This window comes from Mytilus trossulus, unplaced genomic scaffold (assembly GCF_036588685.1).
Source record: "Mytilus trossulus isolate FHL-02 unplaced genomic scaffold, PNRI_Mtr1.1.1.hap1 h1tg000164l___fragment_2___debris__unscaffolded, whole genome shotgun sequence".
In the NCBI taxonomy this organism is placed as follows: Eukaryota; Metazoa; Mollusca; class Bivalvia; order Mytilida; family Mytilidae; genus Mytilus; species Mytilus trossulus.
This window is the reverse complement of record NW_026963305.1, coordinates 949,938-1,094,116: the sequence shown is the minus strand read 5'-3', so window position 1 is coordinate 1,094,116 and position 144,179 is coordinate 949,938. Positions and strand designations below refer to the sequence as shown.

General features: G+C 32.1%; 6 protein-coding genes and 1 long non-coding RNA gene across 9 annotated transcripts; 2 read left to right on the top strand and 5 right to left on the bottom strand.

The window, feature by feature from the left end:
• Positions 1-14,653: 14,653 nt before the first annotated feature.
• On the bottom strand, positions 14,654-18,091 carry LOC134700602 (uncharacterized). Its single transcript, XM_063561977.1, has 3 exons — positions 18,007-18,091; positions 17,060-17,163; positions 14,654-15,862 (listed from the first exon to the last, which is right to left on the bottom strand). Exons 1-3 carry the CDS (start codon positions 18,089-18,091, stop codon positions 14,741-14,743), a joined length of 1,311 nt encoding a protein of 436 aa, XP_063418047.1. The 3' UTR covers positions 14,654-14,740.
• An 8,631-nt stretch (positions 18,092-26,722) lies between these two features.
• On the bottom strand, positions 26,723-30,406 carry LOC134700611 (uncharacterized). Of its 2 annotated transcripts, none has more exons than XR_010103939.1 (3): positions 30,339-30,406; positions 27,918-28,025; positions 26,723-27,268 (listed from the first exon to the last, which is right to left on the bottom strand). It is a non-coding gene; the product is annotated as an uncharacterized LOC134700611 (long non-coding RNA). The 2 variants fall into 2 exon arrangements; XR_010103938.1 differs by having other exon boundaries at positions 30,344-30,406.
• A 3,628-nt stretch (positions 30,407-34,034) lies between these two features.
• LOC134700600 (uncharacterized) lies at positions 34,035-48,085 on the bottom strand. Its single transcript, XM_063561976.1, has 5 exons — positions 47,622-48,085; positions 46,231-46,380; positions 39,350-39,476; positions 38,314-38,502; positions 34,035-34,238 (listed from the first exon to the last, which is right to left on the bottom strand). The coding sequence occupies exons 1-5, from the start codon at positions 48,077-48,079 to the stop codon at positions 34,035-34,037; spliced, it is 1,128 nt and encodes a 375-aa protein (XP_063418046.1). The 5' UTR covers positions 48,080-48,085.
• Positions 48,086-54,377: 6,292 nt separating this feature from the next.
• LOC134700599 (uncharacterized) lies at positions 54,378-72,791 on the bottom strand. The gene is made up of 10 exons (XM_063561975.1): positions 72,541-72,791; positions 70,065-70,338; positions 69,543-69,710; positions 68,574-68,718; positions 60,005-60,038; positions 59,571-59,575; positions 58,748-58,813; positions 57,258-57,310; positions 55,984-56,076; positions 54,378-54,857 (listed from the first exon to the last, which is right to left on the bottom strand). The coding sequence occupies exons 1-10, from the start codon at positions 72,694-72,696 to the stop codon at positions 54,670-54,672; spliced, it is 1,182 nt and encodes a 393-aa protein (XP_063418045.1). The 5' UTR covers positions 72,697-72,791; the 3' UTR covers positions 54,378-54,669.
• Positions 72,792-82,388: 9,597 nt separating this feature from the next.
• On the top strand, positions 82,389-84,797 carry LOC134700598 (uncharacterized). The gene is made up of 3 exons (XM_063561974.1): positions 82,389-82,538; positions 83,891-84,004; positions 84,690-84,797. Exons 1-3 carry the CDS (start codon positions 82,401-82,403, stop codon positions 84,795-84,797), a joined length of 360 nt encoding a protein of 119 aa, XP_063418044.1. The 5' UTR covers positions 82,389-82,400.
• Positions 84,798-93,489: 8,692 nt separating this feature from the next.
• Positions 93,490-99,800, top strand: LOC134700620 (uncharacterized). 2 transcript variants are annotated; one of them, XM_063561989.1, is made up of 5 exons: positions 93,490-93,701; positions 96,033-96,143; positions 97,175-97,250; positions 98,236-98,507; positions 99,360-99,800. In XM_063561989.1, the coding sequence occupies exons 1-5, from the start codon at positions 93,546-93,548 to the stop codon at positions 99,405-99,407; spliced, it is 663 nt and encodes a 220-aa protein (XP_063418059.1). In that variant the 5' UTR covers positions 93,490-93,545; the 3' UTR covers positions 99,408-99,800. The 2 variants fall into 2 exon arrangements, with proteins under 2 accessions (XP_063418059.1, XP_063418060.1); XM_063561990.1 differs by lacking the exon at positions 93,490-93,701 and adding an exon at positions 95,042-95,298.
• A 1,795-nt stretch (positions 99,801-101,595) lies between these two features.
• On the bottom strand, positions 101,596-114,384 carry LOC134700619 (glyceraldehyde-3-phosphate dehydrogenase-like). Its single transcript, XM_063561988.1, has 10 exons — positions 114,296-114,384; positions 109,858-109,906; positions 108,734-108,830; positions 107,892-107,998; positions 106,577-106,667; positions 105,965-106,080; positions 104,291-104,524; positions 103,722-103,800; positions 102,882-103,063; positions 101,596-101,850 (listed from the first exon to the last, which is right to left on the bottom strand). The coding sequence occupies exons 2-10, from the start codon at positions 109,881-109,883 to the stop codon at positions 101,775-101,777; spliced, it is 1,008 nt and encodes a 335-aa protein (XP_063418058.1). The 5' UTR covers positions 109,884-109,906; positions 114,296-114,384; the 3' UTR covers positions 101,596-101,774.
• Between the last annotated feature and the right edge of the window lie 29,795 nt (positions 114,385-144,179).

Genomic DNA, 144,179 nt, shown 5'->3' with positions numbered 1-144,179 from the left:
TTCAATTCTTTGATTATGTTGGCTTGTGCCGTAAAGAAACGCACTGTTATTTCGAGCATACGTATCATTATCATTGCGTCGTAAAAAGACTGCATTTCAGCGACCTTACTATTTTCGGTACCAAGATCTCCTCTTATCACCATAGGTCATCCCTTCCGAAGAATAGCTTTGACAAAATACCCAGAAATAACCCGGGGTCACTACTAGTCTGTCCTGCCTCCAACCAAATTATCAGTCTAGAAAAGCCATCTATGCACCCATTCATGCATATTCCAAAAGGTTTAAGTTTATCGTAGGAATCCAAATGCCATATAAAGTTCGGCCCTTTCGAACAATATTCTCTCCTATGTAATCGACCTTTTCGTCGCATTTCAACTCCTTCAGGGTTTATAATTTGCATCAAAATTCGCACATACTCTTTTTGTACAGTTAACCCTGCTTGTCTACATTTCATAAACATCCAGCGATAACCACGAAGCCTTCCTGATCCTTTAATGTTGTCTTTGATGAAAGCAACGACATCTTCAAGTGGCGTGTAGTGTTTTCGGCGAAATAAACATAGCTTCTTCAATATTCGTTTCAGGTGTCGATAAGAAATAATGTAGTGATGATATTAATTATACTTGTTTTATGAACAATAAGTTGTTTTACTGATCTTTATGAAAGTGATAGTCGATATCTTCCTCAATGCTCTTTACCTTATTACTTAATTTGGCATTTTTATTTAATTCGAGCGTCACTGATGAGTTTTTTGCGGACGAAACGCGCGTCTGGCGTAAATACATAATATAATCATGGTATCTATGATGAGCCTGTTTAAGGCTAGTTTTCCATCGCAACACATTCATGTGTTTGTCCATAATAGTGCGAAGTTTGGCTAGCCACAAATGCAGGTTCCATCCACCATTTATTTCCTAAAAAGCACTGTACAAAGTCAGGAAAATTGCCATTGTTATATTGTAGTTCGTTTTTGTGTGTGTTACTTTTAGTGTCGTGTTTCTGTTGTGTATTAGTTCTCTTGTTTTTGATGTGTTTCCCTCAGCTTTAGGTTGTAACCCGGATTTTTTTTTCTCAATCGATTGATGAATTTTGAACAGCGGTATATTACTGTTGCCTTTATATAGAAACCACGCCAGTTGTTTTTTATTGTGACGACTTGAAGTAATAAAAGATCTTTGATTTAAGAACACCTTTACCTCTGTTAAATTTGTCTTGGACTAAATATGCTGGGTGTGTTTCAAATATAGAAAAAGAAGATTTAGTATGATTGCCCATGCGATAACTCTCCACACGAGACCCAAATGACACAGAAAATAACAACTAAAGGTCACTGCACGGCCTTCTAATTGTTTTATACCGTTAATTGATCTTCATCTGTCATATTGATTATTCGTATTGCGATCATCTTTTGTTATTCAATTCAAACGTATCGACTATATAAGGAATGATTTTTTTTTTTATTAAAATCGTATTCGAATATAAACCTTCCTTCATAAGTCGAAGTCATTTGGTATTGTGTGAATAATTTTCTCATTGGTAGTCACACACTATACATGTAATCGTTTTTCATATTGGTCTTAGTTCTCGTTTTGTTGAACGTTTTAAAAAGGAATTCCTTAGGGCAATTCTGCCAATGGAGAAATGTCAATTCAATTTGATTTTTTTGTATATGCAGAAATATTTTGTCCCTGTTTAGTTTATTTTTTCTAATTTGTTTGCAATCTAGTCCTATGTTTTTTTACAATCCAAGACGGCGAACGACACCAATACCACCTTCATTGCTTCATTCGAAATAATATTTTTTACCCAAGACACGAGTTCTGTCTACCAAAGAGGCAACAGTTATTAACTTACATAATTTAACTTACAAATTATTGCATCTATCAGTATAAAACTGATTAACAGTAAAACATGCTTCATGGTTTAATTTTTAAATTGTTATTTGGATGGAGAGTTGTCTCATTGGCACTCACACCACATCTTCCTATATCTATTCATGTTTCACTTCTATTGCATCAGTACGATTTTTTCAGATTAGAAGAATTTAAAATTATTATACAGATATTGGGAAAAAACGTCAATAACCTCTGGAACATATTCACTTAAATAAAGAATGAAATACTTCAAGTTTTTTTCTTGTTTATCCAAAATCATTTAGCCTGTGTTAATGTCAATAGCCATTTGGTATTGTGTGGATAGTTTTCTCTTTGGCAGTCACACGATATAATTGTTTTTCATATTGGTCGTAGTTCTCGCTTTATTGAACGTTTTAAAAGGGAATTCCTTAGGGAAATTCTGTCACTGGAAAATGCCCATTTAATCTGATTTTTTTGTATATGCAGAAATATTTTGTCCCTGTCTAGTTTTCAACTGTATGTTTAAGTGCACTCTCAATCTTTTCATTATATACATTTATAAATACTTTTTCTGTGTTTTTTTCTGGTTTGTAATAACTTATTATAAATCTTCCGATAAATTAAATAATCTGCCCATCAATAAAATGATCAATTGAAATTGGTAACGTTTATTAATACATGTAACTATTGTTCAAAAACGTATTTCGTAGAAGGAACACTGATGCTCCAAGTATTAAGTTTTAATTCAAAGTCTGGGAAAAAAGCTTTATATTCTTTTAACCTTGTGCATCTAAAATAATGTTTTTTTCTTTAAATTTAACTTCTGACATTACTTTTTCGGTAAAAAAGAAAAATGAACAAGAATTTCAATTTTATTTCTCAATACAAAATTTTATATTAAAAACCATTACACAATAACATCAAGGTAAAAAGCTATCATATTAAAATTATAATTGATTTAGAATAATAATATAAGAAAAAGAAGAACGTTGTATATATCTTATGCATATAAACATTACGATATAATTATATTTTAATAAAACAATCGATCTGTTTCTTTGTACAGCTCTAGGTTATTTTTCAAAGACATACCAATCTTGTTGTTTTCTACTATTTACAGCTGTAACATATGCGCAATCTAAGTATTTATCATTTTACTCCTAGTCCTATCTTCAAGTCATTAAAACTGTTTTCATCTCTGAATGCTATGTCAATCTTAATTTAAAATAACAGCCGTCATTTGTACAATTTTCATGTTTATCCACAGAACTTCAGCCCCTATTTGATAATTTTTCATTCCTTTTAACAGAATTTCATATCTCATTTGATCAATTAACAATTGTAGTTACATTACAAGGTTATTTACAGAACATAAGCCACTATTAGATCAATTGTCATGTTTATTAAAAAAGCTCCAAAATAGCAAATGTAAAACAATAAAAAAAAAAGAGATATACGGTGGCTTAATTTATGAACAAAGTAATAAACGAAAAACGAATATGATATACAGCAACAAACGACAAAAACATTATTATGCGCTTGACTTCAAACAGTAACATACAGAATTTGGCGCTATTAAACTTGTTTGAAGACTCGTAAATCCTCACCTTATATAAGATAGTAACGGTACAACATATGAACACACTATAAAAAATCAGCTGAAAAGGGCTTATATTATCCGTCTAAACACATTCAACAAAATGCAGAATGGACGTGGCAGTCTACTTATTCATCACCCAACAAAATTGAACAAATTACAGGTAATAGACTAATCGTAATTACTGGCAGACAGTTCTTAGTTAATAACAACTGATTAGAAAAAATCAAGCAAGTCTAAAATATCAATCAGTACACATCCAAAATCCAATAAATTTAGGTTTAAGATGTCATTTAGAGTCAGAGGAATCATGTCATTGTGCAATGTCAAGATAAAGGTATCGACATATTGCAGCGACATGAATGTGTATATGTATATGTTCTTACCGTACAAATGTATGAGTATTTGGACCGTATGCGTACTCTTTGAAAATACTCATACGGTAGGACCGTGCGCGAACAGTCTGACTAATTTTAAGAAGTTGGTCAAGTTTACTGATTAGACTTGAATATATATTACAAAACAAGGTAACTGAATTCTCGAATCAATTTAAAATAAAGGCAACAGTAGTATATCGCTGTTCAAAATTCATAAATCGACAGAGAAAAAGTTGAATGAAAACTTCATATGCTATTTTTTTTTTTAAAGACAGGTCATTTTAATCTGTTAAAATCCTGTATTTATCAATTATCATGGAATCAACTTTCACTCTTAGAAATTAAAGTTATTGGAATACGGTTCGACGGTCCAAATACTGATATGGTCCAGTAAATATATACAAAACAAAATATTTTTATTTTAATTCAATGGTAACAAAATCAATAGTTTTACAGGCAAAAACATTTTTCAAGTATCTAACTATGAAGTTGGTTTAGAAATTTTGTAAAAATTCTTTTTTGAAGGATTGTTGCTTATTAAAAGCCGCTATTTGATAATTAAAACTATCTTGCTTATTCTTGCATTTGATCATAATTTTTTTTACAGAATATCAGCCCCTTTTTGTTATACATATTTAAAGAAAACCAGGCTATTTGATGAATTATAATGATATCTGTAGAATATAAGCCATCGTTTGATCAATGGTTATATTTATTTACAGAAACTTAGACACAATTAAATCAATTGCATTGCTTATTTAACCAAAGGAGTAGGTCCAGTAAGAGCCCTTTTTGGCCTCAAAATATAGCAATTTTACAAAATTGATAAAATGTAAACTTTTAGTTATTTATTGAACAGTAGAGTGCTTCTGCTACATAAATATGGGATATTTTTGACAATACAATGAACAGATATCGGGTACTGGTACCTTTAAGTCATGCTAAATTACTGAATTCTTCATAATTCTAGCATTTTAGTTAAATTTTAGACGGTTCTCGTGTTAAACGAAAGCGGCTGCATTCGTGTTCAACCTTAATATTGAAATGGAAGTTGTATTTTATGATAATACATAACATATATAAAGGTTGAGGATGAACACGGATGCGGCCACTTTCATTTTTGACAAAAACCATCCGAAAAGTGACATTTTTCGCCATATTTGGTTGATTTTTCACATTTGAGCTTGAATCGGATCGTTTTTAATGACTAATTCAGTTCGAATCTTTCACATTAACTAATTGATTAAAATGAAATAGACACTTAAGTGTTTGAAAAGTGGTCAAAATCTTTTGTCAGATGAACCTGAAATTTGAGGCCAAAATCGGCACCACAATATTATCAACTATCATTCATTAGATCAAATTATTTTTTTTTAATAATTTGGATACAAGTTTTAGAATAGGATAATTTTAGTTAAAATCGATGACATAATTATAGTCCAGATATATCCAACATGTTACAAAATTTAAGACAAACAAAACGAAACTCGAAACATAGAAAATTAAAGACTATGAAACAAGTTCCCCTTCTGAAACATGGATGTTTCAGGTTCTCTGGAAAAGAAAGCAGACTCTTCTAAACATAAAGCACCGATCACGAGAAAAGAAATACACATTAGATTATTCCTAGTCTGTTTTCTCACGTTTACCGATTCTGAAAAGTTTACAGTTGATGCTTTGTCATAACATATATAAACGTTACCAACATTTAAAGGATCGTAACAATTTCACAAAACTTCTGCGTAATTTATCTCGGATTTGACTACTCATTACAAGGTAAATTATAAAATTCAGTGAAAATCCAATAAGCAAAGACAGGTCATTATAGTTTGTTAGTCTAGTGAACAGTGGCATTACATTTAGTATTTTCAAGGTACTAAGTGTATAAGCCAAAAGTCTGACAATAACCACTGTCTCAGATAACAAAAATATAATACAAATGACAACTACTGTTAAGGCTGAAGTTCGGTGTCTTTTCTGAGTAATTGAGCTATCAGTCCACGGCAGATTTCTTCTCATTATTGTTAACTTGCATATGATGTATATAGTACATAACACAACTACTAGACACGCTAAAATTGAACACCCGTAAACAAAAATGATCAAATAAAGAGAAATGTCAAGACCATGACTAATATACTCTAACTCAACACAGCATCTACCATTAATCGGTTCAATAAATAATGGCCTCTGGACACTGAAAATTGCCGTAAATAAACAAAAACTAAAGATAAAAATTATAATAGAACAAAGTGCATTTCTTCTGTTACTTATATGGGATTTACTCCACATTGGAAATAGAAGAGCAGAAGTTTTTTGTAAACATAGAAGTGTTGTTAAAAGAATGGATACAAAATGAAAGCTAAACATTAAATTAAAAATCGCATTATCAATAAAACATTCTGCAAATTCAAATTGGTACCAATTTACTCCTGCATTGTGATTGTAAATGTGATGACCATATTTTTGATGGACTATTAATGCTTGAATGGTCATCAGCAGAGCTGTCATACTATCAGATATAGCCAAAGATGACAAAAGAATTGTAACTGGTGTTCGGTTCTCCTTTTGTAGAAATATAAATAAAACGAAGCTGTTTACCAATATAACTACCATTGCTACTGTTGATATTATGTAACTAATTGTTGAAGATGGATCAACAGCAGTAGACTCTGTGTATCGGCCCCAAGCACTGCAGGATAAGTAGATTTCATAACAGGTATTCCCATCAGTGAGACTCATTATTTTATTCAAACTGAGACGAAACGTGTCATTCTTGCTCACATGGACACCAGTCGAAAAAAGGTCGTGAATAAATTGTTCTTTACATGTTTGGTACTTCAGTATGAAAAAGATACCGACTGTACCTGTGTGTGTCATTAGAAATGCGTTAATAATACTATGTGTATTAGAAATACTTTGCAGCGAAAATTGAATGTTAATTTGATTAGTGAAGTAAATTTTATCCGAGCAGCGTGTCTGATTTGTCAAAAACCAAGAGATATCTTTATTTGTTACAATATTATTGTTCGTTTCAACGAATGTATTGAAACTTGCCGTGCAGTGATTATTATAATCAATGAAATATATCTTCACATCAGAAAAGTACGGAATAAAGTTTTCAATTAATCTGGTACTGTATTCCTTATAGGGGTCACATAAAACATCTCGAATAACTATTCCTTTGTGACAAACTTTAAGAAAGTCTTTCAAATATGCAATCATATGCTGATTTCTAACCATATTTATATTTTCTAAAAGGAGGCTGGAACAACTCTTGCTTACGTCAACTGTGAAATAATTTGAATCGACGAACCACATGAAAAACGAATCTCCGGACTTGTCAATAGGATACAACCTTCCCCGTGAAGAAGGAGATAATGTATTTTTCAAATTCGTTTTTTCACAACTCTCCCGATTACCATTTCCTAAAATAAAGAATAAAAAATATAAATTGAAAGAACATATATAAAAAAGAACGCGGAAAGAATTTGGTTATTTTGGTTAAACAAGTTATTCATTTAATGCTCTTTCTGATTTTAAGGACGTATATCCGTCATTGATAAATGTAAAAAAAATTATAGAATGTTAACACAGGTGTTACTAGGAAACTCAAGCTATCAAGGAAATATTGACTGCTCAGGAAAGAGTTCGAGAGGCAATTTTTTTTAGTGTTCATGCATGGTAAAGGGGAATCTAGATAACATTTTCGAACGCACCAGATGTATGTTCTCTTTTTCTCGCACTTGCAAAATGACTTGCCATTTTATACATACACTAAGACGGAAACGTAGTTTGAAGCAATCCGTTTCATTGTTGCATTGTATTTAATGGTGATTTGGGGGCAAATAACTTGCAGCAGTCTTGCTGCAAGCTTGTTGCAAATAAAAAGTTTACAGATACACAGAAAAAAGTGCTTGCATCAATGTTTTTCCTAAGATTGCTAGAAGGTTTAAAATAACAAGAGGCTCTCAAGAGCCTGAATCGCTCACCTTAATTTTTTTGGCTAAATCTCTCATCAATAATTATTTTGGCTTTTCAATTTATTTAAATGTTCTTTGAATCGTCCTATTTTCTTCAAAAGCAAAAAAAAAATCATTTTCTCCTATGTCCTATTTTAGCCATAGGAGCTATCTTTCTTGACATACAAGGAAATGAAATATAAAATTTATACTAGATACTCTGAAACTCATTTAGTCTAAGTTTGGCTGAAATTAATACAGCAGTTTCAAAGAAGAAGATTTTTTAAAGTAAGTCAACATGATGAACATATTGTAAAAAAAGTCTTTAAAGGGCAATAACTCTTTAAGGGGTCAATTGACAATGTTGGTCAAATTGACTTATTTGTAGATCTTACTTTGCTTAACATTTTTGCTATTAACAGTTCATCTTTATCTATAATAATATTCAAGATAAAAACCAAAAACTGCAAAATTTCTTTAAAATCCTCAATTCAGGGGCATTATACCTGAAAAAAAAACAGTTACTCAATTCGGCTGAAAATTTCAGGACAGGTAGACCTTGACCTAATAAATACTTTAACTTCTTGTCAGATTTGCTCTAAATGCTTTCGTTTTTGAGATATAAGCCCAAAACTGCATTTGACCCCTATGTTCTATTTTAAGTAACTGCGGTCATGTTTTTTGACGGATCAAAAATCGAAGCACAACTTTGTGCAGGATAATCTAAGGAACAATCATGCGAAGTTTCATCCAAATCCATTCAATAGTTTCAGGGGAGAAGATTTTTTAAAGATAGCAAATATGATGAACAAATTGTGCAAAATTGTCATTAAAGGACAATAACCCCTTAAGGGGTCAATTGACAAATTTGGTCAATTAACTTATTTGTAGATCTTACTTTGCTGATAATTTTTGTTGTTTACAGTTTATCTTTATCTATAATAATATTCAAGATAATGACCAAAAACTGCAAAATTTCCTTAAAATTACCAATTAAGTGGCAGCAATCCAACAATGGGTTGTTTGATTCATCTGTAAATTTCAGGACTGATAGATATCACCCTAATGAACATTTTTACCTATGTCAGATTTGCTCTAAATGCTTTCGTTTTTGAGATATAAGCCCAAAACTGCATTTGACCCCTATGTTCCATTTTAAGTAACGGCGGCCATGTTTTTTGACGGATCAAAAATCGAAGCACACACTTTGTGCGGGATAATCTAAGGAACAATCATGCTAAGTTTCATTCAAATCCATTCAGTAGTTTCAGAGAAGAAGATTTTTTAAAGTTAGCAAATATGATGAACAAATTGTGGAAAACTGTCATTAATGGACAATAACCCCTTAAGGAGTCAATTGACAATTTTGGTCAAATTGACTTATTTGTAGATCTTACTTTGCTGATCATTTTTACCGTTTACAGTTTATCTTCATCTATAATAATATTCAAGATAATGACCAAAAACTGCAAAATATCCTTAAAATTACCAATTAAGTGGCAGCAACCCAACAATGGGTTGTTTGATTCATTTGGAAATTTCAGGGATGATAAATATTGACCTAATGAACATTTTTAACCATGTCAGATTTCCTCTAAATGCTTTCGTTTTTGAAATATAACCAAAAACTGCATTTGACCCCTATGTTCTATTTTAAGTAACGGCGGCCATGTTTTTTGACGGATCAGAAATCGAAGCACACTCTTTTTGCAGGATAATCTAAGGAACAATCATGCAAAGTTTCATCCAAATCCATTCAGTAGTTTCAGAGGAGAAGATTTTTTAAAGTTAGCAAATATGATGAACAAATTGTGCAAAATTGTCATTAAAGGACAATAACCCCTCAAGGGGTCAATTGACAATTTTGGTCATTTAACTTATTTGTAGATCTTACTTTGCTGATCATTTTTGCCGTTTACAGTTTATCTTTATCTATAATAATATTCAAGATAATGACCAAAAACTGCAAAATTTCATTAAAATTACCAATTAAGTGGCAGCAACCCAACAATGATTTGTTTGATTCATCTGCAAATTTCGGGGCTGATAGATCTTGCCCTAATGAACATTTTTACTTATGTCAGATTTGCTCTTAATGCTGTCGTTTTTGAGATATAAGCCAAAAACTGCATTTGACCCCTATATTCTATTTTAAGTAATGGCGGCCATGTTTTTTGACGGATCAATAATCGAAGCTCACACTTTGTGCAGGATAATCTAAGGAACAATCATGCTAAGTTTCATCCAAATCCATTCAGTAGTTTCAGAGGAGAAGATGTTTGAAAAATTGTTAACGACGACAGACGACGACGGACGCCAAGTGATGAGAAAAGCTAACATGGCCTTGAAGGCCAGGTGAGCTGATAAAAACTATAAAAAAAGAAAGAGACCAACATGACACTGAAATTAACAAATGTAGGTCATCGTACGGCCTTCAGCAATGCGCAAAGCACATATCACAAAGTCAGATATAAAGGGCCCCGAAATGACAATGTAAACCAATTCAAACGAGATAGCTAACGGCCTTATTTATTTAAAACAAAAAATAAAAAAAAAAAAAAGTTTTACAGGCTTCTGACTTGGGACAGGCTCATGCATACATAATATTGCGGGGTTAAATATGTTAGCGGGATCCAAAATGTTTGCCAACTTTGACCATTCTGTATTTTTGCCACAAGATTGCAAGAATTACACAATATTGACTGGACATGTCTAGTTTGCACTTCCTGGAAGCTAACTATTTGAAATTGTGTCTAGGTCATGTTGTTTGTGTTTGTAAAATGCATTTCACATATAAGAGATCAAGACGCATTTTGGTTCAATAATTTAGGATATTCATAATGTAATTTGTAAGTACAAATAATTCAAAGAACTGCATGTTTTAATAAAATAATTAATGTTATCATCATACATAATTAACTAAGCATGCAGCTATATATGATATGTGTATTTGAAAAACTTAAGCCATTATAAGTAATAATATAAGTAAAAGTAGATAATATTTTGTAACTGATGTACTGTACCATGTTTACCATGTTCACAAAAATTAAGTTAATGTAATGCAATTATTACCTAGCTTTATACTCAATAAACATTTGAGATTTATCATTTTTCATTTTTCAATACAGGTATATGATGTCATTTGAGAATGCCCCGTGCCCCCTTTTCAAAACTCAAATGCATGTATGTACAATCAGGAATTGACTTTTGAAAATGTTGCTGTGTAATTTGAAAAAGATAAATTGAATATGCCTACACAAACGACATTGGTATGGAATATATAGTTCCTGCAAGTTTGCAACAAACAAGTGCCGCAAGCTTGCAGAAAACAATTTCCAAAAGCTTGCGGCAAACCCAATTTGCATTATTATGTTATATAAGAAGGGGTGAGTATGTTTTAATTGTTATTTCAATACATTTACGCCCCAGTTCTTTTGTCAAACTTCATAGTTTCTATTCTTGAAACACGTGTAAAATGAATAGATCTTTTGTTACGAATAACAATGGATTTTGACCACATGGTGTGACGAGCGGGGTTTCTGGAACCCCTGCTTCTATATCCCGCAAACAGTCCATTCGTAACAACAGAAATTGATTATTCTTTAAATATCATGAACATGACAAAAAAATACTAACAGTGTTCACTACAAACTGTTACAAGATATTGAAAAAAACATTTTAGAAAATTCCAACAGCGAAAAAGCAATTAAGCATCTATTTTGAATACAAAATTAATCCTTTAATTACTCCTTTGCTGAAAGAAATAATTTCCATCCCAGTCATGATATGTCTCTAAAATGGTTGCGGCAAGTTTACAGCAAATATTTGCCGCGGGGCTTATTTTTCGGAAAGGTTAAAGGCTGATTTGTGTAAAAACAATGAAATTAATATCATCATGATGTACAACAACAAAGGACAACCATTGCAATTTCAGGCATTTACATTGGACATGCACATTCACAAGTTATCGGGATCACAACACTCTCTTAAGCTGTGACAATTGTACGATATACACAGTCATAGTAAGTCTTTATATGTCCTGAACAATAAAGACATTTACTATAATTATATGAGCACTCGTAGCACTGATTCAACAAAAGGATATGCAATCAATTGCTTAAGACAGAAAACTTTTTTTTTAATTTTGAAAAATATAAATGATCACATAGATGCACATGTACAGCGATTGAAGAAACAATTGGATGTTTAAAACTATCCTGTTCAACTGACTTAGGGATTTTAAAACTTAAGAAATATATTTTCACGTAAAAATATCTTTAATATTTTTACGTAAAAATATCTTTAAGTAACCTGATATTGATCAACATACACACTAAATGTTATACCAACAGTGTTAAACTCGATAAGTCTCAAAATGATATACTAGTAATCTTAGCAGTATCAAGACATCGCAACGTAACTGGGCTATCATAAATTTCCTATTATAAACTTTGCATACAAATAGTCACATTGCTAACACAAAAAAGAAGGAAAAATCCTAAACAACATTCATTATTCAAAATACACAGAACAATAACATTATATGTGAAAAAATTCTTGCACAATATTCACTTTTTGACAATACATGTCATTTCAATAACGCTCGAGGCCAAAGTGAATGGAATCGCTAAACCTATTAAAAGGATGATGAGTTTATAACAACAACAAAAAACCCATTAGCAACATTATAGCCAAAGCTGGACAAGTTGATCATACAAAACCCATAAAATAAAACTGTTTTTATACTTACTTATTTTCTCTACAGGATACCTGTCGACACTTGGTTCTGACGATACACCATAGACCTGCATTTTATATCTGTCCTGCTCTGGATGTACATTATAGTAAGTAGTATTCTCATTACAGACTAATCCGCATATTTTCAGAAAGAGAAAAAACAAAGCTGTATATATTTTCACCATGACTCAAACTGACAGTTGAAGAGCTTGTAGACTAATAGACAAAGTGTGCGGTGGGATACATATTTATATGAAGCAGAACAGATAGAGAATATTTGGCAGGTTTAACATTTATAAATTAAATGTCATTTACAAGCTAGTATTCATTAAACTGATCAGATTTTCATCGAATGACGATTTTAATGTTAAATCGTTATCGCTTTTACAAATGTCGGAAAATAGTTTTAGCATTTATTCTACAATTCAATCGTATTGTTATAGGCGGGACCCTTAAATTGAATGTCATAGTATTTGCTTGATTAGTTTGTATGAATAAAAATGTTCGTTTCATGAAATCAAAGTAAGAAGGTAGCGTGTATAAAAAAGAATAGAACAGAAAAATATTGAACATTCGTTCTGTTTTTTGTCTTCTTAAATACATTTGTTCTGTTTTATGTTTATTCAAGTGATAAACAAAGCTTTGAAACACTACAGTATTCGGTTAATAAAAACTAACCAACCAGCTATTTTTTAACACAACACGTCATACATTTTATGCGACCTATGCACTTCATCATATTTACCTTTATTCGGAGCGCACAAAAAAAAAGAAAAGCTGATTTCTGCTTCTTGCCATATTTTTCTAGTTACAAGGTGTGAAACCACTACTTCGTGCCCGACCAGTAATCTCATACCAGAAAGTAGTACATATTTAACACAAAATAGATCCTTCGCATGAATATAACCTTCAAAATATGCAGCATATATATATATAGGTAATTTTGAAATCAAATGAAAGCGGAATGACTGGTGATCATCCTGAACACTCTTTTGCTTTTCAACTGCGTACTTAATTAATGTGGCTTTTTACCTTTTTGGATTCGAGCATCACTGATGAGTCTTTTGTAAACGAAATGCGCGTCTGGCGTTTTTACAACATTTAGTTCTGGTATCTATGATGAGTTTATTTGACCTAAAATTTTAAAATCAATGAAAACTGTCTTTAAAACTAGAATCGATTTTATGACAAAAATCTTTTTTGTTGGTCGTGTTTTGGTGCTAAATTATTCTATATACCGTTTGTTTCAGCATTTTTATTATTTTTTTTAGTCCAAAACTACTTATGTATAGATGTACATTATTGATAGTTTTTGTCATTTAAAGTGTCAATAGTTTTTTTTATACATCTGATATAATATCGATACTTCAAACTAATATATCAATTTATATGACAAGGTATCGCAATGATTAAGCTTATGAAAGCTCGAGTGCTTCAAATATATCTTCCAATGCGTAATTATAATCTTAAAAAATTACAAGATCTTATAAATGAAATAAGTATATTCAAAATACATTTATCGCACACTTATTAATTACTTGTCAAAAGCTGTACCATATATATTATCTTCTTTTGACTTCCGTCCGTGCCTGACCTAAGCATCAAAATAGGTGGTAGTTATAAAGTTCAAGTTGTTCTTGACCAATAGTTGTAATTGACATTTCTTCGTGGAACTGTTTTAATTTTATTATCTATAACATATTGTTAACTACTAATATAGTATGATAGTGTCTTTTTCACAGATTTAGATACTGTTTTCGTTATCTCTATATTCATTTATTAAATCACCATGCAGAACATAATAATTAATGTCTGCAGTGAAAAGTGCATATCCTCAACTTTTAGAATCGTCAGTCGTTTGTCTTCAAATTGTGTGCACACTCTGAACAATACTTAAAAAAACCTGACACGGATGAACATGTATGCTCGCATCTGAATTCGTCAAACAACGTCTTAATTCAACTTTAGACAAAATAAACGTGAATGCTTCATATTACAAAATTTAAATGAGAAATCAATGTGGATATAAAAAATGATTTTTTTTTAACATAAATGTAATAAAGAGATGAAATCCAAGTAAATTAATGCAAGTGTTTAACATTCAAAGATCAGTGATTGTAGTATTTCATCAAATTAAGTATTGGTTGTTCAGTCTGCTTTCAGATGAAAATGTGCAAGTTATCATTATTTTGCTTTTGTGTCGTTTCAAAATTATATAAATACACTTCTTTTCACTTCAGTCATAAACATATCCGTCTTTATCTTAGAACGTTGTCCAAACAAGGAATCTGGAAAAGCATCATATCCAAACAATTTGAAGTCATTATTATACACATTCTGTAGTTTGTACAAAGTATCAATAGGAATAGTGTTATACGCATCAACAAACATTTTCTGTCTTTGTAATAAAAGATCCTCCTTTTTTGATATTTTATTTGTTTTCAAAATAAGTGTCATTAGTTGTGATGATGATATGTTTTGCGACTCTTTTTTATTTAAGGGGAGATAATAATTCTCCGAAATTATTCCCCTTGTCTGTAACTTTCTCCAAATTCGATTCAATCCAGTATACCGACTCATGCATCTATCAGACTCTTGTCGAAAAGCAATTACAGCTTGTACAGTATCGTATATAGCATCATATTTATAAAGTTCGCTAAAATTGTGTGTTATGTAATACGTTGAGTTTATTCCAAATTTGTTAAATATATTCATAGTATCATTGAGAAAATTTTCCATTTTGCCAATATAACTATATTGTACTTTACATGGTCTACATATAGAACTTATGGGTATAAAGTGATCATCCAAACGTTCTATTGGTGTTTTAATGATGTATTCCACAAGGTCTCTGAACGTAACATCACTGCCACACGAGGTTCTATTACGAATTGTTTTCATAATGTTGACACCAATCGTTTTCCAAAAATACGGATTAGGTGAGTATAATTTATCGATGTAAGCTGACAAAATACGTGAATAAGGATTCCTGGTGAACATAAAACTTTTCTTCACTCTTAGCATATTATATATCCAGTTCATACTATTCATTGCATAGGTACGACGGTATTTTCTGTTTTCGTCTTGTGGTTTTATGCTAAAAGGGGATACTTTTAAGTCTTTGTCTAAGCAGTAAAGGAGACGTCTCCAGAACGTCGATCCTCCCTTATAAACTCTACAATAGGCAAGCTGATGTTTGTATATTGGCATTATACTGCCCTTAAAAAATGCATCCATTTTGCTTTCATTCAATGATTCTGAATTACATAGATGTTTAGGGAAATGGTAACCATCTTTCAAATGGTCGTCTTTAATCTTTGTACTTTTGATGTTCTATAATAAACAAATGAAATAAATGTTTTTAATCGTAACAGTTCTTGTAGTAGTAGTATAAGTAAAAGTAAACCCGTAGGAGTTACAGAAAATGGCAACAAGAAAGCTTGATAAATAAGAGTTTCTTTATGTGAACAATGTTACATTGTTTTCATAACTCTTTTATTTTTGGTACCTTTACGTCCAAAGGCGGATAGTTTATGATCATTTCAGTAGTATTCAAAACATGTATTTCTTGTTGATTTTGTCAAATTAAATATTCTACGGACTTACTATGCGAAATGGGTTTTTCTAATTGTTGAAGGTCGTACGGTGACCTATAGTAACGATATATTGCATTTCTTCTCTGAAGGAGACTTTTCGTATAGGCAATCATGGTTCATTTTTTTTTTATCTCGTTCAAAGGTCATATTTTGGAAGGGGTTCGTTGTTGCTTTTGACCAGATAAACAAACTAAATTTTAGAAAATGAAAATCATGCTTTTCAAAATGTAGAATGTATTAAAAAAAAATACAAACCAAACCCCCCAAAAAGTTTTAAACGATATAGAAAACAATTGTGCATGTGTTAGTCTTTATAACTTAAAGTATCAGTATGTTATCTTCTGTTGTATTTATGGAAATAAACTGAATCAGATATAATAATTCAATTTTTTGGGGGGTTAATTGTTTGCTTGTATATGTACTTGTAAAGTCTTTGGTTGAGATTATAATGAAAGGATTTCAGGACAAGAAAAACAAAACCAAAACATGCAATATGTGTTATAATGCCACGTCAGTTCATGCTGAATGAAATCATATTCATTCGTTCAGTCCATTTTAACATTGCCCTTGCGGTACATTTAGTAATATTACTACGATGTGTTGAATTCAATTAATTATTGTTCAGTTACTTTTCGTAGCAGACGATTTTGGTTTGTACAAGTAAATCTGAACATTGACTAGATAGATCATAATTGACTGCAAGCAAATTGTATAAACAGTACTGGATTTACCGTAGTGGGTAGGTTTTAAACAAAGATACTTCTTAGCGTTATTTCAACCTATTAATTGCCTAGTAGAGAAGCAAGTTCAGAAATAAGAGATTAAACTATTTAGGAAAATAAGTCCTTTTTATTTCATTTTATTTAAGAATACTCTGACCATAGATCACAAAAACCCATGTTATACGGCACATACCTAGTTGCATACTCCTTACCTCTTTTGTACCGACTTTGTATTTTACTACTTGCGAGTAGTTGTTTGTAGTGATATTGATATTACTAAGATAAAGCAGCGTATACTCCTCCTTGATTTTTATATCTGAAATAAATGTAGAAAAGATTAATTTTAAAATTGTAAACAAAAGGTAGGTACGCTGATGTAATATATATAACGTGAACAGGATAAGCTAAAATAAAAGATTAATTTACTGATTGACTGATTCAGCGATTATTGCTTTATTTACATCCAGTGCCAAATATATATTATGCAACTTCAGTACAGTAACACATTTTTAAAAACAACATAAACAGCAGAATTGTTAAGCAGTCTACTTGTGGTTCGAAGATAACAACGGATATGCTCACTGTGCCGTAAACATTATTCCATTTTTGAAGATTCTTCTTGATTGTAACCTAATCAAATACGTCTTATAATTCTTTTTTTCTTAGATGAAAATAACATACCGAACATTTCAAAGCACTTCGCACAAAATTACATAGGATATGCTTTTGTGTTCACCACCCGTTAATCTTAAGAAAAGAAAAGATTTTTAATGAGTAGGTTATAGTTCCGCAACATGTGTTCCATTTTATTAAAAATATGACTGAAAAGATTAAATCGTCTAAATCTCATAACTCGTTAAACCATGAACATAACGTGAAGTGAATTAATGTCTAAAAACCGGGTTTTGGTTAATTTGAAGGTGACCTACAAATATTAACTTTAATGTCAGTTTGTCTCTGGTGGAGAGAGTTGTCCAATTTGGAAACTATTCCACTTCTTCTTCTGTTTATATATATATACATTTCGAACAATAATCTACCCTATGTAAATTTAAAGTGTTTTTTTTTTTCTGCTGTTGTATTTGCGTGTAACACTACTAAAACAGGACAATATCAGACTCAATTAAACTTTTTGTCTATTTAGTTTTACAATTCTTACGCATTTCAGTGATGCTGTCACTAAGAGCACGCACAGTATTGGGTTTGCTGTGTTGGGAAAAATTATATTGTTCCACGAGATTCATGTCTGGCAATCGAACGGGTAAAATCTGTTTGAATCATTTAAGATATTATTTACCATTGAACGTAAGCAGAAGATTCATCATGATGAAAATACCACACCAAGTTATGACCATTAAAAAGAGGCGTTGAGCCATCCTACCATTTACAATCAAACTGAGTACTTATCTTATCTGAAAAACAAGAAAATCCTTATTTAACTCTGCCATGAGATAAAACTAATTCAAGCTCAATGAATTTGCATCTATATTATCAATGTTTTTTAATTTAATTTGAAAATATGATAGGCAAATACGTCTACCTGTTTATATATTCAGACTTTTGTAAATACACATATTTAGTAAAATATTGATTCCCGCTGAACTAATTAGTAAATGAATAAAACATAAAGTCGTCATATTTCATACCAATTAAGTGTGTCATAAACTGTGATTCATAATATTGCAATAACAAGTCTGATTTTAAAGGGGCGCAATTGTTGCCTATATGAATACCGACTACCAGACAATAAAGTGTGTTATCGAATGTTAACATCAATATTATCAAGTAGAAAATTATCAGCTTTAATCATCTCATCACACCTCCAGTAATTACATTTAGCATATTTAATTTTCTCAATAGAGAAACATGTTTTATATGAGTTGTAGCAAATATATTTACATTCATGTTTACCAGCGGTATACTACTGTTGCCTTTATTTACCAAAAGATCATTTGATTCAGAAGGAAAACTTGTGTTTCATAAGATGTGTGAACAGTATCAATAGTACCGACAAAAACACGTAATTAATTTAAAAAATTAAAATATATTTTTTATTCCACTATTTTCATATTATGTTATTATTAACATCAATAAGTTCTTTGATAGTCGAAAGCACTGAAAGATTAGTTGTAGAACCCCTACTAGAGGCCAGGATAAAACGATATTTGACTATTGTTTTGTTTGTTCGTGTAGATTAGTTAACAAATACAAACCAGTGGTCTTCAAATGTTAAGAAGATGCACAAAACTGTCATATGGTTACGATATATTCGTTCACTATTTGACTCTCTAAAGAGCGCACGAATATCCACAACATTCACACGTTTATAAGAATCTTGAGATTTTTTATCAAAATTTTCCCGTTTAAAATATTTTTTTACAAACCTTAAAATAAACGTATTTTGTGACCTGACGACACTGTTTCCAATCTATTTGAGATGATGCCTTTTTCAAAAAGTTTTAAAATCTCTGTCTTGGATGGTATTGATGCCCCTGTAAAATTTGAGATCAAACCAAACTTTGACGATTTGGTTTCAAGTTAAAGGTGTATTATTTTCTACATTGAGGTCTGCTGTTACTGACGTATAATTAAACATTTAACTTCTTCTGTTATTATTTGTATGTGTATACTAATAAAAAGTCGTTCTGTTTTATTATAATAGTAGTTTTACTCAAATCAGTATGCTCTTACCTTTAAAATGATATAACAAAATGCATGTAGAAAACAGATTCCGATATCATGCAGAAATAGAAAATAAACATAAAATTAAAGTCTATCCTTGAATCACAAAAAGAAGAGTTAAGATTATCAAGATAAAAAAACACATGGTGACATATCACTTATTAATAATCAATAATTTTTAGATTACATGCATCACATTAAGATCAAAAGAAAAATGCTTGAAAATGTATAACAAAAATCAAGAAAGGCAAAATATAATTGAAGGTCAATATTTTATTACTTGTTGATATGTATTTTGTGGATAATTTCGTTCGGCGTCCGTTTATTTAAAACGGTTTTCCTTTTCTAAATTAAAAACGTATCATTTATTTGAAATATATATCGTTGTAAGATGTCTTTAACTGTCGATAAAAAAAACCTTGTATTTCAAGTACATACAGAGACGTATGAGTAGGCGTAAAAAATATATATTTAATTTATCAGATAAGAAGAGGACACTGCCAAATTGTTTATCTATTAAACTGTACATCGCTTTTTGAGCTTGCCACTTTCTAAAGTCTATCCCTCTCCATTCCCAGCTGACTCCTACGGCACGGTTTACAAATTAACAGTATTATATTCTATTTAAATTTGTCTCAACTATCACACTAAAGACATGGTGACATTTAAGTCGAAGGAATTCAATATGATCAAAAGGTATTCAAATTGATTGCTAGACTCGAATCTTAATGCGGAGGATATCATTATAAAGATGGTTTTGTATAGACTATTTTGACCCTGAAAGTAAATGATTATTTGTGGTGATTATTTTTTACACGGTCCTTTATTGAAATGGCTGATCTATTTTATGGTTGTATATAGTGATAACAAGCTGTTCAACCGAATGTAAACACAATCGATGGATTGTCAAATAAAGAAAAACGTAATCTAGCTTTAAGTACCTTTTTCTTGCAAAATATCAAATTTATCATATTTTCTCAATTACAGTTTGAATTGATTTTTATATGCGTATCTCACTTATCCATTAATAAAAGGATATTTTATTTATTGTTAAACTCCGAGGAAATCTACTTTAAACTCGGACTTTTATTTTCGTGTTTCTTTTCTTTTTTTGCGAGAAACATTATGAAGGATTTAGGTGTTGTGTGGTTTTTTTTTTATTAGTTGGTAAGGACTCATAAGAACCATAAAACAAATGATGTACTAAATGTGCAAAAAACAACAAATAAATCTAAAGTAATCTAACGTTTGAATGCAGTGGAACAAGACTTGGCAAATATTATCAATGGAATAACCGTTTCACAAATGATATCGGATATGTTCCTTACGTCGTAACTACAATCCCCTTCCCTTTCATGAATGAGACCTACCGAATTAGACTATTTACCGGATTTGTAATCACATAAGCAACACGACGGGTGCCACATGTGGAGCATGATCTGCTTACCCTTCCGGAGCACCTGAGATCACCCCTAGTTTTTGGTGGGGTTCGTGTTGTTTATTCTTTAGTTTTCTATGTTGTGTCATATGTACTATTGTTTTTCTGTTTGTCTTTTTCATTTTTAGCCATGGCGTTGTCAGTTTGTTTTAGATTTATTAGTTTGACTGTCCCTTTGGTATCTTTCGTCCCTCTTTTTTTTTTATCTTGAAAACAAAACGAAAATAGATAGAATAGAACTCTATTGCAAACACAAATACATCTTTCTCTTTTTTACGAGTATATTGTAAGAGAATAACAACATTTTGCGATTCTGTTTCAAAGTTAAATGAATTAAAAGCTTGTCATACGGCATTTACTGTGTTTTGGTGCTGGCCTTCGCGTAAAGGCGGAATATAAATGATAGGTTGTATAAACTTGTGATACAAACATCCACATGCAAACTTAAAAGCAAAACAGCTACAATTTTATTACCAGTGTTTTAAAACCAGTCAGTTAGTCATGTTTTTCTATTCATTGTTGAAGTCTTTTTACGTTACAAAAAACTAGATTAAGGCAAATTAAACTATAGAAAAATCTATTAACAAAACATGGACACTGAGAGGGATTTAATTATTCAAGTCATACTAATGCCCAAATTTTTTAATTACTGAAAATAGCAAAATTATGGGATTACATTGGTGAACAAGAACAAGTATGTATTTTGTTGCAGAAAATGCTCAGGTAAAAAGTAAAATCATAAAAATACTGAGTTCCGAGGAGATTAAAAACGGAGAGTCCATATAATCAAATGACAAAGACAAAAGCCCAAACACATTAAACGAAAGGACAACTGTCATATTCCTGACTTGATAAAGGTATTTATATATGTAGAAAATGGTAGATTGACTTATCTGGTTTTATGGCTAGCTAAACCTCTCACTTATATGACAATCACATCAAATGCCATACTACCTAACGTAGAATTGCGCGTTTGACTTCACACAGGTTGAAATTAATCAATTGTGTCGTTCAATGTAAAATCACAGAGTCACATCAAATGGATATCAAACCAAAAGTAATAAAAGTATTATAAGGCATACATCAAATTTACCAACCTCATTTTTCTTAATCCATCCATTAAAGATTGAAAGATTTTAAGTACTCAGAGCGAATCATTACCCTGACAAACAAATGTTTAGATTAACATTAACATTAACATTGAATAGCGCGTTTGACGTCACACAGTTAGAAATAAAATCAATTGTCACTGAACCATCAATAATCTAATTTTCCTGGACTGACCTGTAAAGGGTCAACAAATTGATATGTACGTACAGTAATGTGACTGTATAGAAAGTATTGTTGCACAAATAAATAACATTGAAATTTGCTAATTAATTCAAAGGCACTGGACCATGACCTAGAGGTAGAGCCTTTACATAGTCATCTAGACAGAAAGTAATGCAACTTGAATGATATATACACGATGATGGTCTTAAAGTATAGATTATGGGTACTGACATTGTCTTAATAAGTTAATAACGTGTTATAGACAGAAGTATACTTTTATATGTGATTTTAAATATTACTTTTACTGTTTAGTCTGGTTTTCTTCTGTGGTTTGCATTTGACGTGGCTCTGTACTTATACATACTGTTATTGTGTTTTTGTTTCATGAACATTTTTGTATTCTTGTCTTCCATTATTGCTAATATGCTTTTTCTGTGTGCCTTTGGTTACATATGATGTGGATCTGTACGCAGGGGTGTTAAGGTCGTTTCAAGAAAATTTCCATTTTTAAACACAAGAAAAATCATATTGAACTCAGAGTGAGTTTTCTCTGTCTAAAAGCCAAAATACACGTCATATGAGTAATCGGGGAAAAAAGGGTCTATTCCTATTTATATTACAAACTTTTATTTTTAGAAAAATATAAATACACTAGTGTCACGTGACTTCAAACTGAAAGTAAAGACATTTCCCAAAAAAGTCAAAAGTGCAGGTGCAAGATGAAATCGGATCGCCCTGATTTTGGGCTCGTTGTAATCAGGATAACTTGTTTTACTGGAAAAGTGCTGCCACTTAATTTTCATTAGAGGTTTTGTAATTAAAAAACAATAAAACATGGAGAATTTAATCGATTTATTGATTTTTTGGCACTTCGGGTTGTGAAATTTCTTTTATTCGAACGCTATATAACTAGTAGCAGCACTTTTCGAAAAGTTTGAAATGTGGCCTTTCTACCAATACCAGAATGAAGTGGGTTGGTATAGCTCTTGCACCTGCACTTTTCAATTATTCTAACATGTAGTAGCATAATCGCCCTAAAATGCACGAATAAAGCGTTTGAAAGACCCTCTAGTAGTCGGATCGGCTGACGGGAAAACTACGTGTATATTTTGTTTTCACCGGCGTTTCATTTAATAATATGTTTGTGCGAAGTTTGAAACAACTATTCTCTTATTGCTAGTTAAATTATTGAAGGCAAACAAATATAATTATTCAGGTCATTATTATACATCCCAAACGTGGGTTACATGCATGTAGTGTTGGGGCATGCAGCCTTCCCCCCTTTTTTGTTCAAATCCGGAATCGCATCTCGGGTGCTTGTATAGTTTTTGTTCTACAAGTCAAAGTTCAATATATACATTAATTTAATAGATAAGCCTACAAGGTCATTATTATACACCCCATACGTGGGTTACATGCATGTAGTGTTGGGGCATGCAGCCTTCCCCCCTTTTTTGGGGTTCAAATCCGGAATCGCATCTCGTGTGCTTGTATAGTTCTCGTTCTGCAAGTAAAATTTCATTACATAAATTTTAATAGATTAGCCTATTACGTCTCTTCTGGTGTTTGTGTATTGTGAACACAGGCACTTGTCTCAGAAAAAAAAATTACCTATATACCTTAATATTAAGGTATATAGGTAATTTTTTTTTCTGAGACAAGTGCCTGTGATTGTGAATCATTAACATTTTAATGAAAAAAGCTGCATTTATAAAGAAGTTGGGTGTGTCATTGGTAATGTTTAAATAACTCCTACCTGCATCACATCAATAGATCGAGATTTTATTTGTTGAATATCTCCTGCTTATCAAGTGTGACTGGTATCAATTGTAAATCATGATTTGTCACTCTTAGATTCATTCTGGTGATTCTTTTGCATCTATTTTCACCAGCTGCTATGCCAATTTTTTTGTATGGCTTACTTTTTTTTTATTATGTCGGACTCCATAGTTATTTCCTGCGTCTTATTAATACACAGAATATTCCCTTTCAACCAATCTGGAGCAGTATTTGACTTATTCTAATATCCTTACAGTTACTTGGTAAAATTATTCTGCCCTACTTTTACTGATTTTATTATGTTTGTAATTCAAAGGCATACATTTTAAAATTTGTACACCAGCATTAACATGGGGGATATAATTCCTTTTTTCATAGAATGTGTGAGTTTCAATATTTGCACACACTACCTTTTGGAGTCAAGATTAAAAGATAAGACATTGAGTACCCCAAATTTAAAAAATAAACTTTGTGCTCTTATAATTTATGCTTCCACTACATGTACATTTTTACAATGTATATATATACCTTTACTATAGATAATTTAGCTGATCTGTAACAATAACATCTTCATGCCTTATATATCATGTACTGTAGTACGCCGCTAGATTAAAACTGACGTGGAAAGGTAACATATGCCCACCGAAAGCTCTTTTTTTAGAGCCCAGGTGGTCATGTGGTCTAGCGGGACGGCTGCAGTGCAGGCGATTTGGTGTCACGATATCACAGTAGCATGGGTTCGAATCCCGGCGAGGGAAGAACCAAAAATTTGCGAAAGCAAATTTACAGATCTAACATTGTTGGGTTGATGTTTAGACGAGTTGTATATATATATATATATATATAAGCGAAATACCAGTTTGAAAAATTATTTCAGATGCATACATTGTATAGGACTTATATTTTAATCTCATCTGATTTGTTTCAGATTTAGGTACATGTACATGTACCTACGATTCAATCTGCAGCCTTGTATATATATCATCTTAATTTCTTAACCTCAAAGAATAATATTCTATCATGAAGTTGGAAATAGTGACCTATTTTTTACTGCCGCTCATTTCATATTAAATTCCTGCCTTCTGTGCACAGCAAAGAAATAGTTGTATGCGCAAATGTGACATTCAGCACAATCAATCAATTGTGTTTTCATTATTAAGTGCCATAATATTTTAATTCATGTTCATCTTAAAGATGTTTAAGGGCATACGATACAGTTACAGGGAAGGTAATGACGTTGCTAACGTAATTTGTTATTTTCGCGACGTCAAACTGTGACATATCGGGAAAAGATGCATTTTTCGACGGATTTTCATCATTCAAACTGATTTAATTTGAAAACGAGTTCATGGACCCCTATTTTTTAAAACGGCATTTGGTTTCATTTTGCAGGGAGATTATGTGACCCAAATTTTATAAAACTGTAAATAGAGGATTTTTTTAATTGTGATAAACATGCAGTAAAAAAATACGCTTTTTCCTCAATTCATGAACATTTGATAAATATGAGTTATTTCTGATTAAAAAAATGCATATTTTTTAAAGATATTATTAAAATACAGAAATCACCGATTATTTCACAAAAAACAAATTGTGTTTATCTTTTATAACAAAAAAGTTATGTCTTTCTTTCGAAAAAGAAATTGCGGCCACAAATCTAAATTTCGAGCAAATATACAAAATTTCGACCTCATTTTACTCAAAAAGTAGCACATGAAGGTATACTTTTTATTGCATATTTGATTTAATCAGGTAAAAAATAGCCTATATGCAAATTTTCATGAACTTGTAAATACAGGATCAAAACTGTATCGTATGCCCTTAAATCAGAAAACTTATTTCCTATCACCTGCTGAGATTGGAGTCAACTGAAATGGTATTTCTTTTCTGTCCCGATAGAAGAAATTTTATGAACCAGAATAAAAATGTACATGTAAAATGTTTTATGTATGCATATGGTAATATAATGCGGTACATGTATATCTAAAATCATTTGCTAATCTTGCTAGATATAAGAATTATTTATACTGTGGAAATATTCAATCACAAGTTTCCAAGTATACCATGTATACCAGTAGAAAATTAAATGCATATGAACATGTATGTAAATGTACATATGTACAAAAGAGCAGCTACATGATAAATGCAAGCAAAGAAAAATATCCAACATTTTTTGGTTCAAACATGCTGTGGATGTTACATTTGTACAGAGGTCTTGCTCAGTATTGAAGGCCAACATCAATATGACCAACAACTGCAATCAAAACACTTTATAATGCTTTTGAACATTTTGTAAACCTGTATAGTCTGTGTTATGAAATGAGATTGAAATATAAACCATGACAAAATATGATTTTCTTGTTCTCTGGTGGCTAATACATGATGTACATGACTAGTTGTTCTGTGATTGAGAGTTGTTTCATTGGCAATCATATGTCATGTATGTCATTTTCTTACTTTTACAATTACATGTACATGTACAGTAACTACATACATGTAGGTGGTGCATCAGTGAATTGCATGCTTACATTTGTACATGTACAATGTACATGATGAAATTTGTATATGTCTGAAATGTACATATGATATCTGTAGGTTTTCTGGTAGGATTAATATCTATATTGAATAACTTTTTACATCGGTTCCCTGTAATTGCCATAAAAATAACAAAACACTCATAGAAGTCTTATAAATGTATATTTCAAAATTCCCCTTTACTATGTTAACAGTTCAACTGAATATCATATGTCTATCTGTAGATCTCTCACTCGTCTTGGTTAGAAATTGCAGATTTTTTTAAACATTTCATGAAAGAGACTTAAAATTACATTTCTGACATCCGTGAAATACAATATTTTAACTGAAATCCTTTTTGAAACTCCTATTTTAAGAATATTCACAAATCTCCAAACTGCCTTTATTATGTATATTTGGTATTCCTTTTAATTGAAGTAAAAACTCTTTAAGATGGTATACATCAACTTCAATAATGATGAAAAAGAATTTAGATTGTCCAATTAATAATATTCCTCTCTCTTTCAGCATCAATACACTAAATTCCAATTCATTTGGTTTTGAAACAGTCAATGCTTCTACTTAGTACGGTGCATTATGTAGAATTGCTGTCATTTTTCTATTTTTCATGGACATATTTGGTGGCTTTCTAAACAAATTTTAATCAGATCTTCCATAATGGCCATGAGAAGTTATAAGTAACTTTTAACTGGTGTCTGACTGCAGGTCTTCATCCCTGAAATATGAAAATGCAAATATAAAACAAGTACAATGTATATATCAAATGAAATTTTCAATATGAGAAAAGTTAGTGCAAACATACTTCTTCAAAAAAGTACTGTTAAAATGCTAACAAAATAATTCTCGTCCTTTTTTACCAGTAGTAATGTCTTCATTCAACATTTGAACAAAAAATAAATTTTCCAAACACATTTTAATAAGGCGCACTATGTAATAAATATTTAAATATTATGTTGAACTTCATCATTTTGTATCTCCTTTTCCAAATGTGAACAATGACAGGAATACTTCAATATCAACATGATCAATATCAGTAATCCACAAGAAATTTGGTGTAGAAAATTCAAGGTAGTTACGGCCCTGATTTAATTGAGCAGTTGCTGTTTGTTTGTTTGTTTGTTCATTCACTTTTTATCACATAAATAAGGCCATTAGTTTTCTCCTTCAGCAGGTTTATTAATATTATGATTTGGCGCCTTTTAGAGAAGACAATGTGGCAGAATGTGTTTTTCTCATTGTTGAAGGCCATAAGGCCTAAATGATGATATATAGTTTTTAATTTCTGTTTAACTTGGGACCCTTCAGGAGAGTCGTCCCATTGTACATGTTCAATAGTTAGATAATTGCAGGATAAAACAATTTACCTGTCTATAATACGTGTAATGAAGCTCTCCAAATTCAAACCATTACTTTATATTTCATCACAGCTTGAATGGCGTACTGTAACCTCAATCCTGTTATTGTCAGGTGACCTAAAAAAAAAAGAGAATGTTATTACATACTTTTTTTTTAAAATAAAGGAGCATGAAAATTTGAAAACAACACGTTCAATAAGTTCATGCCTCCATAGCACTTTTCTGGCCGAGTCTGGATTTACCTTCATCAGGAACGCTCAAAGCCAAACATTTAAAATCCAAAGATGTACAAGTAGTGAAAAAAATTACAGAGCTGTATGTCATGTATGTCAAAAATAGTATGAACCTGTGTATACATTGTAACATGTATAATCATGATAATGAATCATATATTTTTTAAAATAAAGAAATCACTTTTGCCATACAATAGAAATACAATGTAGGAAGATGTGGTGTGTGTGCCAATGAGACAACTCTCTATCATGTCCATCCAAATAACAATTTATAAAAGTAAACCATTATACATGTGGGTCAATGTATGGCCTTCAACACGGAGCCTTGGCTCACATCAATAAACAAACTATATAGGGCCCCAAAATTACAAGTGTAAAACCATTGAAACAGGAAAACAAACGGTCTGATCTATAAAAAAACAATAAACGAGAGACACTTATAAATTACATAAACAAACAACAACTACTGTACATCAGATTCCTGACTTAGAACAGGTGCAAACATTTGCAGCGGGATTAAACGTTAAATGTTTATATTAATGCAAATTAAATGAACCCAGGATATGCATGTTGCTAATTTTTGCTCGTCTTAATGTAATTTTTATGATTAAACTAGAAGTGCTGAGTACACTGCTCACAATAGCCAGCCCCCTCCCCCCAAAAAAATATAAAATAATATAACACAAACAAGTGAATCTGTGAGCTACTGATCACTTTTGATACCCCCATACACTTTAAGAATTTTAAGGTACACAGGAATTTGTTGATTGGTGAATATGAAAAAGCATCACACGGTATTGTTGACTCATAAACCCTCAAACTAAATTTTAGAAGTCCTTGTTATTTTCCTGAGAAAGATGCAAGGAAAAATATTCAATTCTGGAACAGACAGACAGACTGACTTTAATATACCACAAAATTGACTGTTTCTAAACAGGCTGTGGCCTTTTCCATTTAATAAATGATATGATTTGCATCCGTTCATGCTTGTACACACTTGTCTGTTATAACAGAATACTTAGCTTTATTACAAGTGTTTTTTTTCCTGCCTCTTGGACATGAGGTCTTGCAATGAAAATTTTACAAATACCAGTATGGCTCGATTCTGTTTACTGGGGATATATATAGCTGAACACTGAACAGGAACACAGTTCAGATATTTGATATCATTCATGTACTCTAATTTTAGAGGGAAAGTGAATGCAGTGACTATTCAATTTTAATACTGATAATAATTATTATAAATATAAAAATAATATGTCATGTACATGATGTATGTCAAAAGCACGAGAAATTAAAGAGTATGACAGGAAACATGGAAAATAAATAAGGGGAAACATAAACACACATCAAGTCATCCTACTAAACACGAAACATAGAAGATAAAACGTCTGAACACGAAAACAAGTTGCTGACCATCTGCTATTGTCTGTTCTATGGTAACCGTTGGGTTGCGGTCTCTTTGACACATTTCCCATTTCCATTCTCATCATTTTAATATACGAAAGACACCGAACATATGTTCTCATAGTTTATGACTTTATTCATTATAGGTTGAAAAATACAGGCAAAGTTTAGATGTTTATGAAGTGTCCTATATTTTGACTTTAGTGGAACCTTAATCTGATCTCTTAGTGCACAAGCCATGCCCTCTGCATTTTAGTATATAACTCGTCTCTAGATTGCATATGCGGATCCAGGGGGGGCCCTTTTCGTGGGAAAAATTTGGTTGATTATATTGGGAATCATTGAAGCATGACTGGAGCGGGCCCCCTCTTAGGTCAATCAGCGCCCCCCACCCCTTAGGAAAAGTTCTGGATCCTCCACTGGATTGTAATACCTGAAAGCGATAAATTACACCTAAGTCGTGTTTTGTCCTGACATTGGATCATATTGAATAAATTTTCCATTTGTTTTCATCAGTTTCTTCGACCAGGTCGTTATAATCTCAACTGACAAGTGCACGGCTACTTCAGTTATTTTCAATTAACCAACTTGCAAACTGCAAGCTTCGCAACTACATTGAATTTCCAAATAAGGTAAACAGGTGGGCGGAGCTTAAACTCCGCTTGCTATTTTTCTTTTGATAAATACAGCTTTCAATCAAATTATTTCCATTTCTTGATGTGAAAATACATTATAATATGAAAAAAGACACCATATGACATATATTTCATTATTCATGCGATACACGTACCTTACCTATTGCTACATTTGTTACTGTGTCTGCAACGCCAAAAGTCGCCCGCCATTACACATTCTGATCTGGATAGGGGAAATAACTCCTGTACTATTTTTTTATTTGGTTTTGCGGGAAAACCACCTTAATGTCGCTGCGTACCATGTGTTGTATTTCTGTGATAATTTCTGTATTAATCGTTCGTTTTTGCTGGTATGCAATGTTTGTCTTTTTTAGATTCTTTCTTTCATGTGGCATTGATCTGTACTAATCATCCTGTCATTGTGTTATTGTTATTGTTTGTTTTGTAGTGATCAAGATAATAACGCAACATTGACCTGCTGTAATCCTATTTTTGACATAAAATTGAGAGTGTTTGTTTTGTTTACACATTATTGTCAATATAATGGAATCTGATGTGACAGTCATACAGGTGAGACATTTAGCTAGCTATAAAACTAGGTTTAATCAACCATTTTCTACATAGTAAAATGCCTGTACCAAGTCAGGGAATACCTATCAAACTTAACATTGAAAATTGATATTTAATGCAAATACAGAATTACAGTTAACCCGTACCACCGTAAACTCGTACCAACGTTAACTCGTACCACAAAAAAACAACTCGTACCAATGCAAACTCGTACCACTGCTAACTCGTACCAACTTATTTAAATGCATTTAAATGGTGTTTAATGATGATCTATATAATTTACTTTCCCTCAATATTTCTCAAGCCTGTAAAATGTATATAATTTATAGTACAATTCCCAATTTGTAGATAATGTTCCCTGTCTATTTGATCGAAAATACTGCGGCAGATTTGCTTTGATGTCTCCTTTGAATAGACTCTTTTTTAAACTTTTACTGATAATCATTGAATTTAATTTTTAATCATTTCAAATTAATTTTTCATGAAAAAATCCTAGCAGTTAATCAAAATAATTTCCAAAATGAAATTCTTACTTTTTATAAATAACAAGTTACAATGAAATGTAACTGTTTCCTGTTCCCGAATTTTCCCGCCAAAAAGCACATGGCTTTCAATAATTGTAAACATAGCATTCGATTTGTGATCATGGATTACCAGCATTAAATTAATTGAATTTGGATATAGATATTCAACTTAAGGTACAGTTAAAGCAATGTTTTACTTTCTTCTGGATTATAAATACTTTGAAAGATCAGCTTAAAAAATAAAGCTTTTAGACAAACTTTCGTATTTTTTGTCTATTAAAACCCAGTATAAAATTCAAGTAATTCAACATTAGTTTTATTAAGTTTACAAAAAAATACCATAAAATATTCGTAGTTTTTAATATATTTTTGATGGTACGAGTTTGAAGTGGTACGACTTCCCAGTGGTACGAGTTAACTTTTTTGGTACGAGTTAACATGGTACGAGTTTCCGTTGGTACGAGTTAACTTGCTTCCGAAACTTCCCAAATACACTGGTCCATGTTCTATAAGTAATAATTGTCTGATAGTAATGTGACTTCATACAAAAAATCATTCATCTATCACAAGCGGACCTATCAAACTTATTTAAGCATAATGCTTAACATTGAAAATAGAAAATGTATTCAAAGACCTTAGACCATGTTCTTTAATGCAGGGCCTCAAAATAGTCGTCAAACTAATATGGACTGATTGCAATGCAACTTTATATTAAATATCAATGATCTATTACAAGAAGTTCCTATCAAACTAATTTAAGCAAACAAAAACAGTTGTTCATGCCGTAGGCATCATCATCATAGATGTAGCCAACGACGGAAATCACAGTTGGAAAAGCAATTCCTAGGTCTTTGAATTCCTTATCTCGTCTTTCGTCCAAGGCAGTAATATGTGAACATTTTCAAAACAGTCTTAGACAGAGAACGGTCAAACTAGAGTGTACATGATGAAATGTTTCGTCTATTTTACTTATAAAAAGTAACTGTTTTTGTTGAAAGCCTGTTTTAAAAGGTTTTACTATACAAGTATCACATACATACACTTAATATTATTAATGATCCATCTGAATTGGTTCAAGGTAAGATGACCCCTTCCAGATAGACATGTACGCAGTACACTCATATCATACACCAAATAAAGTTTCCTATAGTTTGGAGTATTTGAGAATTGGACCTTATTACAACAAGAGTACACACACTGAAATGTCTCGCCTTCTTTTCTTATCATTGATAGTATGTTGATAGCCCTAAATACAAAGATTTATTTCAACTTATCACTTCTTTTTTCCAAGAATATAAGGTCAAGTTCATATAAATTAAACAAGAAATACATGTGCACCTTACAATCATTCATTACACTAAAGATAGATGATCCTTTGGAATGCTTATAGATTATAAGAAACAAAGTTAACCAAGAAAACTAAACATTGACCAATGAACCATGAAAATGAGGCATGAAAATGAGGCCATGCCAGCCTGACATACACAGCTTAAATATAGTTGACCTATTGCTTATAGTTGAAGAAAAACAGACCAAAACACAAAAATTTTGCAAGACTGACATGTACATCATAAAATACTTCTATACTTCAAATAGTAGTATCTAGAAAACAGAAATAACCATGAAACTTAAATTTTGACCAATCAATAATGAAAATGAGGTTCAGGTCAAATGAACCCTGCCAGATAGATATGTACTCTCTACAATAATTCTACATCAAGTATATACATATTGCTTATTGTGTGTTAGTAATAGACTTGACCTTGATCACTGCATCGTGGATTGGGCTGAGATAAGGTTAAACTTGTCTGACATGCAGATAAAAAGATGATATCTATCAAATATTATTCATAATAACACATTTGAGAATGGGTAGGAGGGGTCCTGGTTCCGAAATCCCGGGCTAAAAAAGACTTGATCCCAAAATCCCAGGCTTAAAAACACAAATTCCCAAGGTCCTTAAATTCGAAAAAAAAGAATTCCTGGATCCCGAAAGGGTCAATCCCGAAATCCCAAGCTTAAAAACAGCCAATCCCGGAGTCTTGATAAAGGTCCTACCCCCCTCACATTTCACATCACAAAAAATAACCTATTTTTTCCAAGCATGTGCTGACCCATGAAAATGATTAATAAGTAAATGACAATGGATATACATGTATAAAACTGATGGCAACTTTGTATCATAAAGCATCTGTATTCAATGTTTTAAGCATCTAGGGTTTTCTATCTACTGACATATAAAGCTTTAAAAAATTTGGTGCAACTGTAGTACTGTGGATTAGAAATTCCAATGTCTGGGAGACAAAAAAAAACAAAAACTAAATTGTCTTTATACATCTTAAATAAACACTTTATTATATTTCACTTATATATGTCGATGCTCTTAAATTTTTATATGTTCTAGTCTACAAATAATAAATAATCTTTTCTCGAGGACAAAAAATGATATTTAGAACTTAGGCTTTTAAAGTGTTACTTCTGTAAAAATTAACAACATTTGATCTTCTTTTTAATCAGAGTTCATTAAAAGTTCATTCAAGCTGATGTCCTTTCTTACTATTGCCTTAAGCTGTTACAGCTAAGAGGACACTCTTCATGATTTTAATGTGTCAAAAATTTCCAGCAAGGTACAGACAGTCATATTATCCCTTCATGACTTTTAATGTTGGAAATCTCAGTAAAGTACAAACAGTCATATTATCCCTTCATGACTATTATATGTCCAAATCTCAGTCAATGTATAGAGTCATGTGACTATCATGTGATTTGATGTTGATAACATGCTAACCGTAGTAATGGCTCGTACATTTCAGATCTGTCTGCTGCTTTCAATATGTTATACGGTCTAGTGTAGAATATACAAGAGGTTTCAATAACACCAAGAACATCAAGGTCTTCTCCCTCCAATTGTTTTACAGCATCTATGTGACTTTTGCTCATGTCAAGGGCAGTAAATATAACCTACAAAATAATCATAGTCATATATAAACATCACTTTAGTAGTTACACATGAACTGAACTCTTCAGTAGTAATTACTTCATAAACATATACTCTTAATTTAGAAATAATTGCAATGTTTTTATAATTGTGAAAAATGCCGGTGATGAGTCTTGTGTAGATGAAACTAAAATCCTTGTACATTTGATAACTATTTTCACCACTGGGTCAATGCCATTGCTTGTGGACGTTTTGTCCCCGAGAGAATCACCAGACCAGTAGTTAACACATGGTGTTGACATGAATATCAATAATTTGGTCAAATTTCCTGTTTACAAATATTTGAATTTTTCGAAAAACTAAGGATTTTCTTATCCCAGACATAGATTACCTTAGCCGTATTTGGCACAACTTTTTGGAATATTGGATGCACAATGCTCTTTATAACTTTGTACATGTACTTGTATATATAAATATTTTGATGAGCGTCACTGATGAGTCTTTGGTAGAGGAAACGCACTTCTGGCGTACTAATTTAAAATCCAGGTACCTTTGATAACTATTATAAGGCCACACCAATTTGATTCCTTGTTCGGACACGCCTACAACTATTTTTTTCAAAACAGAATTTTTTTATTTTTTTTAAATTCCCGCTTCCCGCATCCAGAAATGTTATCTTGTCAATTTCCCGCACCTGTTTTTTTTTTTTATATTCTAAAAAGATATCAACATGTATTTTTAAAATCACAGTCTAACCTGTATATAATGATTTTAAACATAAAAGCACACCATCACACTGTGTAAATATCTGTGAGAATATTTGTTTTAGCATGAAACCTATTTATCTAAAGCAGGAGTGCTCCGATATAAATTTAGAACAGCGGAAATACCTTTGAAGAACAAAAAAATGGTTTCTTTCCCCCTTACTTATATTCCCTGTCAACAAATGTTCGTTGTTAGAATAAAGTACAAAGAACTTCTAAAGGAATTGCCTTCAACTGCAATTATATTGTATGCTGGCGAAACAAAACTATCCAAAGCCGCTGCATGTTTATGCACCTGTCCTGATTGATTCAGGGGCCCAGGGGCTGATCCAGGATTTCAGATTAGGGGGGCGCAATGTTTATTTTCAAAAAATTTTGAGGTTATTTTTTATGAAATATTCTTCTAAAGAGGTGCAATGGGGTTCGGACTATTGTGAGGTACAGTCAGCAAGAAATTAAAGTTTCAAGTAATAACCACCTAAATACAACCTGACAACACTCTACAATCACTAATGTCATGGACGGACAGATGTAAAACAATATGATGTTCCTGTTTCGCGAAAAAAAACCTCTCAGTTATGATGGAAAGGTCTCCTACAAACTTGAAAAATCTTCAACAATCTCCTAACACCAATAACTTACGCACTACATGTAAGAGATCCATTCTGCATATCTATGACAGAGTTTATAAAGCAGACAAACAGAAACATTACAAAAATAAGAAGCCCTTGTTTGCAGATCGTCAATGTGTCTTATCCATTCAACATGGTTTCAATTATGTGAAATGAAACCGGTTAACTTAAGAATTACTTTAACCCTCCATAACACGATCCTCGGCAAACTTGGTTAGGACGATGGAAATGTAAAGAGTTGACAGATAGACGGCGGATCGACGGAAGCAAAGTGAGACAAGACAGATCACATCAGCTCACGTGACCAATACTAGATACTAGAATTAGATTTTGCAAACGAAAATTTCCACTTTTCGCGGTGATTTTCAATTGTCCTGTCATAATATGTTTTTACATTTTGGATTTTCGGAGGTCTTCCCAGACTTTATATATATACTGTGTTCGCCATAAACCACTATAATCAGAATGAGATGCATGTACGAAGTTATTTATTATGTTGTGGGGATCCCGGCCATTCATGTTATACGGTATACATAATTCGGCACTTCGATTATCAAAGAAATTGATCATAAAAACGGCAAATACAATGTTACAATTTTTTGTACTTTAACTGCTAAAACATTTTTTTTTTAATTTTTCAGTCAGACACCTTCCTTTGAAGTATATAATATTTATAGAACTTGAATAAATCGTAGATCAGTTGATTAGTAAACACGTTGATTGATCATTTCTGTTAATACTAAGTTACTTAGTATAGAAAGTCCCTGGGTATACCACGTGGGGTATACGGACTGTTTTATATACTTTGAATGTTAAGAAGGAATGGTCTCTTCTGATACTGAAACAAGTTGAAGACAACCCAGACTTTGCAAATTTTAGGGGGGGCGCACGCCCGCCACGCCCCCGCCTAAATCCGCCCCTGGGGCCTGTCGTTCAGCATCGTTTGTTGATGTTGTTCATTGGTATTTTCCCATTCGGATATATAAATTAGATCGTTGGTTTTCCTGTTCGAATTGTGTATGCTAATAATTTTGGGGTCCTTTTTAGCTTATTGTTTGGTCTGTATCAAAGCCCTGTGTAAAAGGCTGTACTTTGACCTGTGTTTGCTATTATCAGGTTGAGAACAACCCACCCTAAGACAAGGGGTCATTTTACTGATGTAGAAAAGAAAATAGAAATACCAACATGACCAAGGATTTGTTTAGTTCTTATATACAAAACCTTTCAAAACTTAGAATTTTGTACTCAAAAAGAGGAGAGTTACATCATATTTTAAACAACTTTTTCTAAAAGAGGGATCCACTTATTTTGAATAATTATTAAACTGTTAAAAAATTTAAAGTAAATCTGTTAACATGGTTAAAGTGCAGGAATATTACAAAAATTCTTGGACCTGTTATGACTATTTAATACCAGATAGATATATAGTTCTTTGAGAAAATATGAGCCCTAATGTACAAACAAATATGTTATAACTTATATTGATCCCTCATAAAACATGTAAAAGGGATAAATTTATATCATAAAGGGTTGCCCCCAAACTGAATATGACTTGGATGGAGAATTGTCTCATTGTCATACATAGACCAGATTTAATTATTTCTTGGTGAATAGGGAAACAATAAATCAGAAATTAAAGAAATGTCAAAGTACAAGTGATAAATCAAGTTTTAATATTGTCAAAACCTACTATTTTATGTTTACAAAAAAAATTATAATCGCTCGCCTCTACTTTTCAAGCTTCGCTTAAAAAATTTGCAAATTAAATATTTTTTTATTAAAATTTTCAAATTGCCTGCTCATCCCAAATCCGTAGAACAAGAAATCAAATTGGTGTGCCTAAACGCAATAATCTAAACTTGCATTTTGAAATTAGGAATGATTCATAAGAATTAAAAAACAGGATTATTTTCAATAACGCAAAAATCAAAATGACAAAATTGCAATAATTAATGTACACAATAATTTCTGAATTTACAGTAACACAATATGTGATATTTTGATTAAAATGTTACATAATATTCTTTCTTTTATAGGTGGTTATTACCATCAACAAAGATGTCCAAGGGAGATGATAGTCTCTTTTAATTCCTATATATGGACAAAAATAGGAAGGAATGTTTGTGTACCAAAAAAATATGTTTAGTTTTGGTCATCAAGAGGAAAAGATCATAGAATACTATAAATTCAGAAATACTGCGATGTTTTTATTATTCATGTTATTGCGAAAAATGCGAGTGGGTTATAATTATTTAAACTCGCATTTTAGTCATGTTAATTCAAAATGACAAAATCACTATAAGTACATGAAGTACTAGTTCACCCAATAATTTCAGTATTTCAGAATTACAGTATCCAAAAATATTGGAGTTATATACTGTTTAGAGTCTTTATTTTGAGTCTAATAACTTTTTGTCCATTTTGTCCTGTGAGTATGTCTCCAAATAATGTGTTATATTTGTAAATTACTGTGGGTACCTAATTTTGCAAGTTGAGGAAATGTTTCATTTGAATTGATATTTAATTACTGTAAATGTACTTAATTTTGTTAAAGTCTGCATATTAGTCTATAGAAAAGTTGTGCTACACATTTGAAGATTTAAACGTGTGGTTTCCCTTTTAAAATATTGAAATCCAAAAAAATTGATCACTAATAAAAATGAGTCTACAGTAATATATGTTCACTTCAGTTTTATCTTTACCTGTGTACCAACACACATTGCTCCAAAAACTAAACTTCTTCCATCTTCTTCATCTCCAGTTTTCTCAAAACATGAATCTTGTATTTCAAGCAACAGATTGGTTCCATGTTGTCCAATTATATCATATGGATATAGATCTTCTATCTTAAAGTCATGACGACTTGGTAATGCAACTTTTCTTTGTTTCACCTAAAAACATATGAACCATTGTTGTTTATCATAATTATATTGTTAATTTGAAATATATAAAGCAACCTTTTATTTATATAGGAAAAATGCAGGTTTGTACGTTAATGCTTTATGATTTAATTTTTAATTTATTATACTCATTGTTTTGATTTAAAAAGTGAATGCCATGTACATTAATAGTATATAACAAATTATCATCAACAGTGTGCACACTGAAATGTCTTGCCTGCTTTACTTACTTATCATGATTTAATTTATGTTGAAAGTTTGAAATTTGATGTATCACATAAACTTAACATTATCAATGATCCATATGCATGTTACTGAGTTTAAGGTCAGATGAACTGAGTGAGTGAGTGAGTTGGACATATACACATTTCAGTCAACAAAATTTTATATATATTGAGGAGGCTCGCGGGTATAAAAAAATCGTCAAAAATTAAACATTTGTTTTTTCATTACAAGTTCTATTTATTACGCAATTAGCTATTACATGTGTACCAATATTTATCCTATTAGTTCAACAGAAAAAAAGGACATTAACAAAAATGTATGCTGCTTTCAGAGGCAAACTGTGAGCTTAAATGAACGGTGACCCCATATTTTTTTTTATATTTCCATTAGGTATAAGATAAAGTTTAATCATAGAAAAACATAGGAAAATCCTATATTAGAAAAAAAAGTTGATTTAGACCTGCGAGCCCCCTTAAAGATATATATACAAGAAACCACATCAAACAATAATACCATAATCCTCCCGAAAAAAAGATAACGTTTACAGGAAACCACATGAACCAAATTGATGATATCCTTATCTTCCTGAGAAATAAATTATCTTACTACATACCCCTCCGACTAACATCACAGTTTTCATGTTTAGTTCAGTTATCTCGTCACTACAACACCTTAATTCTGGGTGAGAAGTAACAACAGACTTTCCAATCTTCATACTTTTATTTTTTGATTCTCCATCCCTGTAAAAATAAGATATCATTTTATTTCAATAACCAAACGACTTTTTACTTGTTTTAAAAGAACATCTTCGACTTTGTCTGTCACCGGAAAAAACTCATCAGTTATGCTTGCCTTTATAACATCCTTTACCAGAAAGAGGGGATCACCTGTATCTTTGCACTATATTAAATGTTCATCAAGCATCTTAGTGATCGTCATTGTGCAGGATAAACTAGATATAATATTCATTCTGTAGGTACTTAATCACAATTCCCTAATGGCTGCAGTGCTGGGAGAAAATTATGAGAATTCAATTTGCCGAATAATTCAAGCAATATAGCTTTATAGTTTTCCAACCACTTGCTCAACATTGGAACAGAAGTGACGACCCCCCTAAATGCACGAATGACGTTCACTAAAACCAAAGTTTTTGACTGAAATGCATCGAACTCAAAAGTTGTCTATTACCAAATATTTTTTACTAAGAACTGAATTTTTGTTTACCTTAAGGGCATACAATACAGTTTCGATTCTGTATTTAAAGTTTGCTGAAAATTTCAAAATAGGCTATTTTTTGCCTGATTAAAACTTATATGTAATAGAAAATATACCTTCATGTGTTACTTTTTGAGTTAAAAGAGGTCCAAAACTTTGTGTGTTTGCTCAAAAATTGGATTTGTCATGTTTGTGGCCGTATTTTCCCTCTCCAAAACTAGAGGCTCTAAAGAGCCTGTGTCGCTCACCTTGGTCTATGTGCATATTAAACAAAGGACACAAATGGATTCATGACAAAATTGTATTTTGGTGATGGTGATGTGTTTGAAGTTCTTACTTTACTGAACGATTTTGCTTCTTACAATTATATCTATCATGTACTTTGCCCATTAGTAACAGAGAACTATATTAGGTAAAAATTTACATAAATTTACCAAATTAATGAAAATTGTTAAAAATTGACTATAAAGGTCAATAACTCCTTAAGGGGTCAATTGACCATTTAGGTCATGTTGACTTATTTGTAGATCTTACTTTGCTGAACATTATTGCTGTTTACAGTTTAACCAAAAACGGCAAAATTTCTTTAAAAATTACCAATTGGAGGGCAGCAACCCAACAACCAGTTGTCCAATTCATCTGAAAAATTCAGGGCATATAGATATTGACTTGATTAACAATTTAACTTCTTGTCAGATTTGCTCTAGATGCTTTGGTTTCATAGTTATAAGCAAAAAACTGCATTTTACCCCTATGTTCTATTTTTAGCCATGGCGGCCATCTTGGTTGAATGGCCAGGTCATCGGACACATTTTTCAAACTAGATACCCCAAAGATGATTGTGGCCTAGTAGTTTCAGTGGAGATTTTGTAAAAGATTACTTAGATTTATGAAAAATGGTTAAAGATTGACTATAAAGGGCAATAACTCCTAAAGGGGTCAACTGACCATTTTGGTCATGTTGACTAATTTGTAGATCTAACTTTGCTGAACATTATTGCTGTTTACAATTTATCTCTATCTATAATAATATTCAAGATAATAACCAAAAACAGCAAAATTTACTCAAAATTACCAATTCAGGGGCAGCAACCCAACAACCGATTGACCGATTCATCTGAAAATTTTAGACCAAATAGATCTTGACCTGATAAACATTTTTACCCCCATGTCAGATTTCCTCAAAATGCTTTGGTTTTTGAGTTATAAGCCAAAAACCGCATTTTACCCCTATTTTCTATTTTTAGCGGTGGCGGCCATCTTGGTTGGTTGACCAGGTCACGCCACACATTTTTTAAACTAGATACCCCAAAGATGATTGTGGCGAAGTTTGGATTAATTTGGCCAAGTAGTTTCAGAGGAGAAGATTTTTGTAAAAGATTACTTTAATTTACGAAAAATGGTTAAAAATTGACTATAAAGGGCATTCTAACATGACGTCCTTCAAACGCTTTGAGTACACACCAGTGGTAAAATATGAATATATTGCATTGGCTGTTCCGATCGTACTCCCACGTTATATGATTGTTTATGAATGAAGTACACGACGTCATAGAATGATGACGTAATAATTAAAGCATTTTACGGGAAAATACACGCTGCTGATACCGAAAATCATCACAACAAGGAAACGTTAACAAACAATGCTAAAATGTGGTATAAGCCCTTTTTTATATACATAGAAGATATACACAAAAAAATATCATTAAAATTCATCCCAATACATCTGAATATGTTATTGTAAATAGTTTGAGCATGTCACTAATTCTGTTTGCTCCGTTGTTTACGCCAACCTAAAAGTGCGTTAATTTATGGGAACAGCAAATATTTGCCTACACCTAGAGCGCTTCGATCCAAAAGAATTGCCGTATTTGTCTTATTAGAATCGAAATAATTCATGGGGGCTTGAATATATCTAGATTTTACCACGGGTTGTCCCTTTATGCCGATATTTTACCCCTCGCTATCGCTCAGGGTAAAATATTTGTCATAAAGGGCCAACCCGTGGTAAAATCACGATATATTCAAGCCCCCATGAATTATTTCTTAAATAACTCCTAAACGGGTCAACTGACCATTTTGGTCATGTTGACTTATTTGTAGATCTTGCTTTGCTGAACATTATTGCCGTTTACAGTTTATCTCTATCTATAATAATATTCAAGATAATAACCAAAAACAGCAAAATTTCCTCAAAATTACCAATTCAGGGGCAGCAACCCAACAACCGATTGACCTATTCATCTGAAAATTTATGGGCAGATAGATCTTGACCTGATAAACATTTTTATCCTGTGTCAGATTTCCTCAAAATGCTTTGGTTTTTGAGTTATAAGCCAAAAACTGCATTTTACCCCTTTGTTCTATTTTTAGACGTGGCGGCCATCTTGGTTGGTTGACCAGGTCACGCCACACATTTTTTAAACTAGATACCCCAAAGATGATTGTGGCCAAGTTTGGATTAATTTGGCCAAGTAGTTTCAGAGGAGAAGATTTTTGTAAAAGATTACTTTAATTAACGAAAAATGGTTAAAAATTGACTATAAAGGGCAATAACTCCTAAACGGGTCAACTGACCATTTTGGTCATGTTGACTTATTTGTAGATCTTACTTTGCTGAACATTATTGCTGTTTACAATTTATCTCTATCTATAATAATATTCAAGATAATAACCAAAAACAGCAAAATTTCCTCAAAATTACCATTTCAGGGGCAGCAACCCAACAATCGATTGACCGATTCATCTGAAAATTTCAGGGCAGATAGTTCTTGACCTGATAAACATTTTTATTCCAGTCAGATTTCCTCAAAATGCTTTGGTTTTTGAGTTATAAGCCAAAAACCGCATTTTACCCCTATTTTCTATTTTTAGCGGTGGCGGCCATCTTGGTTGGTTGACCAGGTCACGCCACACATTTTTTAAACTAGATACCCCAAAGATGATTGTGGCGAAGTTTGGATTAATTTGGCCAAGTAGTTTCAGAGGAGAAGATTTTTGTAAAAGATTACTTTAATTTACGAAAAATGGTTAAAAATTAACTATAAAGGGCAATAACTCCTAAGCGGGTCAACTGACCATTTTGGTCATGTTGACTTATTTGTAGATCTTACTTTGCTGAACATTATTGCTGTTTACAGTTTATCTCTATCTATAATAATATTCAAGATAATAACCAAAAACAGCAAAATTTACTCAAAATTACCAATTCAGGGGCAGCAACCCAACAACCGATTGACCGATTCATCTGAAAATTTTAGACCAAATAGATCTTGACCTGATAAACATTTTTACCCCCATGTCAGATTTCCTCAAAATGCTTTGGTTTTTGAGTTATAAGCCAAAAACTGCATTTTACCCCTTTGTTCTATTTTTAGACGTGGCGGCCATCTTGGTTGGTTGACCAGGTCACGCCACACATTTTTTAAACTAGATACCCCAAAGATGATTGTGGCCAAGTTTGGATTAATTTGGCCAAGTAGTTTCAGAGGAGAAGATTTTTGTAAAAGATTACTTTAATTAACGAAAAATGGTTAAAAATTGACTATAAAGGGCAATAACTCCTAAACGGGTCAACTGACCATTTTGGTCATGTTGACTTATTTGTAGATCTTACTTTGCTGAACATTATTGTTGTTTACAGTTTATCTCTAACTATAATAATATTCAAGATAATAACCAAAAACAGCAAAATTTCTTCAAAATTACCAATTCAGGGGCAGCAACCCAACAACCGATTGACCGATTCATCTGAAAATTTCAGGGCAGATAGATCTTGACCTGATAAACATTTTTACCCCCATGTCAGATTTGCTCTAAATGCTTTGGTTTTTGAGTTATAAGCCAAAAACTGCATTTTACCCCTATGTTCTATTTTTAGCTGTGGTGGCCATCTTGGTTGGTTGACCGGGTCACGCCACACATTTTTTAAACTAGATACCCCAATGATGATTGTGGCCAAGTTTGGTTTGATTTGGCCCAGTAGTTTCAGAGGAGAAGATTTTTGTAAAAGTTAACGACGACAGACGACGACGACGGACGACGGATGCCAAGTGATGAGAAAAGCTCACTTGGCCCTTCGGGCCAGGTGAGCTAAAAAGCCATTTACTTTTTTGTTTTAAAAGATAAACACAAAATGTTTTTTTGTGAAATAATTTGTAATTTCTGTATTTTATAAGTATCCTAACTATTTATGCATTTTTTATTCAGAAATAACTCATATTTATCAAATGGTCATAAATTGAGAAAAACACATATTTTTTTGCTGTATATTTATCAACATTAAAAAAATGGCACTATTTACAGTTTTATAAAATTTGGTTCACATAATCTCAATGCAAAATGAAACAAAATGTCATTCTAAAAAATAGCGGTCCATATACTCGTTTTCAAATCAAATCAGTTAGAGTGATAAAAATCAGTCGAAAAATGCATCTTTTCCCGATATGTCACAGTTTGACGTTGCAAAAAAACATTATACGTTAGCAACATCACTACCTCCCCTGTAAATGTATCGTATGCCCTTAAATCAAATGCAGTTTTATATGTAGTGATTTTAAGACTGACAATAATGTTTGTCTTTTTAAGATTTTTTTTTATAACAGTCAGGGGCATATTACTTAAACAAGTAACAATTAAAATTACCTATACAAGTAATGTTGAAAACGAGGCTAATTTAAATATAACTTATATAAGTTATTTTTCTGAATATTATTTTTATACATGTAGGTGTCCAAGAATACAGATTTTACAAGCTTTAAATAATTTTCACAGTTATCTGGTTATTTTTCCCTTGATATATAAACACTAATTCTTCAGAAACACTAATTAATTTTCCGACACACTTATCTTTCATACCACACTTCTGGGTCAAAGATTGGTCTCTTGGGACTATTAAATTATCATTTTTCTCTAAAATCTTAAAGGTAGACTGATATAAATAGATAGATACTTGTGAATTAATTAAGACCTGAAGTTATTTATAATTTGTAACCTACATCAATTACATATGTGCCTTAGATAAGTGTAATTGCTATTTTTTTCAAAAATGTTTAAAATAACTTATTCAAGTAATATTTTTGTCATTATTTTCAAAGTAACCCTTTATCTCTATACTCCTCTCAAATCTGATAAATTCTTTATTTTATGATAAAAAACTACATTTAGTCTATGTTTGTATTGAAAATTAAAATAACTCTATCATGTCTATTAAGTTATTTTATTATTTTTAAAATAAAAAATTACTTATATAAGTAATTAAAAAAAATAACTTGTTTAAGTAATGCCCCTGACTGTATAATGCCACAGACTTAAGTCTGAAAAGATCTCCAATTGTCCTAGAAAAATCTTCTGTAAAACAATTGATATATAAAATACATAAAATTGAAAATGGAAATGGGGAAAGGGTGAAAGAGCTGAAAGAGCAGAAAACAGCTAAAAACCACAAATGTGTCTTTAACACACAAAGAATATCCTGTCAAGCCTCTTTTTATCCAAACTACTGGCCTTTAAACATAAGTAAGTCAATTAATAGTTCTATACAGTACATATTCAATAAAAGACTATTATGTATATATAATATAATATGGATGCTAAAATTAGCTTACATTTTATACAAGGTTGAATACTTTTATAAGTATAGAAAGATTATAAGAGGTACCTGGTACACAGTAAAAGGTGTAGGCCAGTAAGACCCCTTTTTTACCCTTAACTATAGAATTTTTACAAAGTTGTTAAAATTGTTAACTTTTAGTTATTCATTGAAAAGTAACATGCTTTTGTTACATAAATATGGTCTGTTGTTGACAATACAATGGACATGCATCAATATCAGTTTCTTAAGTTTTCTATGTGTGTCATGTGTACTATAATTGTTTGTCTGTTCGTCCTTTTCATTTTTGGCCATGGCGTTGTCAGTTTGTTTTCGATTTGGGAGTTTGACTGTCCCTCTTGTATCTTTTGTCCCTCTTCTAGCATTATTATTTCATGCAAAAATACTGATATCTTCATGTGCTAATTTAAAGAAGTTTTTGGTCTAAAATGGAAGTTGCTGCACTTGTGTTCCTTCCTCATATTTAACATGTTTAATATATGTTGTATTTAATAATAATACAAAATATATACATGTATAAACATTGAGAGTGAAGATATATGCAGCCACTTCCATTTGAGACCAAAATTATCTAAAAAGTGAAGTAAATTCTGACTTGTGTCTGTCAAAGCTTTGAATGCATGATTCACCAGTACATGACATATCTCCTTGCATTCAGTCATACTTACATTAAGTTCAATCCACACATAACAAGGAAGTCCCTGAATAGCTGTCTGCATACCATATCATTTGAAGTTCCTTTCCGGTTTTCAAGCATAAAATAGATTAATTTTTCACCAAATCCATAGATACCATTCCATTTAATAGCTTGGAACATACTGCAAGAAAACACACACAAATACTTACAGTAATACTAGTAGATACATTTGTAAGTAAAAGAACCAAGTTCTTAGATATGCATGTCTTAAATTTAAAATTGGCATTTACATATATCAAAGATTACTGTTTATATGTTTATAGGTCATGTACAAAATGTAGGTCATGTTGGTATAATTTACAAAGCAAACTATTGGTATTTTTATATGTGTTTTGTTTCAAGTAAAATACAAGTACTGTACATGTATGTAGATGAATAGCTTGGTAGGATTTAAATTAAATCAATGAAGATTTTAAAAGTGAAAGATAATTATTTATAACACTGTTACAGCTTGTGGTAAGTTTGCATGATTGTGGTTTGGAATTATCTTCCTTTCTTTTACAAGTCTCAAATGACCTAGTCTTTGACCATCATGACACTATTCAATATTCATTTTGTCAATAAATTCACTCTGGTTTATATTTTTAGAATCCTACATGTACATTATTTTATAACAATTAAAAAAATAACTTAAAACGTGTTAAAAAGAGGATGTGGATAATTACCATTGACATGATTGAGAAAACTCCACAAGATACCAGAAATTAACAACTATATAGGTCACCGTACAGCCTTCAACAATTTGCAAAGCCCATACCACATAGTCAGCTGTAATTTGTAAAAGGACCCGAAATATTTTTTTCTTTAATATATAGCAGTTTAGGAAATAAAGCACTATTAAAAAGGTATTCAACACAAAACCTTTTGACAGGGTTCCAACTTGTGTGGTGCGAAAGTGAGAGGGGAGAATAAGAATCATGATGTACATGTGATCTATCATCATCACATGTCAATAGATAAAAATTTCTGAAAGTTTCTGACAGGGTTCACGTTCTGGATAAGGATTTTTGAAGGCGAGTCCAGGGACTCGTCATTTTTGGCCATGGTGAGTCCAACAGCAAGAAGAAGATAACTTATTGCAATGTAATGTAATATTTTAGTCTCCATAGCCTAGACTACAGCAATGAAATTCAGATTTCTTTTAAACTAAAGCTATAAAATGATGATATTTGTGTTTAACTGTGTTCAGTTTATACAAAATATTTCAATCTTGATGCATCTGTGGACTCACCAGTTTTTGGAAATGATGAGTCCAGACAGATTTTGATGAGTCCAGGACTCTTGGACTTGCCATATAAAGTGAGAACCCGTGAAATATTCAACATGTTCTTAGACATGTTAGAAAAGTGTAAATCTTATTACCCTCTTAGATAGTCTTCATCTCTTGAAATGTCATCTAGAAGGAGATGTCTAACTGTCTCAAAAGTAGCCTCTTTTGCTTTTGTAAGTGACAGTTTTATATTGTTTACATCTTCCTTAAACCGTGTTACCCTGTCAGTACCTTCATCAACTGCTTCTTGGTATTCACTTGCGTCAAAATCTAAAAAATAATCCAAAACTCTAGCAAGAGGTTGGATTTTTGAAGAATGCTTGGGTATTTTTGAATCATAACATAATGTTTTGTTCAAAAGAACTTCTAAGCCACTGACATGTTCTTTTTCGTATAAAAGTCCAAGTATGTCAAGCTCAGTTTCTTTCAAACAAGATATTTTGGGATTAATTTCTTCGATTATGCTCCCTGTCTTTCTTTTCTTGTAGCATGGCGAGGATGCATCTACTGACATGATCTGTTTGACAATATTTACAATCGGTTGTTTCATCAATTCGGAGACTCGAATGCAAGGGAAAGGAAACGAATATGAGCAGTTACCTGTTACCTAATCTGTAAGTTCCGCCTCTGTCAGGCGCACCATCAAACAGTGTAATGTCGCTTAAATATAGTAGCTCAATCTCAATGTATGTATGCATATATGTATATATTATATTATTGTTGTATTTGAAATCATTCATATGGAATCATGAGAGATTAGTGTTGTACTTACTGATTTTATTAATATTAGAGATGTTTTAGATTTTACTTCTGATAAGTGTTTTGCAAGTAAATCGTTTCAGTATAAGAGAAGTCTTTTCTTATAATATTTTTTCGATGCATTCAATCTTTCCAGGTGGCACATTAATAAGATCATGTGGTGATTGTAAACCATACTGTTCTGTTAAATCAACAGTTTTCAAAGACCAACTATCTGAATCACGGGGCATTACGGCCAATTGTCTGATAGTAAACTCACGCTCGACCGTGACCCATGGCTACTAATGTGATATCTGAAAAATAATAAGCATATGCTTATGAAGTTCAACCTCAACTGGAATTTGACCGTGAAGCAAGTAACATGAGTAAACAGCAGAAGTAGCACTGTGTGCGTTCTGGCAGATGTTGAATTTGCTTTAGGAGTTTAGAATACGGACAACCAGTACTATTTAAAGTGGACACAACAATGGAGAATTAATGTTAACCTGGGAAATGTCAAGTTTGCCTTTTCTCAAAAGACATCACAGATGCAGAGCAAAAAAACATTAATCGTAAACTCCTTCAAATTTAAATACAGTCCAACACCAAAACTACTCGGTGTAACTCTGGATGAGAAATTAAAATTTGACACCCACATCAACATAATGCAGAAAAGAACAAACAATGCGATGTATGTATAATGACTGTAATAAGAGATATAAAGCATGTACAGGGGATGGGAAAAATATCAAAAGCAAAATTACTCCAAATTTATAACAGCATGGTAAGATCTATTATGGAGTATGCTTGCCCAGTCTGGCGAATAACACATGCAGACAATATGAAAAAACTAGAAGCAGTACGTACTACAAAGAAAAGGCCTGTCATTATGCCTTGGATTACCAGGAACGTCAAGTCGAAGCCAACATGCAACCTATCGACGAAAGAATCGAGGAAATATCGGTGCGTGAATTGGCAAAAATTCAATCTAAGAACATAGTAGAACCAATAAAACAACAACTGGAACAGTATCTTTCCAACAACAATACTTATAAACAACAATAGTTACCTTTTGCTAAAGCTGTAAACCAATATTTAGACATGTTCAAAGCCACAAACTTTTGAAGGTAGATATTAAACTCATTGAACCAGAATTTACATACAAGGGCCTACTAGGAGAAAGTACCGACTCAACTGTAGTGGCATTCACTGACGGCTCTTGTCAGGGTAATCCAGGACCGTGTGTAGCGGGGGCGGTAGTATATTCCGGAAATAGCCATGGCGTAAGCTTAACGAGGTCAGTAGCTAACAGAGGATCATACTACTTGCTTAACTTGTAGCTATCCTTATGGTTCTGCAGCACTGTATAACGTCAATTAAGGACCAGTTTGCTGAGGTCAAAATATTATCAGATAGCCAGACTGCAGTAGGCATCTTGACATAGACACCATAACAGACATTAACGAAAGTATGAGAACACTCTTGAGACACGGCATACTAGCAACTTATCTTGGATCCCAGGCCATGCTAATACCGTATAGCGGGTTATTTTCGCGGGTGTAAAATTTCGCGATTTTCATTGAACAAGGTATACGAAATATTTTAGCGGTTATTATTTTGGCGGATGAAACCTTTATTAATACCGTTGCATTTACACCTTTAATTTAGCGGACTTTATTTTGGCGATTTTCTTCTATCCGCGAAAATAAGCGAAAATTTACACCCCGCGAAAATAACCCGCTATATGGTATAGCCGGGAACGAGATAGCGGACCAGTTGGTGAAAGATGCTGTAAAGGAGGCCTCATCACTAAATGCACAATATAATGTTATAACTATGTTGGATATCAGAAGTGCAGTCAAGATGTCTACAAAACTGAAATGGCAAAGCAGATCGACAATGGTGAAGACACCTATATGATCTGATACCTATAGTTGGAAAAATACTTCAACTCGACATCCCTTACACCCAAATTGGAAGAATACTATCGGAATTAAGAACAGGCGACATCATACTAAACAAATACAGAAACCAATTAGGTCAATCCCTCACACCATATTAAGAATGCGGAGAAAAAAACCCAACAGAACACTATCTGATATACTGTCCAAGATACCACCAAGAAAGAGCGGACTCAAAATGACAACTGGAATAGTTAACATCCCACTGGATATCCATTCACTACTTTCACCATCAAAGAGAGGAACACGTGAAATAACTGCACACATTATAGGGGAATATATACTTAAATCAGGGCGTTTTCAAGAACTAGCAAGTCCTGCTACCCGATCCTGCGCCTAAACTAATTTTTCGAGTATTAGCGAGAAATTACCAGGAAAAATGGGGTACAGTATGAGGAATATTTATGGCAAGCCGTTTTACTATTTATTCGAGTATTAGCGAGAAATTACCAGGAAAAATGGGGTACAGTATGAGGAATATTTATGGCAAGCCGTTTTACTATTTATTCGAATTTAAAGATATCTCCTATTATATATAAGATATCTTATATAATATATAAGATATCTTATATAATATATAAGATATCTTATATAATATATAAGATATCTCCTTTAATATATAAGATATCTTATATAATTTCATTTTTATAAGATATCTCATATATTATATAAGATATCTCCTAAAATTTATAAGATATCTCCTAAAGTTTATGAGATATCTCCTAAAGTTTATAAGATATCTTATATAGTTTATAAGATATCTTATATAGTTTATAAGATATCTTATATAGTTTATAAGATATCTGATAAACTATATAAGATATATAATTTAAGATATCTCCTATAATATATAAGATATCTTATATAATTTCATTTTTATGAGATATCTTATATATTATATAAGATATCTCCTTAAATTTATAAGATATCTTATATACTTTATAAGATATCTTGAAGTAAGAATAAATAGCAAAACGGCTTGCCATAAATATTCAGTACAAAAGAGACAAGTCGTGTCAATTATTGACCTTAGGATCAGGATCAGGATCAGGATTTCATATCAGAAACAGAAAATCTAATAGAGTCAAGCCCACACAAAAGTGGGGGTAGCACATACATTTTCACCAGACGCATCGAAATTTAAGAGCTATGTCAATTCAATCCACGGAGCCCAGATCAAATGATGGCATACACTGCGTCAATCTGGCTGTCTGAATTCTACACAATATCCTTCTCACCATTTTTAGAGTGGATATCATGATCAATACAATATTTTAATTAATTTTGAACAGATTCACCATTCATTGATTCAACGAAAATCAAGGTTCAGTTTTACTTCCATACTGTAGAGTATATGACTTCTGACTGCTTATTATGTAGCAACGTTTATTTGCATAATCAGACAATACATTTATCAGTTCTTGCATCTCATACAAGTTGTTGGAAATTAGGGTGACATCTTAGTAAGCACCAAGTGAAAACCATTCATTTCGATCATTTGCAGTAGTGTATTTATGAAGACCTTATAGGCAGTCGGTACCAATCTCAACACTGTCGAACACCTTGGAATTTGTTAATTGGTTTTGATTTGGTACTTTGCTATATTAGTAAGGAAATTAAGTTCTTATACCACTCACAATAAAGGCTTCAGCAACCAATTAGTGAATTATCACCTGTTATTCCTCTCTCTCATAAGCCCAGAGTGCCACACAATAGTAAATGCTGTCTGTGCATCACTCAAAGATATGATTAACTTTTCAACTTCTTTATAGCATCAGTTTTTTTTTTAGATCAGTCAAGATTAATGCAGCTTTGAATCCCTTTTGTAAGGTTATCTTAAATGACATTAACATTTTTTTTATAGATGAAGTTTTTCAATATATAGTAATCAAAGGTACCAGGATTATATTAACTGTTATTTTGCGATAAAAGTTAGACACATCTCTTGGTTTGACCCCGTTTTTTTAATACTAGGCCACATATACCATGTATACCACTGTTCAGATCAGACGGAAGGTTGATGTGTTGAAATATAAAGTTTATTAATTTAACGATAATTTTAACAACTGTTACATATTGATATCAATATTTTAGATGTTCGATAGTAATCCCTTATTCATCAGCTGCTTTTCTATTCTAAAAGCCATTATACATTTGAAATTTAAGGGTGTCCCTATAAGGGTTGAATAGTGCCTGTAATACTCGGACATCATCTTGAAGACGTCCACTTATTGTTCATAACAATTGTCAAAAACAAACTCATTTTTAGAAGGGAAAGACAGTTCTTGAAAATAGTCAGCCCAATTTTCAGCTATGGCTACAAGAGTCACTAAAGATCTTGTTATTATATCTCAAGTTAAGATGTTGATAAATATTTATAGTCCGTTGACGTTTTACTGGCTTATAAAATTGTTTCTCTTCGGTTTCCCTATGCTCCTTTATATTGGTAAAAATGACTTTCTTTGAGTAGATCTCTTTTTTTTCTTCATTTGTTTCATTTCAATAAAGTATTGATTTTCTTTGCTTTTGGTTCGTTCATCTTGTTTCCATTTCCCCAAAACAATTTATTTTTTTACCCAAATGACTGGTTAGGGGTAAACTCGACCTTCCATACGAGTATGTAGTCCAGGTTTGTATCTCTGTGGGACAAGCCCCCTTGGTGTCTCAGTGACTATTTCGCACATTTTACTGTCAAATGGTTTTAAATCTAACTTTTAAAGTTCAGAGTCTTGTATATGGATCAATTGTTTTTTCTTCATATTCTATGATGTCAATTTTATTCCAGTCAATTTTCCGGTTCTTTTCCATAGAACATGTTAAAGCAATTGAATCATGTGTAGATGTGTTATTCATCTCTCTTGTCAGTGCATTCGAGGGTTTGCATAACATAGTTATCCATTTCATTTCCAAGATGGTCATTCATTATTACAACGGAATCATGTGGTCTGACGTTCATGTTCAGATATATCGCAGATTGTTTATGTGTTGAAAAGTCGTTGTTGTTTTTTATTGTTGCTACATTTCCGCATTCTTCTACCCCTTTGTCTCTCATGATGATGCTTGTTGTACATATGATGAATATGATATCAATAACTTTTAATTCGGTGGTCCAGAAACCAGACTTTTACGGAGTCTTGCTCAGCACTTTGATGACAATGCGATGCTGCATTAAGATTTTGTGCTTTATTATACGTTGAATTGGATAGTAATCATTTTGAGATAATTCAATGACAAGTTTCTGTTTATGTAAACGAAGAGAATGACCTAAGTCTAATTTTTCACTTTCCAGAGTTACAATATAAGATGTACTTGTTGTCAGTTCTTTTTGTAGACAAGAAATATCAGTTTGTAGTTTATAAATTATAGAGTCTTTAGCTCTAAATATCTTTTTACACAAACAATCTTTAAAAGAGGGACGAAATTATACACAAGAAACTAAAATCTTTACTTTGTAAGTATCGTATGATTTTTAATTTTAGTTTCTTGTGTATAATTCGGAATTAAGTATGACGTCCATTATCACTGTACAAGTATACACATTTTTTAAGGGGCCAGCTGAAGAACGCCTACTGGCGCGCTACATTGAAGACCCATTGGTGGCCTTCGGCTGTTGTTTGCTCTATGGTCGGGTTGTTGTCGCTTTGACACATTCCCCATTTCCTTTCTCAATTTTATTTACTACCTAGCACCTCTCTAACAAAAATTAGAACGGAAATTCCTTTGGCAAATGGCAAAATCAAAAGCTGAAACACTTCAAAGGAATGGAAAACAACTGTTATTTTTCCTGACATAGTAGAAAATAATGGTTTATACTCGCTAGCTAAACCTTTTACTAATATGACAGTCGCATATAACTCATTTATATTGTAAAAAATGTGTGATCAAAACAAACAGAAATACTATTCAAAAATAAGAAAAATTGGGATACAGAAGTCAACATTATTTTATTATTTGAAACACTATAAAATAAAAATATTATTTCAACAAAGAAAAACAAAGTGGCATATGCACATTCAATTAACAAAAACATGAGTAAAAATAAAAGACACGAATACAAAAATAACAATAGTACAATAAAACAATGGTGGGATGTATAAATGTTTGAAACACCAAAGGATTGTTACCAAAATGAACTTAACAGTAAAGATTTAAAAGATATATTTATAAATACAAATAAAAAGAACATTATAACACATCCTAAAAGATGATAAACAAATTAAGTATAAAGCATTAAATTAGTGTACCTGATCACATTAACCAATGCATATAAATTTAAGCACATAACACAAATGTCTGATGCTTCTTATAAGTTAAACTTCCTGATTTCAAAGTTAAGTTCTGAGCATTTATTTGTCACATATTATTTAAAAGAATACACACATATATATAGACATATAAAGTTTGATGCAATATTGATATGACTATATAAACGTGGTCTGAATTAAACGTTAGTTGTATGAGTGTTTACAGCATTACACAAGATACCATACATAACTGTATCATTTTCTCGATAACAGGATTGTTTCCATATTGTTAAAGCATGGAACAGCCGGGAATGATACTTTTCCTTGTCAAATGATTCTTTTGTTTCATGTACAGTGTCTTGTCCTCTGTCCGAACCAGTGAGAGCTATAAAACACATATATTATGTTTAAGCCTCTCTCCAAATATTAATCTTAGAAACGTTGGGCTACTGTGTGTCTTTTTATACTTGATATTATATGATGAAGACATAATCTTTCAATCATTTTAATTCAGGTCTGGAGCTGGCATGTCAGTAACTGCTAGGAACCCTGTCTTAATGAATGTATCATTGTCTTTTTTTTTTTTTTTTTTACCTTGTCAGCCTTAGGCCATTGTTAGTCTTGTATGATTTTCAATTTTAGCTACTTATGTATGATTCTGAGATTTGTACGACGTCCATTATCACTGAACTAGTATACATGTTTGTTTAGGAGCCGGCTGAAGGACTCCGTCTGATGTGGGAGTTTTTCGCTGCATTGAAGATTCATTGGTGGCCGTCGGCTGTTGTATGGTCGTTTTTTTTTACACATTCCCCATTTTCATTCTCAAATTTATATATCTGTACCTTTCGCTAGTTTAAGTAATCCATTGAATACAAAGCTTACATTTAAATGGTCCGAGTACACATTTATCGTCAGTTGATTTTCGACGAATATAGTCCTTAGTGTGAACAGTGTGTTACTTGCCAATTTTTTTTATACCCCTCCAAAATGTATTTCTCCATGTTTTATGCCTCATATAGCAAGTAGGGGGATGAAATGACACTGTAACAAAATTTGGGTCCTAAATATTAATATAAAGTAGTGATTAGGTCCAGTTGAAAAAGGTCAAAATTGTCCATATTTTGAGTTAGAGCCGATGAAGTTTTCTATAATTGTGATATAATTTGTCCCAAAAGTAGTACAACACACTGTAAAAATATTATTGAGAAAGCGCAGGTGGGATTTTTTTAATTTTCATTTAGTGTTTAAAAGAAATGCACCACGAAATAACTGTGTACTCGGACCACATGTTATTTCAGAAGACACCGATAGCTTTTTCATGCACAACAGTGTCTTCTCATCTATCAAGTGTATTGTTTTAGCAGTATAATGTTTCGCTATTTCTAAGACCGAACATGTTCGCAAGATAAATTTTGATGTTTGTTATACATGTAACCGTGTCTGATTCTTATCTTCGCCAGACTTATGTACACCGTACGTTTCCAACATGAACCTGACATATTACTTACTAAATAAGGTCCGGATGAATTGCTCCCAGTCTGGAAGAACTGTCACCTTTCTTGGAAAAATATTAAAAAAAGTCTCCCAGTCAATGTCGTCACCTATGAAAAATATTTGTCACAAAAAAAATATTTATATAAAAGTTTGACATCGCTACACATTTTTTATTTGCAAAACATTGTTTATATTTTAGTCGAAAATATGTGTCTTGAAGTCACACCTATATATTAGAGTGTGATCTTTATGTTCTGGATGAAGTAAAAGCTTTAAATATGGAATGATGATTATGTAATTTTTGTTAAAGGAGGCATCAAAGATACCAGAGGGATGGTCAAACTCATGGATTGAAAATAAAATGACAATGGTATGGCTAAAAATAAAAAGACACACAGACAAATAACAGTACAGAAGACATAACATAGAAACATAAAGACTATGCAACACCAACCACAACAAAAACTTCAGTGATCACAGTTGATACAGAAGGGTAAGCAGATAATTGTTTACTCTGCGGTCAAGTGTCGTTAGGTGAATTGCTTCTATTGATGACAATACCCATCTTCGCATGGGCTTCGATCCACTCCTCTCCCGTTCATCCTTAGCAGATTAAGCCAACATTTGTGATAACAATGTTGCGCTATCTATCGGTTGATAAAAGTCACACCCACTCCGAATACATTATTCGTGATCAATGGTAGCATTAGAACTCTCTAAAGTGTGGAGGTGAACACATGGTAGCGTCTAGTGTTTACAAACTTTGGGAAGCAGAAAACAAAATATACGTTGATATTCCAACATTTGGTCACGAAACACACACACGAACGTGTTTTAGATGATTAAGAACATGTAATTGACACCAAATATCGTCTGATATTTTGCGAGGTAAAGACTTGTTACACAAACAGCATGTCGCAATTGTTTGCCCGCATTTTATACATCTACCCATGATCATCGTTTAGGTACTTTTTGTATGAATGCAGCCAGTTAGTACTACAACCAATGAAAATCGTTGCATCGAGGATCCGAAATTCTCTCTTAATCTGCCACGGGAGAACGAGAGGAGTGGATCGTAACCCTTGGCTAGCGAAGATGAAAATATTATAAGCAACGAAACAAACATCTTCCATGGTCGGGTTGTTGTCTCTTTGATTCATTCCCCATTTCCATTCTCAATTTTATCTCCGATGTTTGTCTCATCTTCCATTGTCACTGATCAAATATATTGGACTCAATTAATTAGCATATATTCATATAGATTTTCCAAAAAGTATGTAAGGCTTACCAGATCTAAGACAGATTTTTCTTATATTTTCCAGGATAGAACTAACATCTTGACTGAAAAAAGCATTAATAGCTATAGACACTGATGAATTAAGTTCGGTAAGTGCCATATTTTGCTCCAATTTTAAAGTTCATGGTTACAAGACAATAATTGTTTTAAGTTGCCTTAAAGTCATATGGGAAAGTTACAGAAAAACAGAGCTGTTTTTGTCAAATTTTAATTCTACCACGTTGATTTTTACATCCCAAAAAGGTCAAGATAATGGATTTTGGTGAAATGTGACAAAAACAGCTGGATTTGAACCAAATAAATGACCAGGAAACATAGAGCACAGGCGTCGACAAGCTTTATATTCAAATAAGTCACGTTAAATGTCTTCACAAACATTATTTTTAAAGATCTTAGTTGTCGACGTATGCACTCTATGTTTCTTGTCAAATAATCTTTGGAAATTTACCCATTTTCATTGATTTTTTCGTAAAAATTCAATATGAGTACAACTTGTGACGTCATAATGAAACGCAGAAACGTAAAATTTTCATCAAAATGGCTTATATCCTATCTAGTCAATGTATTAGCTATAATTTATCGTGATATTGGTCAATAAATCCGAATTTGAAATTTACTCTAAAAAAGGGGGCCATTTTAGGACCTTATCGAACATACTCCAAATTTTCCTTTTCATTCATTTTATAATCAAATCACCAACAAATAGAAATGAGAAGATGCAGTATTAGTGCCAATGACACAACTCGCAATCCAAGTCCAAATATGTACAAATCAAACAATTATAGGTAATTCTGTTATTTTGCTTTGCTTGTGTTTGTACTCTTGTTATTCGTTTTTGCTTTGTCTGTCTTTTTTTGTGTCTTTGTTACATATGTCATGGCTTTTTACTTATCAATCCTGTTATTGTGTCTTGGTAAATTTTTATTTACATATTTGTTTGTTTTTACAGCGATTAAGATAATAATACAATGTTGGCTTTGTTCCCCTATTTTTGACATTTAAACTTATTACTATGTCCGTTTAATTTGTTCACATATCGTTGATAATATATTGGACTATTGATGCGACTGTCATACAAATGAGAGGTTTACCTAAAAATTAAAACCAGGTTTAATCCACAATTTTCTATTTTAGAAGATGCCTGTACCAAGTCAAAATATGACAGTTGTTGTCAATTCGTTTAATGTATTTTAGGTTTTCAATTTGCTATTTGGCTAGAAACTTTTCTTTTTGAATTGTCCTCGGAGTTCAGTTGTTTTGTGATTTTACTTTTAATACAAACCAACTCATTGGCGAATTTCTTTATCCCTAATTATAATTTAAAACAGTTAGAACTTTTCAAAGAGGCAATTTGTTACTGCAAATTTACCTCTTGTTATTCATTTTTAACAAAATAGCTGATAATGATGGTGTAAAAATTTGTGTATTCTAGCGAATACATAATTTATATTCAGCATGTTATATTATAAAAAGTTACTTACTTCTTGACCAACGGCACATCATTATTAGTATTTCTATTGACCGTCGGTATATCGATACTAGGATTCCTATAAACGAATCCAAAAATCGATATAACATAACTAATGTTATGAACAGTAAACTTTACGATAATATGCAATTGCATTATGTGTTCTTTTTTTATTTCGTTTATTGTAGACTACTCAATGACATAAAAACAAACAAATGAAAGAATAAAATTCATTTCTCTTACAGCCGCCTGTTTCCCTTTAATAAGTGTGAATAATAATGCTACTTTTTAAGGTTCAAACTCAAGGTAATATTAATTCGAAGAAAACACCAAAATATTGAAATATGTTGGACAAGTTTGTGTGTTAATTATGAAATAATTTATTGATTTGCAAAACACAACCCGTTAATGAATATGTGGATCACTGATGCGGATTGACACCGTACAAAGAAACCCTGTCTTTGAACATATTGAACGGTGTCAAAAAGTTCGATTTTTTTGTTAAAATATGCAGCATTACGCGTTGCTAATGAATGTGAATCCCGAAAATGGTTTCGAACGGATGAAATTTCGAAAGCATTTTTTACAGCATTGTGTCGATACCGCTGCTGGCGGGCTATCAGAACCCGAATTAATCATTAGATCAGCAGTCAGAATTTCGGAATTACATCATTTATAACGAACCTAAACGAATTTTAAATTGTCCGTTTATAAATTGTGCAGCGTCGGATAGAAATTTATCTTTTGCAATAAATATCAGAGAACTTTTAACCTATTTTGAGCTAAAATAATCTCTTTGACGATTCTGTAGCTGTTTGAAAATTGATTCGATATACGAATCCTACATAACAGACCAACATAGATAATTTATTTTGTATTAAAATGTTACAAAATTGATCAATAACAGATACATGTATATGAATTTGCACACTTGCATAAGGTCGATTTCTTTTCGACACAGCTCAATCTATAAGTTATAAAAAATACTAAGGTTTCAACTACCTAATGCAAAGTTGGCCATAGATAAATTTCGCTATTATTATCCAGTTTTGGACGTTAATAATGCTTTTAAACTGAATCGCAGCCAACACATTATGTTTCAACCAATGCCTTGGTATCAAGTCGTATTATAGTTCACATGTGTTCATGTATGCATTGACGAACGTGTGTATTACGTATATTTAAATCATTTAAAATTACCAAAGAAGATTTTTTCAATGTGAATCAATACATAAATTTAGTTAAATAATAAATGATAATAATAACTTACCTTATTGATCATGGAAATACCGTTGCTATGATTACTATCAAATACAAACAAAAATAATTAAAAAACAAAGTCTGACAGGGAAAACGGTTAGTATCGAGTGCTGATATTTTGTACTCCAAATCGTCAGAAAGAAAGTAACGTATATTTATTGGCATACACAGATTAATTCTGAGTAAGAGTGAAGTCTATTGAATCACTAGTACTACTAGTCATATGTGTATGACGTACAAAAAGTAGATTTTTTAAGGTAAACGTTTTAAGTTTTACTACTATCCGGAAAATAAGAAAAATTAGACTAGAATATGATAGACATCATGAAAAAAAAGACATCTGTAAAAATTGCACTTTTGCAACAACAAAATAACATTTCAGTTCGTGCTAACAAATCATTATAATGGAAATAAGAAAAATTACAAAAATGTTGTGTGGATGCAGTAGAATCTGTTGCCCTAGCTGTAGCGTTTGCCATTATACTTGTACAGTTAATGTATTTGCCCGTAAAAGAGCTGTACAATTATTCCATTTACTAGTAATTAATGTTTTATTTCTTTAACTGTATTTTATCTCTGTCCTCTTCTAAGTTTCTGTATTATTTGATCTCTTCAGGAGAGTTGTCTTGTTGGCAATCATATCACATCTTATTTTATCTATATTGAAGAATATAATATAGAATGCATTCTTGACTTGCTGTAGCACTCGTGTTACTTATCCGAACTCAAAGAGAGTTAGTGAATATAGAAACAATAAAAGAATGTTAAACTCTCGGAGGGACACAATTAATGTAATCTACTTTTTTCACAGATGTAAATACTACTCTAGTGTCTAACATTCATATGTTAAAATTCGGTCAATATTTAAAAACAAAAGATTTATGCATTATAGTTTTTCAATACACCTGTTTTACAAACCATACCTCTTTTAGAGAGATATATGATATTCTTTGATTACGTACTTTTCCCCATATATAAAATCTCTGAGTTTCATCTCATTCAACACAGAGATTATACATAGATTATACACACCAAATGTACATTGGTCTGGATGTAGATAAAAAGCGCGTCTGGCGTACTAAATTATAATCCTGATAACTATCATCTTTTCTACGCCAGTTTTATTTTTGTAACCGAAACGAAATATATATATATTGACAATAAGGCATATCATTGACATAAAATTAAGTGTTAATATAAATTCAAAGTTTTATTGCCATATAAACTTTACAGTTTGTGACATATAACAACAACAAAAACAAATAAAGACAATAACTAAGTAACTCAATATATATATACACAAATTCAGGTAAATATTAAAGGGTCCCTTGTCCTCAGTTCCATTGACTTTTTTTATAAAGGATCCTAGTTTATTCACTTGTGTTGGTGTTGATGGGTTAAGTATATATATAACTTTGTCATTGTCAGTGAGATTAGCAAATAAATTACTTTCACTATTAATGCAATCAAAATATGTTAATCTAATATTTGAATTATGAGAACAATTTATTAGGAAATGTTTCTCATCATCTAGTACTTTACATTTTTTGCAAAGTCTCTCTTCGCGAGGAATTTTAAAATGCCTCCCTTTTTCAATTAATAATGAATGGTCAGTGATTCTAAGTTTTGTAATTAATTTTCTATATTCAAAGTTTGGGTTAGAGAGGTAAGGTTTGATCAATAGATTTGGCTCAAGTGCTTTATAAAAATTTAATTTACTTTTATCATCAATAGATGTTAACTTATTTATCAACAGGTTGTTGTAGTATGAGTTTATTTGGGGTTTAATATAGCTTTTAATATTTTTTAATTGTTTTAAATTATCACAGGTTTTTAGTCTATCTATATCAATGTTAGATTCAGAAAGAATATATTTTGCAAAAGTGAACCATGAATAGGTGCCACTAGAATCCAAAGTTTTAGTTAATTGAAAAGATTCATGTAATAAGGGATTCAAATTTGAGGTGAAAAGCCTTGCTAAATACATAATAGTTTGGGTTTTTATATGACATTCAATAGGCAGTCTTCCCAATTCGTTCCTTGTACCAAAATTTGAGGCACTCTTGTTAGTGCCAAGGGTAAACTTGCAATACCCAAGATGCAAGTTTTCTATTGGAGTCTTGTCAATAAAATTAAATGGGTCCACAATTTTTCCAGAAACCAAAGCTCTTTTTTTAGCTTTGAAATATGTTATATATGAGTCCAAATATGTTATATCAGAATTATAAGTCAATATAGGTCTCACTAAGGTGTCAAATAAGTTATTTGACACTCTGATAGGAAGGCTGCCAAGAGAATTAGTATATGTTTTAATAGAGAACAAAACCTTTTTTGCCTTTTTTGTTAATTCAGCTGTACTATGACTAAGATTACCATTTGATTTAATCAGCAGACCCAAGTAAGGATATTCTGAAACATTCTCTATTTTTTTGTTTTTATATACAAGTATAGATGTTTCAGGCTTTTGCTTTGTTGTTGAAAAGACCATACTTTTTGTTTTATTTATGTTTAGAGAAAGCTGCCAGTTTTCACAAAACATGGAAACTTTATTTAGACTATTTTGGAGACCCTCCTTAGATTCTGATAGTAAAAGCAGATCATCAGCAAACAGGAGGGAGCCTAGTTTACTATTTATAAGCTCCAGTGGACTTGAGTTGTCATCTTCCAAACCTTTAGTGATATCATTTATAAAAATATTGAACAAAGTAGGACTTAATGAATCCGCTTGTTTCACACCTCTAGTAATGTCAAAATAGTCAGAAATGTGATCTTTATGTTTTAAAGAGGATTTTGTATTTAAATATTGTTGTTTTATTACTCTGTAAAAAGACTTTCCTACTCCCATTTTGCATAATTTATACAGAAGGGCTGTCCTCCATACAGAGTCAAATGCCTTTCTTAAGTCAATGAAGCATGCATATATTGTTTTGTTATTTTTGTGTATATATTTATTAATTAAAGATTTTAATATGAAAATACTGTCAGCAGTTCTGTGGTTTTCTCTGAAGCCAAATTGACAGTTATTCAGCTGTTTATCCACAACTGTGATTAATCTATTATTGAGTACAGCATTGAATATTTTAGGAAGATTACTGATTAAGGATATACCTCTGTAATTATTGGGATCAGATTTGTCTCCCTTCTTATGAAGTGCAATTATATATGAGTCCTTCCATGATTTTGGGTATATACCTGTTTTTAGAATTAAATTAAATATTTTAACAATTGACTTAATTATTACTTGATTTGAGGTTTTAATTATTTCATTTATAATTCTATCTGGTCCAGCAGACTTTTGAAGTTTTATTCCTCTGATTACCTTATTTACTTCTGAACAAGATATTGGAGCATCTGTTTCAGCTTTGAAGTCTATATTATTTTCTAATAGCTTTAACTGTGATTCAATGTCTATCATAAAAGCATTATTTATAGATGAAGGTTTACCTTGATCTTGAAAATGTTTTATTAAAACTTCTTCATCTTTTAATACCTCTGGTATTTCATCTTTTTCTGTTTTATTCTTAAGAGATTTTAAAATTTTCCAATATTCCTTTGGATTTTGATTGATATATTCACTTAAACAATTATAAAGTTTTTGTTTATATTCATACTTTTTGTGTTTAACCATTTTCTTCAAGTTTTTTTTTAACTCAAAAAACTTTTGCTTTAAACTATTATTATTTGGATTATTTCTTATTTTGTTTCCTATTTTATTTATTTGACGCTTGGTTTCATATATGACATTGTCTGACCAAACTTGTTTAAATTTCCTTTTCTTCTTCCTCCTTTTAGTTTTTGGAGTTGCTTTACAAGAAAGGCTTGAAATATTATCTAAAATTTTTGTCAATTTTTCTGTAGCCTCATCAACACCAACCTGATTTTCCTCATAATTAACCATTTCAAACTCTATTATCTCATCCTTTACATTTTCAGTCTATAAAGCATCAATCAGTTTAAGTTTAGAATTTTCTGTCCATTTATATGATTTAATCCAGTGCCAACCTTTTTCCTCAAGGCCAATTTCTTTATCTATATTTATAGAGCACTTCATATATAAAGTAATTTGAACATGATCTGATAGGTAAGTAAAATCGTTTGTTTTAAAATATTTGACTGAGGACAGGAGACTCTCGCTAACAACAGCATAATCAACAGTACTAAATCCACTGCTTGACATATATGTATAATATCCCAATGAGTCACCTAAAAATCGACCATTGAGTAAACGCAGCCTTGAAGACAAACACAAGTCTAATAACTTTGTACCAACTGTATTTACAGAAGTATCTTGATTGTTTCTATTAATTTCTGAATCAGTAATATAATTTTCAGGGAGTAAATCAAAACCATCAAAATTATTGATGTGATCAGAATCATTTACAATAAAGTCAGCTCTTTGGCCAGTTCGAGCATTTAGATCTCCAATTAATACAATCTGTCCATTCATGGAGAAAGATGATATCTCATTTTCTAAAAAATCTAAGTCATTATCATAGTGAGATGATGAAAAGGGGGGTATATAAAGAGCGCACAGATAAATATCATGTACAAATCCAAAAAAGTTCTTATTCAACTTAAGCCATAGTCTATTTGGCGAGGTTGTTGCTTCTTTTAAATATGTAATGCCTTTAAAGTATGGCTTTTTTATAGTAACAATAATGCCCCCACTATACCTTCTTGCTTTTTTTCTTTTTTTACGGGACTTAGAAATAATACAATGGCCTTCCAATTTAAATTCTTTAGATTCTCCCTTCCAGGTTTCTAAAAGTATGTTTATGTCACCTTTTAAATTCTCAATAAACAATTCATCTTCAAGTTTGTCTCCAAGGCCATGAACATTCCATGAGGATATAGATAAATTTTTATAACAATTTGACATTTGAGCATATAAATCTTTCTTATTTTGTTGTAAACCTGAAAACCTCAATATTCACAATATAAAGTTCAAATGATATTACCTTGTGTATGGTCTATGGGAGGTAACTCTATTCTTTAAATTCAGAAAAATCAATATTTTAAGCCCTTGCATATATACTAGTATTTACCAATTATATTAAAATCAATACCAAAGACAATTTAATGTAATAAACAAATTTATATTTATATTGTTGTATATATCAGTGCAAAAACCTATTTGTCATATAATTTTATTTTATTTCTAGTCACACTTTGAACATATAAAAAAAGAAATTAAAAAATAAAAATAAAAAAGCTTTTCTTTTGAATTTATTTTACATGTACACCTCCCATTTGTGTTTTAGTTCTATATATAGAAAATCAGTTTGTAACAGGACATATGAAAATTCCATAAGGCGGTAAACATATACCAGTAAGCAATATATCAATAAACTATACATTTTTCTTCTAATGATTCATACATATTTTCCATTGACATAAAAAATCAGTTTGTAATCAGAACATATGAAAAGTACATATGGCGGTAAACATATACCGGTAAGCAATATATCAATAAACTATACATTTTTCTTCTAATTATTCATACATATTTATCACTGACATAAAAAAATCAGTTTGTAATCAAAACATATGAAAAGTACATATGGCGGTAAACATATACCGGTTATATATCAATAGACTAGATTTTTCTTCTAAACATTCAGACATATTACCACTGACCCGTTCTCATTTCCTGTAACATGAGCTCCATCATATTTACAATTTTATTTCTGCCATTCATAGCACTTTCACACCCTACATGTATAGGGTTATTAAAATGAGATTTCTGCTCAAAAGCTTGATGATCTCTCTGCTTTCTGTTTGTTATTGAATTTGGCATTTGATAATTAGGTATACCATTGTTTCTTACATGATTTGTTTTTGTGTTATATTCATTGTTTTCCCATAACTTTACATTTAGTAGTGTATTGAGTACTCTTTTAATGGACATAACCATAATTGGAATGCCATGACCTTTAATATGTATTCCATCTACAAAATAATCAGGCTGAATGAAATCATACCTTACAAAATGTAAATCTAAATCTTTACATAATTCATACAATTGAACATTAAAAATAAGGCGGTGTTCATTGAAAAACTTAGCATAATATCTGTCACTCAAAAAACGTGGCAGTATTTCACCAAAAGTGATTGTTGCATCTGGGTTATATCTTTGTGTCACTCTGACTAGTTCTTCTACTTCTTCGATAACCTCGTCCGGTGTTTTCTGTTCCATATCATTGGAGCCTATTTGGAACATTATATGTTTTGCTTTATCTCTAAACGATTTGATATACTGAATTGCTCCAAACACTGTTTTGTCGTGTAGAGTGGTAACTTTAACTTTTCTATTTTTGTACAATCTTTTGCCGTCAATGTCTTTGATAAATAAATCATAGGTATCCCTGTGGTGGCTGTTTTCCTTCCTTAAAGTTGGATTTCTCACACCAGCATAAGATTTTATATTATTATTGCTTCTGTCGGGCTCATTTTTCTCACTGTTTTTCTTTTCAGATATTCTTTCGGTTTGTGTGTGATTATCTTCTTCGGCACTTTCTACATGTAGTTTTGTATCCTTGGTTTTCGTCTCTGCATGGTAGGTTTGGTCCTCTACGCGTTTTTCTGCTTCTTTTTCAATTGTATGTTGCAATTCTTTTATGTTTTGTTCCATTTTGACAACTCGTTGGATTTCTTGATTTCTTTCATTTGCCATTTCTTTCAATCTATCCTCATTCTTTTTTATTTTCAATGATTTTTCTTTTTCAATTTGTTCATTCAAATGTTCTATCTTGTTTAAATTAGTTTGCAAGTTAGTACATAGATTTTGTACTGCTTGTAATTCAGTGTCTTTTTTCACAAGTTCAATTTCTAGGTCATGTATTGTTGTTTTCATTTGAGTTATCTCCTCTTTGTGGCGAGTTTGTTCGGACCTAATCTTTTCAAGTTCAGATTCAAGAATTTTCATCTTAGCTTGATCATATCCCTCTTGGTTGTTTAGGACAGATGTATTCGGTTTGAATGTTTCATTTTGTGTTTCATTTTCTGAAGGTACATGTATCTTTTCAATATCAATTATAACTTTATCTGCCTGTACATGTACATGTTCAGCTATTGGTTCCAGGTCTTCTGGAGATTCTATATCAATTAGTTCATTCTTCTTAAACTTTAATTCACTAAAAATTTTATCTACATCACAAGGGAGGTTCCCTTTCTGTTTAATCTCTTTAATTTTATTGATTGTTTCATTTATGACTTTAAATTCAGATTGTAACCATTCACTTGTCCCCTGACCCTGGATAGTGGCTTTTTTGGTTGTATAGTAAATAGTAATCACAAAGAGTTTCTGTTTATCCAATGTAATCGACACTGCTGATTTGAATAATTCTTTCTTTGGGATTTTATTTGTAAATGCATGTTTATCATCAGCAATTTCTATCAGTTTCGATTTCTGGTCAAAGTCATTCCATTCAACTTTTGCTTTTTCATGACTTCCAAGAATTTTGAAGTAACGAATTAAAAGGGCTCGCCTCCATAGATAAATATTCTCATTTTTTAGTTCAAATGTTGCTTGATTTGATCCTATTGTGTGTTTAATTGTTGTTGCCCCTGTTTTTGACCTCGTGTCCGTCGTGGTATGGGGGTTTGGGCTGTCTTTTCCAATTGATGGCATTTTAAACGTTCAATTTAAATTTTTGTTAAATTTCTATATTCGTACTTTTGTTTTGTTGAATTCTGTTACTTTGTAGTAACCCTTTATATTGAGGGTTTCAGGCCACAATTAAATTAAATTTGCTCTAGCATGTTAAAAAACATGGGCGCCGCCATTGCACCGGATATAAACGAAATAAAGGAACAGAAGAAGTTACCACACATTATCTCAATAAATGACGAATTGAAATGAAATGTTAAAACCCTTTTTGGTTTCCCCTATTAACTCGAGTATCGTTCGAGTTTCAAAAAAACTGGCGAATATAAGCAAAAACTTCATATTTCTTGAGATTATGTAACACGTTCTGACAGATTCTTTTTTAAAATAATAATATCTCTACACAACCAGTCCTCTAAAGGAAATATCAATAAATTAACAAAAAATCAGCCTTTATTGACATACCAATGAAAAAGATGCTACTCAAATAGGGAAAACAATTCAACAGTCATCAATCAATTTAGCAAACACAAATCCTGGTTACATACTATAACTGAGGATAATACATCCACTATGTGAGGAAAACAGCAGAACAACAGAACAACAGAACAACAGAACAGCAGAAACATTGATGAACAGAAAAGAAAACTTCAACATACATAGGAACGGAATGCAGATAACAACTGCCATATTCCTGACATGGCATAGTAGTGGGTTGAACAAGGTTTTCGAAACGCTAATATTGTGTTATATAAGTAAACACGTGTTCATATTATACAGTTTTCTCTAATATGTGCAAATCTAAAGAAGGATGCAAAAACTTCATTTTTTCATTCAAAATTGCTACAAAAGGCCATCATACTCCTTTTATAAAAATCACTGAACACAAATTCGGATGAAAATAAACACCTTATAAACACAATTTAGCTCTACATTTGTTTGTTACTTAAACTAATATAAAATACACATATACCTTGATTGGTCATTCTTTTCAGTTCCTTGTCTTCTCCTCTTGATAAAATATATGCTGCATAAAACAACTATGAATCCCACACAACTTCCCATGCCAGCTTTTAAATAAGTACTTGAGTCACTTTCAACAACTACGTGCATCATTTCTGAAAGACAAAATATAATGAATTAGATGTAACCAAACCATCGTTACCTTTTTAAAAATCAAAATAGAAAATGTGAAATTATTCTATGCAATCAATCTAGCCCGTCATATCTAAAAGTTTTTGTTTTATGGATAATTTGATGTTAAAATAATTCGACTGTGTTGTGTTTTTTGCTACTTTGTTTTAAGTAGAGGTTGTGATTTTACGAAGCATTATGTCTATGGTCTTTATTTTCATTCAAAGGTTATTTTCATAGATTTAGAAATTCTCATTTTTTTAATACAATATCTTTGTATTATGTGTTTGTGTGATTTGTATTAATTTTGTATTTGTTTTATTTCTCCAAATTTATATTACGGCAGCGTGATTTGTTGTATTACCTTAACAAATAACAAACGACATTATTATAATTGTAGCATTATTTTGATCACAAGGGCTACAGCGAAACTCAGACTTGACATTAATAATAAAATAATAATGAAAATTCATAGAGCGACCTATATAAAAAATAAAAATTATTCTGAGGCGCTGTACATTCAGCATGGTAATAAAAACAAATCAAAGACAAAAACATAAAACATACACTGTGTTAGATTCAAGTACTAACATAAAATATCAAACATAAATGCCTACCATAGCATAAAAGTTCCTAAAAAAACAACGCTGTAAAACAACAAATTAAAAAAATAAATAGCAATCTAGGTTAAAAAGCATGCAAAACAAGCAAAAATAACAAACAAAATGCATTAAAAGTTTATACAAAACTATATAAACTAGTAAAAACCCGTAAAAGAGAGGAAAACAAACGTACATGATCTACAAACCTCTGTCTGGTATACAAGCCATATTATGTGTTGTGTTACAAGGATGCCACATTTCAGTATTATTCGGGCATGATGTCATGCATTGATGACAGGAGTTCAAAGATTGAGCAGGATTATAGGAGGTACCGTTAATACATGGTTTACACTGTGTATCTGTAAAACTTGATGCTAAAAATATAAAATATAGTTCACTTACGAAGGGTGCACAACGTTGTTGTAAAAAAAAAAAATCTGTTCCTCAAATTGAGTGTTAGGGAAGGGATTTTTTTATTTGTAATTGTAAACATACATTATATCAGTTCAATAATCTAAAGAAAAAAAGGTATACTGACGCAAGTCTATATATCCAAAGATCTAAATTCAATCGCGAATTTTATCATATGTAAGCAATACTGAGTTAATAAGAATAGGAAAAAGGTACTTTTATTTAGAAGGCAACGTGGTTTATCACTTTATGTCTCCCAAAGTATATGGTATATGTGTCATGAACGTAATTAACTCTAAACCATGAATCAATCTTACCATTTGCTACTAACCCATGACCAGCAGAACAAAAAGTATTGGTCTGACAAAAGCCTCTTCCTGGTTCTCGTTGGTCTTTTGTAAAATGATACCCAAGAATACATCCACAAACAGTGTTCGCTGTTGGTGTGCATGGAGACAGGATAGCTGATACCCAATGATTCATGACAACCTCTTCACACCTTGTGCAACTAGTACAGTAGTTTGCTCTGTTTGAGGTAACCTGATAGGCGCCATTGGGGCATGGAACACACTGCATTTGGGTGTTTGAATTCTGTAAGATTTGTATATAACCACTGGATTAAATTATAATTCATTGTCCGAACCAAGCAAACCATGTTTAAAACATATAAGCTAAATTATGTAACAGATAGTGTACACACAATCTTTACATGAGTTGAAACCAAAGTAAAAAAACCTTTTAAATGCCTTCCATTTGCAGACCGAAGTTAAAATAATTGATATACCTAGTAATTGATTTACTCATACAATTTATTGCAACTGACAATTGTTTTTTCTTAATCATGTCAACAACTCATTTACTGTGCTGTATGTCTTTAGATAAACTAGTTGAAGATACCAGGATTGCGCGCGTTCTACCTACAAAAGACTGATCAGTGACCCTCGATTCCAAAAAAAAAGGCCAATTGTTAAAAAGCATCAATACCCAACCTTCGTAAAAGGTTTGCAAAATAAAGCTAAGGGAATCTATTCCTAGCGTAGACATGTTTAGTTTGTCGTAAATTTAAAGTTATCCATTGTTCCCCACCAATGCATTTCCGGATTGTGTCGCTTGAGAAGCCACCCACACATGTAATATTCTCATTCCCACACCATATGTTGATCGAGAAAAGGGAGATCTCGAATACAGAATAGCACTTATTTGCGAAAAGCCGGAAAAAGGATGGAATTAAGCTCGGATTGTACAAAACAAATCAGTTCGAGGCTAATGCTTCCCGTTTCATTTTTACCTTTATATGTTTGGACCGAAAATTTTCTTTTTCTTAGATGTGTCATTATACATGTTATAATTGATTCTATATGTGATTGCCAAGGTTTTTTTTTAAATGTGGATATTGCGGTTTAAAAAGTAAAATCACAAAAATACTGAACTCAGAGGAAAATCAATTTGGAAAGTCCATAATCACATGGCAAAATCAAAAAACAAAACGCATCAAAAACGAATGGACAAGAACTGTCATATTCCTGACTTGGTAAGGCATTTTCAAATGTAGAAAATGGTGGATTAAACCTGGTTCTATAGCGCTAACCCTCTCACTTTAATAACAGTCTCATCAAATTCCGCTACATTTATATGATGCGTTAAATAAACAGTCACAATTAATAAAATATATGAATCAAATAGATGTTCAATAGTCAATACCGTCATTTAGTTTGTGAGAATAAATGATCGATTTGATATAATGTGCTTAAAGGGGCACTAGCTGCGAGATAAATAAAAAATCTATTATATTATTCTTTTTGCTCAATCATTAATGAAATGGAAAGAATGAAATAATAATTCGCTTATAGCAGCCAGTTTGATTCAATTTTGTCAAAATAAGCCAATAAACATTGATTTTGAATTATTCACTTGCAAGTGAATAATTCGACCTCATTGAATCCGTATTCATTTGCATTTCAATTTAACCCCTTAGTTTGAGATAGATAACACATGAATTGTATGTGAAATGTTATTTAAAGAAAAAGAATGTCAGCATTGCAAGTGAAACAAAGAAAAATCCAACAGCACGAGTTTGCTTAAGTTATTTATATCTATATTTATGTTTACCGCGCTTAGATGGTAATCGGATGGCTTTATAGGTTAACTCGATGGTAAATTAGATGGCGTCTAGACTAAAATATACACGAAACGAAGCTACGTATCTTCATGACCTGTTTATTGTTTCTTCTAGACTTTTAATAGTTTGGATAAATGTTATACATTGTTATAAACCAAACATGAGAATTTGTTTAAAATCGATGAGCATGAATTTGATATTTGTATAACATTTTAATTCGTGGTGCTTAATAGTGTTTTATAGTAATTTTACTTATTCATTGTAAATTTAAGTGATAACATATAATACCTAAACCCACTAGTAGTGTTTCTACATAATTCCTTAAAAATTGAAATTTCTACATAATCCCTGATTATATAAATTTAATGTAATATAGACATAATATATTTAAATTAATGATAAAATCTAGAAATTCAGAATAAAGACAAGAAAACATGGACTTGTTTTCCCCAAATAGTTTGCCTCCAAAAACTATGGTCACGACTTAACATATTGATATAAATTTAAATACTCTTTACAATGCAATATCATTATGATCAAGATTAAAATAAACCATTTGACAAAAGATTATTGGATCATGTTCAAATAATTATATAATTAATATACATACTTCCTAATTTAGAAAAAGGTTGATATTTTATATTAACTTTTATGAAAAAGGGAATGCTACTCACCACACAGTCGCCAACCGAATGGAATCCAGGTCCACAGTAAAAACATACTTTCCCGTTTTTCTCATACGAAGGCCATGAACTGTAATTACAGCAAATAGAGTCCAAGGAAGAATGAAGCACAAAAAAGTAAAACAAAATCTGTCGGTGATAAATCATAATTTATGATTTTAAATAATTTAAGAGCTACATGCTTTAGTTTCATTTCATATTCCCATTTGTGAATTTAAATTGAGAAAAAGAAACAATGTTTAACCTGGATATACCAAAACCTTTCAAAATAGAATCAAACACGAATGACGTACTTTAACCTTCGATGATAGACACATATATAACATTTAAATGTAAATCTTCTGTCCTTTAACAATTTTACACATAACGGTTATACATACATGTACATTTTTTTTTTTGTCCTCTGTTGAATAAAAGGAACTTCGAAATAACCGATATGCAATTGCAACCAAACATTTAAAAAATAAGAAACAGATATCCAAAGGTAAAAAAGTGTCTACCCAATATAACAAGTATTAGACATAGTGTTGATTCTAAAAAGAACTGTAAATTTTATATGCAGTTCCGATTCTAGAAAATCTGTATATTTAGTAGAACGTATAATATCAAGGCTTTATTATCAATTACTTACCATATTTATTGATTGACAAATAGCATTCGCAAATCAGAAAACACAAACAGAAAAAAAAGTTTCTTATTTTGGACAGCCACGTGGTTTTCTTGCTGTTCACATCTTTATCCTCCCCTTTTACATCTTTCTCTGTGGAATGAAACAAGAATGTCACAAAAACGCATGAAAGCACGTGTGTTGATATCAAAACAAGCCAGGGCTGATTTGAAAAATAAAACGAATGATAAGCCTTAGACCTAAGTTTCAATTATCGAAAATATACACTGATTCCAGTCGGAGTTAACTTATATAAGAGCTACCAAATTTGGCAAAAGTCAATCTTCCTTAGGTATGAAAAAAGTAAAATCACAAAAATACTGAACTTAGAGGAAAATCAATTCGGAAAGTCCATAATCACATGGCAAAATCAAATAACAAAACGCATCAAAAACGAATGGACAAGAACTGTCATATTCCTGACTTGGTACAGGCATTTTCAAATGAAGAAAATGGTGGATTAAACCTGGTTCTATAGCGCTAACCCTCTCAAAATGAAATGATTTACAGTTGTGGTGAAAAAGAAATTTTGAAATTCTGAATATGATGTACCTCCCACGCATTGGTTGAAGGTTTCATTAAATCATCGTCTGATTTATATCGCTGATAGTTATCAAATGTATATGCTCCAGGCTTATCATTTGATACGCCAGACGCGCGTTTTGTCTACATAATAGTTATCAAAGGTACCAGGATTATCATAAGATTCATCAGTGACGATCAGATTAAAAAAGTTATAAAGCCAAACAAGTAAAACGTTGAAGAGCATTGAGGACCCAAAATTCAAAAAATTTGTTCATTCTAATGCTGAACTTAAACCAAAAACAGCTAAGGTAATGTTTGCCTGTGATAAGAAAATCTTTAGTATTTAGAAAAAAATCATACTTTGGTAAACAGATTTTTTTTTGAAATGGCCATATAATTGACATATAAACACCGCAGTGCTGACTACTGGGCTTTTGATACCCTCGGAAACGAAACGTCCATCAGCAGTGGCATCGACCCATTGGTAGGAATAGTTATCAAAGGTACCAGGCTTATAATGTAATACGCCTTAAATTCTTTTTTTTTTTATATTTTCCATTTATTTCCTTTTTTTTCGTAAAAACTTCACTTTGGTTTATTTGTTTTTTTCACTTAAATTGAGGATCAAATCTTTTGATTAGTGTTTATATATATTTTGTTTTAAATCTTCACATGATCAGTTTAAATTTATAGAACCAAATCTAGATATCAGCATACAATCTATTGTTACTGTAGCCTCTTGTTTGTATTTCGTAAATCGACCATAATACAAGAAAAGATAATACCTTTTTTTGCAGCCCTTTCCTCGATCTTGATATCTATATCACTAATGGAAAGCTGAACACTAAAATTTATGATAAAAGGGATGATTTTTCATTTCCTACCGTTAATTATCCGTTTTTAGATGGTGACGTTCCCTTGTCACCATCTTGCGGAGTTTATATACCTCAACTTGTACGATTCGCTCGTGTATGTAACAATGTTTTAGATATTAACGAGAGAAATTTATGTATTACTGAAAAATTATTACACCAGGTTTTTCGATATCACAAACTAGTCAAAACATTTACTAAATTTTATCATCGGTATAAAGACATCATTCGTAAATATAGCTCAACATGCAGACTTCTTATACGTTCAGGTATTTCACATCCAATTTTTTATGGAAATATTGTTTATAAAGCACAAAGGTGTCAGTATTCACCTCAGAAACTTACAAAACCTTTGAATAGACTTATTAAGAAGGGATATAATTACGATACTGTTGTCAAGTCATTAAAGATTGCATATTTTGGCGTTAATATTGAGTCATTGATAAGGTCTTTGTGTCGGAACTAAACACATTTATTCTAAAAACAGTTGTTGGCATGACACGGGTTATGTTCTTCTAATATATGTTATGATGGTATGATACTAAAAAGTAAAATCACAAAAATACTGAACTCAGAGGAAAATCAATTTGGAAAGTCCATAATCACATGGCAAAATCAAAAAACAAAACGCATCAAAAACGAATGGACAAGAACTGTCATATTCTCTATTATGATGAGCTTAAACCACTAACGGGAAGGATTGTGCCTGATGTTCATATGATGAAATCATAATCTTTCAGTCAGTTTAATTGAAGTCAGGAGCTGGCATGTCAGTTAACTGCTAGTAGTCTGTTGTTATTTATGTATTTTGTCATTTTGTTTATTTTCTTTGGTTACATCTTCTGACATCAGACTCGGACTTCTCTTGAACTGAATTTTAATGTGCGTATTGTTATGCGTTTACTTTTCTACATTGGTTAGAGGTATAGGGGGAGGGTTGAGATCTCACAAACATGTTTAACCCCGACGCATTTTTGCGCCTGTCCCAAGTCAGGAGCCTCTGGCCTTTGTTAGTCTTGTATTATTTTACTTTTAGTTTCTTGTGTACAATTTGGAAATTAGTATGGCGTTCATTATCACTGAACTAGTATATATTTGTTTAGGGGCCAGCTGAAGGACGCCTCCGGGTGCGGGAATTTCTCGATACATTGAAGACCTGTTGGTGACCTTCTGCTGTTGTTTTTTTTATTTGGTCGGGTTGTTGTCCCTTTGACACATTCCCCATTTCCATTCTCAATTTTATTTCTCTATTATGATGAGGGGCTTTCTCTATTATGATGAGCATTTCTTTTTTATGATGAGAATTGTCTCTATTATGATGAGGTTTTCTTTATTTTGATGAGGGTTTTCCTTATTCGGATGAGCTAATTCTTTATCATGATACCTATTTCTCTATTATAATGAGTTTTTTCTCTATTATGATCAGGTTTTTCTCTATAATGATGAGAATTTCTTTATTATGATGAGGTTTTTCTCTGTTATATATGTTTTTTTCATTTTTATGATGAGGTTATTCTCTATTATGATGAGCTTTTTCTTTTTTATGTTGAGATTTTTCTCTATTATGATGAGGTTTTCTTTATCATGATGAGCTTTTTCTCTATTATGATGAGGTTTTCTTTATTTTTAATGAGGGTTTTCCTTATTAGGATGAGCTAATTCTTTATCATGATAGCTATTTCTCTATTATGATAAGGTTTTTCTCTATAATGATGTTTTTTTTTCATTGTTATGATAAGGTTTTTGATCTTTATTTTGATGCGGGTTTTCCTTAGTATGATGAGGTTTTTCTTTATTATGATGCGCTTAATACCCAAACAGTTCCAATATCGTTGCAATCCCCGATACTATAACAATTATACTCCACTAGCTGCTACCGAAATGGCGCAAAACTGCCAAAAGATTAACAAGATGTAATAGATTCTTGAAGAATTAGACATTTAATTATACCCAAATTGTTGAAACCAAAAATCTAAGTCCCGAACTGACCTTGACCCATGACCTTAAAAATCAATACGATTCAAGGTCTTGCTATGAAAATCCATTGTACCAAATTTGGTTTAAATCCATTGAGAGATGTTGATTGTAGAGTGATCATAAGGATTTCTGCTGAAAATTTAAGTCCCATAACGACCTTAACCTTTGACGCATGGCCTTGAAAATTAAAAGGGTTCAAGGTCTTGTTATGGATATTCATTATACAAAAATGGTTGATATCCATTTAGCAATGTTAGTTATATAGTGTTCACAAATAATGATGAAAAATGCTTAGTCCCAAAATGGCTAAGAATGTTCAACTGTTGCAATACTAGATATAGTCCATTAGAAAACATACAGATAATTTTTAGAATGACATAAAAATTGAGAACGGAAATGGGGAATGTGTCAAAGAGACAACAACCCGACCATAGAAACAACAACTGCAGAAGGTCACCAACAGGTCTTCAATGTAACGAGAAACTCCCGCACCCGGAGGCGTCCCTCAGCTGGTCACCAAACAAATATATACCAGTTCAGTGATAATGAACGCCATACTAATTCCCAAATTGTACACAAGAAGCTAAAATTAAAATAATACAAGACTAACAAAGGCCAGAGGATCCTGATGTGGGACAGGCGTAAAAATGCGGCGGGGTTAAACATGTTTATGAGATCTCAACCCTCCCCCTATACCTCTAGCCAATTTAGAAAAGTAAATCCATAACAATACGCACATTTAAAATTCAATTCAAGAGAAGTTCCGAGTCTGATGTCAGAAGATGTAACCATAGAAAATAAACAAAATGACAATAGTACATAAATAACAACAGACTACTCAGTAGCAGTTAACTGACATGCCAGCTCCAGACTTCAATTAAACTGATTGAAAGATTATGATTTCATCATTTGAATATCATAATACATTGTACAAGAAATCATTTTTTTCTGCTCAAAAGCATTGACATTATCGATTTTGAAAGCAATTACTTTAGAAATCAATCACTCAAGAAATCAGTTGCCAAAAAATAGACAAAAAGTGCGGAATGTATTGAAATTAAGTGAACCTGTTGGTGAAGCTGCGGCTACAAGATGATTATAGCTGTTTTGGATAGGGTCAAATCAGTATCTACTATATAAAACATGTAAATTCATTTGAATTTTAATGATATACACTTGCTATGTATAATGTGTTTTCGAATACCATTTGCGGGCAATAAAGACGTAGAACCCCTTGAATTTGTGGCTTTAAAGTATAAAAAAAGAAGATGTGGTATGATTGCCAATGAGACAACTATCCACAAAAGACCAAAATGACACAGACATTAACGACTATAGGTCACCGTACTGCCTTCAACAATGAGCAAAGCCCATACCGCATAGTCAGCTATAACAGGCCCATATAAGACAATGTAAAACAATTTCAAAACGAAATTGTATTACCAAACTAGACATCTTTAAAAAGTTTCAATTTTCTGATTTTCAATCTGTGAATGAAGCAAATTGGGAATAGCCGTCAACATTGAAAATGTTTTTAACATCAATGTTAGATGAGACCTTTGGATTTCTATGGATATATTGTATATTTAAACTGCTGAACAATTGTAAGCATATTATTTAGACAATTTAGTATTACAATATCAGAAAATTGTCAACAACAACTTTCTTATGTTCGCTCTGTGAGTGAAAAAGTGTGTGGGCAAAATAATTCTACAAAAATATGTCAACATCAACAAAAAACCACTTTCGCAAAAAAACAATTTTTTTCAATTGAGTATAAACATATGGTGCTTTATAACTAAGCTTTGCGATACTAAGTTAGAAGAAATAATTATATTTCAATTAACTGAACCGAATGTGGCATATTGTAAAATAAATGTTATAATAGTATTAGAAAAACAATGACATTGATTCATGACCTTCGAAACCGTTACAGTTATTGCTCTCTAACGTAACGTAATAACATAAATTTCCTGTTTTTTATCATTACAGTTTATAATTGAAATAACATCCCGTCAGTATACATTGTTGGTTAAATTGTTTCCTATTTTGTATACTTATTACAAAATATACTTTTTAATCGCTTACACATTAATGTCAGTTTAAATGAATGTCATTCTCTAAGCAGTGACATGTATTGTTTTTAGTGTTTTGCCTTAAAATTTTTAAACTTTTTCCGCTTCCATATATCTTTGCTACTTATGCCACTATATGGAACGCCATAGCTGTATTATGTGTCTTTTTTATTGCTTTTCTATTATAAGATGGTGCTTTTCTATTATAAGATGGTGGTTTTCTATTATAAGATGATGGTTTTCTATTATAAGATGGTGCTTTTCTATTATAAGATGATGGTTTTCTATTATAAGATGGTGCTTTTCTATTATAAGATGGTGCTTTTCTATTATAAGATGGTGCTTTTCTATTATAAGATGATGGTTTTCTATTATAAGATGGTGGTTTTCTATTATAAGATGGTGGTTTTCTATTATAAGGTGCTTTTCTATTATAAGGTGCTTTTCTATAATAAGGTGCTTTTCTATTATAAGGTGCTTTTTTATTATAAGGTGCTTTTCTATTATAAGGTGCTTTTCTATTATAAGGTGCTTTTTTATTAACCCCCAGAGGTATAAATGTGCATTTCATTAATAAATAAATAAATAAAATAAATTAATAAAAATTTTGAGCTCAAAATATTGACTTGAGTAAGTTCACCAGCACACTAGAAGACCTGATATATAAAATATTCATTACATGTATTTAATTAGATTACTATCTAATTTTGACACCTGTCGTAATCACTAATCAAGCAAATAATCATGTCATTTAAATTTTCACACCTGAGACATCAAATACATTTAATTGAATTAACTTATATAATCAGATGGCAATCAGAATCCAAACAAAGATAACAGTGAATTGAACTTTTTATTAAAGAATGCCAAAACTGGCTCTCTCTCTTTTTTTTAAAGATAAAACTAGATAGCTGACATGGATTTAATTAAAGTGAGACCACCAATCTGCCGGTATCAAATCATTTGAAAAAACAACAACAATGTATTCCAATATGACCTTTAACATCGAAGAAGTAAACTTGCATTCAGTCGTGTTCAGACACTTTACAATAGAAAATAAAGGACGGGCATCGAACACAAAGTTACTTTTGTATAATACTGCACTGTCACTAACTAGTCTGTCACTATATTTAAATTTAAAATTGAAATTGAGGCAAAATATATTCACCATTCGGTGAGGGGTCTTGGCGGTCGCTCAAGACCCCCAGAAGCCTTGAAAAAAAATACGCAAAATCGTGCATCCCGAGAGCTTCTCGGACTCTTAGGAGGCACATTATTTGGGTGTCCTTTCCCTTGGAACCTCAGTCTCCAAAAACAACAAAACACCAGCCAGGTTAAAGACATCAGCCAAGTTGAAAACACCAGCCAAGTTAAAAAATACCTCAGTCAAAACAGAAAGGTTGTATAAACACCGAAATCTACTAAGATTGAGGTATGCTGATAATGGCAGTCAAGATCATCAGATACCGGTACTTCTTACTGACAGTCAACCTTCTGTGAAGAAAGAAAATAATGTTAATATATTTAAAACCAAAGACCTAAAATACAATTATAGATGTGCGAATCTCTTCATGTATCATATATGTCTCTGTTAAACACATCGGCGAATGTGAATTCAGTCCGGTCAACTTTTTTAGCAGAAACATATTTGTTTTTACTATAAATTTATATTTTCGTATAATTTGTTTTTAAATCTCACAGATTCCTGAATTACTTGGACAATTATTGTCAAAGATATTAACACTTGTTGTCGACAAGTTGAATATATATATGTACAGCGTATAACGACGAGTGTGAATACCGTCCGGTCAACTTTATTTGCTCAAAAATATTTTTTTTTCACTTATTTTGTTTGATTTTCATAAAATATATTTTAATATCTTTAAGGTCTACAAATATTAAACCAATCTACCGAATAACAAAAAAGTTATGACTATTTATATCTCGTCCGGTAAACCGTCTTGTCACTATCCGGACAATCGTCTTGTCATTAGTGGTTCCACACACTCCCGGTTAATCACGGGAACCACCATCACATAATAAAAAAGCACCTTATAATAGAAAAGCACCTTATAATAGAAAACCACCTTATAATAGAAAACCACCTTATAATAGAAAAGCACCTTATAATAGAAAAGCACCTTATAATAAAAAAGCACCTTATAATAGAAAACCACCTTATAATAGAAAACCACCTTATAATAGAAAAGCACCTTATAATAGAAAAGCACCTTATAATAAAAAAGCACCTTATAATAGAAAACCACCTTATAATAGAAAACCACCTTATAATAGAAAACCACCATCTTATAATAGAAAAGCACCATCTTATAATAGAAAACCATCATCTTATAATAGAAAAGCACCATCTTATAATAGAAAAGCACCATCTTATAATAGAAAACCACCATCTTATAATAGAAAAGCACCATCTTATAATAGAAAACCATCATCTTATAATAGAAAAGCACCATCTTATAATAGAAAACCATCATCTTATAATAGAAAAGCACCATCTTATAATAGAAAAGCACCATCTTATAACAGAAAAGCAATAAAAAAGACACATAAGACAGCTATGGCGTTCCATACCACTACGTAGAAAATAACTGTATAATCGTACCACTTCATTCTGACACATAATTATCTTCATCAATCTCAAATGTTTCTATTATTACAATGTCAAATCCAAATGCAAGTGTGACGGCGCTACGAGGTCACCAAACTTGCTAAAAGGCCGTTACAAATGTTCAACATTTTTGCTGTTGTTTTTTTTTGTTGCTTGATCTAATAAAATTTCCATTGGTAAGAATTGAGAAATTGTTGTTCATTTGAATGCTCTTAAATCTTTACTTTTAAAGTTTCAATAGCAATAGCGCTGACACTTGTATTAATGTTTGCAAACGGGTTACTGTAGATTGCAGTACTAACTAGTACAATTTCTAAAAATAAGGAAACGTTGGACGTCCTAGGTATCGGGTGGATAATTCCTCATCGGTGGACATAAAACATCTTATTTCTACAATATTTTGAGTTTGACAATAGTTAGAAGTTAAATGAAAGCATTACGGCATTTCCTTCCGAATGATATGCAGAACATGGATCTATCTTTTAAAGGAAAAGAGCTTGAATAAGAATAACCCGCCATCTATCGCATATTCGCAAAAAGACACCAATACCGTGCGCAAAGTCTATAAATACCAATATACAAAACATACGTCAAGAGAAACAACCACTGCATACTGGATAAACTTGAGAATGGAAATGGGGAATGTGTCTAAGAGACAACAACCCGACCAAAGAGCATAAAACAGCCATAGGCCACCAATTGGTGTTCAACACAGCAAGATAATTCCGCATCCGGTTGCGGCCTTCATGTGGCCTCTAAACAAAAGGACTAGTTCACAGAAAATGAACGTCACTCTAAAATTCGAAAAACATGAATAAACATTTGAAAAAGTTACACATAGTCTGTAGTTTACAAGATATTACTAGTAAATGAACTTTATGTATATGTGTTGTTTTGAGAGATCGTTGCTCCGATCATATTTAAACGTTCGCAATTACTATAATTCTATTATTAGATAAAATTACCCAACCTTGTAAATAATTTGAAATATCCGTTATTGGTTAAAATTTTTAACCAATAGAATTGAGAGAATTTATAACTACATTTAAGTTTTGATATTAAAAAAACGGTAACGTATTTGGTATACAGTCTACTCTACAGTCACTATGGAGATATATGTTCTTGTATTGAGTCTTGCTACACTTGGTGGCAAAGTATATTCGTGCTGTATACCACAACAGTTAGAGGGAGCGGTTGGGATGTCAATTGGTCTGAGCAATAATGGCAACCCTCTGGCAATTACGGTAAGTGTGTAGTTCCAAATTTTTCATTTACATATTTTATGTTAGAAGTCAGGATTTCAAGTTAAAAGCAGGCCACCTTTATAATATTTGCACCAAGAGGTCGATAAATGAAAATGGAAACCCTGCATTTATTATGCTGTCCATTACATATTGGTTCAATTGGCAGAGACACGTCCCCTCCTAAAATACAATCACCTATATTTCTGTTTTGACAATGATATCTGGGTGGTAATAAGAATCCCCAATTCGGGCTAACCTTGTTTGAGGAGTAGACGCCAATGTAAAGACCCGACGAAAACCGAGTCAGGAGGCATTTTATTTTTATTAAAGTAAAAAATAATATGAGTTTTGTTTCGTGCGATGTTGTTTCTTATTATCACAACTGTACTAATTTCTTTACGGTCTTTGCTGGAAAAAGATCATTGAGTATCTTGAAGAAAATATTTTTTTTCGTAGCCATTTTTATAAAAAGACCGTTCCTTGACATATAATTGTTAACTTTTACAGCTTGGAACTTGAATGGAGAGTTGTCTCATTGGAACTCAAACCACATCTTCCTATATCTTAATATAAATTATCATTGTATTATAACGATTGAAAATGTGGTCCATTGTGTATCTTATAAAGAAGAAGAAGCAAACAATTTGTGTTTTCTCTTCTATTTTGCCTTGGTAGTATATATTGTTAGTCTTGTATTATTTTAATTTTAGTTTCTTGTGTACAATTTGGAAATTAGTATGGCGTTCATTATCACTGAACTAGTATATATTTGTTTAGGGGCCAGCTGAAGGACGCCCCCGGGTGCGGGAATTTCTCGCTTCATTGAAGACCTGTTGGTGACCTTCTGCTGTTGTTTTTTTATTTGGTCGGGTTGTTGTCTCTTTGACACATTCCCCATTTCCATTCTCAATTTTATGTCTGTTCAAAAGACATACGGACAACGTATTATATGACTACTCGATTAGAACTAGTGTAGTATAAATGGAGTTCCACTACTATCTATACTACTAGAAAAACGAAGTTCATTTTCTTCCGGCAAGACGGAAAAACGACTCGTAATCATAGAATTCTACTTTATTGTAGTGAGAAAACCAGAACGGGTACAAACAGAAAGATTTTGAAATGATTTTTAAAAATAGGTCATAGGTACTTCAGTTCAGTCACAGATCTGCGAGTGTGTTTCAGTGTTTATAACTTTGTCATTTGTATCTAAGGCTGTGTATGACAAGCGGACAATGGATACTGCTATAGGAAAAGGCTACTTATTTGGAACCGTCTATGTCGGAGGAGGGGGTATCTAGTACAGTACTGTATATATAAATATATAAAACTCTTTTTCATTTGTATTCTAGGCTGTGTATGACAAGTGGGCCATGGATACTGCTATAGGAAAAGGTTATTTATCTGGAACAGTCTATGTCGGGGGTCATGCAATTAACCAAGAAATTGTTCAGGATTTCAATAATGTAAGTCTGTGAGAACCTCTGGTTTTTGTATGCAACTTTTTTAACACCTGTTGAGAATTTTGCATTTTATGCGTAAATTATCGGAGCAATGGTCCTTTTATTTAAATATTAAATTCAACAAGTCAGTGTCTGAACTATCAATCGATCCCATATCTATGGTAATGTAATGAATCATACATGTAAAACCAATGTTTTAAGTGATAATTGTAAATGGTCTATGCAATAGTCATATAGGAAGAGCTATAATGGTACTGGGCACGTTGCCACACTCTTAAATCTGTCCCTTTATGGAAAATCTATAAGAATCTGAATTTCAATTATAAGCAAATATCAGATACTAGATCATACTACACGACTTTAAGTTAGCTTTTTAAAAAGCGTTGAGTCTGCTCTTGCAGGATTATTTTCCAGTACTACAGATTTTTTTTCAAAAGTAGCTGTGTAAATTGATGTAAGCAATTATATAATAGACAACCGCACAGGTTCACAAATGTATGTATTCTTTAACTTACAATGATATGTTATCTCTACTTTTGTCAGAAAGGCCTCAATTTTGATTATTCGAGCTGGGAAATTGAAATTAAAGCGCTGTTTCAATGTGTTTAGATGTGTTTTCCAAAAACCAAGTAGAGATTTTGTGCTATAAACTGATACACGTAACAGTATCCTTTCTCGTCCGTTTCAGCAAGTACAGTATGAAGCTGCCTTGGGAAACTGCACCATAAAACCTTTACCGTTTGATTTTGGGACCGAAGGAGGACAGCTTTGTTTGCCATGTAAGTACTATAGATAATGATGACACGTTAACAAAACACATGCGACTTTCGTCATTTATTTATATAATGAACATATTCGCTAGTCAAGGAGGACTGGATCGTAACCCTTGGAAAGCGGAGATGTCCAGTAAACGAATCACTACATTTACGATTGCATCTACCCTGTTAAAATTTTGTAGATTTTCTTACCGTTGAAGAGTTCATGCAGTGTAAAGACTTATTTAAAAGATGTTAAAAGATTCGTCCTCAATCGGCAATCCTTTGGTGAATCCGCTTCTCTTTGTACGTCAAAAGGTTAGCAAAAATATTCTCTGAAACTGACATTATCATGATGTTTGATTTCTAAATTGCCAACATTCTTCTCTCCGTCTGAAGGTACGGAATCGGCAATCCTCAAGTGAATCCGCTACACTTACAAGGTACGGAATCGGCAATCCTCAAGTGAATCCGCTACACTTACAAGGTACGGAATCGGCAATCCTCAAGTGAATCCGCTACACTTACAAGGTACGGAATCGGCAATCCTCAAGTGAATCCGCTACACTTACAAGGTACGGAATCGGCAATCCTCAAGTGAATCCGCTACACTTACAAGGTACGGAATCGGCAATCCTCAAGTGAATCCGCTACACTTACAAGGTACGGAATCGGCAATCCTCAAGTGAATCCGCTACACTTACAAGGTACGGAATCGGCAATCCTCAAGTGAATCCGCTACACTTACAAGGTACGGAATCGGCCGAGTTGTGACGAATGATTATGTCCTATTCTTGATTGTGCGGCCGCCATTTTGATTGAGCATCATTAGCACGACGGGTAATGCATGCACATCAGGATACACTTATCCTTTTGAGGCACATGAAACCATTTTTTGTACAGTTCTACTCTTTGTTTGTTACTTTGATATTTTTCCCGTTGTTCTCTATTCTTCACATTTTAGCACCCAATGAATTATTCCCTATTACTTATATTATTATATCTTTTTCTATTCTAACCATTTATTTTGCTAATTTCGGGGCCCATTTTTGTATCCAATAATATCATCCACATACTCATATACATATCATGTCTGACTTGAATACTTAATAATTATTTCTTTGTAAATTAATGGTATACAAATGTATCTCTTCTTTTCACAACTAGCTCAAAGGTATGGTCGAGCTATCATGGTTTAGGAAATGACTCGTTTAATGTGCATTAATGGTATACAAATATATCTCTTAATTTTACAGCTAGCTCAAAGGTATGGTCGAGCTATCATGGTTTAGGATATGACACGCTCAAGGTTGACACGTACTTTATTCCGTTTGATGTAGGACAGCTTACCATGACAATGACTAGGAAAGGATGCGCACCAGTATCCGAAGGTTTCCAAACAAAAGATGGCGTCTTCAATATTGGTTTCATGGGATTAACAAGTGGCATAACAGACCCATCCGTGTTCGAGTTGCCTTCCCCTTGTAAGGAGGGGTCGATGAGAAAGAGAGTATGTTTAATACCAGCATCCTTTAATTTATGCAATTTCATTTGATAAATCCCACATGAAGATCAACATATCACAGGTCATTAAACTTCATGCTAAAAATTTAATTCAACTTACTATTTTATTTACAACCGATTACATTGAGTGTGTAGGTAAAGGCAGTATCTTTGGTAAGCTTATTTGCTACCTGAACCGTGAAGTCATTATTAGGTAAGGTACAAATGTATACTACCCTTCTTTCGAAGTAGTCTATTTCTACAGACAGATAGATTGGTTACCTGTCGGACTAGTATGCATGTACTAGTAACTATACTAATATTCAGAGAGCCGTGGTGTAGTGGTTAGTGCATCGGACTACTAACACAAAGGTTCCTGGTTCGATTCCCGTTTGGGATGAAAATTTCAGGAACTCAATTTTCGGCTCTCCCTTGACACCATTTGCGAGTATGGTCTTGAGGAAACGATGATAGTCCGTCGGACGGGGACGATAAATGGCTGACCCGTGTTAAGAGAGAGCCATATCTCTTGCACGTTAAAGACACCCTTGTAGATTTCGAAAAAGAGTAGGCTAATGCCGCTACAAGGCAGCACTCGCACCCGCAAAGTGGAAAGGGATTAATATAAGTTGCAAAACTTGTTTCCCAATCCACTATAAATAAATATGTTTAAACTAATATTCTATCGTATGTTTTTCTATGTTGTGATGTTATACTTTTGTTTCGGAAAAAGGGAAAATGTTTGGCACGGTACCATTAAAACGTTTAATCCCGCTGCAAATGTTTGCACCTGTCCTACGTCAGGAATCTGACCTACAATGGTTTACTTTTATAAATTATTATTTGGATGGAGAGTTGTTTCATTGGCACTCACACCACATCTTCCTATATCTATCGTAAAGAAGGGTATACTACTTCTTTTTGAAATTTAAATCAAATACATACCATTTAAAAATTCAACGGCATATTTATGCGTGTCGTAGATAGATAGATAATTTTTATTAACCAATCATTGTGCCCAAAATTTGAGCTATACAACCAAATGAATGAATTACAAAATAAAGCACAGAAAATGATTAGAATGATCATTGTACATTTAAACAAAAATCACATGAATACACATTTACACTAATTAACCCGATATAAACCAAGTTATTAACAAAACTTAGTTGTTATGGGTGCCACTGTGACCTGGAGAAATTACATAATTCTTTATAGTTGCAGGTCTATGGGAGACAACTCCTGATCAATTTTATTTATATTTTTATTCTATTTTGTATATATACGTTGATGGTGATGAAAAAGAACTGTCAGTTTATTTTCTTTTTCAGGAAGTACATGAACAACAGTCGCCATTCGTTCCACATGTTCCAATCTGATGTCAAAGAACGAAGAAGCTTGCTTATATAGCATAATCCTTTGTATAACTTCTCTAAGGACCAATGCAATACCTTTTCCTTTTCAACATGTTCAAGTCTACAAATCATGAACACTTTAACCTTGTGCACAATTGAAATACGCATTTACTGCTGATCTGCACACTACTTTAGTATATTTTGATGAGTCATTTTTTTTTATCTAAAACTTGGTGATACAATACAATACAATACAAAGTTTTTTATTGTCAATTTAATATGACGCCCAATAATTTGAGCAGTACAATTAAGTTCAATTTCATACAAGTGATTACATATTGATTACATTGATTATTTAACAATTAAACAAAGTCAAGTCTTTTTCACCCAAATAATTTCTGCAGAAAAGATGAATATATATATATATATATACTAGAACACACCCGTGATATCGCGGGTCCGTGAATGAATTAAAGTATATAACTATGCGCAAGCTTTATTTTAGTATTAGTATTGTCATCGGATAAAGTCATGCCGATTATAAGATACAAAGTTTTCTCTGCTTTCAAATCTTTCTGTTTGAACCCGTCGAACTGGAACTTATCAATTATTGGTAATATTAACTATTTGGGATGGAGTATTATTTAATCAACAGCATTGTCATATATAAGTTATAAATAAAGTTGATTTTTTTTATTCGCTGTTTTATGTCATGCAATACACTAACAAATTGAAAACTGTACCTATACACCTTATTTTTAGTCCAGATTTGTTATCTTATAACGTCTTACTGAGTTAAATAATACAAAAGGTAACAATTTGACAATTTAGTAGTGTCAACCCTGTGATTATGACCCGTGTATATAGCATATTAATCCCGAATACACCGTTTGGTGGTGCTCCTGTCAGATGCGGAACGTACAGATAAGGTAATAGGAAACAGGTGAATATACTACTGGTATCGGTATCGGACTCGACCCGGAACTTCTTAATTATTGGCAATATTAATTACATGGAAAACAAAAGGGCCTGGAGTGGTGTAATTTTAAATCTACACCTTTGTACTATATTAGTTAAATATAAAGTTGAATTCTTTGATTCGTCGTTTTTACGTGATGACGGCTGACAAATTGGACCTCGTAATTTTAGTATTATAGATAGTTTTACAATATAATATAGATGGACAAACAGTTCTACCGGTGACTAAACTGTATCTAGAATTGATTTTCTCTCTTTGAATAAAGTACACAATAATAAACTTACTTTTTTTAATTATAACGACATTAACCATATTAATTTTGATTTATTTGGGAGGCTTTTAAAGTTTTTGATGATGACACAAATACGTCCAAATGTCATTTAGCAGTTATCCAAGAAAAATATAAAATTGAACTAGTTCAGGAACATTGTTATTTATTATAAATGCATCTGTATCTGTTCGTAAACTGGGATCCGCTGGTATAACGCTTCACTTAACAAAGTGTAGAGGTCAGCCTAGAACCAGCTTACTAGTATTCGAGCGTTTAAAAAAAAAAAAAATCACTTCCTTGTACACAAAGTACGCAATTTATATTCAGAGGAAAAGAAAGTAAATACTAGTCAAATTGATTAAAATTTTATAGGCATTTAAACCAATAGATTTAACAAAATTTGGACTGGTATGAGTGCAAATGAGATAACCATCCATCCAAGACGCAATGTGTAATGAAAGTACTGAAGTACCGAACATCGGTGACTTCAAGTTCTTGTGAATGATCCCAAGCACTTGTCTCAGAAAAAACACCCTTACACATCTTTATAAAACGGAAATATAATACAGGACCACTAACATATGTAACCTCAGTATGTGACCTCTATGACAGCTGTGTTGAGAAAGATCTTCGTATGAACAGCTATCTTATGGGTATTTAGAATATACAAGATATGGGGATGCACCACGAGACTGTCTCGTCTCAATATAATTTCATATTATAATTTCTATTACCACCACTTTAATATAAACCAACACCTTTATTCGATGTTTTTTACATTACAGTAGTAGGGCATGTTCGCCTGCTACTAGTATCATTAACACGATTGAACTCTATACCGCCAGAATGGTAAGCTAGCGTTCTCACGACTTGGGTAAACATGTTACAGCAGATTCCATTGAGTGTGTAGCCAAAGGTAATATCTTTGGTTAGCCTGCTTGTTAGCTGAACGGTGAAGTCATTGTTATGTTAAGTAAACTACCCTCCTTTAAGAATAGACTAATCCTACAGAAAACTAATCGATCTATCTGTTGGACTATGCTGCTTCGAAAGGAGGGTAGTATACCTGACCTAATAATGCCTTCACGTTTCAGCTAACAAGCAAGCTTTCCAAATATATTACCTTTCGCTACACACTCAATGGAATCTGCTGTAAAGTAGCTAGCACTTTGTTAGATCATGACTGAGAGTGGTTATACAATAACTCGGCAAAAGAATGTTTAAATAGTGCAATTAAAGCTTTTTATCGTTTCAACGCTATGAATTACGTTGTTTTTTACCATTTAATTCAAAATGTCAAATATTTGGTTAGTGATCAAATTTTTAAATGTTGAAAACTGTAACGATATTATATGTACGTAAATATGTTATGACATTCACTTGACATATAGTTCCATTATGATTATCATTTTCCTCATCATCATACCGTCAATCTGCCACTGGGCCGTCAGTAGGAAAACTGATAATTGTATGATTCGTCTACTTAAGCACAAAGTTTAACATTAGTGAAAAAGTCAAATAGATATATTGTTTTGGGGAATATTGAGGTATTTCCCTCTGCAATGTATCGGTAAAAATAATTCGTTTATTTTGCAAGATTCTCAGATAAATCATTTTTCTTTTAAAATCTATAACTATGTGATTTCTTTATTTTGGACACTGTTCATTTCTTTAACACTGCTGAGTTTCATTATTTTCTATACTTCATTTTTATATGCTTAATTTTATAAATTCGTTGATTTTTGGGTGATTTTTTTTCAAGAATGTTCTATTTTGTAAACCACATCCAATTCGTGATTATATTAAAGTAAATATATATTAATTTCAATTTACAAAAGATGTAGCATTAGTGTGCAGTACAAAATGCTAACGGTTGAAAAATTAGGATGCTTTTGTATTGAATATTGTGACTCACCTGGAACTAACACCATGTGACTAATCATAAGACATTTACCTGCATTTCTAAATATAGAACGAGGAAAAACACATACCGGGTCGATTCATTAATCTGCCAATACACAAGATCATGAAGATGGTTAACATGCTGAGTGTACTCCTAGGTTTGCTTGTTTTCACAACAACTCCAACACAGACATCAACATGCTGTTTACCTACACAAATAGCCCCCCTCCCCCCCACGAACAACAAATGGTTGCTGCCTTAGCAAAAGGAGGGGGTTATGGTTTTTCTAACTGTAATTTAACGGACTTGAGATACTGCACAAACAAACAATTAGCCTCACCCTTTTTCAGTAATGCATTTATGAGTGAATCGTTGATTTAGTAAAGACCAGTGGCAAATATTTCTGTCAGTGTGTACGTCCAGTCGATTTGGAAGACCTTTTCAAAGGAATTATGTGTTCGGCAATGATGATGGATGAGTCTTGTTTGTCTTGATAAGGCAGCAACCATTTGATTTTCTTGGGGGGGGGGGGGGCTATGTTTTTTTTTTTCTGGACAAATTATTTTTTATTTTTTTCGCGACAAGTCGAAAACAATTTTTTTCTTTCAATTTTAGCATAACATATAGTGGCAGGTGAGGGTGAAGCAAACATTTTTTTTTTCTCAGAATCAAAAACAAATTATTTTTTTCTCCAAAAACTGGAAACAAACTTTTTTTTCAAAAAAAAAACATAGCCCCCCCCCCCAGAAAATTAAATGGTTGCTGCCTAAGGGGTTAAAAAGGCTAGGTAAAAAAAATTATAACGAGTAAATATCAAGTTTAGACAAATATTTCTTCAAAGAACTTTATTAATAAGTGTTATTAGTATCAATTTTATATAAAAATCGCTTCTTTTTTAAATATACATGAGAAAATTAAAGTTCTGAATGCCTAGTTTAGTGTACACTTAACCTACACAAGGCCTACATCGACTATCGACTGCATGTAGACAAAACATGATTTACACTACATGTAAACATTGAGTTTTATCAATGAGAACGTAATGATGTTTAGTTTATGTGTGAGTTACACTAACACAACACCGAGTTTAGGTCAATGTGAACACGGCCTAACTTAACCAGAATATTTTACTTTATAGGACTCACTTGTTATCGTGGGGTTTAAAAAGTAATGGTAGATCAGCTGAATATAACGACTGAATTATAAGGGTTACAATTAACCATACATTGGTATACGTGTTTTATATAATATACTAAAGCAACAGATGTTTAACGCTATTCAAATATCACAAATTGATTAAAAAGACAAACCAAAATATTAATATAAAAAAGAAAAAAAAAAACCAGCAAGATTGGAAACGATGTGAATGAAAAACGAAAGAAAAAGAAGATACCAAGGAGAAATTAGAAAATCACACGTCTATATTAATCTGCTCTTTCACTCTTGGCACTTTCACCACTACAAAATGTATTGCACTATTTCGTGGCGTTAAATCTGTATCAGTGGAGGATGCAGGGGTGTTCACAGAGAACCACTGACCTCCTGGGGCGGATCCAGTCATTTTTAAAAGGGGCCAGTATTGGATTAAGGGGGTCCAACCATATGTCCCCATTCAAAAGCATTTTTTGTCAAAAAAAGAGGATTCCGGAGGTCTCTGAATCTGCAACTGGGCCGTCAGTAGGAAAACTGACAATTGTATGATTCGTCTACTTAGACTAACCTTCACCGAGGCCATGATGGTGAACTTGACTACCTTTAGTATAGGTCTTCAGATATAATGGTACGTGTGCAGAAGCTCTCTCAGTCTGGGATCGAAATCAGACATTTATAATTCTACATGAGTCAAATGAATTTGCTCAAAGTAAAATTGCTACATTGTTCAAATACACCAATGAAAATACACTCGAATATAAAAATTATGTAGCAAGATACAATGTATGCCGGATATACAATCCATGTTTTCTCTTGGTTTGCAGAGATAATTAAAACAATAAAATAGGTTTTTTTTAACTTCATTTAACTACAATAAACCTTTCACAAAAAGCATAAAAAGTAGTAATACATTCAGACTTCGTGTCTGTCCAACAACCTAACATCGCACTGATCACAAAAAAACTGGCGAAAAATGGAATTTGTTATATTCGTCAACTCAGTAGGCCTCAACATGGCGGTTACATATTATTACGGACATTCAGCCTGAAGAATTACAAGAATGCTTATGTTGAAGGAACATAAGAAAGCACAAAGTTTAACATTTGTGAAAAAGTCAAATAGATATATATTGTTTTGGGGAATATTGAGGTATTTCCCTCTGCAATGTATCGGTAAAAATAATTATTTTGCAAGATTCTCAGATAAATCATTTTTCTTTTAAAATCTATAACTATATGATTTCTTTATTTTGGACACTGTTCATTTCTTTAACACTGCTGAGTTTCATTATTTTCTATACTTCATTTTTATATGCTTAATTTTATAAATTCGTTGATTTTTGGGGGATTTTTTTTCAAGGATGTTCTATTTTCACGGTAAACCACATCCAATTCATGATTATATTGAAGTAAATATATATTAATTTCAATTTACAAAAGATGTAGCATTAGTGTGCAGTACAAAATGCTAACGGTTGAAAAATTAGGATGCTTTTGTATTGAATATTGTGACTCACCTGGAACTAACACCATGTGACTAATCATAAGACATTTACCTGCATTTCTAAATATAGAACGAGGAAAAACACATACCGGGTCGATTCATTAATCTGCCAATACACAAGATCATGAAGATGGTTAACATGCTGAGTGTACTCCTAGGTTTGCTTGTTTTCACAACAACTCCAACACAGACATCAACATGTTGTTTGCCAACACAAATGGAAGGGACATTAGGCTTCTCAAGCGGTTACCAAGTCAAGGATAAGGGTTTCCGAACAGAGGTACGTTCTTTGTACACTGGGAGTTGTGGCATACCCCCTCTTTTTGGGACATTATTCTAAAAAAAAATGAAATTTCATTAGCACCGTTGCATTTATACAGGTACCGTGGGATAAGGTAAAGATGTGACTTGTTTCTTTGGAAAATCCATTTCGCGAAATTTATCTTTAACACATCGGAATTTACACTATTGTGCGGCGATACCATTAAAAGTGCATGTTTAAATAACTCAATATAGAAAATAAAAAAAATATCGTAAATAAATACCTTGAAATATATCTTGGGGTAAACGTCTATATTGTTTTACCCAAACACGAGTATTATTGTTTCTTATTAGTCTGTCTAAATTCCACTACCCTCAGAATGGTTATATCAAAACAGCGGCGAACCCACAATTTTTCTTAAGTGTAGGCCATATGGCTGCCTTAGAGGGGACCCGTATCAGTCGTGATCGAATGCTTTGGTGATTCGATATATGGGTCATTTTAAAAAAATGTCGAATTTTCAGTACACCTATGCTAAAATTATTATTTCTAATGGAAATTTCGGTTGTAATGGTTTAAATGAAAGCTTGTCAGATTTGTGATTCAGAACATTAATAATAAACACACCTTACATCTATGTTGATAAGATTAAAATGCATTTAAGTCCGATTTTGGGGGTATTTGTGTGCGTACAGTGTCAGATACACATTTCAAATGTGTTTTCCCTATTTTCTGATCGCCTTGATATCTGCTAAAGGGACTTTTTAAGAACTTTAATTATTACTCTAACGAAAAGTCGTAGCTTCTTTATAATTGTATGTAACATATATTATCTACAAACTTTAGTAAATTGAATCAGTGAACGGGAGGTTCATGTCTATCCTGAAGAATTACAAGAATGCTTATGTTGAAGGAACATAAGAAAGCACAAAGTTTAACATTAGTGAAAAAGTCAAATAGATATATTGTTTTTGGGGAATATTGAGGTATTTTCCTCTGCAATGTATCGGTAAAAATAATTCGTTTATTTTGTAAGATTCTCAGATAAATCATTTTTCTTTTAAAATCTATAACTATGTGATTTCTTTATTTTGGACACTGTTCATTTCTTTAATTCTGCTGAGTTCCATTATTTTCTATACTTCATTTTTATATGCTTAATTTTATAAATTCGTTGATTTTTGGAGGATTTTTTTCAAGGATGTTCTATTTTGTAAACCACATCCAATTCAAAAAGACATGATTATTTTAAAGTAAATACAATTTCAATTTACAAAAGATGTAGCATTAGTGTGCAGTACAAAATGCTAACGGTTGAAAAATTAGGATGCTTTTGTATTGAATATTGTGACTCACCTGGAACTAACACCATGTGACTAATCATAAGACATTTACCTGCATTTCTAAATATAGAACGAGGAAAACACATATACCGGGTCGATTCATTAATCTGGCAATACACAAGATGGTTAACATGTTGAATGTACTCCTAAGTTTGCTTGTTTTCACAACAACTCCAACACAGACATCAACATGTTGTTTGCCAACACAAATGGAAGGGACATTAGGCTTCTCAAGTGGATACCAAGTCAAGGATAAGGGTTTCCGAACAGAGGTACGTTCTTTGTACACTGGGAGTTGTGGCATACCCCCTCTTTTTGGGACATTATTCTAAAAAAATAAAATTTCATTATATAGCACCGTTGCATTTATTCAGGTGGGATAAGGTAAAGATAATATGACTTGCATTGTTTCTTTGGAAAATCCATTTCGCTAAACTTATCTTCAACACATTGGAATTTACACTAGTGCACGTTTAACTAAATATCGAAAATTAAAAAAAAATATCGTAAATAAATATCTTAAAATAATATATCATGGGGTAAACGTCTCTATTGTTTTACCCAAACACGAGTATTATTGTTTCTAATTAATCTACTAGTATCTAAATTCCACTAACCCTCAAAATGGAAATTTCAAAACAGCGGCGAATCTAGAAATTTTCATAAGTGTAGGCCCACTGACCGCCTAAGAGGGGACCCGATTCAGTCATGCTTTGGTGATTCGATATATAATCAACCAAATATTTCGCACAAAGCCCTCCCCCCCTCACCCCTTCACCCCTTTAAATCCGCCTGTGCACGTGTGACATATGGTTGCTAACTGTAACGTCATTTGGAATCTGGTGGAAAGTTGTCTCATCACTACACATCTTTCGCCGTGACATTTTTATATATATATAGTGTTTAAGTGTACTATTTTGCTTGACGTTTTCTTAACGTGCTTCAATTAGTTTTAAGATTTGTGTTATACATATCATTATAATATTCACTTATTTGTAATTTTCAGGCCATGTTTCTACTTGCATATGATGTGAAAGGGAAAAGACAGTCCACTCTAGGGGAGGGAGTAACTAATGGAATAAAATTTCAAACTCATCAAATCGATGATTATGCGGCGGTAAGTACAAAAAGTAAGAAACAGATCGTATCTTTGTTATTATATAAAATTTTATATGATAATTCTTCTATAGTGTGAGCGTTATTATTCTAATGTTTCTGCGGGGACAGACAAACCTATTAAATATTGATACAATAAGCTTGTAAAAAAATAATAACATGGACATAATCATCCTTAGAGAAAGCCACTTGCATGTAACAAATTGAAGAAAAAAACTGTGTGTGTATGGCACTAGTGGACTGAGTAAATACAAAAGTTGTCTTATTTCCAAACCACACCATCTTTTTTATTTTTATGTAATGTCCGTTAGTCTGTTATAGTACGTGTTATGTATGAAACGGGTGCGTTAGTGTCCTTTCAGACCAAGTACAGATTTCAAATAACTAAGATCCAAGTTTAGCAATGTCTATTGGTAATCTTATATAACAGAAAGATTATATTAAATGCATGAACCAAAGTGCCAAGACTTGAAGTAATTTGACGCAAAGCAGCCACAAGTAATTAACGCTTAATTATATAAGCGATACGCGACGCAAACAACATAATTATCATGATATATTCTAGTTAAATTTATGAAAATCATTAACAAATATTATCATATTTAATGGTTTAATGTTAATTGATAAATATAATCGTCATACATTGGCTAGAGGTATAGGGGGAGGGTTGAGATCTCATAAACATGTTTAACCCCGCCGCATTTTCCGCCTGTCCCAAGTCAGGAGCCTCTTGCCTTTGTTAGTCTTGTATTATTTTTAATTGAAGTTTCTTGTGTACAATTTGGAGTTAAGTATATGGCGTTCATTATCACTGAACTAGTTTATATATTTATTTAGGGGCCAACTGAAGGACGCCTCCGGGTGCGGGAATTTCTCGCTGCATTGAAGACCTGTTGGTGACCTTCTGCTGTTGTCTTCTCTATGGTCGGGTTGTTGTCTCTTTGACACATTCCCCATTTCCATTCTCAATTTTATTAATGTTTACTTCTAAACATATATCTTTGAGATATCTTAATTGATATTTTACAACAGGGCAAGCAGTACACCGTGACAAATGGAAAGTGTGTTATTGTACCTTTAAAAACTGAAATGCTTTATTGTATTCCATGTAAGTACAATGTATGTTGAATCTTAAGGAAGTAATCTGTTCCTGTGGTACCATATCACTTGTTCGGTCTATATAGGAAGATGTGGTACGAGTGCCAATGAGACAACTCTCTATCCAAGTCACAATTTATAAAAGCAGAGACACCATTATAGTAGGTTTATGTCCTACTTTAATTCTTTAAAAATTGTTGTGGCTGCACGTTATATTCAGCATATAAAATTGAAAATGAAAATGGCGAATAACAAACGAACCAAAGCGTAGAAAACAGCCCACATTACCCTAAGGGCTTGTTCGACATGGTTACAATTGTACCCTCTGAAAACGTTATACTGCAAAACATATGGCTTTTATATATTTCTACGTGGCTATTTTAGTCCTGAAACACTATAACTAGAATCTCAAAGAACTATTTCTAGCCTCAGTGGTACATAGCAGTATGCTAATAACCCAACAACAACAAAAAATATGTAGGCGCTATATTCCGTCTTATTTTGTTTATTCGATTTAGTTAATTCCTATTTAGTTTGGTTCACATCGTTTGATTGATTGTTAATTTTCACAACGTCCAGTGGCAAATATATCATGCATGCATGCAAGACACATAGATTGAAAGATGTCTGATGCATTTGTCCTAGTAAGGAACGACATCAAAAGATCGATGTAGGATACAAAAAAAACTTAAATCAAATAGTTTGGGGGTCAACATTGCTGCAAGTTTTGTCAATTTAAAATCGATTTTACATATATACCTATTGTTCAATCAATTTTTCCCAAATTAAGTTAAAAGGGGGGGGTATGGGGGTCAGTGAAAAAACTATGTGAATTAAGTTTTTTATCCTTCATTGAACTTTTGATGTTGTCCCTAAGATCTACTTCATAAATACATTACTACAATTTACACATTTTTGTATAAGCTATACTTAAATCCATATTACCCCAGAGCTTTTGATGTGCTATTATATATACTTAAATAATTTTTCTCCAGCTGATGCAAAGCTGCTGAAGTCGACCTTTATTGGATTTGATGACAAGAAAATTGATGTGGACATGTACATGTTCAAATTCCAAGGAGCCACTGTAACTATGTCCGTCACAAAAGACACCTGTGTACCTGTAACGGAACACGTCACATATCCAAATGTATTAGTCGATGTTGGTTACATGGGAATGACCAGTGGTATTAAAAACACTACCGTCTTTGATATCCCAAAGCCTTGTCAACAGGTTGGACTTACGGGAATTCACCAGGAACGAAATGTAAGTATTACGAAGACGAGGGTGTTTTTTCACTACCAATGACTGAGGGTCTTGCTTGTGTGGTTTGTATAAGCAAGTTTCATTTAAATGACAGGGCTACACTAAAAATAAACAAGTCACAAAAATGGATTATGATTTATAAACAAATATAATCAGATATTTCTCCTACTCATTCTTCCGATTTAGTCAAATACTATACATCAACTAATCATGTGATTTAAAGAATCACCTACAGGTACTTTAGGCCTTCAACAATCAGCAACTCATACCGAAATGAATAGCAAGCTGAAGCAACAGTTAAAGACACTTTTAAAATACGTTAAACAGTTCTAACAAGAAATAGCCAGATCTAATGTATTTACAAAACAAGCAAGGTAACTGTGTAAAACACAAGGGAGAGAAAATTGGATTTTTTTTAACCATAAAAAAGAAGATGTGGTATGATTGCCAATGAGACAACTATCCACAAAAGACCAAAATGACACAGACATGAACAACTATAGGTCACCCTACGGCCCTCAACAATGAGCAAAGCCCATACTGCATAGAAAGCTATAAAAGGCCCTGATAAGACAATGTAAAACAATTCAAACGAGAAAACTAAATTAGGTAAAAAAAAAAAGAATGAAAAACAAAAATGTAACACATAAACAAACGACAACCACTGAATTACAGGCTCCTGACTTGTGACAGGCACATACATAAATAATGTGGCAGGGTTAAACATGTTAGCGGGATCCCAACCGACCCCATAACCTAGGTCAACCAGTCAATTATTTTACATTTTTCAATGCCAAAATTAATAAGTTTACTGTAGAGAAGTTTTAAGTTTTATGTTTATTATTTTTACAGGATGTTGAGCACTTCAGACGCAGAAGACATTCTCCTTTGTTCCTTTAGCCATCTTTTTTCCCCCTGTGTGATGACTCTCCGTGTGTTTTGTGTTAAAGTAAACTTTAATTCAACAAATGAATATATCTCTATGCTATTTTTTTATGAGTTACTCAGCTTTGTCTGTGGAGATTATGCTTAAATATTTTTCTAGCTATGAAGAGGAAAAGTTAGTGTTGTAATAATGAAATGGTATACCCCTTTATTGTTTGTTATCCAGATCTGTCCTAGACATATCATACATCTCAGATTTACATGTTGATTGCAAAATGTCCATATAATTTATAGATGTCTTAGCTTTACTCTTGATTTAGTTTGCAACTTTTAATGACAAATAAAGATTGACTGTGTATTATTTAGTTTGCCATGAAGTATACCAAATTAAAAAAATATCCGTCTTCAGTTTGTTATTTGTTTCTATATATATATAGTTTCACACTCTTTAGCTGAATTTACAGCTTCCAGAATTTTAATATGTTTCAAGCATGCAAATTAATTCAAATGTGAAGACAAAATGAATACAGGACATGTGGGTATACATCAATAGACAGCAACTAATCAACAAAAAAAAGTATACAGGTCAACATACAATCTTTTTCACTAAACAGATTTCTTTCCCTTTAAGGTGGCTCGTGGGTACAAAAATTTTAGCAAAAAATTAAACCTTTATATTTTCATTACAAATTTTATTTATTACACTATTAGTTGTTACTTTATGATATGGTACAAAAAAACAACCCAAAAAATTGATTTGGTTGGCCCCATATGACTTTAAAAATTGAAAAAGCTCAAAATTATCTCCCTTCGGTGCAAAAATGCCATTTTTTGGCCTTAAATTTGAAATATCTTTTTTAACTCATCGGTGACTTATATTTTTTATTATTGTTTTTAAATAAGCTGTACATAAACTAAATAATTGTAAAATTTAAGCGATTTCTTATATTAGGTTATTTTGTTATTTCGTTATTTCCTCTTTTTCTCCTATTAGTTCAACAGAAAAAAAGGACATTAACAAAAATGTATGCTTCTTCCAGAGGCAGATTTTAGCTTAAATGAACGGTGACCCCATTTTTTTATTTCATTTTTCTTTTTTAAGTATATGATAAAGTTCATTTATGAAAAAATATATCGAAATCCTATATTAGGGAAAAAAAATCATTTATACCCAGGAGCCCCCTTAAACAGACCTAAACACAATCATTAACTTGTAAACTATGTAAAAGTTTCAAAGTCAATGAACCATGATAAGGGGTGGGGCTATATAATCTCCATGGAAACGATACTTTCAAATGCCAATACATTTGCATAGCAAAAATCATTGACTTAACATTAGCAGTTCATCTTAAACTGATCTATAAATCACAAACTAATACATGTAAACTAAGCAAAAGTTTCAAAGTCAATAAACCATGACTGAGGGGGCGGGGCCAAATATTCTCCATGGAAATGAGATGTGATAATGCTTGTACAACTGAACACCAATTAACCTCGGCCTACTACTAATGGTTCCCCTTTAACTGAACTAATCACAAACTAATACATGTTAACTTAGCAAAATTTTCAAAGTCTATAGACCATGACCGAGGGGGCTGAGTCAAAAAACATCCGTGAAAATGAGATATGCCAATGCTTATACAACTATGTACCAAATATTTTTGACCTACCACTAGTGGTTTCCCATAAATTGACCTAATCACAAACTAATACATGTAAACTATGAAAAGTTTCAAAGTCAATAGACCTTGACTAAGGGGGTGGGGACAAATAATCTCCATGGTAATGAGATGTGCTAATGCTAATACAACTGCATACCAAATATCATTGACCTACCACTAGTGGTTCACCATGAACTAGACCTAGTCATAAACTAATACATTGTTGATGCCAACTCCGTCAAAGCGAGACAAAAACTGACAGGGCTGTGTTAAATTTCAGGATTTTTTATTTAGTTATAATATGTTTAATGACACACATCTTCAAAAACTCAAATGATGGCATTTCATCAATTGATTGAAAATTTAACAAAACAGAAAATATGGCTGTTAAGTACAGAAGGGTTGGCAGGTCCTTGAAAGAGATGTGTGCTGTGGACTTTGGATCTATATTTTAATCCAATTTGTCAGTTGCAACCAGTCAACTTAATTAATGTATAAAACTCAATCTATTCTGGCATAAATAAAATAACAGTTTAATACCATTAATAAATTATACTTTATTATGTCAGTTGTATTAGGAGTAAAAAGACCTAAGGTCTGTAAACAAAAACAAATTTCCAAAAGTGGAAAGTAAACACCCAACAATTAGCACTAAAACATGTCCATCCAAGGAATTCAGTTTGTTCATATTAAAAGCAAAGGGATTTATAATGTTGACTGTCTATGCACTGTCTACTTTATTCATGTGTAGTAATAGATCAATCACTCTACAGCTGTATCCATACTCATTGTCATACCTAAAAATAGAAATGGTTGTTTAAGATCGTTAGACAGGCAATTCTGTTTGCTAAATACCAATAGAGTAAATTGGAAGAAAATTTTTTAATATATATAAATAGGTTGTTGTTTGTTGATGTGGTTCATAAATGTTTCTGTGTTTTTATATCAATTAGACCGTTGGTTTTCCCTTTTGAATGATTAAGCACCAGTCATTTTTGAGGCCCTTTGTAGCCTGCTGTTTGGTATGAGCCAAGGCTCTGTGTTGAAGACCACACTTAAACCTATAATGGCTTATTTTTTAGAATTGTGACTAGGATGGAGAGTTGTCTCATTGGCACTCATACCACATCTTCTTATATCTAATAGCTACTTAGTTTTCCACTATGTAGAATTTTTATATCAATTTCAGTCTACTCATTGAAGCATGTACTTGGTAAATGTGAATCTGATGTATTGAAATCTGTCATGTTTTTTTAACATAACTGTCGCCACTTGATTAAAAAAATGTTTAATACTCCAGCCTATCCTTCTAATTATTCATACAAACTAAACATCTTATATCAAATCAATATCATAGGACAGGCACAGGTATATATTTGTTTAGGGGCCAGCTGAAGGACGCTTCGGGTGTGGGAATTTCTTGCTACATTGAAGACCTGTTGCTGACCTTCTGCTGTTTATCTATGGTCTGGTTGTTGTCTCCGACACATTCCCCATTTCCATTCTCAATTTTACAAGAATGTGGCAGGGTTTTAATGTGTCTGTATGCACACAATCCTCACATAAATGCAGGTTCAGAAAGAGAGTAAGTATAATTGACAATTAAAAATTGTTTTGTCGAGTACAACCCTAAGCAGACCAATCTTTGCTTTTACTCTTAAATATCAGGTGATGGGCAATACTTCTTTTGGTGGTAAGTTTGCCCCTACCCGAGGTTGGAATCCACAACCTCTTGCACTAACTAGAATACCAGGAGATGGTTGTACCAGGTTGTGTCAAGAAGTGAGCTTTCAGCTCTTACAATGTACATGAAAATAATTCTACTTACCATGAAACAAGTTTTACAAAGTTATCATTAAGAGCGATTCCAGCTTTGGCATCAAAAATGCTACTCCTGTTGTCTCCACGGAAATCTTCAGAGACAACATCGTCTTCTGTGTATCCCATAACACCCTTCATTGGACCCTCAGATGCTGCTTTAATGGCGGCCTTAATGTTATCATAAGATGCCTGCAATTAAAGGTTATATTTTGTCAATAAATACCTTGGATCATCTATCTTTAAGAAAGCATCAATAAGGTGTCAGTTAGAGACCGCTTGCAATTTTGTGGGAGGCATTTAAATACAAACAAAGAAAAACATTGAATAAGGTTTCAAGTTTTATAAATTTTGCCACCAGGGACAAAATTTAGGATATGACACAAATAAATATCAAGTAAAATAACATTTTAGCTGATTTTGATGTGTTTTTTTTTTTATGGCAGCCATTTCAAAAATGCTGGTCAAAATTGCAAGGAAATTAATTTCGATGCATTTTTAGCAAAACAAAATATTGCAAACCTTATATGGAATAGCAAATTAATATACCTATACATAATTTTCAATTTCAAACTAGAATAGAATGTATTTACAAAGGAATCAGTTATTATATAAATCCTAGCAGAACAATATGGTTGTTTTTCTTTTTCTATTTGAATGGACCATTTTTCACAAATAAATATATGTACATCTACATATAAGGCATAAGAAAATATGAGATACACTAGTTTATCTCAATGATTCAGAGGCTTTGGTAGCTTGAAGGCAGTTCCTGTTAATTTATTCTGTATAAACAGGTATACCGACTTGACAGAAAGGGAGATAACTACTATTTGTATATACAACTTACACCATTCTTTAGTCTAACTGTTAGATCTACTACTGACACATCTGGAACTGGTACCCTGAAGGCCATTCCTGTTAATTTACTGTAAATATACATGAATAAAGATTGTTAATTAAGTTATACATTTATATGATTGTTGCAATTTTTTAGCATAGTGTTAATATAAATCAAATCACATTCAAATTTCATCTTTCACTTTGTTTAACATGTTTGATATGAAGACATAAGTGATCTGATCAGTGAACTTATAGCATATACCCGGTTTTCAAATCTTAGCATACAAAAAGTTCTATTTTTTTTCACTACAAACTATATACGAAAATTATCAGCCAATTATTTGGGAAAAAAATATGTTGTTTGATGTTCTATCTTGATAATTACTTAATTGATATGATTTTGATCTTATGCACAGAAAAATTGTGATGTAGAATTTGCCTTAACAAGTCTAAAATGATTCAAAAGTTAACTATTATGTCTCTTGTGAAGAGTTGTGTCATTGGTAATCATTCCACATCTTCTGTTTTCATTTTTACAATTTGAGTATGACACTTTAATAACCATATAATATTTACCCATTGAGTTCTGGAATGACTTTACCGACTGCTTTAGCTGCTCCTGTTGAGGATGGGATGATATTTTGGGATGCACCTCTGCCTCCCCTCCAGTCCTTCATGCTTGGACCATCAACGGTCTTTTGTGTAGCGGTCATTGCGTGAACTGTGGTCATTAATCCTTCTACGATACCAAATTTATCATTGATAATTTTAACTAGAGGAGCCAAGCAGTTGGTTGTGCAGGAAGCATTGCTGTAATAAATATTGTAAGATATTATTTCAAAAAATCTCAAGTTTACTCAGTGACCAGCCCTGGACTCCTTACACTCAGTTGCAAGTCCTAATCATAATAGACATTGGCAAATCACACTTTAACTATCAAGCAGTCCAAAATTGTTAACAAAAGTATATATCCAATTACTTGAAAACTTATACATCAAATAAAGTATTCTACACATCTAATATGTCATGTTTTTGTCATACTATTAAGGACACTCTTATGTTAGTATTAAATCAAATCTTAGTTTAAACATATTTATTTATAGTGGATTGGGAAACAAGTTTTACAACTTATATAAATCCCTTTCCACTTTGCGGGTGCGAGTGCTGCCTTGTAGCGGCATTAGCCTACTCTCTTTCGAAATCTACAAGGGTGTCTTTAACGTGCAAGAGAAATGGCTCTCTCTTAACACGGGCCAGCCATTTATCGTCCCCGTCCGACGGACTATCATCGTTTCCTCAAGACCATACTCGCAAATGGTGTCAAGGGAGAGCCGAAAATTGAGTTCCTGAAATTTTCATCCCAAACGGGAATCGAACCAGGAACCTTTGTGTTAGTAGTCCGATGCACTAACCACGGCTCTCTAATCAAATCAAATCTTAAAAAATATTTGACCGAAAATTTAATTTCAAGTTGTACATTGTTTTATAAAATGTTTACTTAGGGACGACATCAAAAGATTGATGTAAGATAAAAAAAACTTCAATCAAATAGTTTGTGGGTGGGGTCAACATTGTTGCAAGTTTTGTTAATCCAACATCGATTTTACATATATCCCTATTGGTCAATTAATTTTTCCCAAATACAGTTAAGAGAGGGGGTGTTGGGGTCAGTGAAAAAACTATATGAATTAAGTTTTTTTATCCTACATTGTACTTTTGATGTCGTCCCTTACTAAATACCAATATTATTTATTATAATGAATAGACTGTATTTAATTTAAATATAACCAATTTAAAACCAATTACAATAACCTTTAAAATCTGTTTTTGTCTGGACAATAACATTACATAACAATATGTTAATGATTGCCTGCCACAAGATTTATTTGGGAACATGCCAAGATTGTTTTTTGTCATAAGGAAAATGATCACGTCTTCAATGTGTGATTCCAGCATTTTAGATATTAATTCACAAAATACTGCTTAATGATCTCCAATTGTAATAAATCTGACAATGATCATATGTTTATCCTCCTCTTACAAGTAAGCAAAATCCAATCTTAATTTTTATAAAGCATTAATCTTATATTATCACTTTGTGTGCCAAATTCTGTCATGCTTATAACGAGACAGAGTTAGATCGCAGTAAATAACATCTGATGTGTTGGGGAATATATCATGAATCGTATTTTGGCTTCATGTAGATATCTTTTTAATAAACATAAATATCAGCACATTATAATTACACACCTGACAACAGTAAGATCTTTTGTGTATTTTTCCTCATTGACACCCATTACAAACATAGGACTGTCACTTGATGGTGCTGAGATAACAACTTTCTTGGCACCTCCTTTAAAATGGGCCTACAAAATAAATTATAATGTTTCATTATTACTAATTCAAAGAAGCACCAAAAACCAGTTTCACATTTTCTACATTTTAACATGTCACTGTCCCAAATCTCTACAACCATGACAACTATTAATTTTGTGATAGTTGGCAAAGTTGCATCAAATCACAATTTATTTGTCTCGGACAGTACAGAGTAAGTCATATTAGATCCAAGGTTGTTTATAGTTGTTATCTATATCTTTTGTTCATTTTTGTTGTAGGGTTGCTGTCTTATGAACGTGTACCACAATCCAGGAAAAATGTATGAAAGGGGTGGGTGGTGGTGGTATCGAAAACATTTATAACATATCGCTCCACCCATTGTTTTATTCTAATTTGTAATAGCAAAGTATTTGCTTTTTCCCCTACAAAACCACAAACAAATTATCATATGATAAAGTGTTCATCCTTACCATACATTATTAAGGAATAATCCTAATTCATGTAATTGTATCATGGATAACTTACAGATGCTTTATCTTTGGTTGTAAAGACACCAGTAGACTCAACAACATATTCTGCACCAGCGTCTCCCCATTTGATAGCTGTTGGATCTCTCCTGCAAATATAAAACATTGTGTTACTACTCTCAACTACAAAATATGACTTTCATCTTTTGGACAGCTATGATGATATCTTACTGTAATTTAAGTACATTACTAATCAAATTTACTGGGAGCAATGCAAAAAGTAAAACAAATCCCTTTACTTGTTTAAATATTCTGCCTTTGAACAGATTTTGTCAATAATAAATTTTATTAAGGTTAGGTGGTATGGGTGTCTACGATAGAATTGTTCATGGTGTGCCAATGCAAAATGTAGTTTAAATTGGGATATGTTCAAAAATATTATTAAAATGATAGGTCACCAAGCATTTTCTCAAGCTACAGGTTGTGACAAAATGACACACTTTGTATGAATTCTACAGGAAAAAAACATAATAATGTGATTAAAAGCTAATGATAGAATTGTAAAATAAAATATGAGAAGATAGCTTTTAGAAAATGCTTTGAGAATATCATAAGATAGGGTCATTATCCTTTTGTCACAATTTTTTGAAAATATTAAAAACTTTAAAAATCAAGCAAAAATAATCTACAATTGTAAAAATATTTAAAATATCTATTTGTTAAAATCTTAATCTGCATTCATTAAATTTTGCTAATTTGATTGAAAATCTGGACCTTAGATTTTCTTTTACAAATATACAATCCAAGGTGGTGAAAGACACCCATACTACAATAATCTTATCTCTCACACTAAATTAATTATACTTTAAATATCAACCAGACCAAAAATAGCCATCCTTGAGAACTTATCAACTTTTAGGACTTTTAAATTCCTTAAACATGTTCTACATTTGTAGATAACAACAAGTATTTAAAACTACAATCACATATAAAGTTGGCTAGCATAAAACAAGAGCGTCCTTAAACATTTGGGCCACACTTAAAAATATCTTGGTTTGCCCAAACCCTACCCAAAGGTTGAGACAGTGGGTAGGTAGGTTGGCATTTTTTTCAAAAAAGAAATTGAAGTATCAGATGTTAATTAGTCTTCATGTCTATTTGATTAAAAAAAAGCCTTCTTCAAATCAGGACAATAAAAGAATTTGAGTAGGCAGCTTTTTTCTGGGTAGGTAGCGTTTGGGCAAACAAACCGATTATTTATTATGGCCTTGCTAACTGAACATTTCAAGTCTGCCATGGGCCATTAATTTTTGGTCCACCTATGAAACGAATCTGAAAAATATTGCATGTGAAGTACAAAAATACAAACATACTCTCCAAATACAGTAATAGCATTTCCATTTATGACAAGTTTTCCATCCTTTGCTTCAACTGTTCCTTTAAAGGGACCATGTGTGGAATCATATTTAAACATGTACACCTAAAAAAGAGATAACACTTTCAAGCATAATACAATAACAAGAGAGCATGGGTTTTAATGCTAATTATAAGCATCCCCTACTTGTAATTCATAGAATCAAAAAGATCACTTGACTTAAATCATGATAATAATAAATTTTACTAAACTAAAAGTGTACACCATTACAACTGATCAATGTTAAGGCCACCAATACATATGTTTCTTTAATGTAACCATCAGGAAAAAAACAGGATCAACTGTTCAACAAATCTTTGTTAATTCTATTATCATTTGATAGGTCAATTTAGGTCGTGTATTGCATTTACCTATATTTAAGGTATTCTAGCCAATTAGACAATTTTAGACAATAGTACTTGTTAATAAATTTTGGTACATGTTTAAAGATAGCAGTGAAACAAAAACATTTTTGTCAAGAATAACTGTTGAAAATACAATTTCTCTAATGTTCAGTGAAAATGCCTCAAGAGTGGCGATAACAAAAATATGAATTGCAAAATATGTCATGTATGTACATAAAGTAATCTGTAAAGGGTTGAATAATCATCTAGATTAAGATTTTTTTTTAGGAAATGCTAGAAATTTAGAGACGCTTACATACTTTTAAAAGAAATGCAAGCTTATCAGATTTTAATCAAAACAAAATAGTAATGTCCTAACAGTCATCACAGTTGCTAGTTTTTCATCATACTAAGAACAGGAAACACACATATATCATTTTTACCGTATAAAACTTACCATGTATTCAAGGTCAATAAAAGGATCATTAACAGCTACAACTGATACCCCCTTGTCTAGGGCAGCTCTCATCACCAGACGTCCAATACGTCCAAATCTAAAAATAACAAATTGATCAGTTTACTTTTCCTTGAATAAATGTCGTCTGGATAAGTTACAAAAAATGTACATTTAGAGATGTGACGATTTTAAGACAGTTTGATGAATGCTTTTTGGGATTTTACAGGCCTTCTATACCATGTATACAAAACTTGTATGTTTATTTCTTTGAATTTATTCCAAAAAAGTAATTGAAAAAGAAAGACAAAAGCATGTAGTTCATTTTCATTTAACTAATTAAGTAGTATTTTCAATATCTTAAGATGATTGGTCAAGAGCTGATTCGTGTAATTGTTAAAATTACTAAGAAATGAAGAACACTTGCAGGAAAAGTTGACCCTAGCCAAAACCATCATCAAGAACTGAGCATGTTTTGTTTCTCTTCACATACATTTAGTCTTTGCATGCACATGTACAATAACTGTCTAGTCACATTTTATCCTGTTAACACATGTAACAGTGTACAGGAAATTAATATTCATGATCAAGACTTCTTCCTTAATGATACTCTAAGTGTTAAAATATGTGATTACTTTATCTGAACAGGAAACAACATTATAACTTCAAGTTTTATTAAAATATATTGGAACATGTTGATCTATCAACTTTTAAAAAGAAATATTTGCCTGTGCCAAACATGCATAAACAACAGGAAGATGTTAGTCATTATAAATCATTAGATTTATTTAAAACCTGTCCAACTCTAACATATTCATTATATTTAATTCATGTCCCAGTCTTCACGCTGAGTGGCAGCCCAGCAGCCTCAGGCTTGTAAAATTGCTCTCGGGCCTGTAAAAATCATATCTACAGGCCAACAGAATCTAATTAAAAAAAAATTAAAAAATTGAGCCACTGGCCTGTAGATTTAATAGTTCATCGTGAAGACTGATGTCCCACAACTGTGCCCTAAGTCTGGTGGCTTTAAATCCATCAAAGGAATGGCTGTCTGAGACATGTTTGTACAATGAAATCATGGTAATTCTAATAATGACAACTAGAGTAAAGTTTGATTGGTAACTTACCCATTGATTCCTACTTTGAGAGTCATACTGGTGGCTTAAAGGAGCTGTACTGCAATAAAGAAAATTTAAACATTTAGTGTCAAATATACATTGTAACATTGTTGTACAATGTATCATGCAAATCATCCCTCTTTTTTAACAATCATGTTCTACCACTGTGCAATGACACAAGAACCTTATCTGTTGAAGTAAACTAGGAAATATACTACAAAGACCAAATTTGGATATTTCATACATTTTGTAGATATAGGAAGATGTGGTGTGAGTGCCAATGAGACAACTCTCCATCCAAACAACAATTTAAAATTAAAGTAAACCATTATAGGTTAAAGTACGGCCTTCAACACAGAGCCTTGGCTCATACCGAACAACAAGCTATAAAGGGCCCCAAAATTACTAGTGTAAAACCAACGGTCTAATCTACAATGTATATAAACAAAACGAGAAACACGTATATATTACATAAACAAACGACAACTACTGTACATCAGATTCCTGACTTAGGACAGGTGCAAACATTTGCAGCGGGATTACACGTTTTAATGGATCCAAACCTTATCCCTTTTTCTGAAACAATAGCATAACATCACAACATAGAAAAACATACGATAAAATATCAATTGGCAGACTTAACTCAATCAAAAAACGTATGACTACACAATGAATATATATGCTTTTAGTCTAAATAATGTCAATTTTGGTGTTGTAAAATTATTATCAGAATTATCAACAAGCAATCATTATTTATATAAAAATGTGTGGGTATGATTGCCAACTAACTAAAATAGACCAAATGACACAGGAATTAACAACTAAAGGTCACTGTACGGCCTTCAACATACAACAATGACTAATGAGAATTACAAATGTATACTGCATGGTCAGCTAGAAATGGCCCCCAAATGACAAAGCTGAATTCAAACAATTTTTTTAATATCTGATTCAAGTGACATTGATACTGTGTCCACAATTGTTGGAGGTATGAGTAGTCTTCCTATAATAATTACCTTAATATTTAAGTACTAATTATCTTGCAGAAATTATCAGTTCAACATCTGTGTTGTTAGCTAGGATGACCGGTCATTTCAGGTGATGACCTTGTACTGAATTTGGGACAATGTCATGAAAAATCACTCTTACAAGTATCATACATGTACCTGTATTTTCTTTAAAAAAAAAATCACCTCTTCAAATGTAATTATTCTTGTTACCCCCACTTATTTCAACACTCACATCAGTGAAATTTGATTGCAAACAATAAATTTAAGACATGCCTAAATTTTATTTCATATAATTGTACTGTGAGATGCATGAAACCTTGAATTTTACAGGAAAATTAGACAGCAACCATTTGATTTTCTGGGGGGGCTATGGTTCTTTTTTCTGAAACTTTCGTTTTCGCCTTCGGCATAGAACAATCTTTTTTTTAGCGACAAACCGAAAACAATTTTTCTCTTTCAATTTTAGCATTACATTTAGTGGCAGCTGAGGGTGAAGCAAACAATTTTTTTTTCTCAGGGTCCCAAACAAATTATTTTTTTCAAAAAAAACCAACAATTTTAGCATTACATTTAGTGGCAGCTGAGGGTGAAGCAAACAATTTTTTTTTCTCAGGGTCCCAAACAAATTATTTTTTTCAAAAAAAACCATAGCCCCCCCCCCCCCCCCCCCCCCCCACCACCACCAGAAAATCAAATGGTTGCTGCCTTACTCCGAGTGCCTTCATTAATGTTACATAATTAATGCATTATGTGACTTTAATATGAATGATTAATACTAAATAACCCATTTGTCTGTGATTTGACATGAACCCATTTAGAAGTACAACAAACATGACAAAAGGGAACCCAAAACTGTACAAAGTCAAAGGACCCAGGTGACTGGTTCATCTGCACTCAGAATAAATTATGTGGTTTTAAATACAGCAATGTAAGCCAAATGGTCCTCACAACTTTAAACAAACAAGTGTAGAAGTCATGCTGATAATGCTGACAGTAGCATTCATGCTACATGTATATATATGTATATGGACCATAATTTGCTATTGGGCTCCGTTTCCTATAACTATAGAAAAGTGATAAAATGTGAATTACTGTAAGAAAAGTTGCAACTACATCTAAAGATGCCATTATTTTTATCAACATACAAGTGTATGCTACACTTCCCTAGAAAAAAAAATAAAATATACGAATTTCAAAGATTCTACAACCGTATTTTTGTGTCGTTTCTCGCGTTATTTATTGCTTCCGAGGAGCATAACGCTGACTGATTTATAGATAATCGTCACCGGCAAATTCGTAACTTTTGCTTTCAAATAACAAAGAACATCGACCAATAAGAATAGTGAGAAGAAAATGCCGAGAACTATAAGTATTTATGTAGCAGATGTAAGAACAGTGGCGTGATTTTTGCGTCCGATTTCATAACGCAATTTTTAGATGATGTAATCTGCTTTGTTGTAATAGAATTCTTAAAAACAATATGCAAATATGAACTCTCGCGAGATGTTCAAACAGGTAAATCCGAGATGATTTACATTCTTGTTTTGATCTTCGTAATAATTAAGTAAGAAAATTACGTTGCCGTTATGCGTTACATTTCACACGAAACAGAAGTCCAATTATTTATTAAAATTGTTTTTGTCCTTAAGTTCTAACCATTTCCGGTCATACGTGAAACATGTGACTAGCATGTGATCACGCCATTACGGCCGGATGTACGAAATACTAGGTCTAAACATTGTTTTTGTTTCCAACGGGATGTTAGCAAACATAATCTGTAGACTTGTTTCGTCTTGTTTAAACGGGGAAAATACAATTGTCAAAGAGATTGCGCCGGTGGTCTGTTATTTTTCCTATGTGCATAATGTTACATACGATCCTGTGTGAAAATAAATGCCCAATGACTTGACAAAATCGATTTCATATTTGACAGACGTTAGAACACACTTCGTTTCCCGATAATGACGTGAAGAGTCCTTGGAAAAATCAATCGAAATTACGTCTCTTATCATTGTACCAATGCTCGTTGGATTGATTTAACTTCAGCAGTAAATATTACTGGATATTTTAGGTGAATAAATATAATTTAATAAAAAATACATGTTAATATACCGTTACACTTGGAATGTACAAAGTTGGAATCCTGTCACAGTTTTTAATTAATATTTTTTTATTCATGTTCTGCAAACACTTATCAGAAACGCAATAAATTTGTCAAAGGAGAAGTAAACTTTTAGCATGCATGACTTGAAAGGAAGTACTTTATTGATTTTAGCCCACTAAAGTAGGTTAAAATGTGGAAACCCTGTAGATGGTGTACATGTCACAAGTATCACATTGTGTCTATTTTAAAGATTTTAATTCCAAGTTAAAAAGATTTTTCTTTACTGGATTTAAAGAATGTTACATTGCCAATGATTTGGAATAAATTGTATATAACTGGAAAATCAAAACCAAATATAAATACATTTTTTTTGCTTAAACATCATGATTCAACGATTATGGTATCCTGTATCAATGGAGAAAATATGGAAAATTCTGAATAAAATGTACTAATATGTTTTCAAAACAAGCACATATTTAGGAGTTCTATAATACTGTTACATTTAAGATGGATTTTAAGAAAAAGTATACTGTTCAGATTAATTCAAGCAGATTTTGCAATAAAATAAAACTAAAAAAATGCTTTCGGTTTCTTCTGGTTTCCTGTCAGGTTTAAAAAAACCTTTAATATAACATTGAAAATAGATTTTAAATATTAACATGAAGCAAGTAACACTAGTAATGGTGTTTATTTATGCCTTTTGAATTATATTGTGCAAAATAAAGAAAATAAAGATTGGTTTCCTGTTTGGTGTCATGTCACGTAAACGGTGAATCAAAATGTATTAATTTTTTCTCGAAAAACTCAATTGTTCCATTCATACTATTCTAACACCAACACAACCCACTAAATAAAAGTTTAAATTTTAGAACTTATAAAAAAGGATACAAAAAGAAACCAAAGGCCGAATACCAAATTATGGTCCATATCATGTAAGCTGTCACTGATTTACGTATAAATTTATCCGACCTTGACACTATCCTACCGGCGAACATATGAAGGTCATTACAAGAAAAATCTTATTAAATGCCATTAAACTTGGTTTTTTCAGGTGGTTTTTTTTTCAATTTCAAAGTAAATGAAATTGTTTTAGAAAGATGTGATCAGCCAGACAGAAATCATGCGTGATTTTTTATGAGATTCAGGAAGAATGACATCCGACACTTCGACGGACGTGCTGATGAAAGAAAACTGTAGAAAGTCACAATTATCGAACACAATAATTATAATAAACATTTTCTACAGTTTGTTTTGACTGTCACTGATGTAAAAAGTCTTAAAGTCAATTGAGTTTATAATTATAAATAGTAAAATAGACACGGATTAATCTTACCTTGCGACGCCGGTAGCTGAAAGGTCCAGAAGGAATAGAGCATGCGCAACATTCCAAATTTGGACATCCGGGTGTTCTCTTGACTTATCCTTATCAAAAGGCGTTTTGATTTTTTTTTTATATTTTTAATAGCTTTTTGCACAGGCGCTTGGGTCTATGATATAGATTTTTTTTTATTTTTTTTAATTAAAATATTCAATTTTCTATATTTATAATACATATCTATCACTTCTGTGCATGTCTCACCAAGTTTGGAGTGATTTAAACGACCCATAGAAAATACCAAATTTTACTATCCATACTATAAGACCCAAGCGCCTGTGGCTTTTTGTACACAGCGATACGAAAGCGTATTAGGAGGGGGAGGGACAGGGGTAAGGGAGACAGGGAGAAAGGGGGTAGGAGAAAGGAAAAAGGATAAAGGGGGTAGGAGAAAGGAGAGGAAGGCTGGGAGAAAGGAGAAAAGGTTATATAAAAAAATAAAATATCTCTATTTTTTCCGGTAAATTAAAAAAAATAAAATAAGGAGAAGAGGGGTAGGAGAAAGGAGAAGAGGGGTGGGAGAAGGGAGAAGGGTACCCCTGTCCTCCCCCTCTATTAGGGACATGGAAAAAATAAAATTGGCTGTACACTTTTTTTTCAAAGTCGAAATTCTTATCTTGAAAATTTTGACTTTCTAAAATCTTGAAATTTCGACTTTTTGAAAAGTTGAAATTGTGACATTTTTAAAACTCGAAATTTCGAAATTTCCACTAATAAATTAAGATTTCTAACATGTTTAAAACTGAAATTTCGACTATTTTAAAGCTTTAAATTTAGATTTTTTGATAAACTCAATTTTGACTTTTGGAATCTCGAAATTTTGACTTTTTCATACACAGTTATAACAATTTTAGAAGGAGTAGACATGGTCGCAAATTATTAAAACATGTGCGCCACATATTTTGGCAAATTATATCCAGAAATTGGTTTTGTTCTTAAATTAAGATATGGATAAGCATTTTGTATTGAAGAGTTTCATTCGGAAAAAGAACATGCATGTTGACAGAATTTTTTTTTTTTTCATATTCCATATTTTAGTGTCCACGACACAGTCATAGGATCGTCAGATCTGAGGACATATGCATATTCAGGACGACAAATGAGCTGCTCAGTTTTCTAGTTTTGGAATTTTGAAATGTTGGTTCTTTATTCTGGAACATTCTCTACAAAAGAGGGACGAAAGAAACCAAAGGGACAGTCAAACTCATAAATCTAAAAAAACTGACAACGCCATGGCTAAAAATGAAAAAGAAAAACAGACAAACAATAGTACACATGACACAACATATATAGAAAACCAAAGAATAAACAACGCGAACCCCACCAAAATCTACGGGTGATCTCAGGTGCTCCGGAAGGGTAAGCAGATCCTGCTCCCCATGTGGCACCCGTCGTGTTTCTTATGTGATATCAAATCCGGTAAATAGTCTAATTCGGTAGGTCACATTCATGAAAGAGAAGGGGATTGTAGTTACGACGTAAGGAACATATCTGCTATCATTTTTGAAACGGCTATTCCAGAACGATCAACCAACTCTTGATGGCGTCCGTAAGATTTACGAAGGGATGATTTCAACTTCACCATTTGAAACTTTTGGTTTAATAGGTTCCTTGTGAGCAGCAACCCTCCATCAAGAAAATCATAATAGGAAATGCAAGCACGGGAATATCGTATCAATTGAGAGATATATACCCCGTATGCAGGTGCTGCTGGAATGTTGCTACTTAGAAATGGAAACTTCACAATTGGACAGCTGAAATCATCTTTTTTGTCGTAAAGTTTTGTTTTCAACCGACCCTCATTGTCAATTTCTAGATGTAAGTCAAGATATGAAGCCGACTTAACTGTATCTGTAGTACCCTTTATCTCTAGTTCAATGGGATAGATGCGTTCCACATAGTCACCAACTTTTGAATTATTTAGTGAAAGAACATCATCTATAGAGCGGAAAGTAGAGTTCAAGGATATTGCTAACTTCTTATCTTTCTTTCTAAGAAGTTCCTGCATGAAGTCAACCTCATAATAATAAAGAAATAAGTTGGCAAGTAGGGGGGCACAGTTTGTTCCCATTGGAATGCCGACAGTCTGTTGAAAAACACGTCCTCCGAAGGTATTAAATATGTTGTCAATCAAAAAATTAAGCATCTTGATAATATCAGTTTCAGAGATTTTTTGTTTGAATCAGAGTGATCCTTTCAAAGTAGGATTTATTCCTTCCTAAGACAAGATACTTGTATCTACAAGTTGGCATTCTTATGACACTACTATTAACCCTTGTCTTTATACGTTAGACTGTTGTATACACTTGAAGTATGTCGTAATATAGGTGTGTCGAAATAACGGGATCGTCTTGATACACATATCTGAAGTCCAGACTTGAAATCATGTATTTGAACGTGAAACATAAATTCTAAAAATGTCAAAATTTCGACTCTTTAAAAAGTCAAAATTTCAAGATTTTAGAAAGTCAAAATTTTCAAGATAAGAAATTTCGACTTTGAAAAAAAAGTTCACAGTCAATTTTATTTGTTCTATGTCCCTAATACGCTTTCGGAAAATCATAACTCAGTACTAGTATTGGTTGTATATCTTTAAATTGTCTTTGCTTTTTACACACTTTTTGGTTAGGTGTTTTTTTGTTTTGCTCTTTGGTCGGATCATTGTCTATTTGACATTATTTACATAAGAAGTTAAATCTCTGTAACATGTATATTTTGGTGGTCCTCTTTTCCAATGACCCTGATGATTCCAATTTAACGCCTGCCTAGTTACGTATTTAATTAACCCATCATCATGTTCCAAGTGTTCTTTCATTTTGGTTCTAGTATTGTCCTTTTCAATATATTTTATTTTATTTTGCTAGTGGTGTTTGTCTCATTATGTTTTAGGCACCTTCTAATGAAAAGTTAAACTTGTAATATTTTGGTAGACACAGTGTTAGTCTCCAAGTTTCTGACCCAAAAAGACATGTGAGTTGAAGATTCAGATTTCTGTGTATGTTTCAAGTGCTTTGCCCTTAAGAAAGGTCTAAGGATGGCAAAATCTAGAAATAAATATGAGATCAGTATATTTTTATTTTCTGAATTACATCTACTGATTAATGTTTACATTTCTATAGAAGTATTGGTATACAATCAATAATGATAAACATTGAAATTAGATCAAGGTAACCAGAAAACGCGTACACCATGCATGTATTTATTGCGAGAAAGTCGAAATCATTCTCATTAATTGCTATAGAATCTAAATCATTCAAGTTCTATCAATGGCAAAAGCCTGTATCATAGATCCACCAAAGAAAACACAACGCAGACGTTAGCACATAAGAGTACGATTTTCAACAATTAAACAAGAACCATACTGCATAGCAAGCTATAAAATGCCCCGATGTGACAAAAAGACTGATGACGACCGACTGCATGATCTATGTACAAAACCACAACAAATATGATATACAGCAGCTAACAACAACCAATGTATTGAAGGCTCCTGACTTGAGAAAGAAACACACATAATGTACCTTTTTGCGGGCGCTAAACACGAAGTGTTGATACCATTTAACCTGGGACATCGGTGTAACAGCACAACAAGACTACCACAAAATCAGTCGTCAATTAACTTATCATAGACACCAGGAATAAAATTGGAAGCCAGACGCTCGTTTCGTCTGAAAAGAGCTTGACTCATCAGATACAAATATATTATTTTCTTATTTTGTCTAAAAATCATCTGTTTTTGTTGTCAATATTTTTATCTATGATAATTTCTTACAAACGTTAACACAGTCAAGAGATATTATAAATCCTACAACGATAGCAATGCTCAGAGCCCCAACTAGACCAATAGTCTTTGATGAAAATCTGTCGTCAGAGGCACTGGTTAATGATCTTTTGTAATCTGAAAAATACATAGCCATATATATATCATCATCCATTAATATAAGCAGTAGCTATATATATAGGGTGTTATACAAAATATATTAAATGGTAATGTCTTTTTGTCTTTTACATAAAAGTTGATACATGTATACGAATGAAAAACATACATTTAGTGCATATTAACTCTGTCACAGTAGTATTCCAATTCTTTGTATTGCAGTTTGTTTATATAAGATTGATTGATTGTTTGGTACTTAACGTCAAGAGACAAATATTTCATGCATGTTCAGGACAAAAACAAATTAACAATAAATACAATAGGTAGATCTTGTCATAATAGAGGCCATTCGGAATGATGGGTGAAGAAATTTGGACTGCAACTGGAAAATGAGGGTATATTGGATAGGGACAAAAATTTAGCCTTGCAACAGGGCGCCATCAAAGAATTGTTGCAAGGGTTCTTAACGTGGCACTCTCTTTACACTGACCGGTAGTGATTGCGAACTTGATACATCCCGCACAGCCAAATGGACGCCCCTCTTCGGCAATCGTTTTACTGCCGGTCGGGAGAAGTTCAAGTGACCATATTTTGTTTCCCCAGTCACCGTTGATGGCTGTTTATATAAGTGTTTGTTTGTTATTAGAAAAAAAAAGCAAAACAAAATGAATTCTGAATCAAGTCTACTGTAAAAAATAAATAAAATTAAGATGAATAACAAAATTTATTTATTAAAAAAAAAGAAATGAAATACTATGAAAATATCTCCAACAATAGCTTACTACTAGTATCTTTCTTCTTGACCGACAACTCCTTCTCTAGCTTTTGAATCTTTTCTTGAAGATTCGTTTCTGCTACTGAATTATTACACAATGTGTAGCAGTATGTATTAAATGCTAGCTGCACAGGCGTAGAACATATATCAGCCTGACTTGCTAATGGCTGGCATGTCGATGTTTTGACTTAGCCAAAAAGAGAGAACATATAAAATGATAAATTAATAAAAGATAAATAATACATGTCAAATGCTGTTTTTCTATTTTAGATTGTTCATATTGATTTTATACCGAGCCTTCCATAGCTTACTATATTGTATATAATATTCTGTAGCATTCGTTTGAGGTGTTGGAGCTTCTAATTTTCCAATTTCATAAGGGACTTTTCGATTTGAATTTTCTTTGAAGTTCTGTATTTCTGTTATTTTACTGTTTACAATACGATATGAGTTTTTGTAATTGTTGAAGGTAGTGCTGTAAATCTTCATGTACATAGAGGAAATAAAGATTCATTCATTCGTTCATTCATAAGGGTGACAATATGCTACCTGGCTTATTGTTTAAATCATACAAATCGTTAATTTTGGTTATTTCGTTGTTCGCTTACAGGATGTTATATATTTACCAATCATCATGTTTAATATCTTTAATACACAAATTTTAACATCGATTTACTTTGCATAGGTTATCAGAGATCCTATTGCAAAATCACTTTGTCTCCTCGACTGAGTGAAAGAAGAACTTCCTTAACTCAACCGTTTTCGGCAATCTAAGTCTTTACTAATGAAGGGAAGCAATCCCGTCAAACTTTCCTAAAACAAGAGTTACTAATAGATACAGTCATGAATCTCGCACTCCAATATTATGGATATAATAGCAAATCATGTCCGAATCTCTCCAAATGAATGTTGTACTTACACTTTACATAAATCGCCAGAGCACTCGCCATGTTTCCTTTTTCAAACACTGAAAAGATATGTATAGGCTTACATGCAAGTGTAATATGAAATGTAGACATAACGTGCCTCCGGCGCAAATGCAATCTTGGTATCTATGATGAGTTTATAAATATGTATAGGTATATAAAAAGTAAAATAACAAAAAGAAAATCCTTAGTTTTTCGAAAAATTGAAAGTTTTGCAAATAGGAAATTCATAAAAATGACCACATTATTGATATTCATGTCAACACCGAAATGTTGACTACTGGGCTGGTGATACCCACGGGGACGAAACGTCAACCAGCAGTGGCTTCGTGGTGTTCAGTCTTAAATATACCGTTGTTAGTGTTTTCGTTTGTTTGTGTTTTTTGTTTTACAGTCCTGGCATTGTCAGTTTGGTTTCGATTTATGAGTTTGACTATCCCTTTGTTAATTTTTGTCTTTCTTGTATCAAAATACATCGCCTTATTGTACATAAACATTTGAATATATGCGATGAAAACTGACTGCTTACTTTTTCAACGGGATTCATTTTCTTTTTGAGTGCGTTTAATGATAGTGTCGAGGTACAAATGACACTGCTCGTTTTTAGTAACATAGCCGTTACAGTTTTTAGATAAATAATGTGTTCTATGATTGCCAATTAATAATATGACATCTTTAAACACTATTTTCCTAGATCAAACACAGAAATTAGATTGAAAACGACAACGTTTAATTTACGTATAACTACGTACTTTCTACGCCGTTCATAGATGTACTTTTTGAACTGTATAGTATCAACAATCTATCCTCTGGTTCAAAGGGACATACTCCTCCCTTGCCTTCGGAAACAAGCAACCAACCGAAATCATTTGGACAACCATCCCAAATCTTGTTCACGTAAAAGCGTCTGTGTAGATGAGCATATCTAAAATATTAAACGATGAAATAGACAAATTGTTGGTTTAATAGTAATCGTGTAATATTGTTGAAAGTAGCGTATATTTTTTAACATTTGTTTTGGAAGAAACGCACGTCTGGTGTATTATATTATAAGCCTTTGATAACTATTTACACTACTGGGTCGATGCCACTGATTGTTGACGTTTCGTCTCCGAGCATATCACTGACCTAGTATTCAGCACTTCGATGACGACATGAATATCAATTATATGGTCATTTTTATAAATTTACTGTTTGCAAAAGTAGGAATAATTCGAAGTGCTCAGGATTTTCTTATCCCGGCATATTTGATTGAATTAAGCCTGCCAATTGATATTTTATCGTGTGTTTTTCTATGTTGTGATAATATTCTGTTGTTTAAGAAAAAGGGAGAAGGTTTGGCACCATTTAAAACATGTATTCCCGCTGCAAATTTTTTGCACCTGTCCTAAGTCAGGAATCTGATGTACAGAAGTTGTCGTTTGTTTATGTAACTTATAAGTGTTTCTCGTTTCTCGTTTTTTTTTATATAGATTAGACCGTTGGGGTTTCCCGTTTGAATGGTTTAACACTAGTAATTTTGGGGCCTTTTATAGCTTATTGTTTGGTGTGAGCCAAGGATCCGTGTTGAAGGCCGTACATTGACCTATAATGTTTCGCTTTTGTAAATTGTTATTTGGATGGAGAGTTGTCTCATTGGCACTCACACCACATCTTCATATATATATCTATAGTTAACACTAGTCGTATTAGAAAGAACTTCTCTGGCGTTTTAAATATTTTGATATGCGTGGTATTGATTGGTTTTACGTAGATGAAACGCGCATTTGGCGTATTAAATTACTAGTATAAGGCTGGCACCTTTGAACTAATTGAAGTTTTGGTGAAATATGGTCGAAACACATGCAATTGATATAGTGTAGGGATTAAAGTGTACGCAAAATATTTAAAAAAAACATTACATAGATATAATGTAGGTTTTACAGTTTCTGTCAGTGTAGTATTGTAAGAATACATGTTATATATAAAGTGTTGGAAGGTTTTAAAGTATCCGCGAAATAGTGTTCAAACACACGTAAGAGATATGGTATAGGGTTTACAGTATCTACCTAATATTTCGAAAAATTCGCGAAATATATATAATGTAGGTATTAAATTATAAGTGAACATGAAAGATATATAGCTTAGGGTCTGAGGTATGCATGAAATAAAATTAACGGTACTAATTTTCTTGCACCAGATGCGCATTTCGACAATACATGTCTCTTCAGTGATGCTCGTGGCCAAAATATTTGAAATCCAAAGCTTATATAAAAGATGAAGAGCTATAATCCAAAAGGTCCAAAAAGTATAGCCAAATCCATGAAAGAAATCAGAGCTTTGCACGAGGGAGATACATTCCTTAATTTATAATAATTTCTATCATTTTGTAACAGCAAATTTTAATAACACAAAAAATCCGTATTTTCATGCCAGTACCGAAGTACTGGCTACTGGGCTGGTGATACCCTCGGGGACTAATAGTCCACCAGCAGAGGCATCGACCCAGTGGTAGTAAAAAAAATTAACGGTACTAATTTTCTTGCACCAGATGCGCATTTCGACCTATAATGTTTTGCTTTTGTAAATTGTTATTTGGATGGAGAGTTGTCTCATTGGCACTCGCACCACATCTTCATATATATATCTATAGTTAACACTAGTCGTATTAGAAAGAACTTCTCTGGCGTTCTAAATATTTTGATATGCGTGTTATTGATTGGTTTTACGTAGACGAAACGCGCATTTGGCGTATTAAATTACTAGTATAAGGCTGGCACCTTTGAACTAATTAAAGTTTTGGTGAAATATGGTCGAAACACATGCAATTGATATAGTGTAGGGATTAAAGTGTACGCAAAATATTTAAAAAAAAAACATTACATAGATATAATGTAGGTTTTACAGTTTCTGTCAGTGTAGTATTGTAAGAATACATGTTATATATAAGTGTTGGAAGGTTTTAAAGTATCCGAGAAATAGTTTTCAAACACACGTAAGAGATATGGTATAGGGTTTACAGTATCTACCTAATATTTCGAAAATTCGCGAAATATATATAATGTAGGTATTACATTATAAGTGAACATGATAGATATATAGCTTAGGGTCTGAGGTATGCATGAAATATGCACAAACACACACGTTAGAGATATAGTATATAGTGTTTACAGTATTGGCGTAATATTGAAAAAAAAGCGCGAAATGGAGTAATGTAGATTTTACATTATCATATATATATATAAAAAAACATAAAGATTCTTATCTAAAGACGTCACAATTACGTCACAATGTGTACCGTTTTCACAATGAAAAATGCAGCATTTATGCACACTTACATCGTTATTTCACTTGTGAAAACATCGTGCGCCTCTAAGAAGCAAAATTCAAAATATTCTATTAACATATTTGATGAGAAGCAAGAAAAATATACATGGTTTGTTTCAAAAGTAACTCCTGAATTTCTGAATACCTTGTAGGTCTACCATAGTCCAGTTTGGAGTAGTTCAAGAATATGTATGTTTACTTTTAAATTTGCAGTAAGATTTGGGTCAAACAAGGGCCTCATTGCCCGTACTTCTTACTCTGTAATAGATCCAAATTTTGATACTCTTCTTACCCGTTAATTGAAAAATAAAAGCCAGATTGAATATCTTCGTTCTTTAGATCAGAGTAGGTACTGTTCATCAATCTTTCTTGACTGAACCAGTTGGTTTTGTTTGATCTGGTACCATCAAAGTTAAGAAAGGCCTGCTCCACACCATTTCGGTAAACAACTACTTTCACCTGTCAATTTTAAGTTCATAGATATGGTTTGAATTTAATCAGTGTCTGTATCAAAATAAACTCATCATATATACCAGGACTAAATTTAGTATATACGCCAGACGCGCGTTTCGTCGATACAAAAAACTCATCAATGAATCTCGAATCCAAAAAAAAGGCCAAATAAAGTACGAAGTTGAAGAGCATTGAGAACCAAAATTCCTAAAAGTTTTGCCAAATAAAGCTAAAACGTCACGCACGCTGTTCCTACAACCCCTATGATTTAAAACAGAATCTTCGAAATTTCCTCCGCAAAACAAAAAAAAAAATGTTAACAAACACTAACCACTAAAACAACTAATGTTTTCCTTTATGTTCTTATAGCTATTGGTCGTATGCTTAATAATATCTAGTATATACGAGGAGTTAAACAACAAAGCTATATGAAAAAAACGGATGTCCAACGTTACATTTTTGAACAACTGTTTTATCTCTAATGTATAGTGATCCTATTTCTTATTCTCTGATCTTCCCGAAACTTGGCAGAAGCAATGAAGTTTGTCAGTTCTTGGTTAAATTAAAGCCGTTCTATTGTCGAATTTTGTTTGACTCGGTGGCTGCATATTAAGCTGTAATAAGAAAAATGTCCAATGACGTTTTTCGTTGACTTAACGACTAAAGGGTAGTTTTATAAGTAAACGTAGCTAAAAATGTCTACAAAATGTGAAATAATTATAACATCTACCGAAAGAACAAACATTTGCCTCATTGTTCGTGAGTTCAAAAATTGTAGATTCTATAAAACCATCTCTCCACCGTCGTTTTTCAAGCGGTAGCCGTTTTTATAGTTTACCAAAACAAAAGTTAGATACACGAAAAGAACATAAAGTCTAGATTCTTTTTTTATTAACTGCATGTTTGGGTCTTACAGGAATAAAACGCTACGAAACATTACAAAACGGTAGCCATTTTGTCCAAACGTCGAAAAACGTCGAAAAATCCAAATAAACGCTTTATTTTCCGACGTGTAACGTGTGCCAAATTTTGTTCCATTATATATTCCTAATCTTTAAACGAATCGTGTGGTGAAATGTAAAAAAAACATTACCGGTTGTCGTTAAAAAAACCACCACGGTGTATGTTGTGCATGAAACGGAGGTAACTAAAAGACTTGTCGGAAATAGCGACAAAAACAGTTCATTGAATTAATGCAACCCCGTATTATACGGAAGATTCAGGAGAAGATTAGTACACTTTAAAAGCAAGCAACTTCAAATGACTGGGAAAGCAGTTTTCAAGATCGGGTTGTAATAATTTTCTTTAATGGTTGTATTTCGACAAGTCATGTGTCAAACAAATTTTTAATACAATTCAATTCAAAGTAATCAAGGGTGAATATGTTTTTATGTACTTGCAGAGTGTCGGAATTTTGTATAAGGGTTGTATCAAGATACGAAAAAAATTCAATGACAGATCTGATGATATGCACCAAACAATTTTATCAGCCTGCGATTAAAGTTTTGTTATAATTCATTTATTGAATACTTCTGTTCCATTTTCCTTCCTTCAAATTCATTACTTACGACAATACAACATTTTAAGGTGAATTAAGGGTAAAAATTATTTAATCGATTTCCACAACTTGAAATAAATAAATTCATGGTAAATAGACATCACAAAATTAATAGACACAGATTTAGAATTAACCAACTACATAAAAAAAAAGCAAATGAAACTTGCAAATTGAATAAATGTACGTCAAAATTTTCAGAAAACTCTCTTTGACGTCGTGGTGGTGTAACGTCGTGTTGTAGGAACATCGTGCGCAACGTAAGAGGTAATCTTTGTCTGAGGTAGAAAAACCTTAGTATTATTAAAAAAAAACAATATTTTGTAAACAGTAAATTTATAAATATAACCATATCAATGACAGTTCATGTCAGCACACAAAGTGCTGACTACTGGGCTTGTGATACCCTCGGGGGAATAAATCTCCACCAGCAGTGGCATCGACCCAGTAGTTGTAAATAAACTCATTATAGATACCAGGACTGAATTTAGTATATACGACAGACGCGCGTTTCGTCTACAGAAAGGATTACCAAATCAAAACTTTAGCCCTATTGGCATAACCTTTCGAAATATTTGATCATATTTGGTTCCTAGACGCTCTTCAACTTTGTGATTGTTTGGTTTTATAACTATTTTGATCTGAGTGTCACTAGAATGAGTCGTATGTAGACGAAACACGCGTCTGCGTATTAAATTATAAGTATGTTACTATTTACACCACTTGTTTCGATGCCACTACTGATGGACGTTTCGTCCCCGGATGTATCACCAGCCCATGGCCAGTAGTCAACACTTCGGTGTATACATTAATAACAGTTACAGGGTCATTTTTTTGTCATTTTTTTTTTTTATAAAATCCTGTTTACAAAAATATGAGTTTTTCAAAATAATAAAGATTTTCTTATTCTAGACCTAGATAACCTTATCCGTATTTTGCACAACTTTTTGAAATTTTGGGTCCTCAATGCTCTTCAACTTTGCACTTGTTCGGCTTTATAACTATTTTGATCTGAGGGTCACTGATGAGTCTTATGTAGACGAAACGCGAGTCGGCGTATTTAATTATAAGCCTGGTACCTTTGATAGCTATTATACGATCTTTAGTATTTTTCGCATATACATCTTCCGTAGGTTAACAGCAATTTATCAAATTACATCGATGTCTGGATGGATCGTAAGTTAATTTAAAAGATGTACTTTTGTAAAAGTCAGTCTAACCTTGATTTCATTTTTATGTTTAATGGTCAACATTGAGTAATTTTTCAAGAACAATAGGCAGTAGGCCAACAATATGATTCTTTCCTTTAAATTCGGTCTTTTCGACCATATAATAAAACGATACTGTATATGTTCATATTATGTGCATTAGTATTATTGACTATTTATATGTGTAATACCAGATGAACATTTCAGAATCTACATCGTTTTAACATACTATGCATTATTACAACACATATGTATAATGTATGTTCTGATTTAAATCATCCTTACCAGATACACCCTTTAGTTTCTATGTTCTGCATTCTTTCGGTAGTTCTGTTACTTTTTGGCATTAATATCGAACACAAAATGAAATTAATAATGAAATATTTATGTGGAATAAGACTCACTTTTATAATTTTTGTAGAATTAACCCACGTAAACTGTGTCCTTATGGGATATCTATTACGAATTGTTACGATATAATTTCTAAAATGAACAGAAGATTCTTACTTGTTCTACGTCAATATCCTCCCAACGGTTAATAATATCTGACTTAAAGTGCTTCCCATTTCTCTGTGTGACGTTCTGAGCATCATCATCATTGATATTGTAGGTGAGTTCACTGTCCATATATAAATCATAGATATTGGTGTTCTGCCCTAACAAAACAGAAAACAATCTATGTTATACATGTATCTAGAGAGTAATGGCTTACAAGACAAATGGTTTGCCTAGATAATGTCAAGAGTATAAAGATTCTGACTAGTGTTTTGTATTGCTTCATGTATATACAAGATCTAGAGTGCAAATGCTAGAATGTCTGTAAATATAGATTAAGGAAGCTCGCTTGCCATGTTTTGGAATTTTGGTCAGATTTTCGGAATCATCTAGTTTTATCAATTTGATTGCCTTAAAAAAAATAATTTATAATTCTTTACCATGTTTAATGATAAGCTGTCTGTAAAAGTCTTATTTTTTTAAAATTATTTTGTAATAGTTTTTGAGGACTTGTCAATGATAAAGCAAAGAAAGGTCAAGAGAGAAGATTTTCCCCCAAAAATTTCAATGGCTAATCACTCGAAAACTAGCACGGTGACCTATATATGTTTTTTGCTCTTTTCATTCCTTTATCAAAACCTTATCAATATATGCTAGTGTTTTGAAAAGTTAATAACTTTGAAACTGAGAAGCCAACTCCCTCAACTACAAATATCACTAACATTTAACATTATTATGAGCATTATGACGGGTCTCACATGTAAAGCACGATATGCTTACCGTCAGGGAGCATCAGAGATCAGCCCCAGCTTCTGATTGGATTATATTTGCGCATATTTAGTTTTCAATGTTGTATTTTGTTTTGTGTACTGTTGCTTGTCTGTTTGGCTTTTCTATTTAACAACAGCGTTGTCAGTTTTTTTTTCTTTTTAATAAAATTGAGAATGGAATGTGTCAAAGAGACAACAACCCGACCATAGAAACAAACAACAGCAGAAGGTCACCAACAGGTCTTCAATGTAACGAGAAATTCCCGCACCCGGAGGCGTCCTTCAGCTGGCCCCCAAACAAATATATACTAGTTCAGTGATAATGAACGCCATACTAATTTCCAAATTGTACACAAGAAACCAAAATTAAAATAATACAAGACAAACAAAGGCCAGAGGCTCCTGACTTGTTGTGTTGTTTAGTTGTGGTTCATTTTCATTTATATTTCAAAAAGCTGTTTGAAACTTACCGTCAGCGTCAACTTTGAACACTAGTTTCCAATCTTTGGTTGATATGTGAATTACACTGTCAGTTAAAACCCACAAGAGTCCTACAAATTAAATCGTGCTACATTATTTTCAAAAAAGCTAAGATTATTTACAGAAAGCTAACTGTTTACATTTAAAATGAGATTCCATATTGTAAACAAGACGAGATACTTTGAAAAAAACGTGTTCATACTTGCCGTATGAATGGATGGTAATTCGTGTACTTAGTATGTGCTATGTGCTATCATGAATAAAGGAAGTATAGTATACTGCTGTTCAAAATTCTGAAATCAATAAAAAAAAATCCAGGTTACAAACTAAAACCGTGGGAATATCAACGACAAAAGACAAGCAATGAACCAAACGAAGTACAGCAAAAAACAAACATACATAGAAACAGTATATTTGATAGCAACTGTCATATTCCGGACTTGGAACAGAACATTTTAAGAAAACATGATGGGTTAAATCTGGTTTATGGCTAGCCAAAGCCCCGGCTTATATGACAATTTTAAAATATGCCGCCTTAAAAATGACAACAAACGTGGTTGAAATACCATACAAATAAATGCAAAAACATTCAGCAAAGAGAATTACACAAAAAATAAATATTGCAACACGTAAACTACAGATAAACATCAGACATCTCCCATGAATTAACGACAGCATAAGAACCATACCTGTTGTTTGTCTGTTTGACGTTTTTATTTTGTCATTGCATAGTAATTTTTTATTTTTCTTAATGACTTTGAATATAGCAATTGTATTTTTTCGCTTATCTCAATTATATAAGAATACTTTTCAAACGTTTTCCTGAAACACATGAAAGAAGAAAGATATTCATTTTACATTAGCATAAATCAGAATGTAAAGCTCCAAAACTTTAAAAATCGCAAATTTATTTTTATGATAAATACTTCAGTTGTACACCAAAATCAATGCAGATTAGAGTCGTGTCAGAGAACTGATGAGTGAAATCAAAGTATTTAAAGCTCTAAACTAAGGTACGATCCATTAAAATGTATTACTCATCTTAGTAAACTTATCCCTGAGGGATAAACATTTAGCATTTAAGTAAGATTTAGATATTTTTTTGTCGCCACAGTGCTTTTCTTAGACTGCTTATGACGTCGATGTAGTTAACCCAAACGAGGGTATTGATTTTTTTACTATCTTATGTTGGACCATGAAAAAACATGTCGCTAATTGATGTTTTACAAATAACTGATTTCCTGAACCTTGTCCTTTCAGCGTGGTCTTGTATTGTATTGTGAATTATTTTATCTAGTTTAAGGGAAAATGGTGTGGTCACTTACATGTTTTATCTATTCATATTTAAAACGCATATCTTAACTTAGCCATATTTGGCACAACTTTTGGAAATTTTTGGTCCTCAATGCCTTTCAACTTTATGCTTGTTACCTTTCAAACCCTTTGGATCTGAGCGTTAATATAGCTATCTACGTTTAAATTTAGGCAAAAGTAATCAATTTGTGTCAATCGAAAAGCCAATAGACAAAGCCAGCACCTGGTTTCAATTTTAAACATATTCATTAAGATATCAAAAGGATTGACAAAAGCTGTCTCCATAGTACTTGCCAATTGTTATCCGAGTATTTATGTTTCCTTAAATGTTAAATTATTCACCACGCCGTATGCATTCCCTCGCGGCGATAATTATAGTCTTATAACTAATCCAAACAGAATGAAATATAGAAAAAAAGGCTAAGGGTGATTTTGTTCAATTCAATCAAGTTTTAGAAAGTCTGTTTTAACCTATTAGTATCTTTATATATTTTAGATATAACATCTCTTTCTATATATTTTATAGCTATTTAGTCTTAAACTGGTTTTTTTCTGTCTATTTTCTAGATATAACACTTCATTGGTTCTGTATTTCTTTTTTTCTTGTAAGCGACTTTGATTTGAACCTTTTTGTAAACGAATCAAGCTCGTTTGAATCCACCTTATATATTATAGATGTAACACTTGTGAGTTTCTTCATGTTTTTCTTTGTGTTAGCTATTTCTTACGGAAGCGCATATGTATCTTTCTAATCAATATATTTTATACCGCATTGTTATGATATAACACACTATTTCGCAATATGTTTCATGATTTATTTCGATATCGCCAAACAAGTCGACATAAAAAAAGTATGATATATCACAACAATTAATAGCAATATCAACAAAAAAAAATATCAATTTAATTTGTTATAATCCACCTTCATAAATTTTATGATAAAATTACCTTTCGATACCATCATTGTCATATTCCCGAATATAACTGTTAAACCGAGTGTGACTTTACACTGCTTTACGACGTGTGTCGGTGTTATGTACATCTTACATTCATGTGTTTATTTATGATGTGTTTTCTTATCGTTTCAAGTCCAAATGATTTTTAATTGCTTCTCCATTACACCGTCCACATGACAATGTTTTGTAAGAATATTATGCAAATAACTGTATAAAGTTCTAGACTGCCTGTAAGTTACGTAAGTGCGACGCTGTTATCCTGTGGTGTCTGTTGTTGATGGAATATGTTCATTGATGTTGTGTCAACTATTATGTTATTTGTTTGTGCATTTTTGTGGTGAATATTTTTGCGTGTGTTTGTGTCACGCAGTATTGTCATTTTAGCAACATTGTTAACATTGTCATGAAGCAGCAAGTTTGGCTAGCTGATAAACCAGGTTCAACTCACCATTATGTCTTAAAATGTACTGTACCGAGTCAGAAATATGGCAGATGTTATGAAATACATGTAATTCGTTTTTATTTATGTTCAAACTTTGCGTTTGCTTTGTTGCACTTCAGTGTTCTTATTGTTTCCTTGTTTTCCTCAGTTTGTATTGAACACCCGGATTTATTTTCAGTAAATCGATTTATCAACACAGGTCCCTACTACTGTTGCCTTTATTTAGATACAGTAGATACAACTTTGCAATATTCAAATTGAATACCAATAACAACTGTCAGTTATATATAAAAGAAGCGGGTTGTATAAAATGTACTGTAAATATTGTACTAACACATTTTTTTTTGAGAAATCATTTATTTGCAGTTAAATGTAAACTATGTCATTAAATATAAAAATATTGGAAAAGTTATAAAAATGTATGATGAAACACAACGGAAGCAAATTAAACTATAATGCCATAGGGGTCCTTTTGTAACGGTTCATTACTTATTCAATGGATATAACATAATGAAAACTATCAAAGTAAAAGTTTCCCTCAGGATTAATAAAGATAAATGTTTCAAGACGCCATAAACATGACATGAAAGGAAATATGATTATGAATTTTTTATGAAGGTCTAAATAAATGGAAATCAATACATCATTTTGTGTAAAAGATAATGTTTTCAAACGGAATTTCAAACTCAAAACCTACCCGAAGCATTAACTTCACAAAAAGGCAAATTGATTTGGTTGATACATATTTCTATGATTATCAAAATCAATTCAAACTTGAGTTTTGTTAGAGACTCAGTTGACTAAAAGTCAACATCTGTATTAGAAAATTCGTACACAGTAGTGGATTAGTAATAGCCGCATTTTGATGCTCGTTTTCAAATCCACTACTACTGATAAATCTTCTAGCAACACGTTTCAAGTAAAAACGACCGTCTGTTTTACGTTTTGACAATAAATCAACGGAATTTCATAAAAATCATTCCTTATTTTGTATTTGTTATTCTCATAGTTGTAAATGAGTAGATCCACTCGACATTTTAACAAAGGTTTAATATAACACAAGTGGAGTATAGTTTCTCTATTTAACTCCAAATTTCATATTGCTTTTAAAATAACCACTTTTTTTTTAAAGTTAAGTAATTACACACTATTTAAATTCAACAGTGTTTAGTATCTGTGATTTACTTAAAAAACATACATTGATAAGCAGAATTTATTTATCATGTTTATAAAAGTTTAAAAATCTTAATTGCCAAATTTAGAATTTTGGCCAAAAACATTTTCATGCGTACGAAACGCTTTCCTGAATTTACCCTCATTAGGAACGATTAAAGCTAACTTTTTAAAGGATATGCAATTTGTGCACACATATTTTAAAGAAAAAAGTAAATGATGTTATTCGAGAGCTGTTGACCAATTATACGTACCAATTCATATAATAAGGATAGAAAACCCTAATAATTAAACTCTTTTATGTTAGCATCAACCATTATATTCCATTTCATGTTGCTACATTACAATATAAAAAAGAAGATGTGGTATGATTGCCAATGAGACAACTATCCACAAAAGACCAAAATGACACAAACATTAACAATTATAGGTCACCGTACGGCCTTCAACAATGAGCAAAGCCCATACCGCATATAGTCAGCTATAAAAGGCCCCGATAAGACAATGTAAAACAATTCAAGCGAGAAAACTAACGGCCTTATTTAGGTAAAACAAATGAACGAAAAACAAATATGTAACAAATAAACAAACGACAACCATTGAATTACAGGCTCCTGACTTGGGACAGGCACATACATAAATAATGTGGCGGGGTTAAACATGTTAGCGGGATCCCAACCCTCCCCCTAACCTGGGACAGTGGTAGAACAGTACAACATAAGAACGAACTATAAAAATTAGTTGAAAAAGGCTTAACTCATCAGATAGACAAAAAGTTGTTTTCCAAAATAAAGAAATTATTAAAACCTTTACTAAAATATTTCTTACAATGTAGCTACTGTGGATTTACTAATTTTCTAGGGTACCAATTTCCGTGGTGTAGGAAAATTATTATGTTCGTGGATAAGTGTGCCTTCAACCATATACAAGCTGAAATTAAACTTTCAACGAATGACAAATTATATTTAATGCAAGTCACAAATCCTAGAAATCTCTAAAAATTGGTATACAACGAAGAATAGTGAATCCGCAGTACAAATATTTGGTCTGCAAGTTTAGCTGAACATATAAAAAACGTATTTCAAACGGAAAAAGTACATCCCAAATTTTACGGTGATTTTGTAAAGCGAGCCTGGAAATTTAGATACAATCTTGGTAAGCTTATTTATCGTTTGAAAAAAAACTTATTCTTAACGGTTACCTATGATAAGCTCTGAGACTAAATCATTGATGATTGTTTTCATTGGTGTTTATATTGATTTTATAATCAATGACTGTTTGAAAAACGAGCAAATATTACGCATAATTATGTACTATCATTTTTCATTGATCAAGATAATGTTTTTATCTAAATTCATGAGTTGTTGGATGTGTCCTGATTGATATTTTAGTCTTACATACATTTTTTTTTTCGTAAGTTGTTATTGACTTTGAACAATCTGTCAATACCTGCGAGTACTGTCAGATCTGTTCTTAGGTGTCTTTTAGTTTTTGTGATGTATAAGTACCAATTCTACTATCAATATTCAGCTGATGAGTTATGAACCTCTTCGTTTGATAGCTTATTTATATATTGTACTGTTACACTACTTTCCAAGATAGGGGTTTGGCGTTAACAAACATGTTAACTCGCCCCATTCTTTATGTACCTGTCCCAGTTCAGGATCTTGCAGTCTAGTGGTCGTCGTTGGTTCATGTTTGTCATATTTGCTTTTCGTATTGTTTTATCATGTACCTGCCCCAGTTCAGGATCTTGTAGACTAGATACCGTCTTTTGTTCATGTTTGTCATATTTGTTTTTTCGTATTCTGTTATAAATTAGGTCGTTAGAGTTCCCATTTATTTATAATTGCTATTATCTTTTTTGTTTGAACTTTGGTGAATAATGTGCACTCATACCACATTTCTTAACTTTATATTGGAATTTTTCATTCGACCACCATGACTGGCATATTTAGTTTTATTAAAAAGAATCATAAATTCATATTATAAGCTTTTAATAAATAAAATGGTCAAATTTTTCTGTACATTTAAACAAGAATGAGAATCAACAAAATCGATCTGCAATCTACTTATACATATATAAGTATCAGATAAATTTCCATTAAAAAGGCAGACGATAATATCAACTAGACAATTGAGATACCAGCAAAGAAAACGGTCTAGACAACACCACTTACAAAAGAAACAAAATCTGGTCATGGCGTATGAATAGATGTATTAAATGGTTCGAATAATTTAAAATCTTTTTAGAAAGGCATTTATAGAAACGACTAATATTTGATAACAAATTGTGTTGGCTTACGAAAAAGCATCTCTTTGTTATATCTAAAGGTATGATTGCCAATGAGACAACTATCAACAAAAGACCAAAATGACACAAACATTAACAATTATAGGTCACCGTACGGCCTTCAACAATGAGCAAAGCCCATACTGCATATATTCAGCTATAAAAGGCCCCGATAAGGCAATGTAAAACAATTCAAGCGAGAAAACTAACGGTCTTATTTATGTAAAAGAATGAACGAAAAACAAATATGTAACACATAAACAAACGACAACCACTGACTTACAGGCTCCTTACTTGGGACAGGCACATACATAAATAATGTGGCAGGGTTAAACATGTTAGCGGGATCCAAACCCTCCCCCTTACCTGGGACAGTGGCATAACAGTACAACATAAGAACGAACTATCAAAATCAGTTGAAAAAGGCTTAACTCATCAGATAGACAAAAAATACAATGACGTAGTCGGGTACTTAAACATCCCGACAAAAAAAGACACAATGAACAGATCTGAGAGTACTCGCAGTTATCTGACAGCTAGTTGTCAGTTTTGTCTAGATTGATATTTTAATAATATTTTTTACATTGTTTTTTTTTATTTCTGATATTATTGTGGGTATAGTATTCAAAGCTCACTATCTATTTCTGTAATAGCTTTTCTTCTTGGTATCTTTTGTCCCTTTGAACTGATTTAAATATCAATTACACTAGTTTTTACTCACCTCTGTGTGTTATGTCATATTTTATATATAAAACAATAAATTGACACAAAATAAAACACACAGTAAAATTTGTATTTAACTGAAACATAGGTTTACAAAATTAATATTCACGACTTACCTTTTAGAAGCATTTTAGGTTGATTGTTGTGCCTTCTAAACGATTTGAAATGTCTAATCGATGAAAAAGAAATCATGTATCTATTGCTTAGTTAAACGATTTCATGTGTTATAGATATATTGGTAAAATGATATACAAGGTTTATAAAATACTGTCAAAGCAAATCAAAATTTAATTTCACTTGCAACTTAAAAACGTGTAATGTTGATTTCGAGAACTTAAACTGACAAAACCTGTGACAGTCAATGAAAATGTTTCCATCGGGAGTTACAGTGAGGTGTTCAGATGCCGTAAACATGTCAGGAAAGAAAATTTATTGTGAAATATCGAGCGTCGACAAAATGTGTGCATATTTTATCGTATGTTTTTCTATGTTGTAATGTTATGCTATTGTTTCAGAAAAAGGGAGAAGGTTTGGGCCCATTAAAACGTTTAATCCCGCTGCAAATGTTTGCACCTGTCCTAAGTCAGGAATCTGATGTACAGTAGTTGTCGTTTGTTTATGTAATATATACGTGTTTCTCGTTTTGTTTATATATATTAGACCGTTGGTTTTTCCGTTTGAATGGTTTTACACTAGTAATTTTGGGGCCCTTTATAGCTTGTTGTTCGGTGTGAGCTAAGGCTCCGTGTTGAAGGCTGTACTTTAACCTATAATGGTTAAATTTTTTAAATTGTTATTTGGATGGAGAGTTGTCTCATTGGCATTCACACCACATCTTCCTATATCTATATTAACCGAAATGATTAAAATTCAGTACTTCATATATAATAGTGTAATAAACACAACAAAAATAGTTATGTAAGCACCAACAAGGAGTGTACCGATGAATAAATAAAGAGTTTGATAACCTGGTAAATTGACAAAGTCGTTTTGAAATGATTTATACCTTTTTAAACAAAATTTTACGATAAAAGAGATGATTTCGACTTTTTAGTTGTGAACTTTCCATTTCTTAAAAGCAACATTCCAGGAGCATACGGGATATGTATCTCCCAATTGATACAATATTCCAGTGTTTGTACTTCCCATCTTGATTTTCTTGATAGAATGTTGTTGCTAACAAGGAAGCTGTTAAACCAAATGGTGTTAAAATACCTTCGTAAGTTTATGGACGCAATAACAAGTTGGTTGACCGTTAAGGAATAACCGTTTCACAGATGATATTGGATATGTTTCTTACGTCGTTACTACAATCCCCTTTCCTTTCGTGAATGTGGCATACCGAATGAGACTATTAACCGGGTATGTAATAAAATGAGCGACACGACGGATGCCACATGTTGAGCAGGATCTACTTACTCTTCTGGAACACATGCGATCACCCCCCGTTTTCAGTGGGGTTCGTGTTGCTAAATCTTTAGTTTTCAATGTTGTGTCATGTGTACTATTATTTGTCTGCTTGTCTTAATCATTTTTAGCCATGACGTTGTCAGTTTATTTTCAATTTATGAGTTTGACTGTCCCACTGGTATCTGTCGCCACTCTTTTATAAAAAATAACTTTTCCAAGCATTTTTTTTAAAATGGAATTTGTCCACAAGTTATACAAAACTGTATTTGTAAGAAACTATAATAATTGATTCGTACAAATATGAAAGAAAACATAAAAAAATTCTTAGAAAAATACTTAACTGTAAGATGATTACTAACGAAAAATGAATAGCAAACATTTTGAAAATTTATGATACAATTAACATAAATATCTACAATTTTGATTGCTAGATATATTTTAATTATATATATGGTACCTTTGATAACCAATTAATGAATTTTCTATTCAGAAGCTGTTTTTAAGAGTAAATATGACAATTACGAGCCTGATGCCAGATGATCTTTCGAAATCTCTTGCTACTTTCAGAGGTTGATGCAAGTTTTTTCTTATAACCATTATACTGTATAATGATCTTTATTTTCAACTTGATAATGGTTTGGCGTTTTTGAAGACAGCTTTTCCAATTATGTGATGAACTACAGTCTATGTAAATAGGTATAACATACATTAAAACTCATACAAAAACAAGTACGACATATTTTTGACTTGCAACAGGCATTCTTTTTTGAAATTATGTGTTAAACCTGGTGGTATAAAGACATACTACGTGTACTACACCACTGACTGAAATATTTAAACCAACTCACAATTTAATATAACATAGACGACATCATAAAAAAGGTGCAGTAGATAGAAAAGTTGGCACTGACGTCACGCTAAAAGTTTTTATACATTTTTATACATTCATGACTTTTGTATGGAAAGAGTATATTTTTTTTAAAACTGTTCTGATATCTTTACATGACAATTGTGGTGTGTGCAGAATAATAGTTGAGAATGGGAGGAGATATTTTTTATAAGATAGCTTTTTTTGTGACACAGGGGTTCTTTTCGATTAGTTGATTTGTTATTAACTGCGAGTACTCTTAAATCGTATTTTCTTGTTAATTCTACCTGTTGTTACAGCTTTTTTTTTATTTTAGAATAATATGGATCTTGTCTATATACCAGCTTTGATTATTTGGAATATCTTCTAATTTCAACTTCTTTGTACTACATCTGTATGAACTTCAAGATTATTCTCCTTAAATCTGTACATGGAAGTTTTAGCTAGCTCTGATTGTAAAGTTTTATTATTGATTTCAACCCAATTTGTATCTAGTGTTAAATTATGTATTTATATGACAGAACTTTCTTGGTATTCTTAATTATTAGAATAATTTTATACACATAAGTAGTATACCTAAAACGACAAAGTTATTTTTCAATTACCTTATATATTACTTAAACCGTTTTTTTTTCAAAAGTGATTATTTTCGAAGGCATTAATATGTCGCAATTGTGTCTTGACATGGCTTTGTTTTGACTTGTTTGTTTGCTTTTTGGCCTTGAATAATTGTTCCTAATATCTTATTAACTGTGCATTTGCATGCGGATATGGCAGATCAAATTCATTCGTTCATAGTGTGTTAATTTACGTTTTTTGATTGAGTTAAGCCTGCCAATTGATATTTTATCGTGTGTTTTTCTATGTTGTAATGTTATGCTATTGTTTCGGAAAAAGGGAGAAGGCTTGGTACCCTTAAAACGTTTAATCTCGCTGCAAATGTTTGCACCTATCCTAAGTCAGGAATCTGATGGACAGTAGTTGTCGTTTATTTATGTAATTTATACGTGTTTCTCGTTTCTCGTTATTTATATAGAATAGACCATTGGTTTTCCCATTTGAATGGTTTTACAGTAATAATTTTGGGGCCCTTTATAGCTTGTTGTTCGGTGTGATCAAAGGATCCGTGTTGAAGGCCGTACATTAATCTATAATGGTTTATTTTTTAAAATTGTTCTTTGGGTGGAGAGTTGTCTCATTGGCACTCATACCACATCTTCATATATCTATATAAAGGGGCTACCTTAAAATTTATAGTTGTTTCATAATGTTTCGTATACATTGTACAGCTTGTAGAGTACAGATGGGTTGTTGCTAGTCATAAGATCTCCAAACTTTTATATATTTGTTATTTTTCCAATAGATGCTTCGAAATCATTTGTCTACTTTCGTCTATTGCCGAAATTATATAATACAATTTATAGGTTATATCATAATAACATAAGAACAAATACGATTATCTTTCCATATACACATCGAAGTTTGCCCTACTGCATTCTAAAAAGGAATTTTTGTGTTTAAAGTTATAAATCTACAAAAGGAATCAATATTTTGTCTTTTAGAATATCAGTGTCGAAATTTAAACTGTTTTCAATAATAAAAGCGAATATTTCTGAGAATACTCATACGTACTATCATTGTTAATACAGTAATCAAAATATTATCACATTTAAAAGTAATAAATAAATAATCGTACTATATGCATGGGGTATATCAAAACAAATGAACAACATACAAACCCTTTATGAAACAAAGTATAGACAAAACATATATCTAAAGACACTGTATGTAAATTCACCGTTTCAGAATAACTTGACATGTATGTTTTATAAAACGTAAAATCACAAAAATACTGAACTCTGACAAATTAAAAATAGAAAATCCCTAATCTTATTTCCCTATATAGATTCAGTTTTGAGTTCTGCTGACTACTCGAAAACAAAAGCAGTATCATTTGAAATGTGCACAACTGAATTATTTATTTACTTTATAAACTTTAACAACATAAACGAATGTTTTTATTACAATAAATCAAGCTTTTTTTGGCAGAATGTTCACTTGTTAATCCCTTTAATTTGCAAATTGCACATTTCGTTGAACATTTTATCGCTTTTAGTTTTGCTTTTCCCGTTTACTGCTTGTAGAAAAGAAATCTTTATTTCAGTTTATTTTCCTTTTTTTGTAATTCCTCGTTGGTGCACTTCTATTTCTCTGTGCGCACTTTATTTGTCTTTGAACATTTTTGACAAATGTTGACACAGTCAATTGCTACACGAATTCCAACAACGACAGCAATACATACTGTTCAAACTAAACCAATCGTTCTTGATGAGAAGATTTTTGTAAAAGTTAACGCCGGACGACGGACGACAGACGACGGACGATGACGGACGACGGACGCCAAGTGATGACAAAAGCTCACTTGGCCCTTTGGGCCTAGTGAGCTAAAAATTAAAAACTAAAGGAAAACTTTTCAACTTTTGATAATAAAGTATAATTATGTAGTACAAACTGTCATGCGTATGTTCCTGCGTTACAAAAACATGGCCAAATAATTTTCCAATGAATTTTCATTATTACTAAAAATATGAATTTAAATGGACTAGAGCATAAATAGAACACTACACAGATATGTTCTAAGTTAAGGATGAACTTAGGTGAGGTGATGGAAATTTGTGTCAGATGTTCGGTCTTTGTTGTTTCTTTTCAACGCGTCAGGGTAAAATATTGTGCCCCAAACACCAATTTTTCTTTTCATTATAGACTTTTGAAGCTCATGAAAGGCCATTTTCCAAAATTTAAGCAGATCCTTGATTTCTATTTTTTGGATTTGAGACTGACATAAAACCAAATTGAATGCTGATTTACGGTAAAAGTCCGAGTTAGCTTTTTCCCGCCGTTTTAAAACTCAAACATGTCAAAAAGTAGCTCCATAACCTATCAGTATGTTTAGCTAACGTATTTCCTTAAAAGAGGACGAAAGATACCAGAGGGACAGTCAAACTCATAAATCGAGAAAAAAACGACAACGCCTGGCTTAAAATGAAAGACGACAAACAGACAAACCATAGAACACATGACACAACATAGAAAACTATAGAATAAGCTTAACTTAACTGATGCTCTTTCAACTTGTAGTATCAATTTTGATGTCTTGACTTTTAGATTTTGACTTAAGTACATCCTTAAGTCGGCGTAAAACAGACACAATGCCTTAAGGCAAAATTTAGTCGAAATTGGATGATACATCGTTTTTCCAGTACGTTTGTAATCATTTAGAACTCGTTTAATTGTATCTGTACAACGACAAATAATATGTTTATAAAAAAGAAGATGGGATATGATTGCCAATTAGACAACTCTCCACAAGGGACCAAACGAAACTAACACAGAAATTAACAACTATAGCTCACCGTACGGCCTTCAACAATGAGCAAAGCCCATACCGCATAGTCAGCTATATTATCTAATGTATGCAAAAGAGTCAACATTTCACTTTTGATGCCATCAAAATTAAACAGACAAAATCTATTTGTTTTTCGCATGTTCGTGAATTACGGGTTATAACGACAAAATAAGCTGCCGGTTTCACGCTACAAAATGGTAATTTGTTTCAGTTTACTCAGGTGTATACAGTGGGATTCCATTGACACTAGAACAATAGAAAAGTCACTCTTCTTATGAAAGAGATAGAAAAGGTCTAAAAACAGGAGAGACAATTTACGCATAAAACCCGATATGCATAGGGATGAATATCTCTTAAAACAAAAAAAAAACATTATATAACTTTTATACGACCACTATAAATAAAGTATATGTTAAAGCTAAATTTGTTAATATATCATTTTTTAATTGCCAAACATGCTGTTAATTGAACAACCTATTGTTCAACATAGGGGTGTGTAAAAAACTGCCAGATTTGACTGCATATTTTTCTTTTTTTTTTGAAAAAAATATATGAGACAATATCTGAAAAAGTCGATTTTTTGGCAATAAGAAAAATTTTTTTTTTTTTAGACCCGGTATTTTAATAGCACGAATCGAAGAACACACATTGTAGATCTAGGAACTGTTGTCTGTAATTCAAACAATTGTTTAATAAGGAAACAATGGCTATTTTAAAAATGGTATAAAAAAACCAGTTCTTTCCTGTTACCAGAGTGAACCAATTTTTAAAAAGTTTATAATGGGAATATGAAATAAGTTTAAGACACTTTTTGTGGTTTACTAGTATATCCTGCAATAGTTTATCAAATGCCAATTATTGATTTTAGCATTTGCAATACAAAAGGTTTAGAAATATACTTTTATTAAAAATATAGTCAGATATGTCGGTAACATGAAAGAGTCTTGAGTAACAGGACAACGGTAACCGGATAGAATTGGTAACAGAAAGGATATTTCTGCTTTATTTTAAAGTTTAAGAAAAATACATCATTTTAGATTGGTCACAATTGGAAGATAACAGCAAACAATATCATTTATCCTTTGAAACTGTATTTGCAAGATGGAAAATCTGCCTAGGTAATGAAAAATTCTAAAATAAATTCCTTGCTGTTACTTTCTACTATACTAGAATTGCACAATGTTCTCTGCTGTTATCAAAGGGAAAAACCCTATTTATTTATTCAATATACTGTGTATTATTTTGAAATTTATTTGATAAGATGGTGATAACATAAATTAAATGAAATGGTTGGCATATAGTAGATAAACTTTTCGATTCTTTAGTGAAATTGTCTTTAGCATCCTTCCTGTTATTGATGATGGTTATGCTGTAACTTTTAATCAGGTAACATGACAGAACGTAACAGAAAGGAATAACGCGATAGTTTTTGTCCTTTTTATCACATTAAATGTAAGTGTATTTCCTGTGACATATAATATTTAAAAAGATGACATAAAAACACACCTAATGGTGTGTTGCACACTTAAAATTATTCCTAGAAAGTGTAAGAAAGGCTATAACAGGATAGAACACCATAAAGTATTTTTCTATTAATTCGTACCTTGGATGGGCTTGAATTTTCAAACCTGGCCGCCTTTCCGTCTATTTCTTTGTACTAATGCATTCAGAAAATTATGCTCTTCAAAATACATAATGGGAAAATAACTCTTGGTCTTGTAAACGTTTCCACTGGTAAAAAAACCCTAGTGGTAACAGGAGGGAAATCACCCCTGGGGCCAATTTTTTTTTCTCTTAAAATTTGCAAAATTTTATTACATGCTCTAGCTATAATACAAAAAGACAAATTAGGGGCAAGTTTATAATATAATAAATTATATATGTGAGAATCGGACGCCTGTTGAATTAGTTTGCATATTATTTGAATGATTTAGTTTTCAAAAAAATACAGGGGACAACATGATTTTAGGGGGGGGTTAGACATTAAAATTACAATATTTTATTGGAAGATATACAAGAATGAGTGTTTAATTGGCATGAGTTGGTGCATTATATAATTTAGTTTATACTGAAACTTAAAATTTTCAACAAAGATGGTTGAATAAAAAAATAATTGCTGGTGAAGTGGGGGACATGGAAAGTAGACTTTTTCAGATATTGTCTCATATATCAAACCTTCTTTCTGGGTATCCAATTATTAACGTGTTCCGAAATGTAGTTTCGTCACAAGAATTTTTCAAAGTTGTTTCATTCTGTATGAATGTCGGTAAATTCGTATGATCGAACACACCGACAAGTATATCGTTGGGACAACTCGATATAATGTACTCAATATACGTGAAAGATTACCTAATGTGAAGTTTATCAAAATCATCATAACATAATTGATCAACACATTATGTTTGAACAACATGAGTCCTACAATATAAGATTTTAATGGTGCATATCATTTACATTCAACGTTTTTATTGGATTTTTTTTTTACTACAATGTAACCTCGAGGTTCAACGTTGATAGTAAAAAAAAATCCCAGAACATTTTTGAATGATACTGTATATGATATGAACCTTCGAATTCTTATAATATCGGAATAGAAAATATGTTCCGAATTAACCATGCACGTATGTTACAGAAGATTATGAACTTTTATGATGTACAGGGGGTAAGGGTTTTTCTTAAACAATATTATGATCCCAAATTTAATGAATTTTGTTGGCAATACTTTAATATAAACACTACTTATAGCAAAGTATATATTAAATCTCAATGTATTATTATAAGGAAAAATGTTTGACTCGGTAAAAAAAAATCTCCCTCATTGGTATACATTTCTATGCTCTTGTCTTTTCGGAGTTTATATTGGAAATTAAAAATTGCTGCATGAAAGACACTAGCTCCACATTCCTATGCATATGATTGTCATATGTACGAGATTAATTCCATAAAATATCCGTTTGATATCCTTTCAATGCATGACACTGTCTAGTGGTTTTTCTGCCACAATTACAAGGAAAACCTGGCTAAACTTGTGCTAAATCAAACACTTGAATCTTACATCGCTATTGATGTTAAGCAATTATCTAAAGGGCCATACGGAACTGTTGGATTTTATGACAGTCTACCTTCCATACAGACCATCGCTGCAAAATAATTTGAACATTCAATTAGATGATTATAATATTATTTGGCAATCCAAAGAGAACCTGAAAATATCAGACCACAATGAATAGAGACCCACAAAAAAGCCAATTTTACTTTACAATGAAATTGAAAAAGTAGTTAGTTGCATGTCAAATCATCTTTTTGGCTGTCGACAACAAATAAATAAAATCAAATTTCGTAGCATTTTACCCCCCCCCCCCCTTTTTTTACTGAATTTGTTCAAGGTATGATGGTTTTACCCCTTTTCAGA

What these genes read in the sequence shown, in the direction of transcription:
- LOC134700600 (XM_063561976.1), bottom strand. Translation starts at nt 48,079, where the DNA reads ATGAAACAACCGATTGTAAATATTGTCAAACAGATCATGTCAGTAGAT. An exon ending in GATGAAGACTATCTAAGAGG is followed by an intron (nt 46,381 to 47,621) that starts GTAATAAGATTT and finishes GTTTTCTTGCAG; the next exon opens with TATGTTCCAAGCTATTAAAT. An exon ending in CAATGTGTGTTGGTACACAG is followed by an intron (nt 34,239 to 38,313) that starts GTAAAGATAAAA and finishes ATTATTTTGTAG; the next exon opens with GTTATATTTACTGCCCTTGA.
- LOC134700620 (XM_063561989.1), top strand. Translation starts at nt 93,546, where the DNA reads ATGAAGATGGTTAACATGCTGAGTGTACTCCTAGGTTTGCTTGTTTTC. An exon ending in ATAAGGGTTTCCGAACAGAG is followed by an intron (nt 93,702 to 96,032) that starts GTACGTTCTTTG and finishes TGTAATTTTCAG; the next exon opens with GCCATGTTTCTACTTGCATA. An exon ending in AATGCTTTATTGTATTCCAT is followed by an intron (nt 97,251 to 98,235) that starts GTAAGTACAATG and finishes ATTTTTCTCCAG; the next exon opens with CTGATGCAAAGCTGCTGAAG.
- LOC134700598 (XM_063561974.1), top strand. Translation starts at nt 82,401, where the DNA reads ATGGAGATATATGTTCTTGTATTGAGTCTTGCTACACTTGGTGGCAAA. An exon ending in GCAACCCTCTGGCAATTACG is followed by an intron (nt 82,539 to 83,890) that starts GTAAGTGTGTAG and finishes TTTGTATTCTAG; the next exon opens with GCTGTGTATGACAAGTGGGC. An exon ending in TTGTTCAGGATTTCAATAAT is followed by an intron (nt 84,005 to 84,689) that starts GTAAGTCTGTGA and finishes CGTCCGTTTCAG; the next exon opens with CAAGTACAGTATGAAGCTGC.
- LOC134700602 (XM_063561977.1), bottom strand. Translation starts at nt 18,091, where the DNA reads ATGAATCTCGTGGAACAATATAATTTTTCCCAACACAGCAAACCCAAT. An exon ending in TGACAGCATCACTGAAATGC is followed by an intron (nt 17,164 to 18,006) that starts GTAAGAATTGTA and finishes CATTTATTTCAG; the next exon opens with ATATAAAAATCAAGGAGGAG. An exon ending in ACAAAGTCGGTACAAAAGAG is followed by an intron (nt 15,863 to 17,059) that starts GTAAGGAGTATG and finishes TGTTTATTATAG; the next exon opens with AACATCAAAAGTACAAAGAT.
- LOC134700599 (XM_063561975.1), bottom strand. Translation starts at nt 72,696, where the DNA reads ATGATTTATCACCGACAGATTTTGTTTTACTTTTTTGTGCTTCATTCT. An exon ending in TCATGGGTTAGTAGCAAATG is followed by an intron (nt 69,711 to 70,064) that starts GTAAGATTGATT and finishes TTATATTTTTAG; the next exon opens with CATCAAGTTTTACAGATACA. An exon ending in GAAAAGAATGACCAATCAAG is followed by an intron (nt 60,039 to 68,573) that starts GTATATGTGTAT and finishes TGTATTTGATAG; the next exon opens with TAATCATAGCAACGGTATTT.
- LOC134700619 (XM_063561988.1), bottom strand. Translation starts at nt 109,883, where the DNA reads ATGACTCTCAAAGTAGGAATCAATGG. An exon ending in CTCAAAGTAGGAATCAATGG is followed by an intron (nt 108,831 to 109,857) that starts GTAAGTTACCAA and finishes TGTTATTTTTAG; the next exon opens with ATTTGGACGTATTGGACGTC. An exon ending in GTCATTCCAGAACTCAATGG is followed by an intron (nt 103,801 to 104,290) that starts GTAAATATTATA and finishes GTATATTTACAG; the next exon opens with TAAATTAACAGGAATGGCCT.